The sequence below is a fragment of the Hermetia illucens genome, chromosome 3 (assembly GCF_905115235.1).
Source record: "Hermetia illucens chromosome 3, iHerIll2.2.curated.20191125, whole genome shotgun sequence".
NCBI lineage: Eukaryota > Metazoa > Arthropoda > Insecta > Diptera > Stratiomyidae > Hermetia > Hermetia illucens.
The window spans coordinates 52,713,076-52,857,254 of record NC_051851.1 but is presented as its reverse complement, the minus strand read 5'-3'; the positions used below and the strand labels follow the sequence as shown (position 1 = coordinate 52,857,254).

The 144,179-nt window shown below is 41.0% G+C and overlaps 7 protein-coding genes and 2 long non-coding RNA genes across 11 annotated transcripts; 4 read left to right on the top strand and 5 right to left on the bottom strand.

The window, feature by feature from the left end:
• Positions 1-26,204: 26,204 nt before the first annotated feature.
• LOC119653259 lies at positions 26,205-27,072 on the top strand. Its single transcript, XR_005249665.1, has 3 exons — positions 26,205-26,335; positions 26,619-26,857; positions 26,945-27,072. It is a non-coding gene; the product is annotated as an uncharacterized LOC119653259 (long non-coding RNA).
• Positions 27,073-44,937: 17,865 nt separating this feature from the next.
• Positions 44,938-50,868, top strand: LOC119651739 (granzyme B-like). Its single transcript, XM_038055467.1, has 7 exons — positions 44,938-45,177; positions 45,250-45,369; positions 45,473-45,604; positions 48,142-48,252; positions 48,308-48,457; positions 50,433-50,617; positions 50,683-50,868. Exons 1-7 carry the CDS (start codon positions 45,031-45,033, stop codon positions 50,810-50,812), a joined length of 975 nt encoding a protein of 324 aa, XP_037911395.1. The 5' UTR covers positions 44,938-45,030; the 3' UTR covers positions 50,813-50,868.
• LOC119651740 (trypsin I-P1-like) lies at positions 50,857-56,975 on the bottom strand. Of its 2 annotated transcripts, XM_038055468.1 has the most exons (7): positions 56,784-56,975; positions 56,598-56,723; positions 56,411-56,542; positions 51,489-51,599; positions 51,280-51,429; positions 51,053-51,225; positions 50,857-50,998 (listed from the first exon to the last, which is right to left on the bottom strand). In XM_038055468.1, the coding sequence occupies exons 1-7, from the start codon at positions 56,946-56,948 to the stop codon at positions 50,914-50,916; spliced, it is 942 nt and encodes a 313-aa protein (XP_037911396.1). In that variant the 5' UTR covers positions 56,949-56,975; the 3' UTR covers positions 50,857-50,913. The 2 variants fall into 2 exon arrangements, with proteins under 2 accessions (XP_037911396.1, XP_037911397.1); XM_038055469.1 differs by lacking the exon at positions 50,857-50,998 and having other exon boundaries at positions 51,059-51,225; positions 51,297-51,429.
• Positions 56,976-62,107: 5,132 nt separating this feature from the next.
• On the bottom strand, positions 62,108-63,553 carry LOC119652489 (trypsin-3-like). 2 transcript variants are annotated; one of them, XM_038056671.1, is made up of 7 exons: positions 63,390-63,553; positions 63,219-63,332; positions 63,026-63,157; positions 62,864-62,956; positions 62,684-62,812; positions 62,435-62,610; positions 62,108-62,377 (listed from the first exon to the last, which is right to left on the bottom strand). In XM_038056671.1, the coding sequence occupies exons 1-7, from the start codon at positions 63,498-63,500 to the stop codon at positions 62,221-62,223; spliced, it is 912 nt and encodes a 303-aa protein (XP_037912599.1). In that variant the 5' UTR covers positions 63,501-63,553; the 3' UTR covers positions 62,108-62,220. The 2 variants fall into 2 exon arrangements, with proteins under 2 accessions (XP_037912599.1, XP_037912598.1); XM_038056670.1 differs by having other exon boundaries at positions 62,864-62,965; positions 63,390-63,551.
• Positions 63,554-67,784: 4,231 nt separating this feature from the next.
• Positions 67,785-88,853, bottom strand: LOC119652385 (serine protease ami-like). Its single transcript, XM_038056485.1, has 7 exons — positions 88,541-88,853; positions 88,352-88,480; positions 79,042-79,170; positions 78,866-78,985; positions 72,649-72,792; positions 68,036-68,208; positions 67,785-67,986 (listed from the first exon to the last, which is right to left on the bottom strand). Exons 1-7 carry the CDS (start codon positions 88,661-88,663, stop codon positions 67,905-67,907), a joined length of 900 nt encoding a protein of 299 aa, XP_037912413.1. The 5' UTR covers positions 88,664-88,853; the 3' UTR covers positions 67,785-67,904.
• A 6,297-nt stretch (positions 88,854-95,150) lies between these two features.
• Positions 95,151-95,774, bottom strand: LOC119652814. Its single transcript, XR_005249600.1, has 2 exons — positions 95,617-95,774; positions 95,151-95,371 (listed from the first exon to the last, which is right to left on the bottom strand). It is a non-coding gene; the product is annotated as an uncharacterized LOC119652814 (long non-coding RNA).
• Positions 95,775-96,352: 578 nt separating this feature from the next.
• LOC119652017 (chymotrypsin-C-like) lies at positions 96,353-100,038 on the bottom strand. The gene is made up of 5 exons (XM_038055952.1): positions 99,824-100,038; positions 99,648-99,770; positions 96,765-96,869; positions 96,603-96,707; positions 96,353-96,475 (listed from the first exon to the last, which is right to left on the bottom strand). The coding sequence occupies exons 1-5, from the start codon at positions 99,941-99,943 to the stop codon at positions 96,353-96,355; spliced, it is 576 nt and encodes a 191-aa protein (XP_037911880.1). The 5' UTR covers positions 99,944-100,038.
• A 3,792-nt stretch (positions 100,039-103,830) lies between these two features.
• Positions 103,831-108,608, top strand: LOC119652297 (submandibular glandular kallikrein-9-like). Its single transcript, XM_038056295.1, has 7 exons — positions 103,831-104,041; positions 104,108-104,227; positions 104,282-104,404; positions 104,542-104,649; positions 108,045-108,167; positions 108,240-108,403; positions 108,470-108,608. The coding sequence occupies exons 1-7, from the start codon at positions 103,925-103,927 to the stop codon at positions 108,567-108,569; spliced, it is 855 nt and encodes a 284-aa protein (XP_037912223.1). The 5' UTR covers positions 103,831-103,924; the 3' UTR covers positions 108,570-108,608.
• A 3,035-nt stretch (positions 108,609-111,643) lies between these two features.
• Positions 111,644-115,788, top strand: LOC119652299 (trypsin-4-like). Its single transcript, XM_038056298.1, has 7 exons — positions 111,644-112,094; positions 112,150-112,263; positions 114,702-114,842; positions 114,923-115,045; positions 115,181-115,297; positions 115,360-115,547; positions 115,603-115,788. Exons 1-7 carry the CDS (start codon positions 111,684-111,686, stop codon positions 115,721-115,723), a joined length of 1,215 nt encoding a protein of 404 aa, XP_037912226.1. The 5' UTR covers positions 111,644-111,683; the 3' UTR covers positions 115,724-115,788.
• Positions 115,789-144,179: the final 28,391 nt, after the last annotated feature.

Below are 144,179 nucleotides of genomic sequence, written 5' to 3'. Positions count from 1 at the left end.
GTGATCGATATGGGGTTGTACCAATCGTGAAAAAACTGCAAGAGAGCCGTCGATGATATGGTCACGTAATTCGCACTAACGAAAATCCGCTTGCCAAGATTGGTTTGAACATCAAAGTGGATGGTAAGCGACCAAAAAGCCGATTGAGACATTAGTGGCTTGATACGCTGGATGGGAATTTATAAGCCTCGCGATTGCATCCAGATCACGCATTTACTAAAACCAAATGGCGAAACCGATCACGACGAGCCGACCCCGCCTGTGAAGAAGAACATAAGAGACCCACAACAGCAGTATTTCCAGATAGTAGCAGTGCTGCCCCCGCGATATGCCACCAAAATTCGCGACATAATTACAGAGTCGGCGGCAGATAGTTCATACAGCCTACGCGAGCAATCAGTGAAGTGGTTGGAGGAGGAGGGCAAAACGAGCAGGTCATGGAGAGCACTACTATGGGTGACGAGAAATCCTCCCAATTCCTCTGCCATCTGCAGTGTCTCGGCCGTACTGCAGCACAAGAGCCGCTGCTGCGAAGTCTGTGGTGAAGACGCCTACCATCTGCTCTTCAACTTATTATGGTGACGTTGGATGGCCAGCCCAGGTAACTGGAAAGTCTACGCCGCACTTCTTTCGACATCTTCACTTTCAGCAGCAGAAACACGCTTAACGCAACCAGCTGTTGACTTGCTAAGTGGCCCGATTTTTTGATTTGTAAAACAAAACCTTATTAAAATCGATTCAATGTATGTCTGTCTGTCTGTCTGCCACACGCATTTTTCTCCAAAACGGCTAAACCGATCCAAACGAAATTTAGTGGACAGATGGGAACTATGAAATCCCACGCATACAGCGAGTGGCATAAATTTAGGTGGAGTTTAAAGGGGGGCTCTCCATACATGCAAAAGGGGGATTCAAAAAATTTTTTCACCGGATATAGTTGTCTAAGATATCAAATGAAAGGTCTCGATTTGTACTTTCCGAAACTGACATTAGTTTTGGCATAAATTGCAAAGTGCGTGAGTAAAGAGTCAAAATGTACGCATTTGAAGTGAGACAGGACTCATTTTCGGAAACTACCCAACCTAAAAATCCGAAAAAAATCGGGGTGGTGCGCCTAGATGAAATCTAGGCCCCAAAATATGTCCCATTCCGATATCTGCTCAAATAAACTTACTAATAGTAAGCGGTGGTGCGCCTAGATGAAATCTAGGCCTCAAAATATGTCCCATTCCGATATTTGCTCAAATAAACTTACTAATAGTATATTACTACTTTTCAGAAATTTACTGAAAAACCCCCCTTAAATTCATCCTAGGACTTCCGAATTTTGTACCCGTATAGGGGACAATATTTTGTATATATGTGCTAAATTTCATGGAAATCAGGCAGCGCGAGTTTACTGCTTCCAAAGCCATGCAAATCAGATGCTGACGTCATAATTACCCGGAATAATTGACATTCGCGTGGAATATTAAAGTCACATTTATGAAGAATCTATTTATCTGCAGCCCTTTTTAAGGCTTTGTGTAAAACACTTATGTGAAATTTAATCTTCGATAGATGTCCCATTCCGGTGTCTGCTCAAAAAATTTACTAATAGTATATTATCAACTTTTAGAAATATACTAAAAAACTCCCCTTAAGTTCATCCTAAGTGTACTAAATTTTGCACCGACATAGAGGACAGCCTCGTGCATACACATGCCAGGTTTCATGAAAATCCAACTATTAGTGGGAAAGTTATAGCAGTTCAAACTAATCAATTTCGTGCTATGATAATTAACAGCATCCTAAGCCGTACAAATAAGATGCTGACGTTATAATTAACGAGAATATTTGAAATTCCAGTGGAATATTAAAATTCCATTCAAGAAGAATCTAATTCTCCCTAGCCCTTTTTAAGGTTTTGTGTTTACTGTCTGTTTGTCTGTCTGTCCGTCTGTCTGTCTGTCTATCTGTCTGTTTGTCTGTCTGTCTGTCTGTCTGTCCGTCACACGCATTTTTCTGGGAGACGGTTATAGTGATTGACACCAAATTTGGTAGAAAGGTGGGAACTTTGAACGCTCACGCATACAGTGAATTACATCCTTGTACGTCGAATTTAAGGGGGGGTCCTCATACATGCAAAAGGAGGGTGTAAAATTTTTTTTCATCAAATATTGTCATGTGGAGTATCAAATTAAAGGTATCGATTAGTACTTTTCAAAACCGATCTTAGTTTTGACATTCGTTGGAAGGGTGGGGAGCGCGGGGGGTTGAAAGTGATCACTTCTTTAAGGGGGCCATTCTCAGAAACTACCAAACTGATAAATCTAGAAAAAATCAGGAGACTGCCACTATATGGTACCTGGGCTCCGAAATACCTTCCATGCCGATATCTGTTTAAATAAAGTTAATAATAGTATATTACTACAATTTTTTGTAATTGGTTAGAAACCTCCCTTAAGTACATCCTAGCACCATGAAAGTTTGCAGTGATATAGGCTATAATATAGAGCATGATCTTACCAAGTTTGGTGGAAATCGCACTATTACTAACAAAGTTATAATACCTCAAATTTGTTGTTTCTTTGAAAATTGAAGACTATGAATGTCAATATCACCCGAAAGTGGATACTCTCACATAATATATGGATATATTACGTGCTACGTACTAAGAAACACACAAAACCTTTCGTACCTGAAGCGTCCAGCTTCCGGTTTCCCGACTTGTTCATATTTGATGCTGGTTAAATTGTTTTCATTCGCTAATAATATTAAACTCAGAGCGTGAAGCGTATGAGGGTGACCATTATCAACACAGGGCTTTCCATCAAATGATTTATTTAAATCGCTTTCTAGAAAATAGAGGGCAATGGAATTTTTAGCTATGTTACACGGAGCTGTCGTGCACTCGTCGCTCCTCACATCTTTTTCTTTTTCTTTAGCCTTCAGTTCACAAGCGGGGTCGGCTCGTGATGATCGGTTTCGTCATTTTATTTTATCAAATGCCTCATCAGGATGTAATCGCGAGACCTTTAAATCCCCATCCAGCGTATCAAGCCACCATTGTTTTGGCGGATTTTGGTTACTTGCCATTGCTTTCGATGTTCTGACCAATACTGGTTGTTGAATTCTCGTTAGCGTGAATTACGTGACCACACCATCGAAAATGCCTCTCTTGCAGTTTTTCCACGATCGGTGCAAACCCATATCGATCGCGGATATTCTCATTTCAGACGTAATCAAAACGTGTCACGCCACCAGTGCAATGCAACATCTTCGTCCCCATTACCGCAAGACGCCGTTCATTGTCCTTTATAGTCGGCCAACACTCAGAACTATAGAGAGTGGCAGACGGACATTGCAGTAAATTTTAGATTTGGGACGTGCGCTGACACGTTGATCACAAAGAACACCAGTTGGGGAATGCCACTTCATCCAGGTTGCATTAATGCGTGAAACAATTTCATTACGCAGTTCTCCATTGGCTGATAGCGTTGACGCGAGATATTTAAATCGCTGAGTTCTGGCAATGGCAGTAACCTGCTCTTCGAGATACTTAAATCGCTGAGTTCTGGCAATGGCAGTAACCTGCCCAGAACTGAGCGATTTCAATATCTCGGGTCAATGCTATAAGCCAATGGAAAACTACGTTATGCTCCTCACATAGGGAAACACAAAACCTTTTATACCTGAAGCGTCAAGCTTCCGGTTTCCCGACTTGTTTCAAACTGTTAACTCATTTACTTCCTGTTATTAGATTGCAAACCTTTGCAAGAAGTGAAATTGATTTAAATTTTTCCAAAGCTTCAACAATTCTTGCGATGTCTTACTTATTCTCTTATCTCGCCCATTAAGTTTATCATAGCAACCTAAAAATTGGCTAACGATGTCTCTATTTAAAGGCATTTTGGAACCTCTTTGTCCATGTGCTGATTCCATTTTTAATTAGTTTGCTTGTTCTATTAACTTTATTACCAACGTCATTTCCTGGACATAAATCTAAAAGTGTAAGTACTCCCAACCTAAAAGATATAAATGGCTGCTATTCGCATTACTAATAATATTTTTGCGGGAGATTTTTTGTTAAATCGAAGAAAAAGAACACCAAAAATGTTCATAATTTATTTCGCGCCGTTGGCTAAGAGATGGCGTAATATGATTATTATTCCATAATGAACGAACATACGTTGGAAAGCTAATGTCATTGTGAGTCTTTTTCAGTATATGTCATCCATTTGAAGTACAAACAACAATAAGTTTTTTCACTCAAATATGTCGAACTTTGTGCCTGGAAAAGAGTTTTTGCGGGGAGTTCGCTTTCATTACTTTAATATGAAGAAAACTGCTGCCGAAAGTCATCGCATTTTTGGTGGAAGTTTATGGTGAACATGCTCTAGCTGAGCGAACGTGCCGAAAGTGGTTTGTGCGATTTAAAAGTGGTGATTTTGGCTTGAAAGACGAGGAACCTGCTGGGCAGCCAAAAAAGTTTGAAGATGAAGAATTGAAAACATTACTCGATGACAAACACAGAAGAAGAGCTCGCAGGATCTTTGGGAGTCATTCAAGCAACCATTTCAAAACGTTTAAAAGTAGCCGGATACTTTCAAAAGCAAGGAAATTGGGTGCACATGAACTGAAGCCGAGAGATGTTGAAAGACGATTTTACATGTTCGAAATGCTGCTGGAACGCCAGAAAAAGAAGTTATTTTTGCATTTGGTTGTTACTAGTGATGAAAAATGGATTCATTATGACAACCCCAAGTGCAAAAAATCATATGTGAAACCCGGCCAACCACCAAAACAACGCCAAAACCGAATATCCATGACGCGAAGGTAATGCTCTTTAATTGGTGGGATCTGAAGGATGTGCTGTATTAAACTGGATGAAACCATCAATGGAGAATACTACCCAACACAAATAATCCGTTTGAAGAAAGCAATTGCCGAAAAATGCCCGGAATATGCAACCAGACATGAGTTCAAATTTTCCATCATGACAGTGCTCGACTTCATGTGGCAACACTCGTCAAACAATATTTGGAAAACAGCGGCTGAGAAGTCTTGGCTTACCCGCCTTATAGCCCAAACCTTGCCCCGTCCGACTACCATTTATTCCGTTCGATGTAGAACGCCCTCACTAGAATATAGTTCACATCAAAACAGTATATCAAAAATTGGCTTGATTCATTCTCGGCTGCCAAGCTGGCGCAGTTCTTTTGTGATGGAATCCACAAATTGCCAGAAAGATGGGAAAAAGTCATAGATTCAGATGGACAATACTTTGAATAATTGTTTGTTTGTTTGGTTAACTGGAGGAACCGCAGCTCCGAGCACTCAGGCCATTGTTAGGCCCATTGTACTATCCCCGTCAGTTAACTATTTAATGGCTTCCCGCCTACGGTGTTCGCAGGCTTTAGCGAATCTGAGAACATTCTCCAGAGGCAGAGAGTGTGTAAATTCTTCATTGAATAAAACCTTGCCAAAGTGTCTTCGTCTCAGATCTGAGGATGCCGGGCAGCTGCATAAAAAGTGCAGGGCCGTCTCCTCCACCTCCTCACATTGGCTGCACATAGCCGAAACCACTACCCCAATTTTTTCCATATGATAGTTTAAGGGACAGTGTCCCGTCAAAAGCCCTACTAGGGTTTTCATGTCCCACTTCTTAAGGTACAACAAAAATGCCGCTCTAGTAGACCTAGGCTCTTTCACAAGGATTTCCGCTGGCCGGCAAGAGTCCAAATTTTTCCACTCAGTGGCATGAATCCTTGCAATTTCACCCTTTAGAGTAGACTTGACAGTAGATGGTCGGATTCCAAGAGCTGGTTCTGGCCCCACCATTGTGGATCCAGACCCTCGGCGAGCCAGTCTGTCAGCCTCCTCATTACCGGCGATGTTAGAGTGCCCCGGCACCCACACCAGGAATGTTTTGTTTAGTCGTCCAAGTTTCAGCAGCACCTGATGGCAACTCCACACCAACTGGCTTGATATGTCGTTGCCATTTAGTGCTGATAATGCCGCCCGACTGTCGGAACAGATTCGAATAGTGCGACCCATCCACTTTTGTCGCAGACATTCTTCTGCTGTCAATGAAATGACATATATCTCCGCCTGGAATATGGTCGCCATTTTTTGTGGGATCGGGCCAGCTCTATAATCGGATTCTCCGAGAACACCCTTGCGCCCGATCCATCCTCCATGACTGACCCGTCGGTGAAGATTATTAGGTCTGTAATCTGGAAAGACTCATGGCCACTTGTCGACCATTCTTCTCTTTCGGTGATTACGACAGTGTATGCCTTTTCAAAGACGAATCTGGAAACCATATGATCGGTCGGCACTAGGGGTACCGGATGTTTTTCAAGGAATTTCCTGATAGACGCATGACCGTTTGATTGGCCGCCTTTCCACGCCCCAATGGTATCGAGCCTATATGCGTCGTTGGCCGCTTTCCGTTTCACCTCCAAGTGAATGGGGGGTAAATTTAGGATAGCTTCAAATGCCGCAGTCGGCGTAGTACTCATTGCTCCAGTAATACTTAGGCAACCAAGTCTCTGAATCTGCGTTAGCAGCTTTCTGCTGTTAGCAAAGTTCAGTCTTGGCCACCAGACGATGCATGCATACATCAAAATATCCATTTTGGTGAAAGTCCCCAGGTCTTACCTATCGCATTCCTGCAGCACCAGAGCAATCTGCAGGATTTCTGATATTGTTCGTGGATATGATGCTTCCACGTTAACTTGGAGTCGAAATGTACTCCTAAGTACTTGACTGTTTGTGCCAGCTGGATTTCCGCCCCTCCTAAGGTGGGTAGCGTATAGCTGCCCTACCTGACATTCCTAGTGAACATAACTAGTCCAGTCTTCCTAGCGTTCACCGTGAGTTCATTGCGGAGGCACCAGCTGTGGATTACATGCAGAGTTGCATTTAAGCAGTCACGTACTGTCCCGCACAGCAGGGTATCCATTACCAAGAGCCATAGCAGTGGAGAGGGAACCCCTCCTTGTGGGCAGCCCCTGAGACATCCTGCTTCAATAGACTTCTGGCCGACCGATAAGTAGATTTTTCTCCACTCTAGAATGTGAAGGATCCAACTGATTAGCAGCGGTTCGATTCCATGCTGCCTTGCCGCATCATAAATTGCCGCGAATGAGGTATAATTGAAGGCACCTTCGATGTCCATGAATGCGCCTAGGGCGTATTCTTTTTCGGACATCGCCTTTTCAATTTTTACCGTAAGTTCATGGAGGGCTGTCTCCGTGGATTTGCCTTTCTGGTAGGGGCGTTGCCTATGGTGAAGTGGCCACTTAGCAATGTGTGTATCCCTTATGAACCGATCCACTAGTCTTTCTAGTCCTTTTAGCAGAAAGGATGTTAGGCTGAACGGTCGAAAGCTTTTTGCGTCTGTGTAGGTGGGTTTTCCCGGTTTGGGAATAAACAACACCTTCACATCCCGCCATTTAATTGGAATATAAGCGTGTGCTAGGCATGCACGATATATATTCCGAATGTGTAGACCCAGGACATCCATTCCTTCTATTACTAGCGCAGGGATGATGCCATCCGGACCTGCAGACTTGTAGCTATGGAACGAGTTAAATGCCCATTTCACTTGTTCCAGTTATACTACTTTGCATGCCAGATTCCAGTCTCTCGGTTGAGGGCTGTATGCACCTGTTGGCCCCGAGATTAGATTTTGGATGCTGCCTGGGAAGTGCACTTCTTTGACTAATTTGAATGAATACTTTGAATATTTTGAATAATACTATTGTACATGTATTTCTTAAATGAACGTTCAAATTTTGAGAAAAAGAAAACTGATACGGTTTAAGTTATCATCCAATAGACCAAAGTTCATCCACTGTAAGCACAGGTAATTCAAAATTTGAAGAAAGTGTCAAAAAATCATAACCTTAACATAACTATATTTTTGGGAAATTGAGTGAAATGAGTACCTTCAACATAAAATTATAAAATTTTGCTTTACCTTATGATACAATATAGAACATGATACTACATTTGTTTGGTGGAACAAAGTTAAAGTAGTTCAATGTTGTCTCTTTTGGGTAAATTTACTGTAATCTAAAACATTACCGCTATCAAATGAAAGTGAATATTCGGACATACAGACTAAATACGCATACATTACGAGGTATGTTCTTTTCCGTCTAAATTGAATTCGCAATGTTGTTTCTGCAACGGTTTAATAGAATTGTTTACTGCTATAATTATGATATATATATTATACTTTCTACTATTATCCGGTTTACACCTGCCTTAGTAAGAAACTCCATACATGCCGGTTTTGCATCCAAGCTCCATAAATTCGATATCCCTAAGAGATGTCTGGCATCCTGACCTACGCCATCGCTCTATCTCAGGCAAGGTCTGCCTAGTCTTCCTTTTCTACCATAGATATTGCCCTTATAGACTTTTCGCAACTTATTGAGCCGGATTTTATCTACAAATAAACGGCCGTGGTATCGTTCATAAATTTTGTCGTTATGTAAGCTACGGAATCGTCCATCCTCATGTAGGGGGCCAAAAATTCTTCGGAGGATTCTTCTCTCGCGATTCTTCTTGCTAATAACCCAAGTCTCCGAGGAATATAGGAGGCCTGGCAAGATCATTGTCTTGTACAGTAAGAGCTTCGACCCTGTGGTGACTATGTTTCCAGCGAAACAGTTTTTGTAAGCTTTTAGCTCTGTTGGCGATTAGCAACTATGCCCCAATTTCATTGTCATAGCTGTTAATAGTTGTGATTTTCAACCCTAGATAGGAGAGACTATCAACGGTCTCAAAGTTGTAGTCTCCTATCTTTATTCTTCCCGTTTAACCACTGCGGTTTGATGTTGTTGGTTGGTTGGCTTTTGGTGCTGGCGTTCCCACCACATATTTTTTCTTGCCTTCATTGATGTACCGCCCAAGATTTCGCACCAATGCTCCATCTGGATGAAGGCAGTTTGTACGTGTCGCGTCGTTCTTCGCATGAAGCCTATATTATCAGTATAGGCCAGTAGTTGGGTGGACTTAAAGAGGATCGTGCCCCTCGCATTTACCTCACCATCACGGATCACTTTTACCAGGGCCAGATTACAGTGGACGCATGATGAGCATCTCTTTGTCTTAGACCGTTTCTGATGTCGAATGGTCTTGAGAGTGATCCTGCTGCTTTTATCTGGCCTCGCACAGTGGTCAAGGTCAACCTAGTCAGTCTTCTCAAATTCGTCGGGATACTGAATTCTCTCATGGCCGTGCATAGTTTTAACCTGGCCATGTTATCATAGGCCAAGAATTCTTCGGAGGATTCTTCTCCCGAACGTGGCCAAGAAACCGAAGTCTCTGAGGAATACATGAGGACTGGCAAGATCATTGTCTCAGCAAGAGCTTTGGTCTTATGGTGAGACACTTTGAGCGGAACATTTTTTGTAAGCTGAAAAAGCTCTGTTGGCTGCCAGCAACCGTGTGCGGATTTTATCATCGTAGCTAGTATGCGTTGCGATTTTCAATCATTATTAGGAGAAATTATCAACGATCTCGAAATTGTAGTCTCCTATATTTATTATCCTTATTTTATCGGGGCCATTTGATGTTGCCTTTTTGTTTTTTGAGACTGCACATGTAAAACATAGTCCATGATCTTCGCGCCGACTGCTTGATCTTGGATGAAAGCAGTTTATACATCTCGGTTGTTCTATATCAGCTATATAATTACTTTTATACTATTAGGAAGTTTTCAGTAACCGAAAAGAAACTCATTACCAAATCAGGATTCGAAATTGCGGGACTAGTGAAATTAGTGGGCGAAAAAACAGGGCAATGGCCAAAAAACCATTGTTTAATTGATTGGATGAGATAACATATTTTGTATTCTTGTATTCATAATTTACTACACTTTCAATGAGCATATAACCATTTAGGTATATGCAATTTAATTCTCATAAGGACGGAGATTGATCCTATATATGTATGTATAATGTGATCAATTTATTTTTTCTGCTGCTGTTATCGTTACAACATCAAATCTACTTTTACAATTAACCAAGGAACTAATTAAACATCACGCATCAACCGGTGTCACGAAGTGTGTCTTCTCGACATCCCATCAATTTTTTTTATAAAATAATTAAATTCTTATAGCGGTGCTGATAATTACTTCAAATTGGAGACGTGTGTTGTCTTCAAATGTCGAGTGTATACTTACGCGTGCTTGACGATACGAAAAAAAGGACAAGACAAAGGCGAAAATTAACTCAACGACATTTCCTTGAATGTGTAGGCTCCCAACTGGTTCATAAATCTCTCAAAAGTAGTGCGATAATTGCAGTTCGAGTTCCATTTAGTGCAACCCGATGTCACAATATTTGCACTACATTTTGGTTCATCTGTGTGTTTATACAGTAAACTAATGAAATAGTTGGATGGGACTCGTTGCAAGTGAATAGAAATAGTAAGACACCACAAGCATTTAATTCCTTTTAGACAATTTAAATTTCCACTTTGCTTGTGATGTCGAAAAAGTATTTTTAAACTTTAAAAGAAATTTAATTTTTTATATCCCCAACAGGACGGTGGAATATAAAGATTGCCAAAACGGGGTAAGAGGCATACAGAGTGTTCAGACCGATGGGCTTTCAACGCAGCAAAGAAAATTCTAATGATATATATATGATATAAATGTTATTATTTTAACAATATTTTATCTTGTTCAGTTGTTTAAATTTTCACAAAACAAAACAAATCCTGAAGGACTACAGAATTGCCAATAATATCATAAAAGCAGCGTCAGCACAAGAATATACCTTAAAATTGGGTTAGGTTTTGCTAGGAGGTACTGAAATGGAATGCGCAAAATAAAAACTATCGAGTGGTAAGTAAACAATGTCAACTATTTTTTTAAATCCTGAATGACAGAAACCTCAATTACTCTTTTGGAACTTTCGCACTTTAAATAGAATTGGAGCTCAGTGAGAACTTCTTAAAGAACTTCCAGGAAACAACATCAACATGCTGGCGATCCAAGAAACGAAATGGCTCGGATGTAAGGTTGGCGACATACGTTTATGCACAGTATTTACAAGCGGAAATGGATCAGGGAGTAGAGAATTCGGAGTGACATTTATTGTGGACACAAATTCAAAGAATGGGTCATTGACTTTGAGGCAATAAATGGCCGATGGTGTGCGATCCGTATCAATACAAAGTTTTTTAACGTGCGGCTAGTGAACTGCCACGCACCAACGGAAGAAAAATATGACGCGGCCAAGGACGAGTTTTACAATACCCTGGAACGAGTTTATGACGCACTGCCTTCTAATGACATAAAAATGGTGTTAGGTGATTTCAAGGCCCAGGTTGGTCGAGGAACAATTGGAAGGTAGAGCCTCCATGAAGCCACAAATGATTATTTTGATTTCGCTAGCAGTAAACCTGTTTCCCACATCAGACATTCACAAAATGACATGCGCATCGCCAGATGGTCGCATATTCAATGAAATAGACCATGTTCTTATCGAAAAACGGGCTACAATCACCATTAAGTAAGATCACTACGTGGGATCAATTGTGATTTTGACCACATGTTAGTAAGGATGAAGTTTCGATATCAACCAACGAAAATATATCACGTGAAGCAGGGCAGGTCTCAGAACTTCAACGTTGATAAAATTAGAGACAGGCGAATAACAGCTGAATACACTATATCCAACTACTTCAATATTTTACGGGTAGCCGAACTTGACGTCGAAGAAACTTGCTCAAACCAAAAAATGGAATCAAAACATACGCAGAAAAGACTATCTGCTTCCAAACCAAACGCACCCATAATGATTGGTTCGACGAGGAATGTCGTGACGCAATCAACAAAAAGAATGAAGTTTACCATAAATACGACCCACAAGGGGAAAACAAGAAACATATGACAAGATTAGGCGAATAGCCAACCGGAATTGCAAGAAAAAACAGTGAAAACACAACATGTCATTGTATTAAAACTTGACAACGACATGAAAAATAAAAATGTACGAGTTGAAGCGTCAGCGAGAAGTACAGCTTTGACGATCCCAGAAGTTATAAACAACACACCAGTCGAACCTCCTTCTATTGAAGAGGTGAATTAGCCTTCCGTGGCAAAAAGTGAACAAGGCTGCGGGATTCGATGGTATTCCTAGCTGAACTATTACAAGGGAGAGGAAATAGTCTGGACTATCTCCTCCATAAATTTATTCCAAAAATTTGGACACATAGAAAATTACCTGACGACTGGGGCAACAAGGTAATTTGTCCTATACACAAAAAAGGTGACAAACTTACCTGTCACAATTACAGACGCATTTCATGGTTGTGCACGTCTGACGAAAATCATCCAAGCTAGGCTAGAGCCATATACAGACAAATTAATTGGTGAATACCAATGTGGCTTTCGAAAAGGGCGATCCACGATAGACTAAATGTTCACGGTCAAACAACTACTGAAAAAGTTTTTTGTTGAGGTTGCTCAGAGTACTGAGTCAGTATCCACTTGGTGACGGACGAAACCGTCAGTCAACTATTTTGATCTTTACTGAAAAAGTGTAATGAGTTCAATACCGATGTGCATTCGCTCTTCGTTGACTTCCTTCAAGCGCATGATAGCACCAATCGTGAAGCATGAACTAACGATGGCTAAGACTGAATCCCATATAAAAGTGCTTGGTGAGCTAACGCCAAATCATACTACTCAGTCCTACGGATAATTAAAAGTAAAATGGTGCACAGGAAAAATAAGCTCCAAATCTGTAAGACCATAATACAACCTGTGCTACTGTACGGCTGTGAATCGTGGACTCTAACGCAGGCGTTAGAGACGTCCATCGACACATTTGAAAAAAAAGATCTACGTCGGATACTTGGTCTGGTAAAAGATGGAAACCATTTACTTGTGGTAGTCCAAGGTTATCAAGGAGCATAAGCGGTCTCTGCATTTCTTCAACATCAGCAAAGGTGTGATAAACGGGTCGATGGAATTGGAAAATCTCCTGGACTGCAAGTGAACATGAATAAACGAAAAAGGACATGATTATAGTAAAGGTGGATACGAATGTTCATTACACCAACGTAAGACAAGACCTTTGCGGAAGTTCTCAGCGAGGTCATCTCTAAGATCAAGCCTGAAGACAGTGGACCAGATATGTATTCCACAAAAAACCAAAGGTGGCGGAGCCCTCAATGAATTAGATTCGAGGACGAGTAAATAGGGAGGAAGTTGCCGAGCAATACGCGTGAAAACTTCTTAAGAGCGGGAAAATCAAATTTGACTGACTAGTATTTACAATTCCAATATCGTTTGTCCCCACTTTGAGTTGCAGGTGTTTACATATGGTCATAAGTGTATACCCTGCCAGAGATCTGACAGCACCAGCAAGAATAGAGAATTGAGGTTTGATCTTAATCCCACTATTATTCTATCCGTTAACATTTTTCCGACTTGCCTGTTTATTTCGATTTTGTGGGTTACTCAAATACGATAATTCCCGTATGGGCGAGTATCTTACAGTTCTTCGCGTCGTTTATAGAAATTATTTTTTTGTTAGTGATCCTCATCTACTGCAAAAAAGCCGCAGTATCTTTAATAAAGTTGTATTGCGTAATTGGAAACTCTTTCGAGTTTCATTTATTTAATGTATGGTGATATTTGCTTGAACTGGCTGATTCTGTGGGTTTGGATTTGGTTGAAATTCGCTGTGGAATTGCACCCGGGCGGGGCATTTAATTGCGGTATAGCTCGCTCAGATTCCATAATGCAATTTCAAAAGGAAATGGATCCTCGAAGTGAGGGTCCTGGCTACGAAAAAAGCATTCAAGACACAGTCATCGGAAGCGCTTTTCTCATCGTTGGAAGGGTTATGTGGTTATATTTTGCCAGGAGCGGCCATGAATTCACCGCCTCCAAATTGAGCAACACTACTTCTAGACGTGCATTAGCCCGGCGTATTTTTCGCATGGAATTTAATTTCCCTTCTTTTTCTTTAGTCTTTGCCCCGTTCGCAAGTGGGGTGCCTGCTCTGGATGCAGTCGCGAGGCATTCAAGTCATCATCTAGCGTATCAAACCAACGTTGTTTCGACCGGCTGGTCGCCTAGCATCGACGTTGATGCTCAGACAAATCTGAAAAATTAATTTTTTTCGTGCCGATTACATAACCATACCAATGAAGACGCCTCTCTTGCAATTTTTCCAAGATCGGTGCAACCCCATATCGATCGCGGATATCCTCCTTTCGGATATAATCAAGGCTTTCACGCCACTAATCCAACGCAACATCTTTTTCTTCAATATCGCGTAACGGCGTTAATTTTTTTTATAGTCGGCTAATATTTGGAACCATAAAGGGCGACAGGGCAGAAATTGCGGTAAATTTTAGATATGAGACATTCGTTGACACGTCAATCATCAAAAACGTCAGTTGTGGAAGGCCCATTCATCCAAGTTACGCTAATGTGTAAAGCAATTTCTTAACGCAGTTCCTCATTGGCTGTAGCAGTGACCCTAGATATTTAAATCGCTCAGTTCTGGGCAGGCCACTGTCATTGACAGTGGTAGAGCCTGTTCCATGGGGATCGGTTGCCAAAATTAGTGTATAGGGCGTTGGACGTTGGATGTCCCATGTGACAGTGTCCATAATCAAAACAAGGTAGAGTGATGAGAGGGCGTTTTATTGATGAACACCGACAGAGACACGAATCGGTTTTGATACACCCGCCACACTTCGAACTTTTCTTTTCGGATCGTGGTAGAGCAATTGAACCCAGCGTAAGAGTTCTTTTGGCACTCAGTGTTCTCGTAGATCATATCTGATGAGTTCATGTGGCACACGATCAAACACTTTTTATTGATCCCGAAATGCATGGAACCGTGTCGGACGGTAATTTGAACCTTTGCATGGAATCTAACATTGATAGATTACTCGAAGTTCTTTGAATAGTAGCGCCGCGCTGGAGGAAACGGGATGAAGGGACTGCGGTTGGTACTGTCGTAAATTTATTTGTAAACCTGACGATGACAGCAAAAATAAACCTTCTCTGTATTCTTGGACGGCAGCAGTTACCGATCTGCGCAGAAGGCAGTACAGGAAGGATACACCGCAGCGTGATGAAAAAAACAAAATTCGTTCGTAGTCACCGTCGTGAATGGAGATTCACAGGAACTTGCTTATAAACTTATCAACCGATAAATGGGGGCACAATGGGAATTACTTAATACAGAACATATAGATTTCATTGAGCAGGCATCATTCCTCGCAAATCATGCACTGGAATTGCCCACTTTTCATTATGAAAGTGCTGGATGAGAGAGTCTTCTCTATGAGAAATAAGTAACTGCCAGAAGCCGGCGATATGCCTGCAGTCGCAAATAAACTGATATTAACAACCGCTCGGCCCTATTGTTCGAGAAGATTCAGCTGCCGTCTCCATACCGACCGCTCTGTATGCTTGACACAACCGAGAAAACGCTCGATATCAGGATCATCAGAAGTAGAACCGTCGAAGTAATAACTGCTTCCGGAGTTTCACACATAAGGTAATCCTATTTTAAAGTAAGGAGATCGACAGTGGATGCTATGATCCGTTAATCTCGATGTCAACGCACTATTTCTACTTACATGAATGGGCGAAACATCAAAGTGTAAAGTGACCATCACTGTCACTCGAAGGTTCCAGGGGACACCTTTTTGCGTTGTATCACTGGAGTACGCTGGCCTCATACCATCTCAAACAAAGAATTTGGTCGCCGCACAGGCCTGCCGCCCGTACGCGATGTGATCAAAATGAGGAAGTGACAATGAATGGGTCACGCATTAAGAATACTAGAGGAGCAATACAAGCGTCTCGGGAAGTCCTGGAGAGAATTAGAGCGTATTTCAGCGAACCACAAATGATCGCACGTAGGTGAATGGCAACCATACCTATATAGACCTCGATGCTGGCAGGAGCTTGACGAGATAGGTGGTGATCTATGGGGACTTTTGCATAAACTGATCTACCGAAAAACCGGGTTCTGTTGTACTCTTCACTTAACATCAAACATAAGAACTGCATTATACGGACATTAATCCTGCATTATACGGACATTAATCTTACCATCCACATTATGCCAACCGAAACTGTGTTTCGGCGTGCAAGGCGCCGAGGATTGGTCACTTTTCACGACGAAGGAGCTACAAAAGGCAGTATGTGCTAAGACCCAACGGTACTCCAGTAGAGGTGCCTAAATTGATTTTTTACTATCACATTGACGTACTGCTCATTGTATTCAATGCTGGCCTGAAGGGGACGTTTTTCTTTTTGTGGTGGAAGGCTGTGGAGATTGAGCTATTTAGGAAAGCAAATGAAACTCTGAGCTGTTGTTTGCTTTACGTCCACTTTGTATGTTTGACACAGCTGGAAAAATATTCGAAACGCTTATCAGGAGTTTGCTCGGGCTCCAGGGAACTTATTACCAAAGTAGTTCAGTTTTAAAACAGCGAGATCCACAGTGGACGCTGTGAAAGAAGTCATTAACATCGTTGACCAGTAATACTCCTCATTACGATTCATGTGAGAAATGGTTCCAGCCTCGTGGGATGGACAGAAATACTAGGTACACTATGAAATTCATTTAATGTGCAGCGCTGTCCCTTGCGGATATTGAGAGATTGTCAGAGGGAATGCTCTCTTTCCTATGAGGCGCAGAAGGATGGAGATCGCGCCACTGGCAGATGGAGCAGTACGTGCAAGCGTTCTTCTTCTGGCGAAAAAGTGAGAGCCCGGCCGGTAGAAAGAGTGGGTGGAAAGGGGTTTTTTGGGCTAACAAATTTATTTCCTCCTTTGTCCACCTGTTGATAAAAGGAATGCCTTGATATAAAGACTACCCAAAGCGGATGAGCGGGAGAATTAGTTAAAATTACATTAGATTCTGCGCTTCAGGATAATACCGGAGAGGTTTGAATTCTGGAGACATATGAGAAGTTATTCTTGTGAGAACTAAAGGCACCAACCAGAACACTGATAAAAGTTTGTAGGAGAAAAGAAAGTTTTCAAACCTCACGACGAATGCCAAACATACTCGCAAAACTCATTATTCAAAAACTTATTATTCAGGATAGGATAAAAATCCGGAAGTTGAGGATACAGATGTGAAGTACATACAGATCCTTTGTGGGAAAGACAAAGGAAAATGACAACTGGATGTGCTTTCTAAGCCACAATGGAGCATGCCGAAGAAATCACCGAAAACTATTTACAATTTGTGGCAGGTGCTGTATGTGGAAGTAGTAGGATAGAATTATAGTCAGGGTAAAAACAAAGCAATCAGTATAGAGAAGACCTTGACCAATACTTTTGGGTATTACTCCAAATTTCCCGCATAGTCTCCACATTTTCTTTCGTCCTCACCTATAGCAAAAGCAATGATCCATATGCGAATGCATATGCATATACATATAGTCCATCTGTAGGGATCTAGCTATAAACGTATATACGTTTGCTGGCTCCCATAGTAGCTAAGTCACTAGACTATCGGACCATAGGCTCGAAACACGCATGATATTTGCAAACTTCTACGAGCTGTTATTTTCCCGAAAGCTGCCACCGTTCGAGCTGTCTCCGTATGAAATTTATTTCCAATTAGGAAATTTATTTATTCGAACGAGCCTACATGTGACACTATGGGGCCAGAGAGTAACCCTGTCCTCTAATATTTGCACATATCCAACATGTTCACATGCTTCGACTCGAGATTCAAATGTAATTTGTAGGGATGTTAGGATGATTTCGAGTTCGGTTCAGTTCAGTTCAGTGGAGTTCAGAAACGTATAGGATTATTTCGGAGTTTTCGTTTTTCACTACGCAGTGTCACACATCTGCATTCTGGTAAAACATATCTACGAAAATTTCTACAAAATTTATTTCGTATGAAGATTTATCGCGATTCCAGACAGCATTGGTGACACCTGCCAACGCCTACAAATGTTATTTATGGTCTCATACACATTTGTAACAATTCAGAGTTTGCAAACGTACTTACGTACTTCTAAATAACGCAGTTCCTAGTTTAACATGTGGGGAGCATAATACCTCTGACAGAATTTGAAGGAACATTTGAATAAGCGAGTGTTTGTCGTGCTTTTTCGTTTTGGTGGCGCAAATAGGCGCCTTGATTTCTTATGAATGAGACCGTGTTATTGTTGTTGGGTTCGAAAGAATCGTCAACAGAGACAGCTCCCCAACAACAAAGACTGTTAACCTTTACTGCAATTAAGTGTCAATTTATTTGATTTAGGACCAAATGACTGAGAATACTTAAATTTGAGGGCATGCCACCTTTTAATAAAGATTTTTTTGCATCGAAATATACAAGTGAATGTAAATCCTTGACTAGTCTGGGAACTTTTATATTTCATAGTTTGTTTGTTTTATTAAAACTTAATTGCGCAATGAATATGTCAGTAATGCTGTAAGATAACTATTTAAAATATGAAAGATAACTTTCACACAAATTTTTTCCAAGAAGCCCTCACTAGTGCCATGCGTAGAATGAAGTTAACTTACTTCCTTAATAATCACAAACCACATTTGATTCCATACATAAGATGGAACATGCAAAATCTAGACGCTAATAAAACTTTCTTCAGCATCCGAAATGTATCTACAAACTCACACATGAAACGAGAGACAGAAACTGTAACAAATTACGAAACATATGGTTTCAATGAGATTGTGCTCTTACGCCGGGATCAGGTGTCGCCACCTAATATAAATCATTTAACCCTTCTGCAGTGGAATATTAGGCACATATATAGAAGTAATTGTTCATTTCGCAATTCACACCCTTGTTCGGAGGCATGCTGTGCTCTCCTGAATATGAGGCACTTCGCTTTGCAATATGGAGCATTTATTCAGCAGCTCTTGTCGCCATTTCTTTGCTGAAATAAATCATAGATAGTGTTAATAAGAGTCTATTAAAGTGCACAATGCTATTGTGTGCAGAATGAGAATTTGTTTGAGTCTAATTTGCGGTGTCATACTTGTTAATAGAGGGCCGTTGTCTATACCCAGACCTTTTGGAAACTTCTGTCTATATAGTTCCTTTCACTTTTTGCAATTAAAGTATCTGTAATTATCAGCAAGGTCCAATGAGTGCCACACTTGCATTTTCAATAACACTAAACATAGTTATGATAGCTGGTGTTTTGTTCATTGGGCTAGATTCTAACTTGACTGAATTTGAAAACTGAAGAATGTTTTTCATATTCGAAATGTAATATTCTTTGACTCTTTCAGTTTCAATATCATCCATTTCAAATCTTAGCATTAAGTTTTCGAGTTGTCGCAATCTCGACAGATGCCAAACATTTAGGCTCGGATGATCCTACCTACTTAAAAGATAAAGGGGCTCTGCTGGTGATGGCCGGTAATAGGTTAATGAAAGAATCCATCGAGAACTGCATGGTATATGTCTGAATGGTTTGAAGCAGACTTTCTGAGAGTCCCAGGACATCAAGGGAAGTTGTGAGGGATTTAGGTACAATACTTGCAGCTGACAATATTATGGGAACTGCAACCACCTTCTTGAGATGTCAAATTTCTTTGATTTCTCAAGCCAGTAGCTCATAGTTCACCTTTTTCTTCACGTATTTCTGTTCAATGTTGTTATTATGGTGGACTCGCTTTGCCAACTAATTTAATTCTTTGAAAAGAAAGGCGTCTAATTACAGCTTTAAAAAATCCGAAAAATTTTACCTTTCAGGGGAAAAAAGGCAGATTTTCTTTTTTCATCAAGTAATTTTCGTGAAATCCGCAACTCCAAATTTAATTTGCATTTGGATATCCAAGGAAGGATACATGCTACACATGCAACAAGTACGGTGTTCAGTTTGTTCAACTCACTTCATCCATTGATATTGAGGTAAAAAATATCGTTATCAAAGAAATGCATACTTTAAATCCGGAAGCTGAACGCTTGAGGTAGGAATGGTTTTGTAAGCATATTTGAATAGTCATTTGTCTCATTTGTATTATTAACTTTATTTAAACAGGTACCGGTATAGAGAGTATTTTGAGACCCAGACGACATGTGCATGGTGCATGAACACCATATTTGTTTTTAGATTGTTGAGATGGGTAATTTCCGAGAAGAGAAGTGACTGACCCGTTTTGACCCCCGCAATACACCTTTTTGCAACCAGTGTGAAAACTAATATCGGCTTCATAAAGTACTAATCATGAACATGGCTACACTCAATGAAAAAAATATTGCACCCCCCTTTTGCATATATGGGAATCCCTCCCTTAAACGCAACGTAGAGTTATATTACTCATGCAATAGAATTCACTCCCCCACCTTCCTGCCAATGGGAGTGATCGTTTCTGATATATGTATAAGGTGTGAAGCCTACAGTGTTTTACGTAGGCACCTGTTGTGAGACTTAATCCTACGGTCCTCTTCAGACACGGATTGATTTTGTGACCACAATCAGAGCCCCGCTGAGACAAGCAACAACGGTACCAGTCTATATCAAGTGCATGGCTTAGCATTCATACTGGTGGATGCAAGAATTACCTAAACCTCTACCGAACTATGGCGTACGGCACCCGTGTTTATATGCAACACCACGTCGAGGCCCGAAGGTCTCTTCTCGCTTGAGCATAACCACAACCACCATAAAACTCCCACTAGGGGGGCCAACCGCAAATAACCGAGCTGTCCTCACATACAACAGGAGTTCATCCGAAGTATGTGAGTCCAGCGGCTTTCCCGGTTCCCATGGTACCAGTACCAGTAAGGTTTCGAGACCAATTTGCCACTTCAGATGACTCCCCGTGCAGACTCGGGTCTGATGGCCCTGATTAGGTCTTTGGAGCATTCGCCTACCGAATCACGGTCGGCAAACCAAAGTGATTACAGCGTCTCCCGGTGCCACCACTATGGAGGTTCTCCTCGACCACTTGGTTTTAGTTTGGCCGATAGAGTTGCCGCCCCATCTTCCTCGCCGCCACCTTTGAGCACCGATATATAAGGTGTGGTAGAAAGATAGACAGACGGACGGACAGACAGATAGTAAGCCGACTTTAATGAGGTTTTGTATTACACAAAACCTTACAAATGGCCATTAGAACAAAAAAAGAGATTTGTTTTTTTAATTTTTAGCGACATCTGCTTTTCGGACAAAGTTCGTCTTCATATTTAGTTAATACAAAAGTCAAAGGGGGATGTACATAATAAGTAATTATAAACCCTTTTTACTGAAATAGTCAAATCAAAGCAAACAACACATTTATTAATCACTAAATATTGTAATTTTATATGTTTTATATGTTTCTGTTCTATGTTTCATCGAATACGATTAAGGTTTCGTCCATGGAGGAGACAATTCATCATTTCTAGCTTTGAATCCACTGGATGAGCAGCAAACGAAGCCCACCGCTCTCAAATGCAATTGATCTCAAGACGAGGTTGAATAAAAACACAAGCGGAGCAGAGGGGGCAAACGCTCAGGCGTTAAGCAACCAATGCAGAAAGGTAAGCAGCAAAAGCCAACTGACGAGAAACAAATTGCTAAACCATTCAGCGACCTGGTCAAGAGCCACCTACATGTAGCGCAGGTAGATGGCAATTCCTCTGATGGCTAATTGCCGCTAGAGGTGTCGACCAGCGTTAAGGACAGTCTATCGGAGATGGTCACTGAGTATCCCCTGGGCGCCAAAGACGAACGCACAAGATCCATCTCCAGCTTTGACTCCTCTCTGGTGGTCCATGAGATCTACTACATCTTACGAGGACTAATTCTCCAAGGATTTTCTCGGCCCGTGCGTCGCTAAGATCAACGATCCCTGAGAGGGAACAAAGCTGGCAGTTATCCCCTTCCACGAGATTCGCAGGAGATCGGTCGCTCGCATCAAGATGCATGGATGAGGATATGCTCACCTAATCCCTGCGCCTTCAAAACCTCAAGATTCCCATGGACGTCTGGATAGTTATCAAGGAGGAGAAACCCCAGACGAACAGCTAACCATTCCTGCACCGTATAAACGGACACTGCCTAGAGACACTGGAACAGGTAGACTATAAAATGCAATTCGGAACCAAGATCGCAATGGGGAAAGTATTTTGGTTTTCAAAACCAGACGACGAACCCCCCACGTCCTAAGCTAATCTGCTTGTATTCCTCGTAGAACAAAACGTCGACATCGCACCAGTACAGCAGCCTTAGATCAGAGGCGACCAAACCATCAAAGGGCTCCAAAGCAAATATACAATTTATTCCACAACACATGAGGCGCTGATCAGGGCAGACATAGAGCATGTATCCTCGCGAGGAAAAGTGTGCACCCTTTTCTGTGTCCGAATTTGAGTTCGAGCGGCCTGGTCGTGGTCAAACTGGAGCAGGTGGAGGCAGAGATCATATATATTTCGTCACCTTACATGGCTCACGATCGATTAGTTCCTTCAGCAAAACTACAATATTTGACGATCGCCATGGCAACAAAAAAGGCTAACCTGTTGATAGATTCCGACGCCAATGCAAGGCATACGATTCGGCGCAGCTCGGAAATCAACTAAAGAGATGAGTCATTCTTTGGTTTTATTATTAATACAAATCTATCGGCGTGTAAAGGGGCAGTACATCTACCTATCATTTTCCCCGCTCAGAGAACTGAAACAGGAAGTTCTTGATATGACTCTACTAACCGACAATGGGATTTTCAGGGTGGAGAACTAGAGAGTGTCTGACCAGAGATCCTTCTCAGATCATAGTTAGCGACTTTTTATTCTAGATCTCGCCGCAGAGGTCTCCAAACCTTTTAGAGGCCCCAGGAAGATCGCCTGGAGGACGTTTGATCAAGGGGGGCTTTAAAAAGGCATTTGATACCGCCTTTGAAGTCTCATGCCTTACTAAATACAGCAAAATAACAAGCGCGGTGGAATGAAGATCTGTCTAGTTTCATGAAGCTGACTAGGAAGATCTTCTACATCACTGTAGGTGTAAATGTTGGCAGCCATACAAGGACTAGTTGAAGATGTACAAGTTGGACATCAAGACCGCCAAGAGGCTGGTTGGACTATTGTCTAAATATTGAAAGCACAAGCGAATTTGCAAGGCTCAGTAAGATGTACAAGGAACATAGAAGCCCATCTTTTCTTAAAAAGTCGGAAGGCTCCTGAACAGAATTTTCTGGCTAAACCTCGGAGTTGCTGGTTTAAGCGTACCTTAACGCCAGCGAGGCGGACTGTAAGTCATAGCCTTGTTTGGAGGGTATGCAGCAACCCCAGCCATTCTAGACTATCAAATCAGTAATTACCAAAGATAAGATCGGCTGGGCTATAAACAGCTTATAAATCTCCGGGTCCAATTGGCATAATGCCAGTTATACTACAAAGGCAGCTGGAAAGGGATACGTACTACAGTCTTTTAGACACACACGAGTGGTTTTCATACCGAAAGCGGGCAGGTGGGATCGTGAGCCGCGAAGTACTTTCGACCAATCAGCCTTATCTCTTCATGTTGGAGATCATAGAGCGTGTCCTGGACATCCACTTAAGGGCGATTATGAAGACAATGCCTTTCTCTAAGTCATAGTATGCCTACTTCCAAGAAAAATCCACAGAAACTGCTCTCCACGAGGTAATTGGAACGGTGGAGTGGCCAATATAAGTAGTATATTCTAGCTGCCTGCCTGGATATAGAGGAAACATTCAACAATGTTAGTACCAACGTTATCAAGGAAGCTTTGACCAGTATTTTGTTGGAAGGGTATCATACACATGGGATAATGTCCATGCTAAGAACTAGGATAATCGAGTCGAATCTGAGAGGCAACCACCTGACCAGGGCTGTGCACAGAGGCTCACCCCAGGGTTGCGCCACCTCTCCGGTGCTTTAGTTAATAGTGACGGACGAAATTTTGCGAATATTGAACAGCAGCGGGGTGAAGGTAGTGTCGTATGTGATATTAGTGTCAGCAATGTGTCCCTCCATTATGAGTGACAGCATGGAAGGGGTGTTGCGAAAGGTGTCCCTGTGAACCGCAAGATGAGGACTCGGCATAAATCCTATCAAAATGAAACTGATGCTCTTCACCGTCAAGACAAGGGTACCAGAATTGAATCTACTGCTACTAAATGAACAAAAATTGGTTCTTTGCTCCAATGCAAATATTCTGGGTGTGATTCTGAATCCAGAACTAAATTGTAGATGGAACATAGAATTGCGGATTAAGAAGGCCTGCAATGTATGCCTACAAGATAGCCTTTGGAAAGAAATGGAGTGTTCAGCAGAGGATGGGCAGCAGTCACGGTCTTAGAAGTTTGTGGCATCAAAACGGCGCACCACAGTGCTAATTGGGCTCCTCGGAGCGGCCGCTGATACCTATCTACCTACCACCAGGTATAATTTTTCCATACATCTCATGAATATTTTTTAATTAGCTGTGGCTAACTATTGCGAGTTCTTAAAGCAGGACAATTCAAGTTTTTTGCCAATTCTAAGCCCTCTTTCACCAATAATGGTTGGCCTTTGAAGAGATTGTCTTCTGTCACTAAACTGAACCATTCGAAAACAGCTTTATCAACTATTTGGTATTAGCATCGTCTCCTCCCTTTAACATTCCAGTACTAATTTTTTGCTTTTAACAACAATAATAATATTCGTTGTGCGCAACAATCCATATTGCCTTGAAGTGTGTTAAAGCATTTCATTCAAGACCGTAACGGTACACTATAGGATTACAGTACCCTATAGGAGGTAATGTGGTCAGCATTGCGCTCGCCCGAAATTATTACCCTGATTTGGCTCAGGTACTCATTCACAGCTGAGTCGACTGGTATCCGAAGTCAAATCACGATACAAAGTCCACTGTCACCAGTGAGATTTGAACCGTGACCTTCCGTACGACAGCCTTGTGCTCTAACCACTATCCGGATACTCTGCTTTTATCTACCCAAAAAGGAGATAAAGTGTGTACTAAGAGATTTTCGTACAGCAGATTTGCCTGTTTTACCATTTTGTCTATGTAGGTATTTTGGATAAAACCACTCTATATAGATACACTTTCGTTTAGAGAGGGATCCTGAGGTACAAATCATGCACAGAAACTGGGTCGGAGGTGCAAATAATGCGAGCCTAACTATTATCCCCTTTTTCATTGTGCGACTCAAACCTTGCTTCCAATTAAAGATCATCATGCAAAAAACTCCACAACATCAGCCCTCCTTGACACTAATCTCCCTAGACAAAATAAGGGCGAAGAATGGCAAAGGAACGCAATTCGTTGCCTGATGAACTAAACTAGTCAAAGTAACTATATTACGGAAATTAAAGTTGACATAGAAAAGACCTATCATTGAGCTTTCAGAGATAGGAGGCGTCTCGGCAGGAAAGGCCTCATCATTTATGAACTTACTTATTCAACTGGAGGATGAATGAATATTTCAGACTAAAGTCGAAATTGTAAAAAGGGTATCTCGAGAAGCCCTGCCACAATTTTCAGAACGGGTCAAGTCAGTCTTATGGGGGAAAACTGCCACAGAATTCGCATCGCATGTTCCAATATCAGATGGAACTCTGCAGCAAACTATTTGGTTGTTTCTTGGACCGAATAATGGAGAAAATAGTTTTGGATAAGGCTGACGTTATTATACACTTATATTATCTTTATTAAAGTGACTGAAAGATGTCCTCGTAAGAGCATTTGTAATAGACCTAATAATTTTCTAACATTCGTCTAACAAGAATATTTGCATTAGAAGAACCAAGTATCCAATTTGATATAATTAAGCCTTGCATTTTCTATCCGCTGATGGTGCTATTTATTAAGCTTGCAAGTACCAATATTTCGGGCACCACTTGTTCCCTTCATCAATGTTTACAAGTCCTGTCGGTATTTTGAAGCTTAATAAATACCACTGGCGAATAGAAAAAGCAAGTGTTAATTACTTCAAATAATTTAATCGCTAAAAATGCCGCGAGATTACACTTGGACCAAATATCCTTTTAACAAAGTTATTTCACCTTCCCAGTTTCGGTCTAGGTTTTTCATATTAATTATGAATTTTGTGAAGCTCCCATTGTGGATTATGCTTGGTGCCACTTCAATTTGCCAAGAGGTACCCTCTCTTGCCTTCAAAGGCCACATATTGTTTGTTTACAATAATAATTGACAAGAAAAATTAAGAGAACTGTCAAAACCTGAAACTCATTGGGCACGTGTGTAATTTTATCCTGCTGAATGCAATTCTTCTTTCAATAGATTCAGATGACGCTGACTCCCTACAATGAAACTTAATTTCCCTTACGGGATGAAGTGCAACTTGGGGAAAATCTAATATCAAATTTTGAGGTAAGCATTGGTGTCAAAACGATTGTGTTTTCTGTCAGTTGTCTTATTTGGACTTGGTTAGGAATGGATCCTTGATTTTGGACATCGGAAGCGTAGTAAAGATGAAAAATTGGATCTAGGTATCCATGGAATAGGTATTACATTACAGCCATAGAAATACCTTAGGGATTCATACATGGTATGCTAATGGTAATGCTTGCCCAATAAAAATTCACCGAAAATACAACTAATTTCAATAAGATTATAATTTATTCTCTACTTTTTTCTGAAAATTAACTTTTAGTTTCGTCTGCTATTAAAGCACCGTTTATCCCTACAAATTGTCCTCCAAGAAATGCATAAGATGTTGAAACCATGCAGAACACAATGGTGTAGGGTGTCGTTTCATTTAAAGAACAGACACATGCGTCTCTTTTATAAAAGAACGACATTAGTTGGAAGTACACAAAAGGATTGTGGAACATAGAATTGTGTTGTGCCCCGGATTGTGCGGTTGTTCTAATAATGCTGGGTTTTCGTAAGGTATACATTGTTGGATAATCCCTGTTTTCAATGAATTAAAAAATTGTAAGGGAAAACGATTTCTTTGTTTGTTGCTATTTCTTTCAGTTGAAATAAAAGGCGAATGAGAAAACAACCCTTTGGGCAATTATAACGAGATGGTGGAAAATACAATGGGAAAGCGAAAACGTTTGGAAATAGAAGTAGTTGTGAATTACGGTTTCTACTAAGGGAACAGGAAAGGATAGTTTTTCATCTTTTTTTAGCAGAAGTTGATCATGTTTTATAATGCATTATAGAAAATAACTGGATATTGGGTAAATAATAATTTAATTTTCAATTTACATACATATACAATTATTTAAAATAATTTTATCTATTCAGGATTTATTATTGAAGGTAATAACCAAAAAGTCTCAAGTATTTCTTCAAATGATATTGAGACGTTGATAGATCGTGGTGATCGAAGTATCCATTTTGACAAATGTGCCTAAACTCACCGCAAAATTTCATGCAGGCGAATTAGCTTGATGTAAAGTAATACATGCTAGTTCAGATTGGATTTCCTTAATTTCGAATTAACTCTAGCTTCATGTGTTACACTGACTAAATAAAACGCGCTATAGTTATTTGGCTTAAGGTGTCTTGAAAATATTAAATAAATAAATATTCCAAAGTGGAATTAAGTTTGCAAATGACGGGCAGATGACTTTGAATAATAACTGTTAGGTTATTAATGGGTTGCAAGGTATTGTGGTCTTGCAGAATCGATATGGTCTTAAGTGAATGTATATTTTTTTTGTGGGTAGGGAGGTGAAATGCATTTATGCACATAGTCTCAGAAATACTACCGGCTAAAATACCCCGCTGTTGGGTGTATAACACTTACTCGGAACCATGTGATAAGGTTCAGGGACTTTCAACCATCCTGCTGTCTACATCTCCCTCTCCCTCTTTTTGGCCTTAAGAATCCTGTGAATGTAACGTTGCCACTTGGCTGCCCGTGTCGCCTCTCTGCAGCCTGCTCTCAATTATGGTGTTCGGGGGCACTTGCTCCCTTCCATCGAAATGTGATGGCGATGGCGCATTCACCTTCCGTAGAAGCAAGAGATGTGACAGATATCACCCACCACATCCTTGCATTAAATGCAGTCGGGAACCGTCATTTCCAGACAATGTGCGAGAAAGACTTAAAATACCCGTTTCCGCGTCCCCTGCTATTTAGCTGTATTAGGTAATAGTCAACTTCACTCCTTCACAAGTGACGGTTTCGTTATTTGCTTCTTTTTAAGGTTTTGTGTAAACACAAAACCTTATTAAAATCGGTTTACTGTCTGTCTGTCTGTCTGTCTGTCTGTCTGTCTTTTTTTTTTTTTTTTGTTGAGGAGGTGGAAATCTTCAAAAAGACACTGGTCTGGACACACCAGCGTGTGGGATTTTTACCCACTAAAACCACCCCCGACTCCCTCCCTGCCCCGCGGAACCACCATAAGGTATTACATCACGGGGCGGAGTCAGCTCACTCTAGCTTTGTCACCTTTCTTCTATACGCGTCGCACGTGACCGCGCTTTTCTCCTTTCCTCTGCCTTTCGCAATTTATCTTGAATAGATGCGATCATGGAGTTGACCGCATCCCAATTCTCTTGATGTGCTAGCATTTTCGGTACCAGATTTTCTGGTACCAGCACCTCTCCTAGAGTCTCCTCTAGATTCCTCCTTTCTTCCACAAATCTCGGACAGTGGAAGAATACATGCTCTGGGTCCTCTGGGACTCCATTGCAATTTGGACAATCGGGTGAGGTCTCCAATTTAAACCTGTGAAGGTATTGGAGATATCCTCCGTGTCCAGTGAGAAACTGGGTGAGATTATAGTTAATCTCACCGTGTCGTCTCTCCAACCACTCCTTGATGGCAGGAATGAGCCTGTGCGTCCACCGGCCCTTTCCCGAGCGTTCCCACCGCTGTTGCCATCTATTTATGGATCTCTCCCTCTCAGCGTTCTTCGTCCGCGATGAGGAAGAGGTTGGCTTTGCATTGTATATATTCGCCATCTCATCTGCCAAGATGTCAATCGGCATCATTCCAGAGATGACGAATGCTGCATCATCTGAGACAGTCCTGAAGGCAGAGCATACCCTCAGGGCTGTCCTCCTGTAGACTGAACTCAGTTTGGTAGCATTCCCTGACATCCACAACGCCTCCCTCCAAACTGGAGTTGCATAGAGCATGATCGAGGTCACCACTCTGGCTATAAGCAACCTAGAGGTATGCCGTGGCCCTCCCACGTTCGGCATCATCCTCGCCAGGGCCATACTAGCAGTGGATGATTTATCACAAACATACTGTAAGTGTTGCTTATAGCTGAGCTTCCTGTCTATCACCACCCCCAAGTATTTGATGGTCGGCTTGGAAGTGATGATATGATTCCCGATTCTAACACAGGCGTAATTTCTCTTCCGGCGCTTCGTGATGAGGACCGCTTCTGTTTTTTCCTCCGCAAGCGTCAAACCAGAGCTCTCCAACCAGCATTTGACAGCACTGATTGCCTCGCTTGAGTATAACTCAGCATCTTCAAGATGCTTTGCGACAACAACCAGTGCTATGTCGTCAGCGTAACCCACCACTGTGGCTTCCTCCGGAAGGGGAAGATTAAGTACATCGTTGTACATGATGTTCCACAGTAGTGGGCCCAATACGGAGCCCTGTGGGACACCGGCGGAAACAACGTACTCCTGCGGTCCGTCATCAGTGTCATACCATAGCCTCCTTTCAGTTAAGTAACTATCGACGATAGCAGCGAGATAGGCGGGAATACCAATCTTCGCTAGGGAGTTGCGTATTAGATTCCAATTGGCCGAATTGAATGCATTTTTCACGTCGAGGGTTACTACCACGCAATATTTGCTGGTACTACCCTTTCCGTGAATTGCATCTTCGGCCAAGCCAGTAACCAATTTGATGGCATCAATGGTTGATCTGGCTTTTCGGAACCCATACTGCCGATCTGAAAGGCCGCCTTGGCTCTCAACAACTGGGAGTAATCTATTATAGATTACCCGCTCTAACATTTTCCCCACCGTGTCCAAAAGACATATGGGTCGGTATGACGATGGTTCACCTGGAGGTTTACCAGGCTTAGGCAGAAGTACCAACTTCTGTCGCTTCCAAGCCGCCGGAAATATTCCTTCGGACATGCACGCTTCAAACAGCTCAGCGAACATGTCCGGCCTGGATTTCACGGCAAGCTTAAGGGCCTTATTCGGCACTCCGTCCAGGCCCGGCGCTTTATTGTCTCCTATTCTGCCGCAGATCTCCAGCAGCTCGTCTCTGGTGACTGGAGGAATTGCCGTCACATTCAGAGGTGATTGGAATATGTCGGTGCTCTCCTCTTGCTGGGGGAATAACCCCTGGATGATTTTCAACAAGAGGGTGGGACACGTGATCTGCGGAGAGGAGCGGCCTCTGAATCGTCCCATCACTATTCTATAAGCACTCCCCCACGGGTTGATGTCCGCCTCTGAGCAGAGCTCCTTAAAGCATTTTGTCTTGCTTCGCTGGATGGCGAACTTGAGGGTTTTGCGGGCTGCCTTATAGGCGCACTCTTTCTGCCCCTGATCGACTCTACCTACCGACCTCTGAGCCGCTCTTCTGGCTCGGTGGCAGGCTGATCGAAGACCGGTCAGTTCATCATTCCACCAGTAGTTTGGTCTTCTACTGGGGAATGAGCACCTCCTAGGCATAGACGCGTCACATGCTTTGGCGATGCATTGTGCCAGATGGACGGCTCTTTCCGTAGAGGCGCCCGCTATATCAGGTTGATCTAACCACACCTCTAAGAAGGTCTGCTCATCCAAAGATTTTGCGGACCAGCCTGAAACCTTTTTCGGTTTCGGGCATGATAGCTCTTTGCCCTGTGGCTCGACACATGTCTCAAAGAAGATTGCTTGGTGATCGCTGTGGGTGTAGCGTTCGCTGACGCACCAGGACATGCCACGCGCCAGCGCAGGGCTGATAAAGGTCAGGTCTACAACCGACCCTGACCCCCCTTTCTGAAAGGTGTTTACGGCACCTTCGTTAGCCAAAACCATGTCCAGCTGCGCAAAAGCCTCTAATAGACTGCGCCCCTTAGCATTTGATTCTCTGCTACCCCACTCTTGGGCCCAAGCATTGAAATCACCAGCAATCACCTTTGGACTTCGTCCCCTTGCGTCGAGAACAAGATTATCAAGCATTTGCTCGAATTCAGGCAGTGTCAAACTTGGTGGGGCGTAGCAGCTGTATACATATACACCACTTATTTTCGCCCACACAAAGCCACTGGCTGCCTGACTTGCAGTACATTGTATGGCTTGTCGACCACAAGCCCATATCGCCGCTCCTCCAGTCGAATCTGTGACCCATACGCCACCGTGGCGGTTTCGGTACGGTTCACTTATGATGGCAACCTCCATCTTAGATTCGAACGTGGTCTGCTCAAGTAAATCCTGAGCGACCCTGCAATGATTGAGGTTTATTTGAATAAACCTCATTTTCTCATTGCAGTGAGCGCCTTCCTAAATTCCGGACATTTGGCACTTCCGGCAATATGCCGGTTATCCTGTCCCTCTTTGGCTACGCACAATAGGCATTTGGGGTCCCTATTGCACTCTCTGGCAATATGGCCTTTCTCCCCACACCTTCTGCATCGATCGGACCGATCAATGTTGCTGGTGCATGCCTTCGCGAAGTGCCCAAACATGAGGCATTTAAAGCACCTCTTTAGTGAAGTTTGCTCCCTTAAACGGCAAACAACCCATCCAATTCGAACCCTTCCGGCAGCTAACAACATCTGCGCTGCCTCCGCTGGCACTCGTATGGTGGCCGTTTGAGTGCCACCATAGGCTTTCCGTAGACCGACAACAGACTCCTCTGTAAGTTCTTTCAACTTGAATTGCTCCTTCAGAGCAGTACAAATTTCTCCTTTCGATGTAACTTCATCGAGATCCTTACATTGTATATAGATCTCATGTTTTTGGGCACGCACTGCGGCATTCTCCCCAAGTGAGTTTTTCACTTGAGTGCGAAAGTCATCAGTTTTGCCACCGCTGGATCTTTTCAGCTCGAACATGAGATCCCCTTTCTGGGTTCTTCGGATTCTGTTCACATTTCCGCTCAAATCTTTTAGGTCGGGATCAGCTTTGACCTTTTTGAGTATCTCCGCGTAGGACAAATTGCCCTTACTGGAGATAACAATCGCATCTGGACGAGTTCGCACTTTTGCTTTCCGTTTCGCTTTTTTGTTGGTTACTTTAGTCCATCCATCGTTTTCGTTCGTCTTGGGCTTCGCAACGCTGGTCGAGTTTCCTAGATTCGCTGTATGCTTTCCTCCTTCTGAACTGTTGGTGTTGGTTTTCAGGATGTCATGTCCGCCTTTTTTTCTCTTAGGCGCCTGCTGATTATTTAAAGGATCCCCCTCTTTTTCACGTACTCGCTTATTTCGCTGGGATTCGATGGTAGTACGGTTAGGCGTCACTTGGGTCGCTTGTGATACTGTTGGCACAGCGGGGTTCGGCGTGTTGTTATTATTCTTCTCCTCCATCTGTGATCTATTATAGAGGACTCTAATGGCCCTCACCATATTCTTTATGGCTTGGTGCACGTTGTGCTTGTCCTTGATAAACTCGGACAGCTCAACTATCTTTGCCCCAAGCTGGGTGAAGGGTAATTCCTCCGGATCGGGACTCCGCTCCTTATAAGCCCCGACAGGGTTATTCCTTTTATACGCTGTTTCACTTTTGCCAGTTATTGATCTTGCCTGTACTTTTTCCTTCATCGCCTTTAGCATTGGTGGAGATCTCAAAGTTGATGAGCTTCTTTTGAATGGATCCTTATCTTGTTCCTGGAGCACCTCTTGCTGTCGCGCATCTTGAATATATGCTGTGGGTGTTGTTACAGTTTTTGTCGTCCAACGATCCATCTTCAGTTCATCCTTGGTTGTTCTTGCTACTGGTGTTCTCGGTAAGGTCGTACTTCGCTTGAACACTTCCTTCTCCAGATCCAAATCGCTTGTAACATTATATGCCAAGGTGGCCAAGTTGTCCACCACCGAGGCACTGCGGTCGAGGGATATCGACGACCGGGAGCCCGCTTGCTCACTCCCAAAAGCCGCCGGTACTGGGGTTCCGAGCCCCTGCACCGTAAGTTTACTCCTTCTCTCGTCTTCCATGGTGGTTTTATGTTCTGGGTATCCTTCCCATAGCCATTTTGGTCCACGCACCAGAGATGAGCAAACACTAGCCCATACACAGTCAGAAAAGAAAAGTGCATGAACACATATTTACGCATCAATAGGTATGCCCCTATCCGCCACCTGGGGTCGCGCCTGATGGGAGATCTGGCAACTCCTCACAGGTCTGTCTGTCTGTCTGTCTGTCCGTCTGTCTGTCTGTCTGTCTGTCTGTCTGTCTGTCTGTCTGTCTGTCCGTCACACGCATTTTTCTCGGAAACGGTTGCAGTGATTGACACCAAATTTGGTGGAAAGCTGGGAACTGTGAACGCTCACGCATACAGTGAGTTACATCCTTTAATGATGAATTTAAGGGGGGGTCCCCATACATGCAAAAGGGGGGTGTAAATTTTTTTTTCATCAAATATAGCCATGTGGGGTATCAAATTAAAGGTCTCGGTTAGTACTTTTCGAAGACGGTTTTATTTTTGACATTTGTTGAAAAGGTAGGGAGGGAGGGGGGTGGAAAGTGACCATTCATTTACGGGGGCCATTCTCAGAAACTACCCAACCGAAAAATCTGAAAAAAATCAAGAGGCTGCCACTATATGGTGCCTGGGCTCCAAAATACCTTCCACACTGATATCTGCACAAATAAAGTTAATAATAGTATATTACTGTAATTTTTAGTAATTCGCTGCAAGACCCCCCTTAAGTTCATGCTAGGACTACGAAATTTCGCAATAATATAGGATATAATATAGAGCATAATCTTACCAAGTTTGGTGGAAATCGCACTATTACTCACAAAGTTATAATACGTCAAAGTTGTCGCTTCTTTGCAAATTCAAGACTATGAATGTCAATATCATCCGAAAGTGGATATTCTCACATAATATATGCATATATTACGTGCTACGTATTAAGAAATACACAAAACCTTTCGTACCTGAAGCGTCCAGCTTCCGGTTTCCCGACTTGTTCTTAAGTGTATAGACTTTCGCTCTGCAACATTGAGAGCGAACTGAATATCTCTTCCTATCACTATTATTGCTGGCTGAGAAAGATACGATAGGACGTCATAATTGGCAAAGCTTCTGGCCACTTTATTTGCGTCAAGCCCTTGAAGTACATCTCCATATTGCGAGCGACAGTCCATAGTTCCGAACCGAAAAGAAGGAAAATGGGCCTTTTATTGCATCCAGCGTCACAAAGAACACCACTCGTCGACAGTGCCGACTGTGTAGCTCAGCAAGTCTCATCGTTTAGGGTACTTCCTCAATCACATCAAGTGTAGACCGCCTTGCTCTAAAAGCATATTATTGTGGTGGGAAGTTTCCTGTAGCACTGAGCTAACACCGTCTCCAGGCTGTTTTTGCTCTTGCTTATCAGCGCGAACCTCGCAGCTTTCCAGCGGAAGAGAAAAACACCCGCTGTTAAATATTCGTTAGACGCGCTTAGTAAAAAAATATGGCTTATACTTGAAAATAAGTTTCAAGACTTTGCTGAAAAAACCATCCGCTTCTGACGGTTTTTTTGCTCCTCTTGGACAAGACGGCCTCTTCCAGGTTTTTACAGTGAAAAGTGGAAATTCGTCAGTACTGCCTTTCTAATTAATAGCACACGCTAGAGTAGAGTAGATAGGAGGAAGCACTCGCACAATTTCCTCGATCTTGACCGCTTCCATGGAACAGATTTATTGATGAGCATCGAATTTTCTATTAACAAACGTATACACGAGGCCCCTTGGGTTCCTGTTAATGTCCTGCCAGCAGCGTGAGTTTTACTTTTCTGCTCATGCTGTGCTGGGAAAGCATCAGACAATTTCTTTGTGGACTTACAAATTTAGTCGTCCACCAGATTACAAGTAACTTGCAGCGACAAAGCGTCGTTTTGACCGTCGACGCATCGCTTATGATTCAGTCGCAGTTCTCCACGCGCCTGGGTCTAGTGGCTCATTTATTTCTATTGTACCATTCGGTAGATATGTGTCAGATGTCAGAACACTGACAAACCTGATTGCCACTTCGAATGACATATACTGGTTATCACTGATAATGAAATCTTTCAGTACCTACAGTACGGATACTAACGACTCTGTAGCAAAGATCAAATCAGGGATAGTGCTCTAGCAACCACGACGTCAGAATTTCTTGAAGTGCTATCGATTTTTAAGGCATAAAGTTCCATTCTGGGGCACTATCCGATGTTGTTGTGCCTTGCGAATCTGGTTGGGGCATGCCTCTTTCGAGGGCTTCGCCATTAAATCTCCGCCACCTACAAATCTCCATTACGAAAAGAGCGCGTTGATTCGTTCGATGTAAGATAAACGCTGAAATTGGTCAGTTCTGCAAAAAAACTCAAGACGAAGGCATCTCCTCTGCGATGGAACCATACTTGCAAGCTGATCGTACCTTTCACCCAGATTGGCTGCAGTTCTGCCCAAAGAACTCGAAACGAAGGCATCTCCTCTGCCATAGTCCTATACTTGCAAGTTGACCGTATCTCTCACCCAGGTGGCAGCAGAACCGATGTATCTGGTACCATGATGGCGAATCATTATCTCGGTACTGTTTGCTAAGGAACAAGAAACTGTAGACCGCAATTCTTGCAAAGAACCTATCACCTCCTTCTCGTCTTTTTTCTTCGTGCGGCAGTCCAGATCCTTTAAATAGAGGGTGTGGATGGGACCTAGGCTGGGAACTACTGCTTTTGCGGCTAGAATGCCCTGAACTGTCCCACAGAACGCATTTTTCTTATTAGTTTGCCCCAGTTCTCGCTCGCCGAATAGATATCTATACTCCATTGTCTTCTAGTTGATAAAAAACGTTGCGGTTTGTCTTGTCACACTCTATTCCGCGCTAATTTTATGGTCCTAGTTTATCTTGAGTCTACCTACAATAGGTCCATTGCCCACGTTAACAAACTTGTTGTCTATTCCGTGTATTTCGGCCTTTTTTCGACGCTGCTTGATCCGTTTGGTGACCACTTCATGGATTTTTTCTTGTTGGGTAATTTGCGGCATATTTCCCTTGTCTCTTCTTATCATCTGTCTTTTTCTCTTCGGCGGCGGTTCCCTATTATGCCATTTTCGATGTCTATAGAGGCGTTTCGTGGTGAATTCGTCAGTCTTTTGTCCCGACAAGGGAGTGCCATTCAACAATGAGGTCAATGTCATCTGATTTTTAAAAAAAAAAAATTTACAACATTAAAAATTTAAGGCTAGAAAAGTTATTCACGGTCGTCGCATCCTAATTGACGTGCACGATCTAGGCCCCAATTCTGGTGTGGAATCATAAATCCTCCTAAAAAAAATTTGAATTTTCACGACAAATTTTCGACTATTTGTTTTCAGTGATTCTAGTTCAATAGAGTCGTCAATGTGTTCAGGCCATAAGATTATGCACCCGGCACTGAAGAAGGGCACAAGTTGTTCTCGAAATATCGATCTATGCTGAATAAAAATTACTTCCAGCGACAGACCATTATTTCTTAATAATTTTTTATACTTTTTAAAATGAATGCTAATATAGGTGGAGAAAATCCGTTCACTAGTTTTTTAGTAATCTTGCACGCCAATTTAAAGAAAAAATAGTTTCGAGAAAACGCCGTTTAAAATTTATTGTTAAGGTGTAGCCAGCTTAGGGCGAGCTGCTTCCAGGCGGCATAAGTGTCACTTCAAAATTTTCGCAATTGACTCCAAAACTTTGACACAATATTCTAAGACGATATACCCATCGATTAAAAAAATAAAAAAAGTCTATTTTTTGAAGCAACAAGCTTATATTTAGGAAGTCTGATTTCTGCTGATGATGGCACCGAACTGGATGTTTCCCGATTACATTAACAGCGCTAGATCCGCTTTTGCTGCTTTGTCTGGGAAGGAGCGCACAGCAAGTAAACAGCGTTACTCACAGGCTCTAAGCCTTCGTCAACACTTATCTGCGATGTGTCACCGTAGTACGCTGGCCTGACACTATTTCAAACGAACAGCTTGGTCGGCGCACAGCCTTGCCACTCGTATGCACTGTGATCGGAAAGAGGAACTGGCAGTGAGTAGGTCAAACATCAAGGAGGGATGACAATCTAATTGTTGGCTACGCCATGCAGTGGAATCCACTCTTCCAAGATGGGTGACGAGTAACTCGTCCCAAGTGTACTTGGGGCAGAATAGTAGAGAGGAGTGCATGCGTCTCGGGAAATCGTGGGGATAACGAAAGGCCATTTCAGGTAATCGCAACCGATGGCGCGTGGCGTGGTTGACAGGCCATGCCCCACTAACCATATATATGTATATATATATATATATATATTATCTGATACAGAATGTGTTCAGTAAGAGAGTGTGAGAGAGTGTGTCCACGTTTTTTTTCACAGTTGGTACATAAGTTAAGAAAAGAACTAGGTGTTTTTCCTTATACTTTTAAAATTTTTTTTTCCCCGCATACAATTGTTTCGGAGACCACGTACCTACTTGGTACTAGCACTGAGCAAGGAGGCACGTGGTCTCCGAAACAATTGTATCCGGGGAAAAAAAATAAAAAAAATATTTACAGTATAAGGAAAAACACCTAGTTCTTTTCTTAACGTATACTTCAACAATACTTTATGTTATAATTTCACCATAAACTCTGCGTCACAGTATCTGGTTAAATCATGAAATACTAAGGAAAGCATCTAAAAACATGGACCTCTGCTGGATGTTTAAAAGTCCATTTGCAAAATCGTTTCTACTTCCGTTGACAGTGTAGGTTTTCTCGTCATAACCTTGTGAGAAATATCGGATTCTCAAAGTCTTTGAATGATTCTTTTTAATGACAATTTAATGTCCTTTTTCCATAAAGATTTTTGCACTTGCCCCTCATTCTCTCCAAATAGCTAGCTACTTCTTCTACGTTAACACGTACTGAAATGAAAATGTAATTGCGATCTTGCTTTTATACTAAAGAATTTAAATCCTGATTACCTCTTTTCTAAATTAATAAAATAGTGAATTATGATGTATACATTTTAATGAACACACTGTACCTGGTTTGTTAACCTTCAATTATTTAGAAAGTCATGTGAAGCCGATTTTTGCTGCTTGGCTTCAATTCTCCCGCTCTTAGCAAAGTCAGCCGAGAAGTGTTCCGACCGGGGAATCGACAGAAACGTGAAGTACGTCACCTTACTTATTTAACATTGTAATGTCTGAATTATTTGGAATATCGAAAAATCACTTTGCCTAAACATTTTACACTATTTGGATACAATTGCTGAAATGAAATCGGTTTCTCAGTCCCGGCACATGGCATTCCCTCCTCAAGGATCGGTGGCGATAAATGTTGGAATACTTTTTGATCAATTGTTAAACGGCTTTGATAGTCATATTTAAATCTAGTTTGAAGCCAATTAACAGTTATCTTATAAATTAAAATCAGAGGCTTTCACAATAGCAAGAGAAGTCATTTGTTGATATCTGTTACTCTCCTAAATAATTAAGATCCTTTAACTATTTGTTTATTCAAATGCTAGCTAATTTGGAACGAAATTCTCATTAACATTCCATATGAGCGGATATGTAGTTATATGAATACTGCAAGTAAAGGAATATATGTATGTATGATACATTAAAATCCCTTCAAATTTAGAAACAATTTGATTTTTAAGCTTCCCATGAAACCCCAAATACCATTATGATAATTTTGCAAATCACATATTCGTTTACGGAGCTTGAACTTAACTTTTTGTGACAGGATCAGATATTACGATGCTGTCGAAATAGTAGATATAATTGCATGGAGTTACTGAATTTCATTCATTATTATTTGGAAAACTCTATGAAAGTAATGATAACCATATCAATGTCATAATTATAGCTGTCGCCAATAATGCCCACTGGAAATGTTTCGTGCCGGACACGAAATCGAAAACAGCGTAGACAACTTGCTGATTGTGTTAAAACGAGAAAATTAACAACCTGATAAACTGCTGACTAATATAAACTTGCACGAAATGAATGTCAGGATAAATTTTGAAATTATTCGCAAAACTGCCATTCATCCAATTTGTAATGCTCAGTTACATACAGATAGAGTATACTAGATATATATGTGTGTAGTTTGGATGTCCATGAATATTTCGAATGTTGAATGATGTGTTCGTCTGAATCTATTCAAGAAATATGTGCATATTTGCTATCTAAATAGACTTGAAGGTTGATTTTTTTTGTAATTGTGAAAAAACCAACTTCAAACCTCTGTGAACTTTCCTTAAAGGGTAGTTCACTGTCCACTAGTCCACAAAGCAAGAAAAAAAGCCTGACGGAAGCTATCGATTCGAAATTTGAGATTATCATTTATCACACAGTTTCGGTGATAAAAAAATTTGAAATGACGGCCCAATATTTCAGCAGTTTCCGATGAAAAATAGAAATTAAAAAATTTAAATTTAAGCATAATATTTTTTTAAAATTCTGTTAGTTCAGGTTGTAATCTATTGCAGTGACTATATTTTAAATAAAAAGAAATTTTCTGGAATTTGGCAAACGTTTGAACACAGGGGTATCTATTTTGGCTTTTCTTTGGAAAAAGGGTTGGTGGATTGACAAAAACTAATTATGTGTTGCAATAGCAAGATCAAGGCAATAGGTAAATGGTTAAGAAGTATGCTTTTGAAATTTGAAGAGAGTCGGTCTAATAGTTTCTTCCCGATTTCTATATTGCGCATCAAAACAACGCGATTTGAGGGTATATGTGCCTCTCATTTTCTAATTTAAGCGCAGAAGCCAGTTTTTTTTTCTCTAGCGATTCTTTTATCTATTTTTCTTCATTGTTATGTCGCTATCGAACGTTTTACATTTGAAAATACTTTGATGTGTGCCGAACATAATGAGGGCTTAAACGCTGTAAAATCAAAACTATTATAGTTTAGATATTTACTCGACATTTCAAGCAAAAAAATAAATAAAATATGTAGGAAGGAGAAAACCAAAAACCGAACAGAATGCGAACCCTTTAAACAATTTTCGAACTTTTCAAACTTTCTTTTAATCACTACGTAGATTTAAAATCATTTGAGATTTTTAGTCGGCACTTATATAACAGGAAGAGGTCTAATTTAAATAGAATGCAATTCAGAAACTGAAAAGCGGTTTCATTCAAAATTAAGACTGATTAATTACGAGAACATCGTTAGTGGACCACACGGGGAGAGTATGTTTCGGTGCAGGGCATACCCCGGTATGGGATGGTCACCTTTTTTCATTGTATGACCTGTCCACTGCCATTTTCATCATCTCATCTACTCGTCCACAAGCATTGGTCCGTAAGCCGGGAAAGTTCTTTGTTATTGTCCCAGGTCAGAATATCTCTATGACATAATGCAGACATGTGTTAACGAAATCCTTGAGCTATCGAGTAGCGGCAGTGGCCACTTTCCATGTAGCACTCCCATAAAGAGAAAGAATATTGACATGGAACAATCCCAATTTGCGTCCTCGTTCCTCTGTTCTCGAACGCGGCCAATTGTTCTTGCTAAGAACCCAAGTCTCCGAGGAATACATAAGAACTGTCTTGTACAGTAAGAGCTTTGACCCTATAATGAAACGTTTCGACCGGAACAGTTTTTGTAAACTGAAAAATGCTCTGTTGGCTGCCAACAACCGTGTCATTGTTATCGGTTGTGCATTTCGACCGTAGATACAAGAAATTATCAGTGGACGCAAAGTTGTAGTCTCTTATTTTTATTTTTCTCGTTTGACCAGTGAAGTTTGATTTTGTTGGTTGGCTGGTTGGTTTTTGGTGCTGACGTCTTGCCTTCATTAATGTGCAGCGCAAGATCTAACGCCGCCTGCTCGATCTGGAAGAAGGCAGTTTGTACGTCTCGGGTCGTTCTTCCCATGATATCGATATCGTTAGCATAGGACAGCAGTTGGGTGGACTTAAAGAGAATCACTTTTTCCAGAGCCAGGTTAAAGAGGAGGCAAGATAGGGTATCCCCTTGTGTTAGCTCGTTTTTGATGTCAAATGGTTTCGAGAGTGATTCTGTTGCTTTTATCTTGCCGCGCACATTGGTCAGGGTGGGGTCTAATCAGTCTTATCAATCTCGTCGGTCTCATGACTGCAGCTTCTCTCCTCTTAGATTACATTTGCTACTCTCTCAACAGATATGTTAAGTTTTCGCATAGTAACCTTTTAAAAGGTCTCGAACTTTGATTGAACTTGATTATACACACGTTACTAGATCCTTTAGTTCTTGCATCGGTGAAGGACGCAAAGAATCATAGTTTAAATAAGCAGAGGCAACTATGATGTTTTTCCTCTCATCATTAATCTGGTCATGTACGACGACCGTAACTAGGCCCTGAGAACAGAACTTTCTCAGCATGGTTGCCTCCTTCCGTTTTGACATCAGGACACAAGCTTTCGGTCCTATGGATCTTCCATCGTAAAAGGTCATAGCCCCTTTTACTGATCCAATGCTACAGATTTTATTAAATCACTAGAAAAATATATGGGAAATCCGTCTTGTTTGCCTCGCTACCAGGAGATAGGAGGAGCTTTGGTATGCTATAGGTTAATTTGTCCAATCTTTATGTCTATCAACATAAACTTAGTCTAATATCTAATGGAAGACCGTTAGAAGCGTATACAGCGGTCGCCGTGTGACGGGGTCTCGCCCGCACCGCCAGAGACTCGAACCGCTCGTGTTTGATTTCTCTGAGAATAGCTGCACTTGGAAGTACAGCAGTTCCGATATCCTCATCCATGAAAGGTCTCATTTCATCATGCAGAGCATTTATCTGTTTTCAACTTAACACTACTACTGGTTTGCTATTTCCCCATTTGCAATGATCTGATCACACGAACTGGCATCAAGTCTGTTTCGTTGACGTCTCTGGCTTCCCCTTCTTCCGCTTGTTTCGTAAAAGGTGTAGGAGAAGTTACTAGCAGGTAAGACTCACTCTGTAGTCCCTTCGCCAGTACGAGTCTCAATACGGGGGTTCCACCACTGTATACACTATCCTCCGCGCGCAACTCCATTGTGGGAAAGCGCATAGAAGATGCTGAAATTGCTTATGTGAGTCGAAGGACATCATTGTACATCGCTCTTAAAATGGAGATAATGCTGTACAGCTTCCTGATATGATTGAATTTCAATTTATCTGGGAAAACTGGAGCACTATATGGTGACTGTCTCTGAGCACATTCAGACTCTTTTGGTCCAATTCAAATATCAAGCAGAAACCATCTTACCGTTCTCCCAACATGCGAGTGACGTCCCCTGCCTTCCTTCGAGGACCAGGTAACCAAGGTCCGATATGTTCTGTCCTGCGTAACTCAGTGTTCACAATAGTGAGCTTACGCCGACCACCACAACTCAAGGCCAAGATTACCTGCTGGACTGACTTTAAGGCGGCACCATCAGTCCACTCCAAATGGAGGAGTCCATCATGAAAACCTTGATTGTTAAATCTTGGTTTCGTTCCGATCTCCAGCATTTTTTTTTACAGGCATTCCCGGAGGATTCGACACTTTGCCTTCCTTGCAGGAAGTTCCCACGGTAGCGGTCAAAAATTATACTGCAGCTTAGAAATACGTCATCTTCCTTCCCGGCATCGTGTCCGTATTCCTATGGGATGAACTAGCTTCGTCGAGATTTCTTTCGCTAATTTGATCACCATCTGCGGAGCATAATAAAACCTTGTCCACCACAGATGTATACATTACCGCTGACTGAAGAGTCTGGTGCATCCAGCGTGGATCTCACCCTGGACCCCAGTGTGTCCCCATCTTCCGCCAGAGATTTCGCGTCCACACGTTCGATTTCTCTGGACAGTGCCCCACCTAATGGTCCTCATTTCCTAAGTGCTTCAGCTTCCTTCGTAGTTCTTTCTTCTGCCGCGGTCGAAGTTTTCCCAGGTTCACGGTGTCCGGGCCGCTTGGGTCCATTTTCACATACTGGCTTTAAACGCGTTGCGTCCACGTCATTAGCTTCCACTTCTTCCGCTGTTCTCGGTAAGGGTGGAAGAGAAGCTTCTGACAGGCAGGATGCAGCGTGTAGTCCTTACTCCTTAGTGGCTGAAGTTTTCTTCTGCCGAGCCTTCCTCTTCCATTTACAGGTGTAAACGTAGTGTGGTACCTCGAACGTGCCGACCGTTTGTCTGATTTGCAGTTTCTAGTTGCCGTACTTTCCTTTTTGGCTGGCTTCTCCGCAGACACTAAGTTCAAGCTTTCCATTGAGTCGGAAAGCATGTCTTCTACAGATTTCTTTGTAGAGGGACGTGAATCTGGTAAACCTCGGCGCACGCTTATTGCTCATGATCGACTTCTTACCATTTGGAGATTTAAAATCCATAGCCTCCATATTCATATTTGTACATGAAAACTAACTACTTTTTAAAACCATTCATATTCCAAGATAAAATAATTTTTTTCATTTACTAGGTTATTTTGAAAAGCTTAAAGATGGTCAGAAATATGATATCTGTACAGGCGTTATTACTTCATTAACCAATTACCTTTTATTTAATTTTTTAACACAATTGCTATAGTTTATGGGAAAGTGGTTAATGCCTGGAAATATCATTGGCACACATTGGCCCCAATGTTGAAAGTATAAGGCCTACAAATAAGTTCTGTCGGTTTTTTGTTTAAATTTGAAGCTTTATTGTGAAAAATTGGTTATACATTCATTGTTCAAAGTATTGCCCATGGCTAGCCACAACTTTCTTCCATTTTTCAGGCAATTCATACATACCATTGCGCCAAAAATTGGCCGGCTTGGCCGCTATCCACTCATCGAGCCATTTTTTGAGTTCGTCGTAATTGGAGAAGTGCTAGTCAGCCAGGCCATACTGCATCGACCGGAACAAATAGTAATCAGAAGGAGCAATGTCTGGAGAGTATGGCGGATGGGGTAGGAGTTCCCATTTCAACGTTTTTAGATATGTTTTAACGGGCTGTGCAACATGTGGACGAGATTGTCATGTTGCAAAATAACTTTATCATGCCTTTGCTGCTATTGCGGCCGTTTTTTCTTGAGTTCGCGGCTCAAACGCATCATTTGACGTCGGTAGAGTTTGCCCGTGACCGTTTCGTTCGGTTTTAACAGCTCATAGTATACCACACCCAGCTGGTCCCACCATATACACAGCATGATCTTCTCACCATGAATATTCGCTTTGGCCGTCGATGATGAGGCATGGCCGGGGTATCCCCACGTTGCCCGACGCTTGGGATTATCGTAATGGATCCACTTTTCATCGCCAGTAACTATTCGATGCAGAAAACCCTTCCTTTCTTGTCGTTGAAGCAGTTGTTCGCACGTGAAAAAACGGCGTTCGACGTCTCTTGGCTTCAGTTCATACGGAACCCAATTTCTGACCTTTCCGATCATTCCCATTGCTTTTAAACGGTGGGAAATGACTTGCTGAGTGACTCCAAGTGTTTTTCCAAGTTCTTCCTGCGTTTGCGATGGATTGGTCGAGCAATGCCTCTAATTCTTCATCTTCAAAAATTGTTGGCCGTCCGGCGCGCTCTTCGTCTTCCAAGTCAAAATTGACACTTTTAAACCGTCCAAACCACCTCTGACACGTTCGCTCAGATAGAGCATGGTCACCATAAACTTCCACCAATATGCGATGACTTTCGGTTGCTTTTTTCTTCATATTGAAATAATGAAGTAGAACTCCCCGCAAAAACACATTATTTGGTACAAAATTGGCCATTTTCTTTGATGAAAAAAGGATTGTTGTTTACACTTCAATTAAATAATTTATACTAACGTTTGTGCCTATTGATAGTAGCTTTCCGATGAATGTTTGGAAATGTGGATCAATTGAATAAAAAGCAAGCTACGCCATCTATTGTGAAAACCGACAGAACTTATTTGTAGGCCTAATATAATGTAATATTTTGACAAAATAGAAATTTCTAAAGTCCTATCTGTCACGTGTTGGTTTGGACTTTTTTATTTTCATTAAAATCTGTTTTACTAAAGTTTAGAATGATAATAATCTTACCAATTGGAAAATTTAATGTTGATAATTTGATTCGTTTTACAATAACATTATTTGTAAATTTCATGGTTTTATTGTCAAAGGATCAAATTGTAGAGGGGAGTGATGCGAGCCCTGCTCAGTTTCCATCACAGGTTTGTGGCCTGGATTTTAAATCTTCTCTTAAGTGACTGGTAACACGGAATAATTTATAAATTACGTTTTAGGTATCCCTTCGCTTTGGAACTTTGGGTCATTATTGTGGTGGTAGCTTATTGACCTTGAATGACGTTTTAACTGCCGCGCACTGTGCTTCATATGGCATAAGGATGATGCGTAGATACGTTGTAAGTGTCATCTGAAAAACATTGACGATATATAATCGTCTAATTATTTAATTATTTTCATTATACTATATATATTAAAAATTCTGAGCATGTCTATACGCAGGTGGTAGTTGCCGGTGAGGTGAAAAGCGAAAAGAAGAATAGTTTATCTAGGCAAGAATCTACAGTAAAAAGTGTGGCTGTCCACCCCCTATATGATTGCAAGAGTTTCAAAAATGATATAGCAATTATAAAGGTAATAATTCAATGACCAACCAAATCCAGCTAGCTAAATAGAGTCATAATTTGAGAGAAGTTCGTGTACTATGTAAGTGCATTTGTTCTGCCCGGTAGGTATGCACAAACTGCCGATTTTCTTCAGGTACTGAAAAAAGTGAACAAATCTGATGATGTGCTTCTCTTTTCGTTTTAAATGTGGGTGGCAAATTACCATGTATTAGAATATTCGTAGATCAAAACGAGCTTTTTGAAAGCATGCATTGTATTTCCGAATATCCTTGAAAAATGGTTTGATTCTTGAGTAGCTTCAGGAATAGTTAGAAGTGGCTCCGACCGGTTAGTCAGCGGTGGCAAATGGACCTTGTCAGTGAAACAGCCCGTACCAGGCATTTCTTACTGAAACTTGAAAGCATGACAATATATCCACAATATAACCATTGGGTTAATGAGATCATTTCGATGCATTTTGTAATTGTAGCCTTTATTTTAATTGAGTGCTGCTTTTTTAGAATCGATTCTCAATCACATTGTGTATCATACTCTTCAGAAATTGCAGCAGCTCTGAAAGCAGATGCTTTTGCTCCCAGGTTTAGAATTTTTAATTGTTTTTGAGCTGTCTTGGCAGCTCTCGAGCATGAAGCTTAAACTCGCCGTTTGACAAATCGTACACATCGTTTTTCCTGATGTTTCGGTAGCTCCTGAAGTGGAAGCTCTGATCCGGCTTTATTTTTGAGTGGGTCTTATTCCTCTCATGTTTCAGCAACTATTGAAGTAAAACTCTGATTCGTTCTATTTCTAGTCGCGAGTCTAGGTCTTCAGATATCTCAGCAGTTGGGAGTTCCCGTGCATGTCTGGTTGATCTTTAAACGTTCGATTTCTTGGGTGTCATTTTCAATAGTTTTCAGAATTTAATGTCTCACGAATCACAGGCACTGTTTATCATGACGATCGGTTGAAAAATGTATAAGTTAACTTATTGCAGCGTCAACCAGAGGCAAGTTACAACATCGCCGATAGCACAAAAATATTTTAATGTAGTGGTCCCGCGAATGTTGTAGAAGTTGATATATGAAAGCGCCATCTAGTGACGAGCTGCAACAACATGGATTGAACGAAAATATTTTTCATGGGAAAATACATATACATTTTTCCTATTTCCATTGAGATTGATTGGCCGGTTTTAGAGGCTATAAATTTCACACATAATAATAATAATAATCCTTGGTGCAACAATCCAGTTGGATTAGGGCCTTGAAGTGTGTTAGAGCACTTTATCCAAAACCGTAACGGTACACTACAGTACACATTATGATCAACATCGCGCTCGCCCGAGTTTATTATCCTGATTTAATTCAGGTACTCATTCACAGCTGAGTCGACTGGTATCCGACATCCAGTCACGATAACAAATCCCTCAGTGAAATTTGAACCGCGATCTTCCGCTACGACAGCCCAGCCCTCCGCACACTCAGACATACACGTATTTATATAACAAAATATATTCGTAAGGTTTTCTTAAAAGAAAAAATTCTTATTAAAATTGTCTCTGCCTCTTTTTTACTCAGGAGATGGAAATCCTCAAAACGCAGTATCCTGGACACGCCAGTGTGTGGGATTTTTACTCACTAATGCCTTCTCATGCCCCGTGGAACCAGGATAAGGTTACCTGACGGGGCGAAGTCAGTTTACTTTTGCTTGGTCGACTTTCTTCTTTGCGGTGAGAACGTGACCGTGCTTTTCTTGTGTCATATGCCTTTTGCAGTTTGCTCTGGATAGTTGCAATCAATTGTCTGTCGGATTGTTTGTCTCAGAAACGGACGAGAAATTGACGAGAAATTTGCTAAAATAATTGGAAGTGCGAACCCCCCATACATGCAGTAAGTTACTTTGAAATATGTGGACCTCAGGATTGGGTGGGGGGGGGGGGCTATACAGTTAAAAGATGGGTGCAACATGTTTTTCAGCGAATACAGCAATGTGGGTTATCAAATGAAAGGTCCCGATTGGCGGTCGGGGTGTGCGGAGATCTGAAAAGAGTTTTCTCAGAAACTATCCATCCGAACCTTCTGAAAAAAATTATGGTGGTGCATCCTCATGATACCAGGCCTCAAATACTCCGTTACGATATCTGCGCGAATAAAACTGATAACAATGTATTATTATATTTTTAAAGTTTACCGCGGGTCTTTCTGAATTTCCAAATCCTGGACAAAACAGCCAAGATGAATTTTTCGCTACTAATGCACTGAGCGATATCAAGTGCGGTGCAACCGTCGGAAAAAACAACGCTTCCTAAATATACAAATTTCTGCATGCTGTCGATGATCAAGGGTGGCAATTGCCAAAGGTCTTCGCTGTGAGGTCAGTCATTGATGTATGGATACTAAAAAATTTCGAAGTTTATAAGTTGGTTGTACATGCGCGGAGGTTCATAATTCCGTATCAGTAGGTATAACTATTTCTGAGTGTGACAGACAGACAGATAACTTTTACAAAGAACCTGAAAGATGGTAAAAATCGCAAACCCCTATACTCATTCGTTTCTTATTTCAGTCGAATGATCAATTTAATGAGACGAGCTATGTAAAACCGTTGCCAAGGATTTCGTCGAAGCCGGAAATCGGTCAGGAATGTTATGTTGTTGGATGGGGATCCGCAGACCCTGTAAGCAAATAAAATGTTATCGAATTCGAAAATAATTAAACTATAATTTTTTCAGACTCTGATGGGAGAAATAGCTGAAACGCTCCAATATACCTTGGTGGGTATCAAACATGGATTTGCTTGTGATTCATTCGACAAAAAACAGCCATATTTTGTGGAAGAAATGATCTGTGCTGAAGCTTTAACGAAACGAGGAGTTTGCATGGTAACTTAATAGCGAGAATGACAGAAAAGAACAGTTACTTTCATATATTATTATATCACGTTAACACTACGTTAGACTAGCTCCACAACGATAGCAACAATTAGCGATCTAAGAAATAGCTCTATATATTTGGTGGTTAGTTTTTCACCGTAAAAAAAAACAAAAAGCGGAAACTTGCATTTCGCTTGGATCAATAACCCCAGGGCCTGCTCACTCTGTCCTAAGGGATCTGCCAGCATACAAGGTAATCAGTTGCTGGTTTAAACCGTATGTCAATGTCACGCTTTTCCAGTTTGTCTTGTTGCTCAAACATGTTTCAACCTCGCCGTCATGTTATTCCTTGGTATCAGGTAAAGAATATCAATTTTCCTTCGATTTAGGTAGCTTCCCGTATCACTGGTACTTCCGGACATTCTAGAGATAGGCCTCCTTGCCTGCATTTGTACGTGCAGATTGAGAGGAGGCAATCCCAGAAGGCCCTCTTGGGATGCCGTTGTGCAGGTTTTCATTGCCCCACTGATACACACGCAAGACTGTCTTTGGAGTTTGTGTAACTCTCTGACTGTTGTGTTGAGTTCCGTTCTTTCTGGCCAGATTACCGCCTCATGGGTAATCATTGGCCTCACCATTGCTGTGTAGTTTTCCTTGGTTTTAATCCTTCTGTTTTCCTTTTCAATTATATGTGAAATGCCAAGTGAAATGAATTATGAGTTTTAAACTATTGTTTAATCGCTATTTCTCATAGAATGTCTAAGTTCTAGGTGCTTTTCCCCCTTTGGATTTTCCGGCACATTCCTGGTTTTATATAGATCCAATAATTTTCTTTCTCAACGGTTGTTGACAGTCGTCATCAAACCATTCATTTTTAGAAGCTAACGAGTTGTAGCCTTTTTGGGGGCAGGTATGGTGTGGTAGGGTAGCTTCTACCCAGCCTGTTTTTTTCAAAATTTAGTGCTTAACCCGGTTAGTCGTGGTATCGCTCATAAATATCATCCTTATGTAGGCTACTGAATCATCTATCCTTATGTAGGGGGTGTCGAAAATTCTCCGGAAAATTCTTCTCCCGAACGCAGCCAAGAGTTCGCAATTTTTCTTGCAAAGGACCTAGGTCGCCAAGGAATTAATAAAAACTGGCAAATTCATTGCCTTGTCCAGTAAGAGTTTTGTAAGCTGAAAAAGGTTCTGTTCGCAGCCATCAACCGTGCGCGGATTTCTTCGTCATAGCTGTTATCGGTTGTGATTTTCGATCCTAGGCCGAAGAAATTATCAATTATCAAGTTCAATTCAATTATCAAGTTGTAGTCTCCTATCTTTATCGTCCTTATTTGACCAGTGTTATTTGGTGTTTTTGCCTCATCTTGCCATGATGTGTAGCCCAAAATCACGCGCCACTTGCTCGATCTGGATGAAGGCAGTTGTGGATCTCGAGTTGTTATTTTCATGATGCCGATATCATTTCCTATTTTCATTTAATCGCGATTTTCGCGTGCGTCAATGGCAATAGAAGCCTTTCACTTATCGGTACGAATGTCGGCTATTTCTGGAGAGAGCCCTTCCTTCTGATAGACTTCCTTTTGAGTGGATCGTGTGAACGAGACCATCGCGAATTGTATAAATCTACTGTCATTTTTGTTGATTTTAACAGGAAAGTTGACAATTTAAAACAAAAGTATTTTAGTTCGGAGCGCACATGTTCTATCATTGATTGGTCTGAAATCTGCGATGATACTAACAATTTTAAAATATTAAACACATTTGTAATAATTAGATGACGGATTCGTGATTATATATTAGCATTCCCATGTTAGGTAAACACTTTAACTTTTCTAATATTGTCAACAAGCACGACAAACAGGAATTAATTTAATAATTTCTAAAAACAAACCTTGGTTTTTAAGTTCCAAAAAGAGATTCACATTCTTTTTTAATAAAAACAGTAGAAATAAAAATAATCTTTCATCGCCGTCCATTGTAGGGTGATTCTGGAGGCCCCCTTATTTGCGCCAATAAGATAGCCGGAGTTATATCTTCAAGCTACTTTTCATGCATGGTAAAGGGAAGCGCGGGTCGATTCACTAATGTTGCGTATTATAATAAATTTATCGATTCTATAATTGATTGGGAAGGTTCAGGATCACCGCCATATAACAAAATGATGCAGTAATTACACTTTACTATATTTACATAATCTTTTAGCTACCTAATTTTTTTTCGAAAAAATATAGATTTACTCGGAATGAAGGTTCTACGAAATTCAAAACTTCAAAACGCAATATTTTATTCACTATGCCATTGTTATTGTTTCAAATTACTGACACATGTTCGTTTTATTTCCAATGGGATACTTTCCTTTAAAGTTGGTCATAATATTCATGAACGCTTTTGAAATAAATAAAATCGTCAGTTTCCTACTGAGTTTGAGTACTTTTTCTATATAAACGTTTTGAATATAACTTTCAAGAAAAACATTTATTTAATAAAATTAAAACTAAACTTAGCAAAATAGAGCCTGTAGATTCAGTGCCGATGTTAGTTTTAATACTGCAAAATGACAAATGTAATTGTTAGTGATACCATAAATCTGTTACACATTACAATGGTGGAAATGGTCCTTTTCCGTCCCACGACATTGCTGCGTCCATCCAACTTCTGTAATATGCGACATCGCTGTATGTAGTTCCTGACTTTGGGCGAGCACTAGGTAATATACCTCGGGATATTACTCCTTTCAATTCATGATCACAATAGAATGGTCCTCCTGAGTCTGCCTGCAAAAATCGGTGCGTCTATTTATTTGAAACCAATTAAGTCTTGAAAAGTACCGTGCAGACATCAGTACCTCCACCTAAAACTCCACCACATATCATTTTATCTGGCTTGAATTTGTAGTCCGGCGAATAATCGCAGTAGTCTCCTTCCACAACATAAACTTTGGCATACAAAAGTTTATCAGAAACTGGTCCTTTTCCGTTCTAAAAAGTTATTTTTAAATTTCTTTAAAAATGTTTCTTTCTGTTTGGAGGACTTTTACCGGGCTGGTCACACCCCATCCGGCAATCACACAAACTGTTCCCAAACCTGGTTTGGACTTTGATAAGGGAACGGCATGTACAAACTCGTTAAATTGGAATCGATGAGTTATCTGTTTGAATTTGATTCCAAAAGGTAAAATGAGAAATTGTTATCATCTTATAATAAATGCAAAGAATAATGAAAAAAATTGGAGTAGAGTGAGTGAAATGAATTCATAACTGAACCAATGAACTTGAACCCAGGAACTGCGTTACATAAAAAAATACGAAAGTGACGAACATGTTCGTTATTGGCGAACATTTTTTTAAGTTACAAAAAAATAATTTTCAGGACAAAACTGCTTTCTTCACACTACAGCGCTTCTTTTAGCTTCACCATGCATTTAATAAAATACGCGTTTGCTCATGCGCACGTGTAATTAAGTGCATTACGGCCTAACGGAGCGATGCCATAATATGGTGAAGTTGGGTGTGGCAATATTTGTTTTCTTTCCTAGCGCCTTTCAATTTCTTGACCGCAGAAGGAGAAAGTTTTGGGGCCGGTTTGAGGGAGATCTTTTTGGCAACGGGGAAAATCGATGCGCAGATGATTTGAAAAATTGCCTAAGTGGAGAATTAAGAAACCTAAGTTATTATTATGAGCATTCCGTGAATGTATGCGTTTTGTATTATGGATGGTTGTGGTCCGGAGATTTCGGAAATTTCTCACTACAGAAAGTAGTGAATCGTTTTGTACAGAATCGAAAAGGATTCACCTATGGGGATTGTGGCTCATTTAATTTTTTATAGTTACTTGTTTCGGATAATTTTCATCTCCTGCAGTAAGTTTGTATGAGGTTGAAAACCTAATGAAAAGACGATTCAAGTTGAGATTTAGGGGGGTGGGGATCCCATATATATGCAAAAAACGGGGTTTTTCACCAAATATAACCATGTGGAGTATCAAAGGCTTCGACTAGTACTTTACAAAACTGATATTGGTTTTACATTGGGTGCAAAGGGAAGGAATGCAGGGGCTAGAAAGGAGTCAATGATTTCAAGGATCCGTTCTCAGAAACTCCCAAACGAAAAATGTGAAAAAACAGGGTGGTCTATGCATATGGTATCTAGGTTTCACAATACTCTTCCAGATCCATAAAATTGCAGTAAGATTAATAGGAAGCATCATAATGGAAAGTGAAAATCGTACTATTATTACCGAAGTTACAATAGATGTGATAATAGTGTCCGGATAGCTGAGTGGTTAGAGCACAAGGCAGTCGTACGGAAGGTCGTAGTTCAAATCTCACTGGTGGCATTTGGATTCGTATCGTGATTTGAAGCCGGATTTTAGTCAACTCAGCTGTGAATGAATACCTGAGTTAAATCAGGATAATACCGGGCGAGTGCAACGCTGACCACGTTGCCTCCCATAGGGTATTATAATCCTGTAGTGTACCGTTATGCTCTTGAATCAAGTACTCTCTCTCACTTCAAAGCCCTGATACATTGGATTGTTGCATCAACCATTATTATTATTATTATTATAGATCAAATTTTCCTCCTTGGCATTAAGTTATTATACTACTCTCCGGGATATAAAATGTCAGTATCAGGTAGGTGGTCGGATCTCCCCTCTTGATCGCGCCATTTGGGGCACGAGTTTCTTCCTTTTCCCTTTGCAAATATTTAGAAGGGAGTATATTAAGAAACAAGGAAAAAATCAAAATGCAATATGGAGTGACTCTTAATCACACCTTACAAATACTATTCACTCTTGTTGTTTTACTAAAGAAGGAGTAGATTACCACCAGATCGCCTGTCATTTAATTCGTCAAAATACCACCAAGGTCATCAAAAGTTGCAGAGAACGAAGTATCTATAAAATACCTACCCATATCGCTTCGTACAATACCTTTAGCAGATTCTCATATAGAGGGCCTTTGAATGCATCCGAATGCACTAGCAAATACTTCAGAACTATGAATCGAAGTAATGCGGAAAAGGGAAAATAACTTTTTTGTCAAGACCTAAAGATTGTGTGGTCATCTACAGATATACATATGCCAATAGCACTAATAGAAAAGTTGGACATTAAAAGATGATTTCCAAAGAGTCATCTGGTCGATCAGGGGGATAGCGGCATACAAAGCAAGCTTTAAATTCGAAAACATCTTTGCGAGCGGAAAATATTGTGAGTTTTGAAGTCTCAGAAGACAAAAAAAATAGACAATACAAATAGATGGATCCTATTTTCCAAATGAAGGACACACACTTTTACTAATTTCCTAAGTGATCACTCCATAGCCAATCAACAAATCACTTCTCCAAAGATAACAAACAAGCTAAAAATACGTACCAAAACGCCAAGTGCATTAGACAGAAAACAATGAATTGTCCACGAAAAATGGGCAAATCTAGGCCGCGAATCCAAGTTTATTGTTAACCGGAAGCTGCCTGGACCGCAGATTCATAAGTAGCCATTCACTTCATTAAAATTTAGAAATCAAAAATTGCTCTGTTTGTGCCATGCCAACTTCCTTTTACAGATTAGGACAGTTTTCTTGGACAAGTAACCAACACTATTTTTTAGATACATTCGGTTGATGAGTGTGAAGCGTTGGTTTTACATACCCACTGCAACAAATAACCAGTCGGAATACGGGAAGCTAGTTCTTTGGGTATAAACACCTTATGTGAGAGACTTTGAATGATCCTTGAATGCTTCAAGGAGCTCTGTTTGGAAGCGGACGTAAACTCGTGGGAGAGCACCTATAGAATCGTGATGGAGCGATTCAGAGGCCGTTCGTCTCCGCAGATTACTTGCCCTTCCCTCTTGCCAAAAATCATCCAGGGATTATTACCCCAGGAAGAGGAGGACACTGGCAACTTCCAACGATCTCTGAATGCGCCAGCAATACCGCCAGTCACCAGTGAAGAGTTGCTGGAAAATAGGGGATAACAAAGCTCCGAGTCTGGATGACGAACCGAATGGGGCCCTAGAGCTTGTCATAAAATCTAGGCCGGACATGTTCGCCAAGTAGTTCGAAGCGTGCATACCCGGGAAGATATTTTCTGTATAATGGAACCGGCAGAAGGTTGTATTACTGCCTAAGGTTGGTAAATTTCCAGCTGAGCCAACCTCTTACAGGCCTACATGTCTTTTTGAAACTGTGGGGAAAATGTTAGAGCGAGTAATCTACAATACATTATACTCCCGGTTTTTGAGAACCAGGGAGGCCTTTCATATCGGCAGTTTGGATTCCGTAAAGCCAGATCAACCATTGAGGGCATCAAAATTGTTATTGGCTTGCCCGAATATGCAATCCACGGAAAGGGTAGTACTAGCAAATATTGCGTGGTCTTGAGTCCGGACGTGAGCAATACATTCAATTCGGCCAATTGGAACCTAATATGGGAATCTCAGGCGAAGATTGGCATTCCTACTTATCTCGCAGCTGTTGTCAACAGCTATTTACAAGAACGGAGGTTTCGGTATGACACAGATGACGGATCTCAGGACTACGTTGTCTCTACGGGTGTTCCACAGGGCTTGATACTGGCTCTACTACTGTGCAACATCATGTACAACGATGTTCTTAATCTTCCGGTTCCGGGGAAGCCACGGTGGTGGGTTACGCCGAGGATATAGTGCTGGTTGTAGTCGCAAAGGATTTCCAAGATGTTGAATTATACTCATGCGAAGCAATCAGTGCTGTTAAGGTTTGGCGAAAAAGTTCTGGTCTGACACTTGCGGAGAAAAAAACGGAAGCGGTCACATTGGGAATCATCACCATCACCTCTAAGCCTGCCATCAAATACTTGGGAGTACAGTATGCTCATGACAAAGCATGTACCTCAAGCGTGGCCCTGGCAAGGATGATACCAAACGTAGAACGGCCACCGCATGCTTCCAGGTTGCTTATAGCTAGGGTAGTGACTTCTGACCTGCAATGCCTTTTTCCAGTTTGGAGAAAAGCATTGCAGGTCACATTTAACGCTAACAAACTGAGTGTAGTCTACAGAAGAACAGCCCTAACGATGTGCTCTGCATTCAGGATTGTCTCAGATGATTCAGCATTCGTCATCTCGGGAATGATGCTCAGATAAGATGGCGAACATATACAATGTGAAATCTATCTTTCCTTTATCGCAGACGATGAACGCTTAAAAGGAGAGACCTCTGAATAGATGGCAAGAGCGTTGGGGATGCTCGGGAAAGGGTCGATTGACACACAGCGTCATTCCTGCCATCAACGAGTGGTTGGAGAGACGGCACGGTGAAATTAATTATAATCTCAGCCAGTTTCGCAAGGAACATGGAGGGTATCGCCAGTACCTTTACAAGTTTAAACCGGATACCTCACCCGATTGTCCAAAGAGCAATGAAGTCCCAGAGAACCCAGAGCACGTATTCTTGCACTGCCTATGGTTTAGGGAACAAGGGAATAACATAGAAGAGACTCTAGGAGAGGTGTTGGTACCAGAAAATCTTGTGCGAAGAATGCTAGCATCTCAGGAAGACTGGAATGCGATGAAGTCCACGGTTGCATCTATCCAAAGCTGCGTAGAGACCAAAGGTGACCAAGCTAAAGTGAGCTGACTTCGCCCCGTGATATAATACCCTTATGTTGGTTCTACAGGCATGGGGGAGTCGCGCAGGTCAGTGTCTTTTGAAAATTTCCCCCTTCACGAAAAAAGCGAAAAACAGATATTGAATCGATTCTAATAAGGTTTTGTTTCACACAAATCCTTAAAAACTGGTGGTTTAAGTTTTAGTTCAGTTCAGTAATGCAGTGATTAAAAATGGAAAATTGTCCGATATTAGATAAAAATATAGCCTCATTTAGTTCGGTATTTTGAGTTAAAATTGTTGAAATAACGAAAGCGAGAATACTTAGTGGCATTCTGACTGTTACCATAAACGGCAAATAAAATTTACCCTTATAATGGCGGCATCATCCTCTAGTGTGAACTCGTTAAAATAAGAGTGTAAAATTATCAGTTCAGGGTATCGCTCTTGGCGGCTTGATGTCGTGTTGCGTTTCAAACGGGTATCTCCGGCTATTATTATCTAGATTCATCAAATGATTCATTAATGAAGGCCTATTGCAGTCAAGTATATGTACCATTTTGTTCTCGATGTCGTCTTTATTATGTGCAACGATGCAATGCGCTGCCGTAAAAATATGTTTTGCGTTGATAATTGTTCCGCCGCAGAAATGTCCTTCACCATTTTCTAGTTGAAGGGATACCTGTGAATTGGAAATTCTTTCGAAAGTTCTTGGAAACAGTATTGTCAAAATATTACTTACTAGCGATGGAAATTGGCCCGGTTTAGCAACTGAACCATTTATTATCTTCAAATTATGTCTACCCCGTATGAAATTGGAAACGTGACATAAAACTACAATAATTAAAAATAATTGGAAAACAATAATGGAAATAGGGCCCATTCGATTCAATTCAATATTTGACATATTTTGCACACGTAAAAATGACTTGTGAACAACAGGCAACTACTGTTTTCATGCCTCAACATAGATACAGAGACCTTGATTGTCATGAGAATCTCCATAAGTTTTTATATCAGCTATCATCCGCAAACTTCGCGTAGGCTAACAGTTATCAGGGCACAAATTGGTTATTTGAGGACATCCTTAGTACAAAGCTACCTTTGTACTGACGAAGGGGGTAAGTTGCTCCCGAAATATATATCTACACTATAAAATAAAAATTGTAGTTTGGAGTAAGCTACTGTTCTATCAAAATCAAATTGGTTTACATAAAAAACATATGGCTTGGACGGAAAAATAATGCAATGCGATTATTTCAAATAAGAAGAAAAGATAATCTAGGCCAACCCGATGGACGTAGCTCCTATTGGTAGCATCTTCTTCCAAATGATTCCTCAAGACTGAACGCCATCTTCGGATGCGCGTCGATCATGATATGGGGAGTATATTCTTATTATGCGAAACTGTAATTGTGTTTCATAAGAAGCAAAATGAAGGCAGAAAGATTTATTAAGATCTCGAACGATGACCTAATTAGCTATTCAAAAGATAAATAATATCACAGAATTAGTTATCGTTCCGATGCTTGTAGTTCTTCTAAATAAAAATAAAACTAGGTAGCTTTCTCCTACTATTATACAATATATTTTAATAGTTAGTAGCTACTTACTCTCTTCCTCAGTACTTAAGCTACCCCTAGCTAGTACTGAGGAAGAGAGTAAGTAGCTCTCGAAATACGTATTTACTAACTATTAAAATATATTGTAGTAGGAGAAGAAGTATTCCTCGGAGACTTGGGTTCTTAGCAAGAAGAATTGCGAACTGTTGGCCGCGTTCGAGAGAAGAATCCTCCGAAGATGGACGATTCCGTAGCCTACATAATGACGTAATCTATGAGCGATACCATGACCGTCAGGTTGTGGGTAAAATCCGGCTCAATAGGTTACGGTGGGCGGGTCACCTAATCCGTATGGATGAGGATGATCCAGCCCGGAAAGTCTATAAGGGCAATATCGATGGTAGAAAAAGAAGACGAGGCAGACCCTGCTTAAGATGGAGCGATGGCGTAGATCAGGACGCCAAGCAACTTTCAGGGAAATCGAATTGGTGGACCTCGACGCAAAACCGGGATGTCTGGAAGCAGTGTCTGATGAGTGGCCTCTGCCCTGGACGAAACCGTCAGTGAGCTTTTTGCTTTTTTGTAAACTTGAGTTTAACTTAAAAAAGAGGAGTCCTGGAACTAGAAAAGAGGGAGTAAGTTGCTTTCCAAGTGGTTCGGTCCGTCACTAAGTGGACTCCCAGCATCCTCAACAAAAAATATTATTAACTTTGGCCTGGTTTAGGTCTAGACTGATGACGGATTTCACTTAAATATAATTCGTACCCATTACCTATTTGCGATTATATCATATATAAGTGGAACAATTACCATCTATCGTTACTTTCGGTCACGCTGCTCCCAGGGCAGAGGTGAAGCAGCATCTGATAAGTTGCCTCTGCCCTGGACGAAACCGTCAGTCAACTTTTTGCTTGTCTGGAATTCCTTCCGGTTATTGCGCCGTTGATGATGATTCATATAACAAAAACCCCAAAAAAGATTTGGGGCCGAACGGATTTTTTCAAAAAGTTGACAAAAGTGGTGGTCTTACTTACTTACTTACTACTTACTAGAAACTCAAGTTTTTAAAACTATCGATCACGTTTCGATATTTTGGCAATTAATTGAGGTGTGTGCGACTAACCAAATTTCGCTTCATGTTTCCGAAGATTGCTGTTATTTGTGCTTTTCTTTACAATGGAGCATGCATTTTTTGAGTATTGGTATATTTTCTTATTGAAATAAAAGCTTGTATATTTAGTTTATCAACGCATTTCTGTTTTACTTTATACTTATAAAAAACTGAGTGCGGCTAAGCAAATTTCGGGTACTGTATTAACTTCTTTTCGGATTATGCTGAAAAGTACTGACCTACCTACATGTTTATATAAAAGGGTGCTGAAAAAAGAGAAACAGTACGGAGGTACTGATGACATGCTAACCGACTGAGCAAAGCTACGATCGAAAAATGAGAAGTTTGATAGATTTCAGTGTATCTGAATGCCTCTTTATTGATTGATGGCTCACTTTTAAATTCAAATTCAAGTCAACATCAATAAAGGTGAATACTTCAGTCACTCTTCAGCTAAAAGGTATCGAAATTCACAATTACATGCACCGGGAATCAACGATAATAAAGGCAAATTCAAGATAATACTCAGGATGTTGTCGGAGTATATTGAACTTGGATTTATAAGGTTATATAATATTTAATCTTTTATCTGCAATCACCTTTTCGACTTCGGTCCTATCCTCTTTACTTTCACCATACGTTCCATTATATTTTCAGGTGTAAAGGGCTTCCCGGTTATAGCTTCCAAGACCAAAGGGCTCCGGTCTGAAAATCACGGGCAATGAAAAAAACGTGTTCTGCGTTCTCTGCAATATTGGAGCACTTTTGGCAATGTGGCGAATCATGCTACGCAAATTGATACAGAAATGATCAATAGCCTCCGCTCAATAATTAGGCTACATCGATTAACACGAAATTTGGTGAAAAGATGGGAACTATGAACGTCCAGATATGCACTGAGTTCTTTTTATGTTGAGACTGAGAGGGTCCTCATACATGCAAAAGGAGTGTGTTAAATTTTTTTTCACCGAATATAGTCATATTCGGCATCCAATAAAAGGTCTGGATTAGTACTTTTTTATGTTGGTTTTAGTTTTGACATCCTTTGAAAAGGCGGGGCGTGCGGGGATTCGAAGGTGATGATTTCTTTAGCAGACCCATTCTAGGAACCTTCTACCGAACCGAAAAATCTGAAAAAATCATATACATACCTGCCTCAATACGGTATCCAGGCTTCAAAATAATTCATATCAATATCTGCTCAAATTAAGTTAATAATACTATATTAATATTGTTTTTAGGGAAATTACTAGAGAATCCCTCCTTAACTTTGCCCTAGAGTAATATAGATCATAGTATGTAGAATATTACCCCGAATTGATGAAAATCGTACTAATACTAAAGTTATAGTAGTTCCAAATTATCTTTACCGTGGAAATTTACTGCAACCCAAAATATTAAGGATAGTTTCACACTCAAATATGATTACATAAGAAACAAAGCCTTCCGTATGTGAAGCGCCGAGCTTCCGGTTTCCCCACTTGTTTTCATATTGTCCGGTTGAATAGGTTCTAAGAACGAGATCTACTACACTCTCCTAGATTACATCCCATATTAAATATGAAACCAGGTTCGAAAAGTACTAATTGAGCCCTTTCGGTTGATATCCCACATGGTCATATTCTGTGAAAAAAATTTGCGCCTTCCTTTTGCATGTATAAGAAGCCTTCCCTGAAATTCAACACAAATTGACGCCTGCTCTATGCAAAGAGATTCACAGACCACACGTTCTCACCAAATTTCGTGACAATCGGTCTAAACGCTTACGAATAAATCGGCTGTGACAGACAGACAGACGAACAAAGAGACATCGAATCGATTCTAATAAGGTTTTGTTTCACACAAAAGCCTAAAAAGAATGATCAATAAAATACTAAAATGTCAAAAGGAGCTGGGTTTGATTGCTTAAACAATGGCAGAAATATAAAGTGTCTTATCTTTTTTACTCGCCTGAAATTCAACTTTTTTTCGATGTATTAAACCGGAAAACCTCCGTTTATTGGCTTTATAGAGTCAGTTCATTTATTTTCTATAGTTCCTTTAAGTAAAACTATTAAAAGGAAAAGGTTCCGATTTTGCTATTGATTTTTTGATTCTTGAAAAATGCCAACACGTTTATTACTTTAGGGGGTCATCCCGTGTGAAAGCCGTTTTTTTCACTTTTTTTAGAATTTTTTTGTGAAGAACTGGATAAAGATACAAATACGATTTTTTCACCATATATTTGCTAATATGCATGCGTAATATTTTGGTCTACCCGATAGCATAGTTCATTATTGAAATACAGAACAATTTATACACCCATCTCCAAAAAAAGGTGTTTTTCTGATTATTAAAAAATATTAAATACTGAACTTTTGGTGCCGTGTTAAACTTTTTTTTGTGAATTTTGGGGTTTTTTCCAGGCTTCTTTACTGATTAAAAAAAAAACATACTGAATAAATCGCAATTATCCTAGTTTGCGGACCATAGAAATATGTTCGGAATAAGTCGTGAAAATTTCAAAGCATTTTGTTGGATAAATTTTGGGCTATGGCAGCAGCAGATTTTCAATATGCAGTTTCGAGAAAAACGCATTTAAAAAGTACAATACGATTTTTAACCATAAAAGCTTAACTGACAATTAATCTGCTATACCTAGCCCGTAAACCTTAAGTTTCTTGAAGAAATGCATGTACAACGTTCGCTTCAATTCGTGTTTTTTTACCGAAGGCATTCGAACGTCATTCGGACTGATAAATACACGCTTTATTATGGCGATCGACATAAATCTGGCATGCGACTTGTTACGTGTTTAACACTATAATTTCGACTTCGAATATCAAAAAATCACTTTGCCCATATATTCTACACTATATCTAGATACAATTGATGTCAAAAAAAATCGATTCCGCAGATTCGACACACGGAATAACCCCCTTAAAAAAATGTAATAGGATGCCATCATCCTTTAGAAGTTAAGAACAACTATGTTCACTGGTTATAACACTTCATTTATTTCATAAAAACAATGGAACTGACAACTTCAACAAAGGATGAATTTCATAGAAACTTTGTATAGGAATCTTTTCACTTTTTCCAACAACATAACTGGTGCTAGTTATTTTTATTATTTTTCTGACATCTTGTATTTTTCCGGTCTCATTTTTTCTCCTTCCAAAATATGACATTTCTCGTCACCTACTCTGCTCTCAATCCTGCCGCGCCACAATCCCATGTACGAACACAGTTTCTTTTTACCAGCACTATATATATACTTCCTAAATCTAATAGAAACATGTAGTGAGTGCTCTTGTAATTGTCTCATGATAGTTTGGTGATTTTAGATTAGGCATTAGGCTTTCTTAACTCAAAAGGTTGAAAAAGGGAAATTAATGGGAAAAAAAAGTTATATATAGTAAAATTATCAATAAATTTATCTTTTTATTTAAAATGGGTGATTATAGATGCCTAATGACATCGCTTAAAACAATTTACATTCGTGGAGTTCTTAATTTTTGGATATACTACTTGATAACCGTGCATACTCCGCAGATTATCGGAAAATTTAACAAAAATGTTGGATGCGAGAAGAGTGTGATTAAAAACACATAAACCAATATAAGTAAAATTTCTTTCCATGAAAAAGACAACTTCGCTCCGCCAGAAACTTGCGACACTTTTCTTGAATTGGGATAATCACAAATTGTTACTCATTTTTATTGATACTTCTACATTTACCTAAAAACAGGATCTGGAACTGGACCTGTACCGTTCCACATTATAGCATTAATGATCCATTCCCGGAGGTTGTAGATATTTGCAAAAATGCCAGGTTTTGAATGTTTCATGGATCCTGGGCCTAAATAAATCCCGTAAAGTATATTATTGTGAATAAGCAGGGCTCCAACATAACCCTAGGATGAGAATCGACGTATGGAATTCAACATTTTCCAAATAAGATGCATTGATTCAAATATTTTTACTTACAAGTATGCCATTTACTTCAGATTCTTTTCCTGCACAGAATATATTTTTGTCTTTTATAGCGCACCCAGACTGATGTTTGGTGAAAATAGTAGTATATCGGACGACGTGAATACCAACTTTACTGAATTTCTGTCAGATAAAGAAAATATATTTATTTCCAGCGCATATTTGCTTTAATACTTTATCCCAAGTGACCAAGGAGCACGCCGAGCCCATGTTCAAATCAAAAGCAGCCATTGGAATAGGTTGCAGGTAAACATTCCTTGTGAAAGGCTGCAGGAGCTTGGGAAGTGGTTTTGGTGTAAATAACAACCATATTGAGTGAAACATTAAAAAAATTACCCGGAGAACTAAGATATCAAACTTTCCATTATGTGAGCCAATACTTTGATGGCGCATCATTCTAATTACGCGTCGTACTTGCCTAGTGGGTCCGAAATGTTCGGAATCAGTAACCTCACCCGCCATAATTTCCTTTAAGAAAAGGCGGATTAAATCATTAATATACCAAGATGTGTAATATTAAGTAACTCACCAACTTTTCTATATTTTGTTTCTCAGTGAAACAATATGCTGAACTAACAACGTGCCTGCTTTCGACTAAAGCGCCTCCACATAATGGTGCGTCATCAACATTTCGTATTAAAACCTGAATTTCAGAAATATAAAAATCACGGCTCAACTGATTAAAAAATGAAAAAAATACAAATGCCGGAAAAGTTCCGGGTAATGCTCGAGATCCCAGAATACTGGAGGTTGTAATGCATCGAATTAGATGGGAGAATGCTGCAATATACGACAAAATTTTGAAACACATCTGCCAATCGATTTAGGTTATACCAGCTTAACGTAAACAAGACACAACTGACATTTTCGTTGTGATATGCGGTGGCTACGAAAATTAATTGAGTAAATATTATAACTTAAGATACCATTTTGCTTTTGCGAATAAAAAAAAATTCTCATGAAGATCCAATTTAGTAACTCAAACTCTCTTAAATGCTACTTGACCCAACGGCTGACTAAGCCTTTGGTTTGCATTATGTAGGTCCTGTAAATGCCTCTTTTTCCACCTGCTTCTTAGGGTGTTTTCTGTGTCTAATCACTCTTTAAACGTGTGATTCCTGCTTGGCCATCGTTGTCCCTTTAGTCGTTTTACAATATTTGTTGCTGAAAGTCAGCTAGTTTTCTTACATACAGATCGTCTCTATGTTTGTGTAAAGTCTGGCTTTCCGGAGTGTTATCATGTTGTTCAATTTCCATAAAGCTTCCTTCACAGGGGTGGGGGAATAGTGCTTTTCATCGCATGAAATTAAAACTTCGGAATCTTCTATGTGGTCCTCCTTCAATCTTTCAATGACATCTGATGTGTTTCGTACCGTTGTGCAGTTGTAACTATTACCAATTTTTTTTTTTGAATTTCGCATATGAAACACTTGGCTATGTTGTATGTAAGAGATTTCCCTTCTTCGCCTTGTTTGTGGATTCTGGTTGATACCTTATTCTATTAAGGGCGGGGTTAGGCATTCTAATAGGGCCCATACACTATCGAACAAATTGCTCAACGCTGGCGTGTTTGACGCGTTGCCTAAATATTTGACGAGTTTCAATCATGTTTGAAATCTTTTTCGCAACGAAAACCTTTGCACAACGCTTTGTGTTTTGTGTGGGCCTGTAGCTGTTCCTTGCGCAATATTTTTCACTTGCCGTCGACCATATCTCCGGAGGGGGTAGACAGTTTATGAAGCGGAAAGTGGGAGGTACTGCCTCTTCAAAACCGATTAAAACTTGGTTCAAGTTCAATCACTGCGGAATCGCTTAAGATTAGCTCTCGCAAGCTCCCTACGGATCGGAGGTTCAAATGGTTATAATAAGGTAACAACCAATGGGACGCCTTTATGTGTATGTGGTGACCAAGCATACAGGAATGTAGAAAGAAGCCTAAAGCTTACAATTGAATTAGTGTGGGCAAAAATAGGTGGCATGTACGTTTATAACGGCAATGCTCCTCCAAGTGGTCGTTGGCTGAGTTCATGCACATGTCGTGCAGATTGGTATTGGAAGGCGAAAGAACGAAAACCGAGGACCATTGCCGGTGAGAAATGTGCCTTTGGACGCCTTCGTTTAGCAAGACATTATATTGGCTAAGGATGATAAGGAACGAGGGTCCGGTTCGGTTATGACCCTGACTTTTATTAGTCCTTCACTAGTTCGCGATGTTTCTTGGAAAGTAAGTGACTATATGCTTCCAGTGATTACCAGGCAATCGTCTGTGAGGTGAAAAATAAGCCAGACGATTGGGGGGCCGGTACGTCGAAGAATGAGAAGTATGTCAAGTTGGCTGCGAATGCAAATGACGAGGAAACATATATGGATATATATTTGGACATCCTCAGACAAAACCTTGTATATCACGGAGTGAAGCCCAACTATATGTGACTCATCGATGCCAATACGTTACACTTACTCCAGTAAAGCGCCTAACTGCTAGTGGAGCATCGAACTGTTTTATCTTCGGTCGGTGTATCATCGGGTCAGACGAACGGCTCAAACAGCAATGGGAAGGACTGAGTACGAGATGGAGCAAGAAGGACTACTTCAAACAACTATACGCAAAGGTGGACATAAACCCATGAGAAAGTGCCTGTCGGGTAATAATGGGGAAATCCAAAGTCAGACAACTCCACAAATTAGATGTCCAAATTTTCTCCTTCAGGGTTGGTTTCCTCAGGAGAGCAGGTAGGGTGTCAGTCTGCGGAGACCTTTAGATGAGATTCTAATAATGACAAAGGACGGACTAAGGATTTACAATGGGCTGGAAGAAATCGACGGTCCGAGCCTTGCTTGAGGCTGGATACTTTTGTGAATTTGTTTGAAGCATACCTAGTGGATGCGGTTTTTGTGACGTATGGAACTGCCAATGCTAGTGTTTTTGACTAAAGCAGGTAAACTTTCAGGTGAACCATCCTCCTATATGTCTAGTTATCACTGCCGGCTGTAAAAAATTTAGGAGGTTTATTAAACTGATAATTCGGCTTTCGCGTAGCTAGGTTAACCATCGGCGTCATCAAACTTGTGGTTAGTTTGACTGGAATGCGATGCAACAGTAGGTATTGCATTCGGTCAATTGGAATCTACCCTTGTCAGCTATCTAAAAAACAAAAGAGTGGTACGAACAAAAAAATGAATCCAAGGAGTACATTGCCCCCGCGGATATTCCACAGGTCTCTGTACTGCGATCGTTATTGTCGAGCATTATATATAAATATGCTCCTCAATATATCAGCTGCTAGGGGGTCACGGTAATAGATTATGCCAATGGCATAATGGCGATTGTCGTTGCAAAATATTTCGTCGATGTGTAGTTATATTCATCCAAGCAATCACTGCCATAAATAAGTGGGCCAAAGGTGCAGCTCTTCCACTAGCGGTGGACAAAATGGAGGGGGTGTTTATCAAAAAGCGTTGGCACTTTAAAGACGCCAAAAGGGACAAATCATTGAGCAGGTGGTAACAACGGTGGAAATGCGTGGAAAAAAGTAGACGGACAAGTATATTGCAGCATTAAAATGTAGACGAAAAGAAGGCATGGTGAGATAAACCATGATCTCACGCAGTTTCTAATGGGGCTTGACGGATACCGTAAATACCTGTAAAGGCTTAAGCTGATCAGCTCACGTAACTGCCCCAGTTAAGACGGCATTTCGCAGAATTCGGAGCATATCTGCTTCTATTGCCTCAGATTCGAAAAGGAAAGAAACAGTCTATAGGAGACATTGGGAAGAAAAATAGCACCAAAAAGGCTAATGGAAGAAACGCATGCGCGCCAAACTGGAAATGGAATGCAGTTAATTACATGGTGGGGCGAACTAAGTGCCTGTTGAAAGAGGCAGAGCAACCGAGAGAGGAGCGGTCGCGAATGTAATTGATAGGTGAAGGCAGGGGCTACAGTTATGTCCACTCGATGATGTAATACTTTGCAGTGGTTACTCGGGAAAGAGCGCAGGAGTTAGAGGATGGTTTTAAAGGGCAAAAATTTCGCACACTAGAACAGAGAGAAAAGAGACAGAAAAAAAAGACGCACAGGCAGAAAATAAACCGATTTTAATTTAATTTGTGTTATATAAAATCTTACAAATACTAATAGATGAGGACCAAACCTTTACTCGGATTTATTCCCCGTTTTCCATATGTACATCGCAACTGCGATTGAAAAGTTTTTTGGCAGTTTTGTTATAGCGTCCCAAAATGAAGGTAACGAAGGGCGGATGGCGGTTGGATGACCAAACGCAGATACTAGCACACTCCAATGAACATGGGGTAATACTCGTCATCCAGGAAATACCGAGCATCATGCTGACGTCATAGAAATCCCCTAGCAAATTTTTGCTCAATGTTAAGACCGGCAGTAATGATAATTATAAAGAATCCAATCTCACCGTAGCTGTATTTTGTAGTATAAAGCGAAATTTAAGGGGAATACGGGGGTGAAATGGTGTATTACGTAAATATGAGTATTTCAACTTCAAATTTGGAAAAGTAATGAAGCTACTAGCAAAAACTCGAAAGCTTCGAAAGCCTTTGTGTTGGTTGCCAGAACTCATTATTTGGCCTGCACCGAGTAAATAGCCCCCTTTATGGTAAGGTAAGCTTCTCACAATGGCGTCAGCTACTCTGCACCTCAACTTTCCGAAAAGTTTACATCTTTTCTCCACTGTTTTATGTCAAAAAGATGTAGTGCCATCCTGAGTGAGTGGGTTCCATGGTTTTACATAGCCCGCAAAGGAACCGCAGCTTTTTATCAAAAGATCACCTAGCCACTGCCGCTTTCGACATCTAATAAACATGTCTTTAGGTATTTGTCTCGTACGTTCACCAAAACATTTCCATAACATGACGCTTATTGGAGTTGATTGGAGCTTGGAGTCTTTGAATAACAACCATAGTTATCACTTTTAATGTACTTTTTCTACACAGTAGCATTTAGTAAAATTGACACAAAATAGGTTCAACTTGACACTGGCGTTAAGATGAATAGAAGGCAAAAGCAGACATTATTTTCGATATAATTCAATTATTGAGTGATTAAAAAAGTAGAAAATCGGCGCAACGCGTCATTTTATTATACAATTTTTGAAAGCGTAACATTCTTTTGTAAAATCATGGACGACTTATTCATTCTAATATAAATTACGAAGCCTATGTGCAAACTGATAACAATTTAGAAAGTAACAAACGATTTGGGCACTGCCATGGCGATCAGTAAAGTAAAACACGTGGCCTTGTTTGTTGGAATACTTGCGCTAAAATTGCAAATTTGTTATTTTGTCCTTTCGAATATTGGATATTTACCTTCTTTTCTTCATGCTTCTGTATCTAGATGTTACAAGGCCGTTGATCCAACTTAAATATGGCCATGTCGCTAAAAAGATAGTACCATTCGAATCGCTTACGCACTCAGCTCGATTAGCCGATCTGATGCCGACGACAATTCCATTACAAACTAGCGGATTTCCACGAAAAGTCTATTAAAATAAAAGATTATGAAATGCATATTTCGAAATTAAAATGGATGGATAACTGACTAAAGCAAGTATCAACAATAAATTTGTGGTTCAGTGAAGACTCAATACTTTGAATAGCGATGACCGGAGTTGGCAAGACTTCAGATCCTATCCCTTATGTAGCAATACGAGGCACTTTGTCTCTCGCTTCGATATTCTGGGGTCTATTTTAAAGAACGATTTTGATTGGTAATTCAGATTCACAAAAAAGTGAACAGATGGTCCTTAACATGGTTTTCCACACCATACTGTCAAGAAAGGTGACTTCAAAAATAGCAACAGCGTAAGTAAGTGCTTTCAACAATGTTGGTTTCATCTTTAGAACCCTTGCCCCAAAAATAGTTGGATGTACCTTAGATGTAGCTTGCAGTCACCATTAAATTCGCTGTTGAATCAGTTGTAGTTGTAGAAAAACCTATTGTTATCAGACGGCATTGAAAAATGAAACAATTGGTTCTTGAAATGTACGCCTAATTTTCAGCAATACTTTGCAGAAAACGGACATTTCACATAAAGTTATATAGGGAAGGAATACCAAAGGCGGGGAGAGGAGGTGTCAGACAAGAGAATAGGTCGCACATTATCGACGTTTCACAGAGTTTTTCTTAACCCCCTTTTAAGGTCTTGACGAGGATGTATTCAAGTGTTTTAGTATTTTTGGTGTTTTAGTGGTTTTGTTATTAAGCCACATGTATCTAGTTGTGGGCTCTAAAGTGTGCAGGTATGCAAGTAAACTGCAATTTTAACTTAATTCATTATGGTTGGCAAATATCAACTCGCGATAGTTTTTTGACCAACCGCAACACCTTATATTCATTGCAATATGAAAACTTTAGTTGTCGTAATAAGGACGAAATATACTTAGAGTTCAGATAACTTTTACCTGCTCTGCGTTGATTTCACATCTAGATTCAGAGGGTGATAAAAAAAACGCTAATCTGGTGTCAACTTGATGAAACTACTCCTAATGTTGCGCAATTATCACACATAAAAAATTTCAAATAGGGACATTTTTTGGTATTCAGATTAAGTTATGTCAAAATGATTCAGTATTAAGCACATAAGGCGCCTTCTCATATCATCATCATCATCAACGGCGCAACAACCGGTATCCGGTCTAGGCCTGCATTAATAAGGAACTCCAGACATCCCGGTTTTGCGCCGAGGTCCACCAATTCGATATCCCTAAAAGCTGTCTGGCGTCCTGATCTACGCCATCGCTCCATCTTAGGCAGGGTCTGCCTCGTCTTCTTTTTCTACCATAGATATTGCCCTTATAGACTTTCCGGGCGGGATCATCCTCATCCATACGGATTAAGTGACCCGCGCACCGTAACCTATTGAGCCGGATTTTATCCACAACCGGACGGTCATGGTATCGCTCATAGATTTCGTCGTTATATAGGCTACGGAATCGTCCATCTTCGTGTAGGGGGTTAAAAATTCTTTGAAGGATTCTTCTCTCGAACACAGCCAAGAGTTCTCAATTTTTCTTGCTAAGAACCCAAGTTTCCGAAGAATAGATGAGGACTGGCAAGATCATAGTTTTGTACAGTAAGAGCTTTGACCCTATGGTGAGACGTTTCGAGCGGAACAGTCTTTGTAAGTTGAAATAGGCTCTGTTGGCTGACAATAACCGTGCGCGGATTTCATCATCGTAGTTGTTATCGGTTGTGATTTTCGACCCTAGATAGGAGAAATTGTCAACGGTCTCAAAGTTGTATTCTCCTATCCTTATTCTTTTCCGTGTTTGTGTTTGACCAGTGCGGTTTGATGTTGTTGGTTGATTCGCCTTCGGTGCTGACGTTGCCACCATATATTTTGTCTTGCCTTCATTGATGTGCAGCCCAAGATCTCGGGCCGATTGCCGCCTGCTCGATCTGGATGAAGGCAGTTTGTACGTCTCGGGTAGTTCTTCCCATGATGTCGATATCGTCAGCATAGACCAGTAGTTGGGTGGACTTGAAGAGGATCGTACCTCTTGCATTTACCTCAGCATCACGGATCACTCTCTCGAGGGCCAGGTTAAAGAGGACGCATGATAGCGCATCCCCTTGTCGTAGACCGTTGTTGATGTCGAATGGTCTTGAGAGTGATCCTGCTGCTTTTATCTGGCTTCGCACATTGGTCAGGGTCAGCCTAGTCAGTCTAATTAATTTCGTCGGGATACCGAATTCTCTCATGGCCGTGTACAGTTTTACCCTGGCTATGCTATCATAGGCGGCTTTAAAGTCGATGAACAGATAGTGCAACTGTTGTCCACATTCCAACAGTTTTTCCATCGTTTGCCGCAGAGAGAAAATCTGATCTGTTGCTGATTTGCCTGGAGTGAAGCCTCTTTGGTATGGACCAATGATGTTCTGGGCGTATGGGGCTATCCGGGCTAGCAAGATAGTGGAGAATATCTTATAGATGGTACTCAGCAACGTCATACCTCTATAATTGCTGCACTGTGTGATATCTCCCTTTTTATGTATGGGACAGATAATGCCTCATTGCCAATCGTCAGGCATTGATTCGCTGTCCCGTGCCTTGAGCACAAGTTGATGAACCACTTGGTGTAACTGGTCGCCTCCATATTTAACCAATTCGGCTGTAATTCCATCGGCTCCTGGCGACTTATGATTTTTTAGCCGATGAATTGCACGGACTGTTTCTCCTAAACTTGGTGGTGGCAGTATTTGTCCGTCGTCTTCAGTTGGCGGGACCTCCAACTCACCGATGTTCTGGTTGTTCAGTAGCTCATCAAAGTACTCCACCCATCGCTCTAATATGCCCATTCTGTCGGAAATCAGATTTCCCTCTTTGTCTCGGCAGGATGAGCATCGAGGTGTATAAGGCTTCATCCTGCTGACTTGTTGGTTAAACTTGCGCGCCTGGTGCGGTTGCTCCCTGTACTTTTCTAGTTCATAGACTTGTTGGTTCCCCCAGGCTTCCTTTTTCCATCTGTGAAGTCGCTTCTCCGCTCGACGGAGTTCGTGATAAGTCTCTGCGCGTGCCCGCGTTCTTTGAGAATGCAACATTACTCGGTATGCGGCATTCTTCCGTTCCGTTGCTAGCTTGCATTCATCGTCAAACCAGCCGTTCCGACTCCTTTTGCGGCTGAGACCAAGTATGTTTGTGGCCGTATCCATGATAGCCTTCTCATATAGAGGACAATAATACTTTCTATTTGAACTATATATTAATAGAAAGCTTCCTGAAGATGAAATTGTGATCGTGCCTAGATGTACCTTGCCCGAGCTTGTAATAGCAAGGTATGGTATTGGCAGCTGTCAAAATAGCAGCGAAACCATCTCGCTGGAGAATTCTCCATTACGCTTGTACATGGCATTGTGCTTCTCAAGAAAGCTCAAGAAATGCATCAGGAGTTACTCCTGCAATCACTATCATGGCCGGTTCAGGGACAGTCCGGTAAGCAGCCGCCACCCGCAAACTCCCTGCCTCTGTTTGCCGAGATTATCTACCCACGCCTCGGTAAAGTAGAACAGACTGGATGCTCATTAGAAGACCTCGCCTGCTAGACATAGGACTCCCAGTGTTTGTCATTTTTGAGCTGAGCGTCAATCCAAATTATTTAACCGTCGGTTTTGACTCGTTTATTGACTCGCCGACCGATATAGGGCTACCCTACACCCCATTCTCTTTTTAGTTAAGATGACTACTGAGAATTGTCGTAAGACGAGTTCCAGAGGTCCGACCCTAGGATGGACTCTGCCCCGAAGTGACTTTTCTTTCTGACAATCTAACGCTCTGGCTTCTTTTCTGTATTGAATAAAGTAGTAGTAGTTGTCCGATGGAGATGCGCAATAAATCGGGTGTTGACAACGATTTCAAATGAAGCCAACATTTTCCGGTCACTTTTATTCGTTGCATGTTCCATCCGTTGCTATTCGCAAGGACGGGAAGCTTCGGCGCCCTACATTTGCTACCAGCCACTTTCGTAATGTACGTGGCAGGGAGGCAGTTCAACGAACTTAAAGAGTTATGAGCGGTGGCAAAGCACGAAATCCGCAATGATGAACCACTTAAAAAGCCATATGTGAATGCTGTACCTTAACATCACACTCAACCATACAAAACCCGCTTAGGTTTTATCTTTAGGGCTGTTTTAAATTTTCCTGCCTAAATAATTTTTATATAAATAGCATCAGGAGAAGCCCTAATATCTATAGAGGATTTCCTTTAAATTGTATGGTCAAAAGTAGTAAGGTAGACAATAGAAAGTGAGCCACTTAAATCGCTTGAAAGGATTATAGATCGCCTTTTAAGTACTAGAAGCAGATAGAATTCGTTTTCAGTAATCGAGAGAAATGACTCATAGGAAATTGTTGGTGTATATAAGTAACAAGTTCAATAGTCTCGGGAAAAAATTGTTAACACTACGAATTTGGAACTTACAAAGCACGCCATTTCATCTTCCATACTTGCGACGCAAAGTCCTTGCTGATAGCAGTCATTAGAATCATCTGAGCATCGACAGACCGATTTATCAACAATCGATAAGTTGAACGCCATCAGCTTGCTGTATACGTCCATATGCTTCTGTTAAGTATAATGTCATATTAGTGTAAATTTAGTTATCACCAAAATAAATTTAAAAATTTAAATTTACCTTGGTCTGTTTGCTTTGCGTAATATAAAATAAATAATATAAGAATATAAAAATATTTACTTTCTAAAACATTGTAATTTTTATTTTCAGACCAAAAAGGTTGACAATTTCTATAATCCATTGTTGATGATTTTGATAAGTACTTCTTGCACGAAACTTTCAAGGATCTCTGGCTATATCACGGCTTAAATTTTTACAACTGGGGGACTTACAGACTTAAACTTAAGAAAGGGGGGAGGGCGCATGGGTGATATAATATTATCGGCTCTGTTTGAACAAATATCTACATGGGTTGCATTTTACGCTCAACACTTTATATACATAGATGCATCAGTAAATTTTTTTTTTGTAAAATTTTTTGGTTAGATTGCTCCTGAGCATGAGACCTGTCCTGTTTTAGGTCTGTTCATTTTGATCATGTACTCCTTCTTAACTTTACAATCAAAACTTAAACCTTTCGGAGAAAATTATTTAAAAGCCATCCCATTTCAAATCCAGCTTTAAAGAAAAACAATTTTACACAGAAAAGGAAGACAGTGCAATGGCCAAGTTGATTGAAAGCCAGCTTCGCAATTTCGTTGCCCGCTTCGCTACGGGTGTTTATTTAAATATATGTCGGGATGGAAAGTATTTTGAGGTGTAGATGTCATGTGCAGCACTGCTGTGAGTCTGATGTTTAGATCTTTATCTTTTGGCATTTAACTACCCTCACTCGTGTCTGGAAAGTCTAGAAAGGAAATGTCAGGCTAATTAAACCAGTTTTGTTAAAGTTTCTATATCCTAGGCCCCTAAGATAACTTCGCACTTAGGAGAATTCTCTTTCTTGGCTGACTTCTGTCTTAGTTGAGACCTTTCGTTTGATATTGCACCTAGCTATATTTGAAGGGAAACATTTATGTTCTTTGTATTTGCATCCCCATTGTAATATGTAGCAACTCACTGCATGCTTGGGGGTTAGAGCTAGTCTTCTATCGTGCTATAATATACGGAGTCGAGAAATATTATAAGCATTTATAACTTTGATTTGTGCCAACCATTTTTTTGTAGTATTTTTATAAAAATGTGCGGCTTCACGGCTGATAGTATCGCATAATCGTATTGCTATAAAAGGAAACTGCTGCGGAATCGCATCAAATGCTTTGCAAATTGCAATGGAAAGCTTGGTTGGTGTTAAAAGGCGATTTTGACATCTACAATGAAGGACGCCAAAAAAGTTTGAAGTTTAATCTGGAGGAAATTTTAAACGAATATAATATTTTAAGCCAAAAGCAAGGCACATATATTGAAGGTCAATCGGCCAACAATTTTACGACATTTGCAAACGATGGAAAATTCACAGAAGAGATTCTGCCTCAGCTATATAACAGACGGAGTTCCCTCAATCGAGACTTGACGGGCGACGAGAAATAGATTCACTTTGATAATTTAAAGCATATAAAGTTACAGGTCGATTGTGGATAACCATCAATATCATCAGGGAAATCAAGCCTGTACGGGACGAAAATTATCCCGTGGTTGGTGAAAGTAAGCAGGTGTGGGGTATCGTGAGTGGATGCTGATCGTTATCGACCGCAGCCGATCAAAAAATGTTCAGAATGAGCAACAAGGTTGCATGGTAATTGCTCACTACATACGGCAAATCCAATCGAATATCTATTGGTAGTTTTTGGTTTGGAAGCGTTATCCCACCTTCCCTACAGTTTTCAAGAGGGCAGACACATGCCAAAAAATACTTCAAAAATTACGAATAAATTGAAAATGGACTGACAAATAGTTTCATCTGAAAGTATAAATGTTCCTTTGAAGTAGCATCCATAACCTCTCGGAAAGATGGGATGAATATGTGACTAGAGGTAGAAAATATTTTACATGGTTGCTATTTACCCCTAGTTGGGGTATAGCGAATCAACCACACCTATTCTCCATGTCCCGGAGTTACCCGAAATGCCCTTAAGTTCCCTAACTGGACTTCCGGACATGCTCACACTCTTCTTCAATTGTTCTGCGCCGTGTGCTCTTTTAGTGAGCCATTCGTCAGCCATCTTCAGAGAGTGGGTTCTACTTAATGACGCAACGTGGTCAATTCCCACTTCCTTCTTTCGATCATATCGCCTACTAGTGACAGACTAAGTTCTTTGTTTGAAATAGTATCGGGTGAGCGCACTTGGATGATACGCTGGCAGGCTTGGACCTTCTAAGTGTAGGTTTGGTCTCCGGTTGGTTTGCGGTGTGCTACTCCCATATAGCAACACAGAAAGAAGAATAGCACAGAATAGTCTCAACTTGATCTTGGTGTTGAGATCATTGCATTGCCAGATTTTAAACGAGGCAGCGAGCGCGGATCTAACGATGCGAATTCGTCGGGCAACATTCAGCTGGTTGTCTCCGTTAGCAAAAATTACACTTCCTAGATCCACAAGTTGATAGATACCTTTTGATGCTATGCCCATTGACGCAGACAGAGAGAGTGCGATGATCCATCAGAAAAAAAAACCTTCATTTCCTTTACATTTATCTTCAGTCCAATTCTACTTGCCTCCTTTTCAAATCCAGACCCATTTGACCCAAATCCATGACTCGGTGAGGAAGTAAAGAAATATTATTAGCGTAGTTGATATGTTTGAAGAAAGATGCTATGAAACAATGAAGCTTTTGACATCCTGCGAGCAAGAAAGAATGAAGAACATCGCCGATAACAATAGAAAATAATATCGGTGGTCCTGCAATTTTCCGGAGATTTACTTTTGTGCAGCAAGTGACGTTTTACACCATCATTTGCCGTTTTGATAATGGCTATTATTGTTTCTCCAGAATGCACCTCCTGCGTCGAGCATGCCAGATATTCTCTCTGTTCACTCTGTCGAAAGTTTTCTCAAAATCAATGAAGATCAAGTGAAGCGAAAATTTAAACTCCGTGCACTGTTCCAAAATCATCCGTAGGTTGTTGATATGATCAATGCAGGAGGATCCACAAGGGAAATGAGCCTGCTCTCTGTCAATCAAGGTTTTGAAATGTTCTTTGGTGCGTTCTAGGATTACTTTAGTTGTTATCTTCGCGAAGACAGCGAGCACGCAGATACCCCCTTCAAGTGACACACTCTAAATGGGTGCACTTTTTGAAATCTTAACGAGTATCCCCGTATTCTACTCTCTGGGAAATATCTCGGATTCTCCGTATTTCCGTACGAGCGAAGGTTACAGATTTGCAAAAGCTTGGAGGAACAGTCCGTGTCCACATGTTACGGTGACTAGTCACTTCATCCACAAGAGACTGAACTTCATCGGATGTGTCTCTTCAGTTGTTCGTCATCGTGAATGAGGAGTCGACTCTTGCAGGACCATAGGAAGGTTTGCGACCACATGCATGTCCTTATGAACGTACAGTTCTAAAATTATTCAGCTCTTTGGCCTCTTCCATTTTCCTGGTCAATGCAATAACAAATTCCCTACTTCTGACACTACACTACTCACTACTACACTTCCCTGAACTTCTCGGGATTTCATACGCTATAAGAGTTCGAGCCACCACTGACAGTCGTCAATTCTGTCTTCAATCGCTTCTATTCATCGATCCATTTCCACGATTGCGCAGTCAGCCAGATATTATAACGACCCTTTAGAATACGGCTGAGAATCTATTTAACATGTTCGTCGGTTGAAACTCAACTAACCTTATCGTGCTCGGGCAATGTGCTATCAATGACGAGGCGATGGGAGTAACAGAAATCCAAAACCTCCCATCATCATCATTACGGTTGCCAAGTTCATGCCTCCTCATCGAATGTCTGGGCAAGGTATTATCAGAGCCCACCTTGCCATTCAGATCACGTATCACAATCACAATGTCACCTTTAGCAAGTCTCTCCTTAACTGTGGGCAATCGCTCGTAAAAAGCATCCTTTTCCACTATATCGGAAGTCTACATGTTTGTGGTATTTCCTAACCTGGATCGAAATTTTGCAGTCAGCAGTCTGTCAGAAACTGGCTCTCTGGTCAAGAGAGCACGACTTGCGATCGAATTCACGCCTTCTACCACCACAGTACAAAAGCACGCTACCATAAGTGCAGCATGAGGGGGTAGAACATTTTCTAGAGTCCTACCATCTTACTTTGCTTAGGAGCAGAATGTCCAGCTTATATCGTTGGAATTTCTGCTCGAGTTGGAAAAAGCGAGCATTTTGGGGACTCTCGCTACCCTCGATAGGGGAGAACGTGCGCATTGTAGAAGTCAGGCATATTCCGTTTCCGGTGTTAGATCATTTATTATTCGTGATGTTGTCGGCGTTTCGGTTGGTGTAAAGGTTGAAAATCTGCAAGTTGCTAGCCTGTAAATTTCTGTCCCTTTTCACCTTTCACGACAAATAGGGGACGTTTTAAGTGAATTCTTAAGCCCTGACCTAACTTCGTAACCTCTTTAAAGAACAAATATGCTAACTACTCGCTTGCTTATTTGTCATCGCAAATGTGCTAACATTGCACTTTCATTATAGGCTCATCGTGTCCTAAATAGTGGATACCTGTTTCTGCACGACAGAATCTCATATTTATATTTACTAGTTTGAACCTTTCGGTTTGCTAAAAGAAAGGTTGTGAGATGTATTATTACAATAGTATTTTGAATAGGACCTAGGTGAACCTTCTTCATATAGGCCAAAGTATCTGGTTAATAACATTGGCAAAGTATTTGAGCGAATAATATATAAGAGACTGCTTCAGATCGAGGGAAAGGAATAGGAGCTGTCAACAGATAAACAGTTGGGATTAACAATCGATGCAGATTATGCCCTAGGTCCTTTATTGTATACAATGCAGTATTTAGACTTCACAAGCCCAACGGCGTGACAATCTATAGCATTAGGATGGCAATCGAAGTAGAAGGCTTGAACGACATCAAGCGCATCAAGACTGACGTAAACAGGGCGATATGGGAGATCAATTACTGGGTGAACAATGCTAGTCTATCACTTGTAGAGACAATACAGGGAGCAGCACACCTATCAGAAGGAACACTCCCATAGTGAATGCAGGTCGACGGCTCAATGGCAAAATGTATACAAACAGAAAGTCTCATGGGAATTAATTGCAGAAAGGCTAGAGAGATCGGAAGAGTCACAGACTGGTCTTTCAACATACCGCAACATTCCGGACATTGTAGACTACGAAGTGACCCAATTCTTGATTGAATACGGAAATATATATTCATTGATATTTACCATACATGCCATGGTTGAGAATGTGGAGGATGTTGTATTTCATTGCCAGACGTTTACTAAACACCAAAAAAGATCAGAGACTGTCGTAGGAAATCGCTTAACACATGAAAATACTGTGCAATTCATGCTGGGGCCAAAGGAGGCTTGGAATCAAATCGAAATGATCCATGAAGGCAGGAACTGGCAAAAATAAGAAGAGGAGGGAATCGCAGCAAGTCGCAGATAAGAACTACTCTAAATACGCAATGCAACGCTTTCGAGCAATCCCCGCATGGAGAGTCGAACGAGAAGGAAGTATTTTTAGTGAGCAAGATTCTCACATAAGCGTATGCCAGGAGTCAACGGCAGATTTTAGATTTGTCCACCTTATTGAGACGAGAAAGCTACGGACAAGAGATATGCGGACCGAACGGCCAGATAAAAGACAAATATTTTAAAAAGACATCATTATTTATAAGAAAATTATATAGTCGGCTATTATTACTTCTGGTTACTTGCTCAAGCCACTATCAGTTCAATATTTTAGAGAAATATTGCGAATATTTCGAATGTTAGAATGAATTTTAGTAATTTGGGTGTTGCGAAAAAATGATCCTAAGTTTTCTGCCTACTTGACACTTATCTTGTTAGTTTAACCTTTTTAGAGTCATGTTCTCTGCAAAATTAATGCTGTAAGTGAAGTTACAATATTGCGCAATGTAAACATATCTGTGCCGTTAAGAGTTACAATGTATATATATCTACATAATACACTAAAGTGAAGCCCACTTCAATAGTGACACAATCTTACTCTCTTTGAAACTGCCCAACCAGCTGTCCGGCATTTGCTTCCCGTATTCACCACCACTTCTTCATTTGCAATTGCCATATTTTTGATGAATTCACCATCATACCGAATGCCTTTTCGAATCTAAAAAAAGATATTCTATTTCAATGAGCAAATAATTACAGCTTTAGATACATTACGTAAAGCAAGGCAATATCGTGACGTGGAGTATAATTGTACGTGGGGTAAACGATAATTTGTTTAACGTGCAACATTTGCTGTTCCATATTTCCGTCGGGTGTTATTGAATCTCCACCAATGATTATATACTGTAATAACACAAAACTGAACGTTTGAACTAATATCCAATATATATTTTATTTAAATGGAACTATGAGAAAGGTATGGGACGAAGAAGACTTTTCCAATATTTCCTTACCTAAATGTGAACATGTTGCCTGGTAATTTATAAATCCAAAAAAATTAAGGTAATATCTTTAATTTAGGTACGAAGGAGTTTCTTAACATATGCTTCAAATAATGTGGTTATCGAATTATAAAGCTGCTCCCCAAAGAATGGCGTAATCAATCCATTGTTGCATTGACATAAAAAAGTGAGCGAAAACGCAGGAGGAACAGCCAAGGAACAAACGACTGCACGCGGAACAAACGCTTGTCCAGATGTTGCAATAACATATGATGATGGCTAAAACTTCCGTAGGTGGCAAAGTAACGCCCAAAGTTCAACGGCCAGAGGGCGGTCCGACTTCCAAATGAAACATGCAAGACAATTGGATTAATATATAGCTCCTGGGATTTTGCATCAACTTATACCTCGGATTTCCAAGGAGGTTATACTCTTTCTCCACTGTTCCGGAAGCTGGTACTAACGCAACCCACCCACTAGCCATCGTGGGATAGTGGGTTCAATTGAATGGCCGCTAGGCAGTTGTCACCCTTACTCAATGTATGCAGTACCCACTGCTACTTTCGGAGTTCTTAACTTGTTATTGTTTCAGGCCAGAATACTACGATAACACGTGGCGCTTCGGAATAACAATGGTGATCACTTTCTAATTACTATTCCCACCTAGTAGCACAGAGAAAACATTGGCATGAAAGAACCTCCCTTGATAGTAGTGGTTAGGTTGCTGGTATTTTCAATATCTCTTTTGTCAGTAATTAAGCTTTCAAAAATGTGAAAGATGTCGAAACTTTACTCTAGGTTGTACTCATTTCTCCCAAAAATGTAAAATGCATTAAATCAACAAGGAAATACATTAATTAGATCTGAACAACACAAGAAGAATATGAAGAAAAAATTGTCAATCTGTCTTCACCTATACGATCAGAAGGTGCAAGTGACGATAAGAAAATGATAATCGAAGAAAAGGGAGTGGTTACTTTTCAGAGTTAAACGGTCTGTCACGTATAATACCACGAAAGTATTGAAGTGCAGTCTTCAGTGACCACCACAGGAGAGTGGAGTGCTAAATCGACACCAATCATGGGATAATCATAGGTAGAATGCATATCTTCAACTACATGTATATTAAGTATTTATCCAATTTTATTTTTGAATTTTACTTTATGGATTAAACACTTTGTTAATTGCTATTGTAGTGGCGTAGTCGTACTAAAACTGCATTCAACTCTCTAAGAGAGAAAAATTACAAACGATATTTTTAGTTTTAAGAAACAGCAAAAGAGATATTTGAAACTTAATTCACGAGCGAGCCGAAGTGTTCGGAGCCGCGGTTGGATACAGAAGAGACCGACTTATTTCCATGCGGTCCTTACTGTCCCAACCAACGGCATTTTTTTACCGCTGGTTCTCCACTCCCCTGGTGCGTTCTGAAAACGAGTGAGTGGAGAGTTTCTGAGTTCAGCGCCATCTACCCGTCCGCATCCGCAACATCCGAAATAAATTTCGAATGCTGCAGATCCTGCCGCGCCACATCACTCCGCCCCCAGACGAAACCTAGGGGGTTTCGGCGACGGATCCCCGAACTTCGTTCGCCGTTAATCCACAAAGCGGACACGACGTTGCTTCGGGGCGCACACGGGTTTCAGCCTGGACAAAGAGACCGCCTTTTTGTGACCACCGATCTCGAGCTGGAAGAAATGTTCTCCCCTCTCGAGAACGCGGTACGGGCCCTCATATGGAGGCTGCAGCGGCTTCCGGACGGCATCCGTCCTGATCAGCACGTGCGTGCACGTGTCCAGTTCCTTGGGCGAACAAGCAGGTATGGACGAGTGTCGAGTGGGTGGTGGCGCTTTGATGCGTCGGAGATTGTCCCTCAGCAGACGCACCAACCCCGACTCCGTGAGACCCGATCTCTTGTCGAAGACCGGATCGCTTGGGAGTCTTGGGTTCTCCCCGTAAACCAGCTCCGCGGGGCTGGCAGCAAATTCCTCTCGGCGGGTTGTTCGAAGGCCGAGTAGGACGAGAGGCAAGACTTGAGTCCAGGACGGGTCGTCGCGTGCCATAATGGCGGCTTTCAGCGTCCGGTGCCAACGTTCTAGCATCCCATTGGACTGCGGGTGATATGCAGTAGTCCGCTGGCGTTTAAAACCCAGGAGTTTGCCTAACTTGGAGAAAAGGGTGGACTCAAATTGCATTCCCTGGTCAGTGATGATCACTGCAGGGACGCCAAAGCGAGGTATCCACTCTCGGCAGAGGGCTTCGGCACAAGATTGCGCCGTAATGTCCTTCAGAGGTATTGCCTCAGGCCACCGCGTGAACCTGTCGATGATTGTGAGGCAATACTTGTAACCGTGCGAGTCTCGCAAAGGCCCTATTATGTCGAGGTGTATGGTGTGGAAACGCTTGGTAGTGCGGGGGAATGAGCCCACTTCTTTCCTTACATGCCTGGAGACTTTACACTTCTGGCATGCGATGCACTCTCTGGCCCAGGAATTGATATCCTTGTTCATGGAGGGCCAGAAGTATTTTCCGGTGACTAACCGGTTTGTTGTCCTGATGCCGGGGTGCGCCAAGTCGTGAACTGCGTGGAACACTTCCTTGCGAAATGTGGCCGGAATGTATGGCCGAGGTCCCTTTTCCGAGTCTTCGCAGCAGACCGAGAGGTTTAAGCCGAAGATGGGCAACTCCCGAAATTTGTATTTGGGGTTGGACTTGAGGCTCTGAAGTGCTGCGTCATCCACTTGCGCCTTGGCAATAGCCGAGAAATCGAGTGAGGCGGGGATGTTAACTTCGGAGACACGAGACAAAGCGTCAGCAACAATGTTGTCCTTCCCGGACACGTGCTGGATGTCCGACGTGAACTGGCTTATGAAGCTCAGGTGTCGAAGCTGACGAGGGGACGCTTTGTCGGGCTTCTGTTTCAAAGCGAACGTGAGAGGCTTATGGTCCGTGAACACTGTGAACGGCCTGCCTTCTAGGGAGAAACGGAAGTATTTGATGGACAGGTATGCGGCGAGCAGTTCGCGATCGTAGGTGCTGTAGTTCCGTTGAGCGGGATTCAACTGCTGCCAAACTTGGTCCACCTTTTGGTGAAGGGCAGCACCTACTGCGATGTCAGAGGCATCAACAAAAACGGCTAGGGGTGCATCTTGATGAGGAAATGCCAAAAGTGTAGCATCAGCCAGTTGCTGTCTGGATTTATTGAACGCGCAGACAGCCTCTTCAGACCACACAATCTCTCGTGTGTCTTTTGTTTTGGGGCCAGACAAGTACGCGTTCAAAACGGACTGGTGATGGGCGGCCTTGGGCAGGAAACGACGGTAAAAGTTTAGCATGCCCAAGAACCTCCTCAACTCCCTCACTGTTTTTGGACGCGGGAAGCTTGTGATTGCTTGCATCTTGTCTGGGTCGGGCTGTATTCCTTCAGAGGAAATGGAGTGGCCGAGGAATCTCACCTGTTTTTGAAGGAATTTGCATTTCTCAACGTTTAAGACTAAACCGGCCTCAAGGAGACGTTGAAAAATGCACTCGAGATGGGCTAAGTGCTCAGACTCAGTAGAAGAAGCGACCAAAACATCATCCAAATAGACGAAACAGAAATCGAGGTTTCGCAGGACTGAGTGAATGAACCTTTGAAAGGTTTGCGCCGCATTGCACAATCCGAAAGTCATTCGGGTGAACTCGAAGAGTCCAAAGGGTGTGCATATTGCCGTCTTTGGAATGTCTTCAGGAGCTACTGGGATTTGGTGGTATGCCTTGGCTAAGTCCAAGGTCGAAAAGATGTGGCAATTCGCGAGGTGATGCGCAAAGTCGTGGATGAGTGGAATCGGATATCGGTCAGGAACAGTCTGTGCGTTTAGCCTTCTGTAATCCCCACAGGGACGCCATTCGCCATTTGGCTTAGGGACCATATGTAAAGGGGAAGACCAACAGCTGTTTGAGGGCCTGCAGATACCCTGTTGAACAAGTTGTTCAAATTCTTTCCGCGCGATAGCCAGTTTCTGGGGTGGTAGAGGACGCACCTTTGAGAAAATCGGGGAACCAGTAGTATTTATGTGGTGCTGCACATTGTGCATTACTGGTTTCGAGAGACTACACTCGGTAGTTATCTGGCTGAACTTCTGGAGGAGTGTCCGAACACGAGAGTCGGAGATGTCTTCCAAAAGAACGGAAAGGTTATTGTCAGCGTGAGATACCATTTGGCCCGACGAATTTAGTTTGGTTGTGGGGTCTATAAGGGACTTATTTTGCAAGTCCACCAGCAACCCATAGTGACACAAGAAGTCTGCGCCTAATATGGGGAAGCTGACATCCGCCAGGATGAAACGCCACGGAAACGTCCTACGCAAGCCAAGACTCACGTCCACTTGCCTGTACCCGTATGTATTGATGCGGGAGGAATTTGCTGCCGCCAGTTTGAGGGGTTGAGGAAATAGTCGATGATGCTGGGGTACGGGAAGAACCGAAACCTCCGCACCCGTGTCGACGAGGTAGTTGCGCCTGCTGAGGGGGTCGAAAATAGTTAGGCGACGTGGCGCTGCGCTCTGGGTGGCCGTCGCTAAGACCCCCCGCGGACCTAGTTTTTTGCGGTAGGCGCGAATTTGCAAGGTAGCCTACATCTTGTCGCTTTATCTCCGAACTTACGATGATACCAGCAAATACCCTGGTCCGCAGGCTGTCTTGACGACCTGCTACCCGAACGCCCTTTTCGTGTGGCAGACCGTGAGCGAGCTCGCGACCTGGCACTCGAACGCTGAGCGTCCAACGTCGCCCGCATCTCGGCCACGCTGGCAGTTAAGGCCGCGATCTCGCGCCGTAAGTCGCTGACCTCATCCGACGGTGGTTGAACGGCCGCTATGGTTGGGCGAACGTACACCTCCTGTACCTGATCGGCCGTTGCTGCTAGTTCCTCCAAGGAACCGGAGACGCAGGCTAGGATCGCCTGGGTGCCCTCCGGGAGCCGACGCAGCCAGAGCGACTTGATCAGATCGTCGCCGATCTTGCTCCCACCCAATTGCCTCATTTCACGAAGCAATTGGCTGGGAGTTCGATCCCCCAACGTTAAACCCGCCAACAAGTGGTCTAATTTTGCCGACTCGCTTGCCGACAGGCGCCTGATCAACTCGCTCTTGAGCTGCGAGTACGATGCCGACTTCACTACGTCGGACACCAGAAGTATGGACTCTTCGTCCAGGCCGACCACCGCGTAGTTGAAACGGGTCGCGTCCGATGTGATGCCGGACATTTGGAACTGTGCTTCCAAATGCACGAACCACAGCTCGGGGTTCCGCCGCCAAAACGGAGGAACGCGTACGGCGAGGGCGGTCACTTGTGGGTCCGATGGGCCTGCCGCGTCTTTATTGTCAAACGACATTTTTCCTACCGAGAAGTACGAGATTGTGATGCAGACGCGGTGAGTTTATACTGAAACGCGGTGAAATTTACACCGACACGGCAGGCCGTACCCACAAATGCACGCACGAACCGAGAAAAACGACGACCGAAGCGGACGCTCTCCAGCGCAGACCAAAAACACCAAGAAAACGGAGAACTCGCGATGCTAAACACCTCAACGCCGTCTCTTGCAGCGGCTTTAATTTTATTATCTCTTTTTAACTTTTTAATATAATGAACAATTAGTGCGAATAGTGCACAACTAATGCTACAATTGAATTTGGATATAAAATGATTACAGAGATGAGATAATATGAGATAATGAGATAATAATATATATAATAATTTCAAGCCGAGCTGGGGTCCTCCTCGACGGCGGCGCTGGTTCAAATTCGTCGGGCTGTAGCTGCGGCGTTGGCGGTGCTGGGGACGGGGGCTTTTTCCGCCTGTATGAGATCGAGTAGGGAAAGCTCTGCCGTTCGTGCTCACGGTTGCTCGATGTACTACTCCTAAATTCTCAAGGAAAATGTGCTCACCAAAATGACGACGGCAATGACGCGGCCACTGACTGCGAGGAAACCGGGCGGTTGTTCTACTTATCCTTTCCGAACGCTGCAGCGCCAAATTGCTCTGAACCTGCTCGCGGGCTGGACTCTGCCCAATTCTGATTTTCCGGATTTATTATTTTTACGTCATTAATCCGCCCACACACATTGGGAACACTTTTGAAGCGCGGATAGTATTTCCTGCAAAGATTGTCGGAAGGTCGTGGCAATGATGGCTGGTCCGGTGCGTGAAAGGTGCTGTGCAGGAGGGCGCGCGTACGGGAAGTCGCGTGAAAATCTACTTCTGGTGAGGGTCCGTCGTGGGTCGCGCAGTACACTGTGTAGAGAAAGTTTTCTCGCGTTTTTTTCTTGCCTCTGCTCCGACTCGGGATGTGGAGATGCGACACGTTTTCGTGATGTTTACAACGGCACTCGACACTCAACTGTAGATGCGAACGCGTGAAAATCGCTTGCCGTACGGTCTACTGATGTTTTTGATAGATTTCTCGGTGTTTGGAAGTTCTATTTCTGCCGTGTTGCTCGGTCGAATTTTGTCGTTAATAGAACTTCACCAATGGCGGCGATGGCGGATAATTTGTCACTTTTTTAATATCGGGGTCACCAATTAAGTATTTATCCAATTTTATTTTTGAATTTTACTTTATGGATTAAACACTTTGTTAATTGCTATTGTAGTGGCGTAGTCGTACTAAAACTGCATTCAACTCTCTAAGAGAGAAAAATTACAAACGATATTTTTAGTTTTAAGAAACAGCAAAAGAGATATTTGAAACTTAATTCACGAGCGAGCCGAAGTGTTCGGAGCCGCGGTTGGATACAGAAGAGACCGACTTATTTCCATGCGGTCCTTACTGTCCCAACCAACGGCATTTTTTTACCGCTGGTTCTCCACTCCCCTGGTGCGTTCTGAAAACGAGTGAGTGGAGAGTTTCTGAGTTCAGCGCCATCTACCCGTCCGCATCCGCAACATCCGAAATAAATTTCGAATGCTGCAGACCCTGCCGCGCCACATATATATACATATAATACTGCCATGCTTGAGAAACTTGATAGGGAGGTGTTAAAAGCTGTGACATAGAACGCGAAGGAGGTAAAAATCGCTATAAATTTCTCTACTTTTGTAGCACTATTAAAAAAGTCGTTCGATTTGATGACCGGCTGATGAAGATTCAACTCTTCACCGTATACTCACCGCGGGTAGAAATACCTACCCGATACAAAGAAGGATGCCTTCAGGCAACTATCTAGCACAAAGCTCTGCAACGTATCTGATGACCACTATATCGTCCTGCGGGTAATCTTAATGCAGTGTGAGCAAAAAGGCACGTGACAACAGGTGTCATTTGGAAAAGAGTTCATAGCACGCAGTGAGGATTTGGACACTCACATCCTATCAATGCATGGATTGTTTAACGATTGTCCCTTGTTCCCATATTTTATAGTGAGAACAGTAAAACACAAGTCGAATATATTCTCATAAGGTACAGCCAATCTCTCACCTTCACTATATGGAAAGCCGTTCCTTATAAGACCATCGTATTACAACATCGACCGTTCACTGCCGACAAAAAGCGTCAAGAATGCACTGGGGCGAACCGAATCAAATGGTGGTAATTTCGTGGGAAAAGGGAGAAATGGTTTAACTTATTTTATTGGTGACCATTAAGACATTCAAAGAAATGTAGAATCAAACTAAAGACACCATCCAAAAAGCAGCCTATACAATGTTCGGCAAATCTACAAGAATGCCAACCGAAAAGCGAAGAAAGCTACCGCCATTATCCAAACCGCCAATAACAAAGGTCTTTAAGAAAAGCACTTAGAACGGCGGGAGAGATCTTAATCGACTAATCAAAAGCCGATATTAGCGCATTCAGAACATACAAGAGTTCCACAAGCAAAGCCGAGATTTGGAGCAATTCCACCTGCCAGCGATCCTGCTGCTGATATAACAATCAAACGAACGAAATCGGGAAAAGCAGGTGAATGTAGCAACAGTGCATCTGAGCTCTAGAAAGCTCAATCGCATTATGGACGAAGAGAGAAAACCACCTGACTGGGAAGAAGCACTGTTCCAATATGGGAAAGGAAACGTGGTCCCACAGAACGTTCAAATTGCCATCCGATTCGGTTGGTGTCCCATACCATGAAGATTTTTCAGCGCATTCTTGATAGCCGTATTCGCAATAATGTTGAAATAACTGTGAACTAAGCCAGGTTTGTCGAGAACTGCGGAATTACTGACTCAATACAGGCTGTAAGGTTACGTATGATGAAACGCTGTAAGAAGCAACGTCCACTCTAAATTGCATTTCTGGATGTAGACAAGGCGTTTAACTATGTGCCATACAAATTCATCTAGTATACATTGCGGTCCAATAGTTAGGTATATTAAAACCGCTCCGTGTCTCCTTATGTTCATCAGAGAAGTGTCCTCTCAAAACTCCTCTTTGTTCTTCTTATAAACACTGCCACACAAGACATCTAACATTCTGAGACCTGTACACTACTTCATATAGATGATGTTTTCTCAGCGCGTCATAGCTAAGCTGCTTCAGACTGAACTTGCAATGTCGTTGGGAGTACTGGCGATCTGCCAAGAACTGAGTGATTTAAGTATCTCGGATCAATGCTACGATTACCTGCATTATAAATTTGCTTCACAGATTGGCAGAACTTGGATTAAGTGGCGCTTTGTAACAGGCGTCCTTTGCGGTTGGCGCTTTGACAACCACCTTATATAAAAGATTTTAAATTTATAGAGTCACCCTCAATAGTTCTGAGTGTTGTCCGACTATTCAGAACCAATGAATGACACCCTGCCCCGTCTTCGATTGTGTTGGACACGCAATTCACACTGACAAGAACTAACTTGCTTAGATTGAGTATCAAAGTCGATTGGAAACGATCAAAAGGCCGACCAAAACCACGATGCTACCCTAGATAGTGATTTCTGAGCCTCTTGAATACATCCAGATCAGGTCTACTGCCCATCGCATCGGTTCGGACGAGCCGACTCACTTCCAGAACTGTACAGATAGGTTCAACTACTTCTATGACATTTAGGGGCAAGATTCCTTAAAAACGAATAAATTGTTGTGCCAAATTGATCGAAGAACTTACAAGCCAATCTTTAATCACATCGTCTGGCAAGTATCCATAGCAAGAAGCTGCACTAACCACATAATGATTTGAAACGATAATGCCACAACATATGTGTCCCTTATTCAGTTGTGCATATTGAACCGACACCTGACAAAACAGATAAAACTGGTTAATGGGCTAATCAATAGGAACTAGAAAGGATCCTACCAATCCTGGAAACTCTTGTGGGTTGGCCACTCTTCCCAGAAGTTCGTTGTAGAAAATTTTGTTTTGCATATAAGAATATCCAGTTATAACGATTAAAACGAATAATTTTAATACTGATTTCATGATAAAATGATTAGAGAAATAAACTTTTTAAATATAAAATGCTAACTCTGCCATGGCATATTCAACTGTGCCTCTTGCTGGTTTGGTGTGGAATAATTTTTATTTCAATTATCTCTAAATATTTTTCTGTCATTTATAATATCATGCTTTTGACAGAATAGTCATGATAGAATTAATTTGATAGTTCCCTTGAGAATTAGAGAATTATGTAATATTTCAGCTTCTTAAAATCAAAATCGAGTCATGCGATTGCTCGTACCCTAGGTCGGCATCACTAAGAGAATCACTTTATGTAGGTCTTGACGTGTCTCTCTTTTCTTTATATAAAAGTGTTTCTGCCCATTTTTTCGTTGGTAAAAAGACAAATACTTTTAAGAAAAGATCGACCACCTGCAATTAATTATACTCCATGTAATTATTCTCGTAAGCATCTTTTAAAAGTTAGGGTAACCTCACTGGTGAGTCAGGCTGAAACATGTGTGCATTGTGGCTTATAGGGTCGAACTTTTTGGTTGCTCTGTGTTTCAATGAAACGAAAAAAACGTTTATTGATTAGGGGCTTTAATTGCAAATATCGATAGTTCGGGCGGTTATTGGATTGGTGGATTGGTATCCACGATGGAGCATAAAACCTGGGAAACGCTGCTGAACCAACATCAACAGCTCAACTACCAAACCCACCTCCACGTGGTGACCGCTGGGAGTTTTATGAAAAACTGCAGGCATAGAAGGATGAAGGCGAGTCTCCCGCCCGCGGGGTTGGGTAGGGCTGACAACCCTACACGGAAAACCGATGTTACGAAGCCACGAAAGGAGCCTCAGACAGGATGAATCTTACAACGATGAACGCATTTTCTCATGGAGCGTGCTCCCTGTACAGACCGAATGCTGCCGATACCCTGCCCCAATATAAGGATGATGTTACAGCGCTACAAGAGACGTGATGGGCAGGGACCGGTTTTCTGGAGAAGAGCCACTACACCATATATTAAAGTGGCCATCCAGTAAACCATGTGCTCGGAGTAGGTTTCTTAGTCAGTCAAAAAATGAAACCTGCTGTTATCGGCTTTGAAAATATAAGCAAAAGGCTATGCACTCTGCGTTTACGAGGCAAGTTTGGAAATATAAGCCTCATAAACGTTCACGCCCCTGCAGAGGCGACTGCAGAGTCGGAGAAGGATACCTTCTACGAGGCAGTTGAGCTGACCCTCGAAGCCTGTCCCAAGTATGATATCAAAATCATACTTGGAGATTTCAACCGTCAAGTAGGCACGGAGCCCGTATTCAGGCGATACGTTGGCTCCCATAGCTTACATAAGAGTACCAATGATAGCGGATTGCGCATTATCCAGTAAGCAGTCTCACACGAAATGGTTGTGGAAAGTACCTGGTTTGCGCGAAAAGCGGTTCACAAACATACTTGGGCCTCTTTACACGAGACCACTTTCAACCCAATTGACCACGTACTGATTGAACGCCGCCACCTCTCAGCCTCGATGAATGTCAGAACATATAGGGGCGCCAATATAAACCCGGACCACTATCTCGTTGACATGGTGCTCCTAGCTCGAATTATCTACAATCCCCTCTGACAATCAGGCGAGAGTGAATACTGAAGCCATCCATAACACAGCTCCCCTCGATACCTATAAGACGCAAATGGATGCCGCAATTACCGCAGTCAACAGAGGTCCTGAAGATGAAGCATCAACAAATGATCTTCACAACCACCTGAAAACCTTACCATTGATACGGCCAACGTGGGCACGCGCAGAGACTTGTCACGAACTCCGTCGAGCGGAGAAGCGACTTCGCAGACGGAAAAAGGAAGCCTTGGAGAACCAACAACTCTTTGAACTGGAAAAGTACAGGGAGAAACACCACCAGGAGCGCAAGTTTTACCAACAGGTCAGCAGGATGAAACCTTATACATCACGATGCTCATCCTGCCGAGAAAAAGAGGGAAGTCTGATTTCCGACAGAATGGGCATATTAGAGCGATGGGTTGAGTACTTTGATGAACTACTGAACAACCAGAACATCGGCGAGTTGAAGGTCCCGCCGACTGAAGGCGACGGACAAACACTGCCACCACCAAGTTTAGGAGAAACAGTCCGTGCAATTCATCGGCTAAAAAATCATAAGTCGCCAGGAGCCGATGGAATTACAGCCGAATTAGTTAAATGTGGAGGCGACCAGTTACACCAAGTGGTTCATCAACTTGTGCTCAAGGTATGGGACAGCGAATCAATGCCTGACGATTGGCAAAGAGGCATTATCTGTCTCATACATAAAAAGGGAGATATCAGACAATGCAGCAATTATAAAGGTATCACGTTGCTGAGTACCATCTATAAGATATTCTCCACTGTCTTGCTAGGCCGGATAGCCCCATACGCCCAAAACATCATTGGCCCATACCAAAGAGGCTTCACTCCAGGCAAATCAGCAACAGATCAGATTTTCTTCCTGCGGCAAACGATGGAAAAACTATTTGAATATGGACAACAGTTGCACCAACTGTTCATCGACTTTAAAGCCGCCTATGATAGCATTTTGTTTTTTTTTTGAGTAGGATAGGTGAATGCGTTTACACACAGAGTTTTGGACTCCCGCAACAGCACGCTGGCGGACTACCAAATAAACACCTCCCTGTCATCAGAGAACTAGCCTGGAACAGTTTGACACATTACTTCGGGCTAGCCCTCCCGCTCTCACGGATTTGAGAGCCGTCAAGTCAAGGAATTCCTTTCAACAACGGGAGGGGAGGGGACGAAGGGAGTTGTTGTTAGTTCAGGGTACCCCTTACCGTCCGATCCCTCCGCCGGTCGAGTTCAATCTTCTTCGTAATAAGAAGAGCCCCAACATAATGCGCAATGCAATTCCAGCTGCCAGCGCTCTTCAGCATCTCTCTGACAATGTTGTCTGGAGCGAGCTCCCCTGCGTCTGCATAAAGTTGCTGGTGGAGGCCGTCCCACCTCTCGCAAGGTAAAAAGGTATGTTCAGCGTCGTCCACCACTCCATTGCAGAAGACACAATCAGGAGATCGCGCCTTCCCAATCCTGTGCAGGTGAGACTGAAAATCTCCATGCCTACTTAGAAGTTGGGTAAGGAAGTAATCAATCCCACCGTGCGTTCTGTTCAACCATGGGTCTAATTTGCCAATGAGCCACGCAGTCCACTTGCCCCTTGGCTCTTTTTGCCAGGAAAGTTGCCACTCGCTAAGGGTGCGTTGACGTTCTTCACGGGCAACCACTTCTCTTAAGTTTTCGCCATGACGGCGATAGATAGCTGCGCTCCTTGGCAAGGAAGGCAACGGGGATCACTCCCGCAATCACCATCACAGCTGGTTCGGAGACGGTGCGATAAGCAGACGCCACTCGCAAAACTCCCTGCCTCTGCACTTGAGCGAGGCTATGATAACATAGCCAGAGTAAAACTGTACACGGCCACGAGAGAATTCGGTATCCCGACGAAATTAATAAGGCTAACTGGGTTGACCCTGACCAATGTGCGAGGCCAGATAAAAGCAATAGGGTCACTATCAAGACCATTCGACATCAACAACGGTCTACGACAAGAGGATGCCGAATCATGCGTCCTCTTTAACCTGACCCTCGAGAAAGTGATCCGTGATGCTGAGGTAAATGCAACAGGCGCGATCCTCTTTAAGTCTACCCAACTGCTGGCCTATGTTGACGACATCGAAATCATGAGAAGAACCACCCGAGACGTACAAACTGCCTTCATCTAGATCGAAGTCTTGGGCTGCACATCAACGAAGGCAATACAAAATATATGGTGGCAACGTCAGCACCAAAAACCAACCAACCAACAACATCAAACCGCACTGGTCAAACGGGAAGATAAAGATAACAGCTACGATCATGAAATCCGCGCACGGTTGTTAGCAGCCAACAGAGCCTATTTCGGCTTACAAAAACTGTTTCGCTCGAATCGTTTCACCATAAGGTCAAAGTTCTTACTGTACAAGACTATGATCTTGTCTGTCCCCATGTATTCCTTGGGGACTTGGGTTCTTAGCAAGAAAAACTGTGAACTATTGGCTGCGTCTGAGAGAAGAATCCTTCGAAGAATTTTTGGCCTCCTACCTGAGAATGGACAATTCCGTAGCCTACATAACGACGAAAGCTATGAGCGATACCACAACCGTCTGGTTATGGATAAAATCCGGCTCAATAGGTAACGGTGGACGGGTCACTTAACCCGTATGAATGAGGATGATCCAACCCGGAAAGTCTATAAGGGCAATATCTATGGTAGAAAAAGAAGGCGAGGCCTGCATGAGATGGAGCGATGGCGTAAGTCAGGACGCCAGACAGCATTTAGGGGTAACGAATTGGCGGGCCTCGGCGCAAAACCGAGGTGTCTGTAGTTCTTTATTAAGGCAGGTCTAGACCGGATACCGGTTGTTGCGCCGTTGATGATGATCGATATTTCGGGAGCCAGTTGTAAGCACTAAGGAAGGTGAACAACTGGTACCGGAAATATCGATATCTGCAAATAAAAACAATAGTGTTGAACCCATTCAAAAAACAGTCTTTTCGTTTCAATGTGTTCATTCTCCTCCTATATAGAGTAATTTTGTTGATAATTCGAAGATGTTCTTTATTGATCGATTCTGGGTTAGTTATCCTCTTATGAAACTTTTTTTTGTTGTGTAAAATCCAAGAATTTGAAAAATCTTTCAAAAAACTTGGACTATACCACCACATTTTATTTTTAATTAAGTCTATTGGGAACATGCCCCTACTAACGAGATCACATGGATTTGATTTCATTCAAACATTTGAAACATTCAAAATCTCACCTACTCTATTACTAACGTAAATATATTTTCGTAATACCTTAGTTTTTATCCAACTGAAAGCAATCGTACTGTTGGTCTTTGAGTCGTGATTTCGTTTTAAAGTAATTACTACCCGTTTCATTAATTTAGCTAACAACACAGTTCCATTTAGTTCTAATCACGGTTCGTCTTATTGGAGCAATTCTCGATTTGGAACATGCTAACTTCAATTTGTAACTTTCCTTTTTCTTGATTCTGATAAATCATATCCCATTATGCATCCAAAAATCCAGTTAAATCAACAACTTCGGACTCATTCATTTCAAATGATCTATTAATTTTTATATTTTCTAAAAGTCCAAATTGAGATTTGCGCATAGTCCAAATTTTTAATATTTCAACTGGAATATTATCATCCCAGTTTAATTCACACTTCCATATTTGCCGCATTAAATATTTAGTTTCAAACGCTATTGAACCTAATAATCCCATTCGATTTAAGTATTTAACATTCTTTATTTTAAATATTTATTGTATACTTATTATTTATTAATAACAAATGAAAAATTATTGAATTCGTTCTATTTTAAACTTTAATTACAAAATTAATTGGTCATGAGGAGTATTGCTCCTCCTCGTGCTAGTTTTTGTCTCGAACTCCTGGCACACTTTTTTCCGATCTTCCACTCCCGTGGCGTGCTACGCAAAGTGGATAGATCCGCGCCATCTATTCGCTCGCACTCGCAACATTCGAAATAAATTTCGAATGCTGCGAATCCTGCCGCGCCACATCATCATACAATGTATCAATGAGATTTCACTTATCACTTTTCTCTTGGTTATGTTATTCATGTTGCATAAATAATAATTAGGAAATTCAAAATAATCATGGAAGACATTCCATGATACATCTGGTACTTTTGAGCATTTTGAATTAGTATCGTCTATACTCATTTGTGATATGTCTTTTACTATTTCATAAGAGTTCGAGTACCATTTGTGCAATTCAAGTTTTGAATTTGATAGTATACCCTTTAGTTATAAATGTCAAATCATAATTATTGTTTATCACACTGAGATCATCAATTGATTTAAATGCTTCACTTTTCAGTACACTTCGAAGATTTATTTTAATTTTTCATGAACACTTTCAGATTTCTGCTTCAGTGCCTTTATATCGTTAAGTCGTAACTCAATCTCCTCAAAAGATTTCTCATCCACGTTTTCCAGAAACTTCCCAAATCTCTGCAACTTCGCACAGATGTCAATTGATTTCTGCTTCAATAATTCACGCATTCTGACACAAATTTTTACACAATTTCAGGACAATTAATTAGTGCCGCTAGATTCGACTCGAAGGACCAACAAATATATACATTTATACTTTTAGAAACTATTTAGTTTGCTGTAATGCTGACATTCTATGGCGCAAAATATTCTTATAGGATGATCTTAAATTGATTAAAGGAAGACTTCCAAGACGAATATTCTCACTTTCACTTTGCCTTTTCGCACATTTTACTGCTGTATGTCTATCAGCTTTTCATCCTAGTAATGGAAAACAAGCGTCATACTATATACTTACCTATTTCCTCCTCTAGGAATCTTTTTAACATGACGTTAATTCCCGTGTCAAAAACGGACTTTCCTTGGCAGATATTAAATAATACTACGGTAATGAAATCAAATATTTACTCAACATATTCAGCCTTCGATGCTTGCTATGATTGGCAACTTTAGAGTTAGATCGAAAACTAGCTTAATAAGTAAATTAATAATATCTTTAAACGTACACAAAATTTTATGATAAGATCAATGTGTTCCTGAACTGCAAACTCAGCACAAAAAACAATTTTAAATAAACTCCTCTTTGTAAAATAATGGCTGTGTTGGTTGTTCTGTAATAATTAGAAGAAAAGGAGTTATTATATTATTATATATATTATATTATCATTATGTGTAATGCCCCTATAAATATAATGAGATAAAGATTAAGTCTGATTAGCAGTTTCTTTATATTAGTTGACAATTGTAATTGAAAAAGTGCAGAAGTATTAAAGAATTAACCGTTTTTTAATATTTTTAAAATTTCATTCAATTTTGACTTCATGGCATTATTAGCGGAGATTATCTTAAATCTTACAGTTTCTTGTATCCTTTACTAATATATTTAGCTGTCGTTTGGAGCCACCCCTTATATGCTCTGACGTCGACGTATACACCAGGATATCCAGCGCAAGCATCGCCGGGCCCAACGAATATTCCTGCTAAGAAACCATCACATATCAGAGGGCAACCATAGTCTTCCTGAAATTTATTGAAGAACATTTATTATCGCAAATCTACCAGAGTAATGTTGAGCAAGGCTAGATAGGAGACAAGTTTCGGCAAATATTTTCAAATTGCAGTTTGATTTGAGGAATTTTCTGGCAAAAGCTGGAAACATCACATAATGAAATCAAAACTATAACTATAAAATGAAATCAAAACTATAACTCGTGAGTAGTGTAAAACCATATTCTTCTAAAGATTCTCTGAGACGTGATTTGTAGATTTAAAACACTTCTAAGAATTAGGGAGTCCTGAGTCTGCTATCTACCTCATCTTGGCCCAGACCAATTGAGAAGAAACTTCCTCCCACTATTTTTGGTCCACTGACTCCTCTGTATTAGGTTAGATCTCAATTTTTACTCCCTGCACAGAGGTGAGGTAGCGTCTGATGAGTTGCTTTTGCCGGAAGTCAGATATTTTTTTTGATTTGTAGCTTCCAGGAATAGCATGTATGCGTGTATGAAATTAGGCTCGAAACAAGGGTGAAGCAACAACATATAGTTTGGCAAAAAATACACTGTGCAATCAACACAACATGAAGAAAAGTATTATTTACTTACGTCGCAGACTGTCACTGTTTTATTGTTTCCGAAACATATTGTTTTTGATACATTTACAGTGCATTCAGCAGAAGGTCGAACCATTTTTGGAGTTTGTTTACCCACTGACAGCTGAAATTATGAAGTTAGTTAACAAAGGTAAAAGCAAACTAGAAAATAGAAGAATACAAACTAAACATGTTTAAATAAATTTAACTCTCTCATTTTGTGACTAAAGAACTTCAAGAAAGAATCAGACCTCTCCTTTTCTGCTCCAAGAAGCAACAAAACACTCTTCAGTGTTGTTTTCTGCAGCCAACTCAACTGGGCCAGCTCCATCATCATCAGTAAATGGATGATCCACCTACTTCCACATGATTCCTTGTAAAACAGGTTTGGATATAACCTCATCCATACCCACCTTGATAACTGCGAGGTTATTTTCTCCTGTTTCACGGTTAAAGGAATCGTGAATGAAAAACGTTGATGCACGGTTTTCTTGTGATTGATCACTTGTCTTCAGCTTCTAGTAAATTTATGCAAATGGATGAAAATACAGAGTCAAATGATGGCAATTAATATCAAATAAATAGAGAAACCAATATCTGAATAAAGCAACATCTGGCCAATTGATTTTCTTATATATAATATATTATAATATTATAATAATATTTCACACCATAGTAGAAGCGGTACATCTCCTTGATATGTACGTTATAAATTTTTTTTTCAAATTAAAGTATACATGTGCTTGTTTTTCATGACACTTTGTCTTTCGAGACAACGTTAGTACCTATCTACAACCCCATCCAGCCCCTAACGATTTATAACGGATCCACTCCTACAAAGTAAGGCATTGGTAGCTAACAATAAGGGGAGACGTAAACACCAGATACCAGGTTCGATACACAGTTGAACCAGACCGGAGGAAGGTTTCACCAGTTTCTAATAAACGCTCACCCAACCATGAACCTACCGCACTTAAGCTCAGCTGTTGTGACTGTCACTAAGGGTCATTATCACTTTGTCACTTCACCATCAACAGTAACATTGCTGTTAATCCCAATCTTAAGACCTATACTATTCTGGAGACTTTCCGCGGCATCAATGATAATTGTTTCATGAGCCCCGACTTCAAACTTCCAGACACATCCCATCCCACCCGACATCCATTTCTGAATTTCCAGAAGGCGACTTGGAAACCCATGAACCGGATCCTGAAATCCAAACTTAATCCATTCCTCCAGATAGTCCGTCTGTATATTGTGAGTTGATCTTTCTTGGCACTTTGGATTCTCAGGTATTAACCAAAGTTGCACGCGTTCTTTAACCGATTCTAGGACCGTACCGGAACTAGAAAAACAAGAAAGGGAATATAGCGGGAACGTACCGAAAAAAACGCGTGACGTTAAAACTAGAAAAAGGAAAAATTGATTGGCTTGACCACACACGTGGAGAAATAAAGCTCACGCTCGAGGGTCACGACAGAGAGGGAAAGTTCACGTATCACATCCTCAATCGATGGTTCTGTTGGAGATATGATAATGCACTCACATACTCCACACGTATGTTCTCGAACATACAAGCACAACACGCATGCACACTTGCCACATCCTTACACATATTCCACACTGACCGCACTCTTGCGCAGTTTTGAACAGGTCGCTTTACAGCATACTAATGCTAATAATGTTGATATATGTATAATAAACGTTATTTTATTGTTAAGCCACGGACCTCTTATATTGATTATTTCGGACCCGATCAATTATATTTACCAGACGTTATGAACTTTATGAACCCAGCGAGTATAATTAAGGTGGACCGGCAGCGGTCCTAAGCATGGTGAAGGAGGCATCGAAAAAAAGGGGAGCAAAGGGACTCGCGCACATGATGGCAGCGGCATATAACGGTAATGTCAATTTAAGCCTACGTAATACCTTATCAATTAAAGACTTTAGGACTAATCCCGATTCCATATCGAAAATCACACGCAACATAGGAGGGATTTTATTCAGGACCTGAATGGAGAAGTAAAACTAGCCACAGGCTGAGTAAGGGATTTGCATTACTTACTGGAACAGGGAAAGCAAACAAAGGTAACGACAATTGTATTCCTGCGCGGATACATTGGTAAACCTATCAATAAATGGAGCATCAGGAATAAATCCACGTCGTCGTGCCGCATGTGTCATCATGGAAAACTGACAGCAAAGCCTTTGTCCCGTTCACAAGTAGTCCCGTCAAGCCTTAATGTGTCGTTAGCTCCTTTCTTTTCAACTCCAAAAGAACGGTGGGTAAATTTAGGATGGTTTCTCATGCAACCGAAGGTCAGTCCCTCTGTCGATCTTCTTCTTTTACTTCAGCCGTTGTCCCGTTCACAAGCGGGGTCGGCTCGTCGTGACCGATTTCGTCATTCGGCTCTATCAAATACCTGATCTGGATGCAATCTAGAGGCTTTTAAATCACCATCCAATGTATCAAGCCACCGTTGTTCCGGCCTGTCTTTTGGTCGTTTACCAACTACTTCGATGTTCAGACCAATCTTGGCAAGTGAATTCTCGTTAGCGTGAATTGCATGACCATACCATCGAAGACGCCTCTCCCGCAGTTTTCCACGATCGCGTCACGCCACTTGTCCAACGAACATCTTCGTCTCCATTACCGCAAGACGCCGTTCATTGTCTTTTATAGTCAGCCAATTAAGTATATTAAGAAGCATACTGGGTAAAAAATCAAATCGTTGCTGTCCTGTTTCCCTAAGAAAAGGCATGGCAGTGTTCACAAGAAAGATGCTATTTATATACGAATGCGGATTCCTGGCAGCTCAAAGTGAATATCTGAGCATGGCTTGATACTTCCAAATGTCCTCATAGTCTAGGATTCTTATCATACAGATATGCTTGATAGATCGATAAATAGATTTCAAGTCGAATAGTTAGTTCGCTGTGGAATCAATTCACGCCTAGCATTTCACAAAAGTGCAGGACTTAGAACCCAAATATTATTATTATTATTAGCATAATTATGCAGGCAGGAGAGGGCGAGGAGATCACTTTCACTATTTTACGGACCAAAATTCATAGTACGGGAATACTCCGAGATTATCAGTTTTTATAACCACAATGGAATTCTGCTTGTACGGTAGCAAAAGTAAAATGGCTTCAAAATGCGTACGTAGTTTAAGCTAACCAAATATGTCATGACTATTCAGCATTCACAGACTTCGTTAGATTTCTAAGAATTTGCGGAAATTGCATCACATATGACACTGAAATTTGTATAGTATAAAAGGCTTCATTACCAGCTGTGCCAAGTTCCATCCCTCCTCGAATCCTTGAACACAGGTTGCAGCTGTAAGAACATGCATCAAGTTTATCATAACACCGCCGCAAAGGTGCTCATCCTTAGGATAGAGAAGCTGAATCTGAAATTTTTTCAAATTAAGATCGGCATGTTAGCACGATGATGCGTACTCACCCCAGCAGCAAATTTGGCAGTGTGCACTTTTGGTGCTACAGTGTTACCTCCTGTACGATTTGATCCCGCTAATATATTTTTGAATGCAATTAACACGATCAAGAATTTAAACAATAACATTTCATTCACATAATTTTGATCAAATCTATTGCATCGAAATAAAGAATATTCTGTCAAAATTAAAGCAACGTCATCGGCTATAGAGCTTGCTATTTGATTCAGTCAGATGTGAGAGATTTCCATAGGTATAAATATCTTAATAGTGAAGTTATATAGAGCGTGCTCAATAAGAAGGTGTAGAACAAAAATAAGGCAAAAACAAGTCAGAAACTAGAAGCTCCGACCCTCAGGTAGGGAAGGTTTTGTGTATTTCTTATGTAAGAATATTTGGTTGTGCATTTCTCCGATTTGAACCTAACTTGTAATATATTATACACATATATATCAGATTATTCAGTTTACTGTGATACTGATTACAGCCTCTACCTTTGCTAATTTGATTTTACTAGGATAAATTCGAACGTGTTTCCGGCCAATTTCTAAAAAATACAGTAATATATTATTAACATTATGTCTGTCGGACTTTTTCAACAAAAGTTTGATTTCACCATAAACTCTGTGTCGTGATTTATAATAAAAGCACTAAGGGAACAAAATCTCTGCCGCTGGAAGCATCCGTAAAAGTGAAACCTTGTTGGATGTTTAAACGTCCGTTGTGTTTTGACCAACCTCCTCCCTGAAACAACTAATCATAAAAGTCGATTCGTTTGTAAATCTTGCATAACTCCAATTACGAACGATACTTTCGTTGCCCCAGCATTTCTCCATATACTTTACAAATGGTGTAAGTTTTTTCGTTATACTGGAAAGCGCCGAATTCTCAGCTGACTGTGTTTATTGGGATCTTCATGTTTTCCTTTTATTTCTCGGAAGTATATACGACAACTGAAGAAAGCGGTGGTGGCGTTATCCTCTGCTTTCATTTAACACGGACTGAAATGGAAATGCACTTGCGACCTTGCCTTTATATGCAGGGTTAAATTTTGATTAACTGATATTTATAAAAAAGTGGCGTACAAAATGCTGTGCTCCCAATTGCTGTCAACTTTTCAATATATGTTTGACTAATAGAGATTTAGCGGGAGTAAAATCACTAAAAGTTTTTCATCTCTTTGGAGTATTGGTACTTTTCGTTGTGTATTCTAAGCAACCCATTAATCGATGCTTAGCTCAGACGTCGCATTGCTGTAGATATTCATTGTTAGAGTGCATCTTTGACGGATTCCACGCTGAACTATTAACTCTTCTGAATACTCCATTTGTCACCAACTCCCTAATGATACCGGCGACAATGTAGTGACGAGCGCAAATGTGACCATATTGCCTCCTATAGGGTACTGCAGTCGACAGTCTTGTAGTGTACCATTACGGTCTTGAATGAAGTGCTCTAACACACCTCAAGGCCCTGATCTAATTTGATTGTCACGCCAACGATTATTATTATTATTATTAATTGGTGAACCCGCGCTGTGAGTTGGCGCTTAAAGTCTTTCTCGATTGCTATAAAAGGTGACCAAAACGAATGGAAATTTGTGGGCTAACTTCCTACCAATTTGGAAACATCACCGTTGCCAAAACATCAACAACGCCTCGAACAAGCATTGACCTCATGACGAAAATTTTCAGCTATCGAAAACAAATGATGACTGGTTTTTGGAATGTGCACACGCTCCTCAGAAACGGTATCGAGAACGCAACCGCCCCCCCCCCCTCCCCAACGTTACATATACCACACTAGTGGCAATGTTCTTTTGTACTCTGGAAAGCCAACTGATGACAGACGCGAAGCCGGTGTCAGATTGTTTCTGACGGCTACCACAAGTCACGTTCTCGCGACCTGGGAACCAGTTTTTGATGGAGAAGCCGATTTCTACGAGTAAATGCTCGCAATTTAAGAGAGGCTTCCTAACGGTGACATATGTCTGAATGACAAGGTGGGCTTGTTCAAACATGTGATGGGGAAACAGGATTTTGGCGACCATAACGATGTTGGTGGGATGGATTGGATTTCTGCAACTTCCACCGCGTTTGTCATCGATGGCGCATTGTTCAGACATAAACCTTGCCAGAATGTCAGTCGATTTTCAGCTGACATAGCCCGAATGAGCAATGAGTTTGACCACTTTGCGATCAGCAGTAGATCCATACGGCCATTTACAGATATATAAATATAGATAGATAGGTCACACATTAAGGAGGGGCGACAACTCCATTACTCGCTACGGAATGGAATGGAAGTCACTGTTGTCTCGTCTCGCATTCAGAATCTAATTTGAATCAGGATCATATTCTGAAATACTGATGCTATAGAACTAAAGAGAACTAAGATTTGTAATCAGCAACTACAATAACCTTTAGACAATATATTTGGTCGATATCCGTTTCTTTTTGAAATTTCACTTAGCTTTGCGGGGTTGTTGGACACTCTAGTTGTCTTAAAAGAATGTAGAATGCATCTTCTTCGCTCGGTTGTGCTCGGTTTCGTCATTTAGCTCTCTCGAATGCCTGATTTGGGTGCAATCTTGAGGCTTTTAAAACCCCATGCAGCATATCAAGCCACCGCTGTTTCGGCCGGCCTATTGGTCGTTTACCATCGACTTCCATGATCAGAAAAATCTTGGCAAGCGAATTCTCGTTAGCGCGAATTACATGACCATACCATCGAAGACGCTTCTCTCGCAATTTTTCCACGATGGGTACAACCCCATAACGATCGCGGATATCCTCATTTCGAATGTGATCAAACTGTGTCACGCCACTCGTCCAACGTAACATCTACGTCTCCATTACCGCAAGACTCCGTTCATTGTCTTCTATAGCCGGCCAACACTCAGAACCCTAGAGGGCGACAAGTTGCTTGAAATCATTTTTGCTATCAGATGCTAGGAAAGCATCGTCTGCATAAAGCAGTATATAGGGCGCTCGACATAGGATGTCCCGTGTGACGGTTTCCAGAACAAGAATAAAGAGGAGTGGTGAAAGGGCGCTTCCTTGATGAACACGAAGCGGTTTTGATACAACCGCCATACTTCGACCTTTACTTTTCGGATCGTGGTAGAGGAATTGAACTCAGCGCACGAGTTCTTCTGGCACTAATTGTTGTTGTAAAGTATACCAAACGAGTTGGTGTGACACACGGTCAAACGCTTTCTCTAGATCCAGAAATACAATGTAAAGAGGGCGATGTTTCTCACGGTATTTCTCCATGAGTAACCGCACAGCATGTATTGCGTCAGTAGTTTCGCAGTTTTTGACAAATCCGGCTTGATTCACGGTTATTTCAACGATTTCGCGAATACGGTTGTCAAGAATGCATTCAAAAATTTTCATGGTATGGAATAGTAACCGGACCGGACGATAATTTAAACATTCTGCTGGACTACCTTTCTTTTTCCATATTGGAACTGTGGTTCTTCTTGTGGCCTCTTACTTGAGGATGGACGAACAATACCATGACCGTCTGCTTGTGGATAAAATAAGGCTCAACAGGTTGCGGTGGGCGGGTCACTTAATCCGTATGGATGAAGATGATCTAGCCCAGAAAGTCTACAAGAGCAATATCTACGGTGGAAAAATAAGACGAGGCAGACCCTGCCGGAGATGGAGTGATGGCGTAGACCAGAATACCAGACAACTTTTAGGGATGTCGAATTAATGGAGCTCGGCCCAGAACCGGGATATCTGAAGTTCCTTATTAAGACAGGCCTAGACCGGATGATGACGTTTCCAATTACGGAAATCTCCGGGTTTGAACTAAAGTAACTTGGGATATCTCAATATCCAAGTGCAGTTACGGAATAATATTTTCACCTATACTATTACTATCATAATTATATGCAAAATGTCATGTAAATGTGTCAATTACAAATCAAAGAAGCGTACATATGTAATGCATGTATGTATGTATATATTTTTCCGTGATCACCAAATTTTAGGTTTAAGAAGTTCATGAGAAATGTGTCACAATTCATTTGAAAGCAAAATCCACGATTTTCAGTGGGCTAATTCCCAATTTCTTTTAAATTTTCAACCTGATGAAAGATGTGTATACATACATTTAGACATAATATTTTACAAATTGTAGTAGTATTTTTAATTTTAATCTGTTATTCCTGTGCCACCATAGAGGAATGTACCGACGGAGAATATCCATCAGCTGTACGGACTTCGATATTGAATTTTTAACAGTGCCTCAACACTAATGTATCTACATTTTTATTGAAGGCTGCCATAGTGAACACCGTCAACAGGTTATCAAGCTGCTCTGGTGCCATTATCAGTCCAAAATTTGTAGTAACTGTTAGACATTGCATGCTTTTGACAACAAACCCGGAAGAACTCCGAGTAAGATACGAAGCATCAAATTTATCACTAACACTAGTTGTGAGTAATTTTTAGGTAATAGCCGGAAGCAACCGTTTGGATAAAAATTCAACGAAAGCTTTCCTTGTCAGGAAGGTGACTGGAGTCGTAGCTTACCCAACCAAGGGAAAAGCCTTAGATGACATAACATTAATTCAGGTTGGTTCCGATAGTACTCCATTAGCACAAACCCCCTCTACATGATATCTAAGATGAAAATTACCTATGAACAATCTGATCTTAATTACGAAAATTTCCAGTAATCCACTCGATACATTATTCTTAACTGCTTTCAGGTCAGCTTTCCTTTTTTCTTCAACAAAAATACTAATAAAACTGTACCGTCAACCATAGGCCCAGTATTCGGCCAGAAATGCACTCTAATTGGATGGGGGCTCTCTGCGGTAATGTATCAGTGTTATTACCAACCTGCACTTTCGACTGGCTGAATTTCGAGTTAAAAGGAGTTGTTGATATACTAGCCTAAGGGGGAAACCACATTACATATTAGCCATAGTGAAAGTTAGGCGACATTAGTTCACTGAAGGCCGTAACTAGAATTCTCCACTTGCTGGACGTAGCATGTAGCAACTCTAATTTTTATTTGAAACCAAAGGGTTTTAATTTTATTCTGCTAACTTATTTTTGAGGAATATGAATTATGCAAAAGGCACATTCAAAAGCCTGACATCATCTAAAATGTTAGATATTGCCTTCTGTTTGTAGTTAAGTCTAAAATTGATAGACCAGTAGCTTAGCTTTGTACTGATTAAGGGAGTAAGTTGCTCCCGAAATATATATATACATAATAAAATAAAATTGTAGTTTGGAGTAAGCTACTGGTCTGTCAATTTTCCTGACATCATCGCTAAAGACTGACAACACTTCCAAATTTCGTTGCTCTTAGAATTCCCGCGAATGTGAAAAAAGTCATTTTGAGAGAGTTTCAGTTTGAACAAAATTAAATGGTAAGTGGGACTTTCGATTATTAAGAAATTTCTCACTTTCAGCTACGGATAGAAAAATAACAACAAATATAAGTGCGCCTGTAGAAGGCTGCGTTCAGGCTATTTAAGGGGGATGGTACACCTAGAAGTGGCAATAAAATAACTTTTTCGAGAATTTTTTTTGACAGATTTATTTAACTTTTCGATGCGGGTTTTCTTGTAGTAAATATGTTCACTTTCTTTTATATTCTTGAATTTTTATATTATAAAATACAAAAATTAAGGAAGTTCTTGGAGTGCGCACTGCTATTTGTTCAAAAGTCATCCGAAACAAAAATTAGTAGGGAAATCGGACGCTCGGGGCTTTAGGCACGGCTTTGTTTCTTCTATAAGTATATTTGAGTGCAGAACTATCCCATTTGTACTAGCCCGTAATGTATATGTGTATTTAGCATTTTGGTTTGCTGTAAATTTATACGAAAAAGACAACTTTAAACTACTGTAACTTTACCATTAACAGTAAGATTTTGATGAATCTCGGGGGATCATCATGCTTTATACTATAATATATATTACTGCACTTGAAACTGTTAGGTGAACTTAAGAGGAGTTTCTAGCCAACTTCCAAAAAAACATAGTAATATACTATTATTAACTTAATTTGAGTAGATATAGATATGGAGAGTATTTTGGAGCCTGGCCACTATATAGAGGTCACTTCATGATTTTTTTCAGATTTTTGTGTTGGGTAGTTTCTGAGAATGACTCCTTCAAAGAAACCATCACTTTCGACCTCCCGCACTCCCGTCTTTCCGCCAAATGTCAAAACTAAGATCGAATTTGGAAAGTGCTAATCGAAACCAAATTTCGTGTCAGAGGTATAGCCGTTTCTGAAAAAGTGCGTGTGACAGGCAGACATTGAACCGAAACACCAAACGGATTACCAAACTGGATACTACAATCTAATATTTGGTATAGTCAGTTTGATTTTAGACAAAATGGCAGATGCATAAACTTGAATTATACGGAAATGACAGGCGACACTGGAAAACATTCTCTGCCAGGTAACTCGGTCACATCGTGTCGCTTGGCTGAATTTCGCGTCGTGCAGTGTCGCTCAAGTTTGTATTGGTGCTTACAAAACCATATGAAAATATTTCGTCAGGCAGTGCAGTTTATGGCCGCGTCGCGTCGCGTAGCGTATATGTCGTACCTCTAACTGCCTTTTTAAAAAAAAAAACAACTTTCAAATTTCGTACGAGTTTACTCTGGCAGCGCTTCCACTATAACAATCCAATCTTAATTGCAAATTCTACCTCTGCTCTTAAGCGAGAGTTTTTCTTCATTTCTTCTTCATGAATGCATAACATCTCAAGAATATTATGTAAACATTTTTTCCAATAATTTTCTACGTATTCCTGGCAGCATTTTGTTTTTTTTTCTAATAATTATGAATTCTAAATCTGTTTAAATTAGTTTTAGGAGTAATCGGGTTTTCGGCTTCCAAGTCATCATCATCAAGAGCGCAATAACCGGTATCCGGTCTAGGCCTGCCTTTATAAGGAACTCCAGACACCCCGTTTTTGCGCCACCAATTCGATATCCCCAAAAGCAGCTTGGAGTTCTGACCTATGCCATCGCTCCATCTCAAGCAGCGTCTACCTCGTCTTCCTTATTTACCATAGATATTGCCCTTATAGACTTTTCGCACAGGATCATTCTCATCCATAAGTATTAAGTGACCCACCCACCGTAAGCTATTGGGCCGGATTTCATCCACAACCTGATGGTCATGGTATCCCTCATAGATTTCGTCCTTATGTAGGCTACGAAATTGTCCATCCTCATGTAGGGGGTCAAAAATTCTTCGGAGGATTCTTCTTTCGAATGCGGCGAAGGGTTGGAAATTTTTTTTGCTAAGAGCCCAGGTTTCCGAGAAATACATAAGGACTGGAAAGATCATTGTCTTGTACAGTAAGAGCTTTGACCTTATGGTGAGACGTTTCGAACGAAACAGTTCTTGTAAACTGAAATAAGCGTCGTAGCTGTTCTCGGTTGTGATTTTCAACCCTAGATGGGAGAAATTGCTAATGGTCTCAAAATTGCAGGCTCCTATCTCAATGCTTTCTGTTTGCCCAATGCAATTTGATGTTGTTGGTTGGTTGGTTTTTGGTGCTGACATTGCCACCATATATTTTGTCTTGTCTTCATTGACGTGCAGCCCAAGATTTCGTGTTGCCTGCTCGATCTGGATGAAGGCAGTTTGTACGTCTCGGATCATTCTTGTTTCTTATCGATATCGTCAGCATAGGCCAGTAGTTGGGTAGACTTGTGGAGGACGGTTGCCCTCGCATTTACCTCAACATCACGGATCGTTTTTTTTCCAGTGCCAGGTTAAACAGGACACATAATAGGGCATCCCCCTGTCTTTGACCCCCGTTGATCTCAAATTGTCTCGAGAGTAATCCTGCTGCTTTTATCTGGCCTCGTTCATTAGTCATTAGTGCTAGTCAGTCTTATCAATTTCGTCGGGATATCGAATTCTCTCATGGCCCTGTACAGTTTAACCTTGGCTACCTAGGCGTACTATTCCTCCTGCACCCGATAAGCACTAGGTTCTTCGCTCATAAAATCTAAAGGAATACGAATTTCACTATGAAATTTTTGCCGTATATTCTGGGATATTTAAGTTATTTATGTAAATCTACTTCTTGGACATGTGGTTTCCCCCTTAAATACGATCTTTTTGTACCTACCAAGTACTCGTAAATCGGCCGTTGCAATTGATCTGTCGACCTAAACTAATTTGAAAATATCTTATGCAAATACTCTATTTCTTGTTGCAATTGAAGGAGGGGAGTCCAATAAATATCAAACAGAAGCAAACACTATACATGACAAATTGCCCCAATATAAACAAAACAGATGAAATTATTTGCGGTGTTCTAACAAGCGACGAACCAGAGCATTGTGTGGTAATATTAATTATAAAGTTAGTTTGGAGATAAAAACTTATTTATGTTTGCTTTTCTTTTGCTTAAATGTAGGGTGACAGTGGCGGTCCCCTGTATTGTGATGGGCACCTAAGTGCTTTACTTTTGGGTGGAGCATGCAGAGCTCCCGGCAAATTTGTTATTTTCATTAATATTATTAATTATAACAAATGGATCAAGGAAAACATGAAATACGATTTCAAAAATGTATTGACTGGGTAATTCAAAATGATGTACATAAAATCTCAAAATATTTAATTAAATTTTCTTTTGTTTCATATCAGCTGGTTTAGTGTTGCAAATAGGTTAAAAATTTCCCCTTTTTGTTCAGTGTTTATTGTTTTGTCGATATCCTATGTTCGTACATTTAAGAAGTATATTTGAGAAGCATGTAGAAAATATGATTTTAACGGAGATGGAAAATTGTGTTGTTTTTTTTTCTGAAATGCATAAAAAGTTTGTCAATATTTACAAAGCATGCGTTTCAATAAATTATACAAGACGATGTCATAAAGACCTCAAAGTAAGACACATCTTTCCTATTTAAGATGGTCTAAATTTCAAATTATAATGGGTTCAACTCATTTCTGCCGATTCATTTGGTTTTTCCTGTTAATATTTTGGAACCAAGTTCAATTTGCCTCGAAATTTACTTTAGCGAAAGGAAGATTCGAGTCAAAACGCCCATACATTTTCTAAACTTCAAAGTTTTCAAAAACCTGAGGTTGGATGAATTAAACTTCATAAGGCAGGGAAGGAAAATGACACCAAAATCGTACTCGAATAAATCTTACAAGTACATGCCCTCCTCCCCTTCTCAAGATGAGCATCATGGGTATTGTGGCCACTAATAGCAGCCTGTCTAAACCCAAAGCACGGATCATTTTAAAGTTTAAGGACACAAACAATTTAATCAAATTTTAATATGATTTCGTTCCTATTATTTTCACAGTGTCATTCCGGACAAGTGAAGCCCATGGTGTTTTACGTAGGCACCTGTAATGAGACTTAATCCTATGGTCCTCTTAAGACACGGATTGATTTTGTGACCATAATCAGAGCCCCGCTGAGACAAGCTACAACGGTACCAGTCTATACCAAGTGCATGGCTTAGCATTCATACTGGTGGATGCAAGAATTCCCTAAATCTCTACCGAACTATGGAGTACGGCACCCGTGTTGATACGCAACACCACGTCGAGGCCCGAAGATCTCTTCTCGCTTGAACATAACCACAACCACCATGAAACTCCCACTAGGGGGGCCAACCGCAAATAACCGAGCTGTCCTCACATACAACGGGAGTTCACCCAAAGTATGTGAATCCTGGGGCTTTCCCGGTTCCCATGGTACCAGTATACCCCTGGTATAGTTTCGTGACCAATTTGCCGCTTCAGATGAGTCCCCGTGCAGACTCGCCCTGATTAGGCCTTTGGAGCATTCGCCTACTGAATCACGGCCGGCAAACCAAAGTGATTACAACGTCTCCCGGTGCCACCGCTATGGACGTTCTCCTCGGCCACTTGGTTTTGGTTTGGCCGATAGGCCACCTGTCATTCCGGACAGTAGGCGTTTCCTATCCCGTTGTATAATAGTACCAACTATCTTGACCTGAGTTAGCCTTTAAATAATAATCACTCTCCAACCATGGCGCCACCTATCATCATTGCCTTGAATTCATGAAGTCTAATTCGGAAGTTAGCTAGATCTAAGATAAACGGGGAGGGGATTGATATAGATAGATTTATAGAGTGCAGACTAAAGTTAGAAAAGTTGAATATTAATAATATACGATGTTTTGCTTGAGTCAAAGAACGTCCTGGCCATTGGTGGTGTAGAGGACTATTATATCTACTCTGTTAAAAAGACTGGATTATGGTTTTGGGAGTTTATTTACATGGAGAGAATTATCTTGAGACAGATCTATGCGCAACCAATCAACGTACTCCGATAGTTTGCCGCCAACAGGGGTTCACAAATGTTTGGAACATTAGCACAAAACAGTCACAACTTCTTTTTTGAGAATGCTGGGTTCCTAAGTCCGCATCAACTTAATGCTGGACCGGACCAAAAAAAGAGGGAGTAAGTTGCTCCCCATTTGGTCCGGTCCAGCATTAAGTTGATGCAAACTTAGGACCCGACAATTCTCAAAAAAAAATATTTTCAGCTCTGGCCAAGCTCTGGTCAATAAAGCGGATTTGCGCTCAATATAATTCGTAGTTATGTTGTATTCTGCGAATTATATAAAGGAGCACTTAACATCTGCGAGCCGCTTCGGTCACGCTGCTCCCAAGGCAGAGGTGAGGCAACGTCTGACAATTTGCCTCTGCCCTGGTAAGAATCTGTAAAACCGCCATCGCCTAATTTTTAGTCACAACTTAATCTTCGGAAGAAACGAAGGTAACGAATGTGGATCTAGCGCTGTTAATGCGTTGCTCCTGGGTATACAAACAAAACAATTGTTTCAATGTTCTGCCCCATAATGGAGATTGGGAGAGTGCGATGATCAGCCAGACTGGAAACCTTGGTTTTGTTTAGCTTTATCTTTAGTCTAACTCTACTCTCTTTCCAAAGTCATTTGGCCAAGGTCCATGACCCGGAGAGAGCAGATGTTTTTAGCGTGGTTGAAGTTTTTGAGGAAAGATGTCATATACCATTGAATTTCTGCACAGCCTCTGGACACGGAACATGAGGATGCTACTGATTATCATCATCATCATCATCAACGGGACAAGAACCGGTACCCGATCTAGGCCTGCCTTAGTAAGAAACTCCAGACATCCCAATTTTACGCGAAGGACCACCAGTGCGATATTTGATTGTAGCAAGAGCAAGAAAAATAATAATAATAATAATAATCGTTGGCGCAACAATCCATATTGGATCAGGGCCTTCAAGTGTGTTAGAGCACTTCATTCAAGACCGTAACGGTACACTAGGAGGCAATGTGGTCAGCATTGCGCTCGCCCGAGACTATTACCCTGATTTGACTCAGGTACTCATTCACAGCAAGAAAAATAAGATCAATAAAAATTAACAAAATCGTTTAATCAACAGCGAATATTTAAGGGGGTAGGGCTACTAAGCTGGAACTGCCAATCATAATTCAAACAAAAATAGATCACAGAAAAGTATTCTCTTTTAAGGTACAACTCCATATACGCTATGCGACGCCACGCACAACTACCGCGGAGCGACATACCTATATTGCACTAGCGCGGCAACTACAAACAATTACATGTTTTGACATTTTAATTCGGCCGCGTCGCTTGGCTGAATGTCGCATCGCGCAGGGTCGCTCAAGTGTGTATTGCTGTCTACAAAGCCATGTCAAGTTATTTTAACAGGCAGTGCAGTTTGTGGTCGTGTCGCGTCGCGTAGTGTAGATGGGGTCGTACCTTAAAAAAGTCGAAAAACTGCACCTGACAAAATTTGATGAGGGAAGCAGGCCTCGAACCAAAATTCAACAAAATTGAATGCTACGTCAACATTTTATGTATGTATTTTCTGGTTCAATCTAACTTGATAAAGATTAAAAAAATTCTACACTATCACCCAGAAATGTTTCAAAATTTCGTATTGTTATTTTTTGTTACCGCGAATTTGTGTTTCGTGAATGCACGAAAATTGAAGACAGAGGTGTCAACAGCGACAGTAAATAGTATGACTGCTGATCCTTTAACCACAAAAACGGCTCCAGCTTTTACAACAAGCGGTGTATTTGCAAATCAATCTATAAATGATAACTGGAAAAAACTACTCGACAAGAATGTCACCTATAGATTTGCCAAATATTTTCCGAGAAGTGGAGACAATGCGACTGAAGAAAAAGTTGAGCTTAACGAGACAGATGTGGATAAAGCGACGTCTGGGGGTTACAAGAGCAAGATGGGGTATTTTCCATCGGAAGTAAGACCTACTATTATTACGTACTTCACTCAATTGATTTTTCAAACATCTTTAGGTAGACGTGAAAGATGCATTGAGTAGCAAACATAAATGTAGCGGAACCCTAGTTGAAGATAAACATGTGCTGTCCACCGCTCACTGTGTTTTCAAGTCCGTTGTCGCTGAGCTGGTAAAACATTTTGTTTTTTCTTCTGAGCATTTATTTACGATATTGTGACACTATTCGTTTCCATCCTTTGGCATCCATCCAAAACGAATTTTAGCAGTTTATTAGGCCCAGGCTCTTAAGAGCTGTATTATACTTGAGTCTGTAGAAGGCTTTTGAGTAGTAAATTTCTCTCAAACTACAAAATTCAAGGGAAGCTCCGTGTTTTTTTGAAGCCTCCACAGCAATTATGTCTCAAATCAACTTTGAAGTTCTAGCGAATCTTTAATGACCCTATTTCTATCAGCCACTCAAGCTCTGCAGTCACACCTTCATATTCACTTGACTTTATAGTGACGAGCTTGATCTATGCAACGATAAATATTCTTCTAGAAATTGATATGCTTTGGTTAAGATTGTTGTACTTCATAGTAGAGAGCGATTCTACTAGTACTGACAGCCACATCATGAAATACTAATAGAAGTGAGTCCTGGAAAGGGGACAAAGTATGAGAGGAAATGGACATTAGTTCGATATCATTCTGAAAATTCGCAGGTGCCACACCCAAAATAAAAGGTTGCAACATGTTTATGACATAGTTTTTTGCAAAACGGATATCAGTGTAGAATCTGACGTGCGCAAGAGGAGCATTCTGGAGAAACTAATAGCCATTATCAGAGCGATAAACACACAAAATGTCATGCGCTGCATCGAGGTAGTATTTCAGAGGAATTTGAGGTCCAAAGCGGGGTCCCCCAGGGTTGCATCCTGTCAACGATATCATTTCTATATCCGGTGGACGTGGCGGAATTCAATGGATAATGACATCTTTCCTCAATCACCTCGACTACGCTGATGACATCTGTATGCTCTCCCATGGGGTCATGGACCTTGACCAAAAGGTCTTCGGTTTGGAAAAAGAGACAAGTATAGTTGGACCAAAGATAAATACCAACAAAACCAAAGTTCACAGTTTGACGGGTCATCGAACACTTCCTATCTGCATTAATGGGGAGAGCATCAAAGGCGTTGATCAATTTGTGTGTCTAAGAGGCGTGGTTTCTGGTTTAACCTTTTATTCGAATTTATTTTAACAATGACATTTTATAAGGTTTTGTGTAAATAATAATAATAATCGCTGGTGCAACAATCCATATTGGATCAGGACTTTAAAGTGTGTTAGAGCACTACATCCAAGACCGCAACGGTACACTACAGTACAATGAAGAAGGTGACACTTTTGGAATGACAGATTTCCGTTTTTCCTTGGGGCCCGTTTCCACCTCCTGCGACCTATTATAGAGGCCCCTAATAGCACTCACCATATTTTTAATAGCTTTGTGCACGTTGTGCTTGTCCTTAATGAACTCAGGTAGTTCAATTATTTTTGCTCCAAACTGCTTGAAAGGCAGTTCCTTCGGCTCAGGACTCTGTTCTATATGAGCCATTTTTACCTTCGTAATTGGTGTTCCTGGTAAAGTCTTGTTTCCCTTGAACACCTCCTTCTCCAACTCTAAATCACTTGTAGCATTAGATGCTACAATTTGTCAATTCGTCCACCACCAGCCATTTACTCTTTCCCAAATGTCGCGGGTACTAGGGCTGGGAAACCCTGCATCGTAAGTTTCCTCTTTCTCTCTTCTACCGTATTTGTTTTATTTTCTGGGTATCCTTCCCATTTTGTCCACGTACCAGAGAAGAGCAACCATAGCCATGCGCAGTCAGAAAAGAAAAGTGCATGAACACATATTTACACATCAACAGCCATGCCCAAATTCGCCAACCAGGGTCGCACCTGATGGGAGATCTGGCCATTCCTCACAGGACTGTCTGCCTGTCTGTCCGTCTGTCGCAGACTATCGTAGTTTTGGCTTGATTGATACGCAGCCCCGTCTTCCTGCACCAGGCGCTAGTAATAATCCTTAATCCAGTTTGGATTCTTAGCTTAAATATGTTTTAAATTGTAATGCCCAATGTAATGTATTTATTAATGAAAATGTTGTTTGAGAAATAAGGAACACGTTTGAAATTGTGTTGAAAATTGTCTACAAGGGTTTCCCTCATGGAATGGAATGGACTCTATAGCCTTCAACTTGTTGTCTCATTTTTTGTATATGAAAAGTCCTATATTAGATCGAACGCTTCCTTTGGTTGGTTACCAACTGGTATGCTTCCACCACGAAAGCGTTGGTCATTCCTATATCATGTCAGGTTTCCAATTTATGTAAACTAGTTAGTCATCAAGTGAAAGCAATGATACTTTGCGACCATAAAAAATACTTTAGATATACATCAAATAAACCATTTCCGATGGAGATCATCGACTGATTAGATTAAAAAGTACAAGACATTGTTGTCACAACGGGAAACATACCGTAACAATACTTAACCGAATTGGTAGGCACAGAAAATATAAACTTTCAACGAAAGCTAAATAATTTTAAAAATTCCATTTAATTAGGCTGTTATGGCTGGCGATACCAATCTTTTGCCAAATCAACTTTCGTCACGAGAGAGCAGACGTGTTCAATTGATAGCAAAGCACCCAGATTATTTGGACGATGCAAACACCTCGCTCGAGTTCAACATTGCTGTCTTAAGGGTATTATCCGCTATCTTGTTTCTTATATTCGCTCACAGTTGACTCTTGATCCACCTAAAATACTATTGTTATCTCATCAGTTGGACATGCCATTTACAAGGAGCAACTATCTTCATCCTGCCGTAATTCCGACAACTAGGATTGGAAAAAATTCCCAATGTTTTTTCGCTGGATGGGAGTTAGGAAATGAAGGCAGCATCGAGGTATCTATCATGTGGTATAAAACCGGTGGTTGCTTGATATATAATAGTTTAGCCGCTGTTTATAGCACTTAATCCATTTGGTTCTCTTACCTCATTTTGATGAATTTTTTATTGCACTTCTTCAAAATTCCTCAGGGAAGTACTTCCTACGATCTTTACTTTTTGGAAGTTCAAACTATGGATATGGAATATTGCTTCAAATGTGTCGGAAACGCGATCTGCGCAGGGAGTAATGAAACCAAGGCTTGCATTGTAGGCTACTTTATAGTTTTTCACAATTAATTAGGATAATTACTTGAAATTTTTACACACAGAACGACGATGGAGGTCCTTTAATGTGCAACGGTGTTTTACATGGAATTTATGTTGGGAGTGCAAACAATTGTCAATCACTGACTGGAATTTATACTGATGTAGTTTTTTATAAGCAGTGGATCGACCGCATCATCGATTGGGGTGGCGAAGATCCCATGCCCTTGCCTTTACCTTATGCGAGAAGAAGGTTCCTTTTAACTCCGTTTTGCTTTGACACTAACAAAAATTCTTTGTATTTTCAGGATGTATCGAATAGATAAAGCTGATACGCGGACTGCATCAGAAGCTGCCAAATATTCCACAGTAATGCAGATAATTATCTTATTGACGATGATTGGCTTTACAACTGTTTATTATCTATAGTCTAGGAGAACGTGGTATTTCCGTTCCTTATACTGATGATATAATGATATATTTTAAGTTGAATTTTGTCTATACTACAAATCCAGCATTTTTCGTTCAATTCCACAAATAAGACTGTTGTGTTTTATCATATGACCTTCAAGGGAAGCAAATATGATAATTCCGTTTAATGGGTAGGTTGGATTCCTAGGAACTCTTGAGGGATCTTTTCGAAGGGTATCATCATGTAAAGATACCAGAATTCAAACTCCTCTGAAGACGCATAAGTAAAATTTAATTTGTCAATCAATTAGAAATTCGAAACAAAGGGAAAATTGATACAAATGCTCAACATTTGCAGTAGTCGGATTTCTCCTTGGCATCGAAATATGCATTGTGTGGTGAGGTTGCTGCATTTGATCGCCCCTCACTTTAGTAGATCCCTGGCCAACACAATCTTTCTTTCTTACTTACGTCTCCTATTGATACGAAATTTGGTGGAAACGTGTGAAATGTGATCACCCACGCATTCAGGGAATAACACCTTTCTATGTTGAGTTTGAAGGTTGGGGTCTCCATAAATGCAAAAGGGGGTCAAGAATGTTTTTTCAACAAATACAATCATGTAGGGAATCAGATGACGGGTCTTGGCTAGCACTTCCCAAATTTTAGGTCTGGTATTTGATGCAGGAGGGGGAGGGGAAGTGTGGGTATTAGGAAGTGATCATTTTCTTCACGAACCCAATCATAGAAGCTGCCTCTGAAAAAAATACGCGGCTATCCCTATATATGGTGTTTAGGATCAGAAATACTACCGATAAAATCTTAAAGAAGGTTAATAAGAGCGTATTACTATATTTTTTAGAAATTGACTGCAAACCCCAATTAAACTGATCAAGGAATTACTAAGTAATATAGGCTATAATATATAGCTTTATAGTACCAAGTTTGGTCAGAATTGTCGCCTTTTACAAATCTAAGTCTTTGTGAAGTGAAGTAAAGGAGATAGATTTATATAATATATATGCATATGCATTATGAGCTAGGCGCCATCGGGACAAATGTGCGCTCAAATATTCTTATATGAAAAATACACAAAACCTTATAAAAAAATAATAAATAATTTAAACGATTTAGTGTAAATTTGAATCCCTTATTCTATACATCTATGCCCATGTGTTAAACATAAAAAAAATATGGAAGAAGCATTTCCTGTTCTTTGAGGAAACATGTGGCCTACCAGAGTGGCAACATGGCTTTTAGCGAAATTGTACGACGGTCCATGCACCAGAAGCCGTGAGAGGGGACGTCCGTTGGGACGATGCACTCCGTAGGCACGTCATGGGTGTTTTAACCGAGCCTTCCCTATTCTGAATAGCAGTTGACAATAACAACGAAATGCAATGCGGATTGGCTCTATGAACTTTAATTTCAGGCTCAAGTGCACCAGTTCCTTATATGCGATATCTGCTGCGATTACACGTCGCATGAACTACATTTTCAGGGAAGGTAAAAACCTACTTGCCAACAAGCTGGAGTCGGAAAATATACAGTCAATCAAATTCGTCTAAAAGGCTGACAAGGGACGATAGTAATCTGCTGTAAATTATATTTACCCTTTTCCTGCAGTATCTGAAAGACAGTCTATAGGACCGCATTCTGCCTGATGGCTTCACAATCTTAAGGTACCAGAATCAGCTTTTGTTGTTTTTTTTAAACAGGAAACATCGCCTCGGATACATATGTATGCTTTGAAAAACTCAATAAACATAAAAACAATTCGGTATGCCGTCCAAGTCCGGAGCTTTCCCCCATTCTTCTGCAGATTTCTTGCAACTTATTTGTCTTTAGAGGTTGCTAGTACTCTTCTCTTACTGAAGGAGTAACTCGAGAATGGTTATCATCAAGAGATTAGGACAAGCGATCTGCGGGAACCTCGAATGCTGCCTATATGTCCTTCTTCTCGCTCGAGCAATGAACAGGGACAAACACTAGGCGGCCAACGAAGACCGCTCTGAAACACATAGGCGTAAGTTATTTTTGCAATAAGTAAATGTTTAGCAGATAGAAACACATAGGCGTAAGTTATTTTTGCAATAAGTAAATGTTTAGCAGATAGTATCAAGATAAAACCGACTGTTATTTGCTCTGCTTTTAATGGAGAAACCGTCCGTAACCCCCACAGTTCCATTCCTGAAAACTGCCAATATGCCTATATTTTTCCTTTTTTTGCCTGAGGATCGTCGTCGAGGCTCTAGAGACGATTTCAGGCATTTGCCCTCATCATGTTCTTCCTCCAACCATTTCGATCAATCGTCCTTCAATTTTGAAATCCGAGCAGTGACGCCCAGTCCCCGTCAACACAATCTACTCAGCGCTTGCGTTTTTCCTATCGGTTTTCTTTCTTCTGCTCGCCCTTCGAATACCGTTTTAAGTGTCCGAGTGTCGTCCGTACGTTGAACGCAGCCAGGCCATTGCAACTTTGGAAATTTTTTTGAATTTTAGATTTCAGGGTCGTCAAATATTCGGTATATTTCATACTTGTATCTGATTTGCCAGGATTCTCCTCAGGAGCCTCCTCTTCAAAATACTGACCAGTTTTTTGGAAATTTGTGATAGCACAGGTCTTATTATTGTTTTGTATGCTCTGAGCTTTATCTTCCTGTGTATGCAGCTGACTTTTAAAATCGGTAGGACCGAGTTCAACCAACAACATCAAACCGCACTGGTCAAACACGAAGAAGAATAAGGATAGGAGAATACAACTTTGAGACCGTTGACAATTTCTCCTATCTAGGGTCGAAAATCACAACCGATAACAACTACGATGATGAAATCCGTGCACGGTTGTTGTCAGCCAACAGACCCTATTTCAGCTTACAAAAACTGTTCCGCTCGAAACGTCTCACCATAGGGTCAAAGCTCTTACTGTACAAGACTATGATCTTGCCAGTCCTCATGTATTCCTCGGAAACTTGGGTTCTTAGCAAGAAAAATTGCGAACTCTTGGCCGCGTTCGAGAGAAGAATCCTTCGAAGAATTTTTGGCCCCCTACATGAGGATGGACGATTCCGTAGCCTACACAATGACGAAATCTATGAGCGATACCATGCCCGTCCGGTTGTGGATAAAATCCGGCTCAATAGGTTACGGTGGGCGGGTCACTTAATCCGTATGGATGAGGATGATCCCGCCCGAAAAGTCTATAAGGGCAATATCTATGGTAGAAAAAGAAGACGAGGCAGACCCTGCCTAAGATGGAGCAATGGCGTAGGTCAGGACGCCAGACAGCTTTTAAGGATATCGAATTGGTGGACTTCGGCGCAAAACCGGGATGTCTGGAGTTCCTTATTAAGGCAGGCCTAGACCGGATACCGGTTGTTGTGCCGTTGATGATGATGAGGACCGAGTATAAGGGTCTATTTGCGAGTTGGATTCGTCCTTTCATTTTCGTAAGTTGTACACTTACATTTTCTAAATTTATACTGGTTGTCTAGTGGGCGTCATTTTTCTCGTTCGCATGATAATTTGTGTCTTGTTTTCGTTACTTTGTAGACCAACATCGTTTGCTGTTTTATCGAAGTCTATAAAAATTTTCTTTGTAGTCCTGGGAGATCGCCCAATGATGTTTATTTCATTTGCATATGCGACCATTGGCAAGACTTATTGCTTTTTGTGCCACAGGCAACTTTCGCATAAGCTGCGGGTCGTTTAGCGCTCGCAAGTCTCGCAAAGCCTCGCAAAGCCCACGGCGATGAGGCTGAACGTAGCGATAACCTGCTCCAGTGCCAAACTGACCAGTAGATATGCCAGCCTATCTACTCGTTGTAATATGAGGGTTGTCTCAAACGCATCTGTCACGCTATTATTGACTCTGAGCTGCACTGTTATGTGGGATATTGTCATTCTGGTAAGGTTTACCAATTTTGCTGGAATTCCCAACTAAAGCAATACTTGGCACAGAACATTGTCGTTAATTTTCTTGATTTTCGTAGTTTTCTCTCTTCGATCCTGTGTTTCGTTCTACATGTCTGCCTCATCAAGGACTTCCTTGCATTTATCATCAAACCAATCATATTTAAAAGCTTCTTGCGCTGTTGTTTTGATAGCGCGTTTTAGTTCATACCAAGTGTCATTTATAGGCTTCCTCAGGAGATTCTTTAGAATAGGACCTAATCGTTTTTCCAGTCGTGCCTTGTATTCCCCCGCTATTAAATCATTTTTTTACCTTTCTTTCTCAAATTTTCAAAGTGGGTTAGGTTTAAGTCCGCTTTTTACCATGTAGTGGTCGAATTCACAGTTTACTCCTGTCTCTTGTCCTCACGTCCAGGATGCTGGATGACTATATTTTGGTGATGAGAACGTGGTCTATCTAGTTGAATGTTCCGATTTTCTGTTGTAAATGCGCTTGTTAAGGAAGCTTATCAATGTTATAATTAAATTTCTGCTACTAGCAAAGTCAATAAGGGGTTTTTCATTATCATTTTATATATCATGGAGATTGTCCTCTCCAGTCGTTCCTCGATTTGTCTCCTCATTTTCGTTGTCGTTAAAATCGCCGAGGAATACCTTGACGTCAATCGAGGTAATCAGTTGTATGGTCTTTCCAGACTATCGTCAAAATTGCTCTTTCACTTCGTCATTGTTTTCTTAAATTCGGATATGTATGTTGGCAAGTCATATACTAAAAAACTTTGCTTTGATGTAAAACGCACATAATCTTTTATGTATAAGTTTGAATTCGATAGCATTTGCTTTAAAATCCCTATCAATGACGAAAACGACTCCAAACTCACATTTTTCTGATAACTTTCTCCTCTTCCTCCTTCTAGTTTGGTGGAAGTCGTGCTATTACTAACAAAGTTATATTAGGTCAAAGTTGTCCCTTCTGTGCAAATCCAATAACTTGAATGTCAGTATCGCGTGAAAGTGGATATTCCCCCATAATAGATGCATATATTACATACAAGGTACCAAAGGGGCAAATGCCCACTCAAATGTTTTTATAAAAGTAATACACACAACCTTCCATACCTGAAGCGCCCGCTTTCCGGTTTCCCGATTTGTTCAAGACAGTGTGCGACCTCATGTTGGTTATCTCGCAACCAATTCGTTTACAGGACTTAGAACCCTGACCTTATATTTGCTCTTGCTTTAGGGTTGTAGATCCATCGCTCTCAATCACCAACCTGGCTTGCCACGCGAATTGAATTATACCCCCTTCATAAACGGATCTGACCAGGTAGGATGAAGTATGGCGAAATTACCCCAAGCTGAGAGTCCACATATATCTTTTTCTCGCTTTCCCCGATTCTTTTAGAGAGGATCGTAGAGAATATCCTTGTTTTGTCAACAATTTTCGTTAACTCAAAAGACGATATCCATGCGATTCGGTGTCGATTTGGACATCTGTGATACTGTTGAAGCAGCAAGTTTCAGCTTCCCACTGGACTCCCTTTCTTCCTCCTTTGACTAAAAACTGGAGTTGTGGTCAAAAATTCCGCTCTATTATCCCTTTTTCATTGAAATTTCTATTCCAGGCCCCGAGCAAATTCCGCCCTACCTTTCTCCATCCCCTTCCCTCAGGCCTGATTTGGCAAAGTAGGCCAGCTCGAATAGTGCTGCCTACCTGTCAGTCAAGTTGTTTGTCTCTTTTTCGTACGCAGTTTCGTCGAAGAGAAAATTTCCACGCGCGAGATGGGTGGTGTTGAGTGTAGTAAATCCTCATATACGTCAAAAGTGCTGTTGTTTTACATCATAATATACGTGTACTGAGGCATAATATAGGCATACGTAAGATGTAGTAGTGGAACAGGAAAGCAAAAATCTACCAACCATGCAGTTTTGCAGTTTTATCCGCTAATTCCCATGTATCTGCGTCTACTCCTTAAAAAGTAATATTTACAGAAATAAAGTTAATGATAGCACTTTTCAGTTAACATAATATAAATTCAGTAAACATAAAAAAAATAATTATTAGTAACAATTGTAGAAACTTTCAGAAAAATTCGACTATTATTAACAAAATCTCCGCATCCTAAGGGACAATGTTGCATCTCTTTTTGTATTTCTTTAGAATATGAATTGGCCCAAAAGCCTATTGGATCAGAGCCTTGAAGTGTGGGAGAGCACTTTATTCAAGATCGTAACGGTACACTACATTTGACCCAGGTACTCATTCACATCCGACGTCAAATCACGACAGAAATCCCACTGTCACTAGTGAGTTTTGAACCGCGACGTTCCGCACGATAGCCTGGTGCTTTAACAACTCAGCTATCCGGGCAGTCCTTAGTAAACAATTTACTGAAAATTCTTCAATACCATATGCTCTTGAAATTATTTCCCAAAGGTATTTTATATGATGGCGACAAATTCAGGGGCCGTCTGCGATCTTAAATGCGTCACTGTCGATACGGGAAGTAACGTAACCGAGGTGCCCGAGGTAAGTAGTTCTGACTGCCTGGAAGTATGTCTGCGTTCAAGGTGGTAGCCTTGACAAAGTCAGTCGGTGAAGACAGAACCACAAATTACCGTTACACGTCGAAAATACTGACCCGTCAACATCTCTAGTAGTAGCCTCTTCGGGACCTTAGTCGAATAGTGTGGATTGAACCGGTATTAGTAGACCGCGTTGCATCGAACTAATGAGTTCCTCGATCAGCTAAGCGTAGGTCAGACCTCTGGGAACTAGGGTAGGTCTTTGTTCTCCGAAGGCACAATGAGCTGAGAGCAAAGCAACAGCTTGGAGAGCAAAAACGAAATAATTGAAAAATCTATGCAATAACAGGGAGGCAGGAAGAGTTAACTGCCAAAATTGCTAGACCTGAGCAGGTGGATTCGGACATGAGCCGATTTTAAATGCAGTTGACCGTACTAACCTGAGCCGAAGAGAAAAGGCTCATCAGGAGCCATCACTTCATCACTGATGAAGCGTATGCAGTTGGCAAAAACAGGCTGATAAAATGACCGACCACACTGAACAAACTTTTTTCTTTTGTGAAAGGTGGACGGGTTTCGTCTGCAATTCTATGCAGAGACAGGGGAGCCCTCTCTAGACAACGTTGAGTGAGATATGAGAAGCGTTGACAGAGAGATGCTGAGGAGCTGACAGGTGGAGTCATGTTGTGCGTCACACTGGGGTTCTTCTTGTTGCGAGGAAGATTGAGCTCAATCGGTGGAGGGACCAGATGGAAAAGAGTTACTCCAAGTAGCAACTCCCTTCTTCCTCTCTCCTCTTGTTAATGAAAACAATTCCCTTACTTGAATGCTCTTTTAGCCGGGAGAGCGGGAGTGCTCGAAGTAATATTTTGAACGGTTCCAGGCTAGTTTTTTGATGACGGAGACGTGTTTAGTTGGTAGTCCGTGGGGTACCGTTGCAGGAATCCAACATTCTGTGCATAAACGTTTTCATCTACTCTAAAAAGAAAAACAACGACCAGAAGGATGTAATGTAAAGTTGCGGTGTGAATTCATTTCCAATTATTATAATTCCATCTTGTAGTAACTCATTTACCGAAAGTCCTTCCTAATCTAAAAGGAGAAAGATTTTCTTTGTTTTTTTTTTCTGCTACTTGGAAACTTCGATTGTAAGACATTTCATAAAAATTTAGGTAAAATTTCATCATTACTAAGGCAGCAGTAGATGTGAAAGATGGTGTACTAAGTTTTTAATATAAAAGATATACGGTAACGAATCGAGATAGAGGAGTATCTTTTTCATGTTCGTTATAGCTCCGACCGCGTGACTGCCACCAGAAATGTTTCTAATGAAGAGGCATGCGAGAGGAATGGTCATCAGTGGGCACGTACAAATAATTAACCAACATGACATAAATCCTTAATAATCAATTAGTTCAATTAAAATTGCATTACCATGTCAATTACGCTAATGGAAATGATCAACACGACAGCAGCTAATAACTCATAGCCGTTAATGTTTGTCTCATGCAAAAACCGTGTCAACGCAGCACAAAAACATTGCATAACTCTGGAACTTTTATATGGACAGTAAATTAATTGGTCGTAAGGCCGTAATGGATCATCGATCTTCAGGGAAACTGGGCAACGCTTACCGGCGAAGTTGTAAATCTACTTGAAAGCACCTGCCCAATCAACACGTCACGGTTATGCATCTTCGCGAACAAAATTTGTGTCGCCAGTTTGGAATGCATTCGCAACCAACTGATAATTGATCACTCCTTCGATTGGTGATTCCTTTAAGAAAGTTTGGCTGTAAAAGGTGTGCTGGAGAAAAAGCGATAAGACTTGCCTTCCTTTCTTTAAATTTGGCATTCGATATGCAGGGTCAGTCCATGTGTTTAGAGTCATCGTTACTTCTCCTACTCGAGTTGGGTAAAATTAGATGAACGCAAAACCTTCACCAGCTACCGAACCTTTTTATATCATGCAGGTATGCAGCCGGTTTTATCTAAGCAATTGAGTTAAAGTGTCGAAACCATCTTCTTTTCGAAGAGAGACGGAAACCTTTGATGCTCAGAAATAATGTTATTTATTGGCAGAATTCATGAGTCCTTGAGAACTTCCGAACATCTCAATACTAATAGGAAATATGAAAGAATCGAAAATAGGATGTGACTGAATCGAACCTGGTTGTCATTACCCTAGGCCCTCCTTCTCGCCATCAATAAATTCATTTGGCACTAGTTGACGCAAACTTGTGGTAAGCCAATCGATCGCGTCGTGACAATGCACAACTCAAGACTCAGGTGAATGCCGAAAACACCCGTCTTGACTGAAATAAATTTATTTACCTGAGATATGATCGTGGCAAAAGGTGTTTCTTCCTTTCGATCGCGAATTCGTGATCAGCAAAGTGTGCGCTTTTCAAGCATTTGGTGGCGGTGCAGTCATAATGCAATGCACCGTTCACATTTATGGCGGCGTCTTCGATAGATAACACAACCGCATGGCAGCCCGCGATCTTGTCGTGATGCAGTCACATTTTATAAAAGTTATTTTCAAGAAGTCTTCACTTGAAATGATGATGGTGGTGTTCACCTCAAAGATAAGGTAATGTAGGCTATAGGATTTGCTCTGCTCGAATGGAATTCTACGATTTGTCGCTTTGATAATACAATAACTGGATTTATGAATTAAATTCAACTAAAATATACATATTTGTCTCTTGGTAGACAAATTCATATTATGACTAAATATAATTTTGGATTTGTGTTAATAATATTCAACATGAAGAGGCCGTGTTAACATAATCTTTAGGTTTTATTCTAGTATTCTGCAAAGACTCATCAAACAACGGTGCTTTTGTCAAGATTACCACCCCATATGGCTGAATTGATGCGTAGCCTCGCCTTTCCGCACCAAATACAAGTAATACATATTTGTCCCTATAGTTTAAAACAATATAATCAATGTAACCCTGCACCTGTATTCCAGTGTTTGGCAGCTCTCCTAGTAGTTCATCAACTACTGCTTCATATTAATGGTGATAATACCCCACCTTGTGGGTAACCTTGAGTAGTCTTCATGACAATAGGATTTGCAGATATATCCGGTCCTCGTCATTTTCTGTAAAGGTCCCATCTTCCTCCTTCAGATAGACAGAACATATTGCGTGTCTTTGGCTATAGCTTTATATAGCCTGGATGCTTCTGTGGTTCATTCTATTCGATCAAAAAATTCTGTGAAGCTCGTTCGTCTTACTTCTCTGATCGCGTTGCTATACACCGTCAGTGCCCTTTTGTATCTCTGTCAGTCCCCAGTTTGTTTCGCCCGGTTGAAGAGCCTTTTCGCCTCATTTCTCAATTTGGGAAGGATCCTGCTCCACCAGAGTACATCTCTTGATGAGCTTAGCCGGACAGCGCCAATTGCGACTCTGTTTCGTTCCTGATGTCACCGCTCATCTGCGGATGAGCTGTATTGCCAGTCAGGTGTCTTGTCTAGAAATCCTAGTCTGTTCCCCTGGAATTCCTTATTTTTCTGTTTACTTCGGAGTTCCTTTAAAAATCGAATCTGATTATTCTGTGATCAGACATAGAAGACTCACCCGACATCCTCAAATTCTTGATCAAGCCCTTCATTACAGTGTTGCCTAGAGTTATGTCGAGTACCTTTTGTCTGGTGCTGGTCACAAATTTTGCTGTGTTCCCTTCATTATGTATTTCTAACTTATTACTGAGGATGAATTCCAGAAGGTGCTCACCTCTTCGATTAATGTTGCTGCTTCCCCGTACTTCATGGTAGGGGTATTGTAGCCGAGAAGAAGTAGTAGTGCCTTCCTCTGAAAGACCTTCGTCAGTCTAACCACTAATTCCGGTGGGATCCGGGTGTCGTCTCCTGGGAAGTATCCTGCCTCTCAAGCTCTTCGCCCGGCTTCCAATGAGTCACGAGATCTCCAGTTAGAAACGCACATATGTATCTTAAGTTTCTTTTGAAAATTATTCAAGCTCTTGGTTTTCACATGAGGAGGAGTTCTTGAACTAGCAATATTCCAATGTTATTCTTTGAACTTGCCCTTGCAATTACTGCAGATGCAGTAGTTTGGCCATAGGATCCGCTAGTGTTTGAAGTTCTCCTCCAATGTCGGAGCATTACATTTCCTCCGACGTGGCACTTGGTTGCATTTCGGTACGCGATTTGAGCTCCAAAAAGTCTAGATCAAGGTCGTCTAGCTTCTACTCTTCTCTAGGCAACAGGCCTATTTCCTTCCTTCAGATCAATCCTGCCCTTTCAGCCTCTATAGCTTTGGCGATTCCTTCGGGGACCTCGGTAGGCTTACCACCCGATCTGTTTTCCGAAGTGTCCTTCCTTGGTTTTTATCTGGGTACGAGCACAGTCACGCTGCGAAATATGTAATTCGTGACGCAGTTACGACATTTATTTGCCTCTAGAGATCGGTCGCCGGCATAACCACGATGGAGATCCATGGAGATGGATATCCATGGAAATCTTTGTTTTAAATGAAGACAAGTTGTAGAAGCTTCTTCGTGTCAATTGTTGCCGCTTGGGAAGGTAGGACGTCGTCCACCACTGAGACCTGTCTCCTTCCTGACATCTGCAATGGTGACCTCAGACGTACTTTTGCTTGTCCCTGCTTTTTGAGTGGAGACCTTGGTTGGTTGTGGTCTTTCCAATATGGCAATGTTCCATTGCTTGATTGGAAGGCATCGATCGCAAATAGACTTATATATAATTTTGTTCGATTGAGACATTGGAACGGATTACTACAAGTATATTTTATCGACTCGCATGACACAAATGTAGTAATTTCCATTTTGGGAACACTCACAACATTGTACTAGTGACTACATGGTTTATGTAATGATTGTCTTATCTTCCTAAATTTTAGGGTGGAAACTGTAAAATGCAAATCGACTATATCCTCATAAGACGACGACATTTTCTTATAGTTACTGAGGGTATGTCCGCTCCCTATGAGACCATTGGATCCCAACTTCGCACGTTGATTGGTGTCATGCGAACTAATCCACCGACAAAACAGCATGAGGACCGCACTAGGCCGCCGCAAATTGAATTCACCCTATCGCCGACCATTCCAAATGTTGATAAATCTTCGAATCGAGCTTAAAACATATCCTATGCAGCCTTCGGGGTCACCAAACCCGGTAAGCGGTACACAAACCGCGATTCTTGGCTCTGGCATGGCGATGTCCAAGCAAAGGTGCGTGAAAAAAAACACCCCTACCACAAGTTTTTCGAATTATATGAAAGCCAACCGAAAAGCAAAGAAATCGATCACAGTTATCCGGTCCATTACAAAGGCTCTTATGATAAACCGGACCAGTATCGACTTATCAAAAGCGGACAGAAATAAAAACAGAATATCGGAAACTCATCTGGTATTCCCGGCGGCATCGCATAGTACCGGAAGAACTCATACACTTGATAAAATTGCTCTACCACCATCAGAAAAGTAAAGTTCGAAGTTCCAAATTCGCTGTCTCTGTCGATGTTCATCATGGAATTGTACTCTCAACACTCCTCTTTATTCTTGTTATGGAGACTGTCATACAGGACATCCAACGTCCAACGCCCTAAACACAACTTTATGAAGATGACGTTGGCGTCTTATAGCTAAGCTGATCGCAAGCAACCTGTTCAAAAATGATCCATGATTTATGATCCTTGCGTCAACGAGCGGCTTAAGTTCACAATTAGCACAGTTCCGTTCCCCCTATTGCCCTCTATGGTTCCGAGTGTTGACCGACTACAAACGACAATGGACGGCATCTCGCGGTAATGAAGACGAAAATATTGCATTGACCAGTGGCATAACACGCCATGATCATATCCGGAATGCGGGCATTCGCGATCGATATTGGCTTGCACTGTTCGTGGAGAAATTGAGAGAGACACGTCTTCGACGATGCGGACATTTAAATCGCGTTAACGGAAACTCAGATCTAAGATTGTCCTAAACATAATAGTATATGGGAAACGGCAATAAGGCCAGCAAAAACAACAGTGGATTGTTACACTGGATAGTGACTTGAGTGGCTTGTGACTCCATCGATCACTCTACCACCAAATTTACCTCTCTGTATTCCACTTTATATTTGTACAATTTCCCGCACTACAAGGAGGATTTAAGTTTTCGTCTCATTAATTTTGATACCGCAGCAGTAGTAGTTGCAGACTTCGGCTGTTGGTGGGATTGAGTTCGGATCTGGTCGGTGCCACTGCCAGGAATCGGGACGTGACCAGTAAAAATTATTTATAGGGTTAGGCAGAAAACAGGTCCTTGTGGCACTCCTGAGATTACTGACAATAGCTAGTGCTTCAGAGAAACGCAATTCCAATCACCGAGATAGTAAGCTGGCTTTTAAAGTGTTGTAGAGAAAAAACCTTCAACGTTCAATATCTGCCAACAAGCCCGTCTCTTACTTCTTTTCACCACCACCCTTCCTACCGTGACAAACTAGCATGACCCCTTTACTCCAGGAAACATCCCATTCATCTATTTCATCAGTCCGAACACCAGCTTTAATAACCGCATCTGCAAATAAAATATCAGTCGGGCTCGACAAAATGCTGTTCATCGTTCTCAATAAATGCGCCTCAAATATTTTCATCATTTTAGCCTCCATCACCAATCACTGCAACGCCCCCCTTACACTGTTTACCCACTTTACAATGTTTTGCTACAAAGAAATTATCTGGCCCCTTCTCACTTCGATTTTGATTTTCTGGTATGATACTCCCCCATCTCAAATTGAACGACTTAGGCACCATGAGCTCGAAGTCCTTCGCCAGGATTCCAACACCTTCAAAGACGGAGATCAGTGCGAATATATCTCCTACCAGATCCTGTACGACTCCTATCGTACTCCTCATGTCGATGCCGTTTTAGTCTTTCATGCCATTAACTTCGTCAGCAACTTCCGATTTCATCTCAACTCATTCATTGCCCAGGTCATGCATATCAAGATGGTTCGGCAGGACACTCTTCAAATCCTGGTGGTGGTTGGGTTTCACCCAAAGGAGCAAAAGATACAGGAATTCTTCATCAGGACAACAAAACACTTTTCAGGATCACTTTCAAGCCTATGGATGATAACGCACGTAAATATTAATTCGGGGGAACGTTTGGATGATGGGTGATATTGGGGGCCCAACAAACAGCCGCAAATTACCCGTGTTTTGTTGTAAACCTTATTAAAATGAGTTTCCTGTCTGTCTGTCCGTCCGTCCGTTTGTCTGTCTGTCCGTCCGTTTGTCTGTCTGCCCCTCCGCCCGTTTGGCTGCCCGCCTGTCTCTCATACCCATTTCCTCAGAAACGGTTTCTACTACTGATACAAAATTTGATGAAAAGGTGGGAGCTGTAGATCTCTTTGCCTGCAATGGATAAGTTAAGTTGAGTTTAAAGGTAATGTAATTTTTTTTCCAGCGAATATGAAAGGTCTGTGGCACTGGTTACAAAAGGGAAAGTACAGGGCCCCAAAAGAGGTCAATTATTTCAAGGACCCATTGTAAGAAACTGCCTAACCGCAAAGTCTGGCAAATTATGATGATCTGCATGCATGGTATTTAATCCTCAAATACTCAAATAATAGAGAGTACCATTACGATATCTGGCCAAATAAAGCTAAAAATATTATAGTATATAATTAACTTTTGAAAATTTACTGCAAACCACCCTTAAGCTTATCCCAATCCCCAAAATAATAATACATACTTTAATAGAAAGCATAATACTGGAAAGTTTGGTGGATATCTTATTATTATTGACATAGTTATAGTAGGTCAAAGTTGCACGTTTCACGCCAAAATACTGCTCCTCACCAAGCAAGATTTCAGTGTGACATCGAATTGAATATCGGGTATAATCAACGTATATTCACTACGCGCTATATAAAAGTGGAACCATATTTTAGCCTTATATAAATAATTAAAAATCTTTCATACCAGTTTTTGATTTGTTTCTATATTGCTTCTCATTAACTGCCGCTAAGTAAGGTTATGCAGTGTTCTCTTGGAAAGCAAAGTGCGCAGCCAGTACAAGAAGTATCACAGAAAAACTAGCTATAACGATGGGGTTAAAAGCAAAGGGACTCGCGGGCCCCATAGTGTGATTTTCCTTAGTAACATGTGGTTTAGTGATGAAATAGCAAAATCAACTATCACTTGACATAGTTTCTCCTGGACAGGGGATTACGGGCAGTATCTGTATCGATTCAAGTTGATTGATTGTCCTTATTGTCTTAGATTTTGTGCCTGAGTGCGCAGAGCGTATTCTATTATCCGCGATTTGTGTGGAGGAATTTGGAAGATGTCCGGATTGTTAATGTAGGTCGACACTGCGGCGAAATCTTTCTAGGATTCAACTCTGTTCTCTTGTAATGATAAACAACTCGAAATCCAGAAGCTTTGCGCTTCAGATATGAAAAGTTTAGTGCGTTTCCTTGGTAGTATCGTGGTCTACATTATAGTCTACATTTCTGCAAAATTTGACGGTCCTCAGATAAACTTGTCTTGGCTTCCATTTAATTTCTAACAAAAGTAATAATAATTGACAGACGGACGAACAGGTAGGCAGACAGTAAAACGATTCTAATAAGGTTTTGTTTCAGACTAAAACTTAAATGCAAGCAGAAGATCAGGCAAGCATGTGGATAGATGTGTGAAGAATAGTCAGACCTTCCATCAAGTGCATCCTCAGGTAGCGACTAGGCGTATTTATCGATCAATTTTCTTTGAGACTCTGCATGGGCTTGGGGATCAGCACGAGCCAAAGTAACCACGGGGAGGACATAATTGGAATTCAGCCAAGCTAGCCTACGGTGCAGAAAGTTGGAATCGCAGTTTAGGCAGCGTTTGAGAGTGCAATTTTTCGACTGCAGTGGTAGGCAACTTGACCGCCATGGCACTTAATGTTATAACCAGCTTGGAGAAGGTCTCTGTGGGAAACTTTGCTCCTATAGCAACAGTAACAATGCACCAGGGTGCGGCAATGCGGAAGGTTGGATAACAGAATTATACTAGCGCTTAATGCAAATGAGCGACGGTAGAATGTACCTTGGGAGTACTAGGTAGACTCCCCTCCAGTTTGTCGCATTCTAGACATTCTCTAATGTAAAACCGTGGTTCTCTAAGCACCTAAGGATATGAGAAAGTAATGAAGTGCCGTGGAACAGAAAATTGCCAAGATGGAGAGCTACGACATTGTCTGAAGATAAACAGTAAGTAACGAGAAGAAAAGTAAACTAATTCCTCGGCAATAACCTACTGAACGCAGGTGGCAAACAACGGTACACTCACCAATACACGGAGAAAGAAAAAGCAACGAGAACAAAAGAGAATCAATCAGCAGGGGCATATGTAACAAAAAAGCTTGTCACATATGCTGAAAGAAGGAAGCGGAGAACTTGATAGATAGCAATGTAGTCTTCAAATTTAGAGTCTCAGTAAACGAACCGGAACCCAAAAATACCATGCATGAAAAATAGAATAAAGAAGTGAAAAAGGCTAGGAAAATTAAGAAGGGAAATACGTATTCGCTCGCAGACAATTGCGACTTACAGGTACTATATCCCGCAAAGATATACTAAGTTGAGCAATTTTAGAAATCTAAGATCGGGCCAGTGTTCCTGAGCAGCACCCGAAGAACGCTGAAATATAGAAATTGCTGTATACGCGACAACAACGATAGGAACGTTTGGTGAAAAGTCCTCGCACTTTCAAACTGGCTCGCTGGTATCACAGTTTGGGTAGAGAAAAGACACCGAGAAGTCAATTATATCCTATCCTGTTTTCTTACGATGAATGAGGGATACTGCAGATACGCCCCCTAAGTTTATACAGCATAATGTGCTCTGCGGTTTGTGCAGCGAAAGTAGCTTTGAAAATCTGAAACATGGTTTTTAAGGTTTTGCTTGTAAAACAAAACCTTATTAAAATCGGTTCAATGTCTGTCTGTCTGTCTTTTTTATCGTTGGAAGGCGGAAAGGTTCAAAATCTACCGCCGATTCCTGTCATACTTACTACAACCACCTTCTTCTCCTTCACTTACCCCGCATGGCTGCCATTCCTGTATTACGTCGCGGGCAGGATCAGTTGCGAACTGCGGCTTGTGTCGTTATTACAACTTTCTTCCAAAACTCCTCCTTTGTCAGCAGATTGTGAATCGCGTTGATGAATTATTCCACCGTTATTCCAAGTTTTTTCAGAGGCTGACATTTTATTCACAATATTCTCGAATGACAACTGGGCTCCGGCGTTGATTTCCGCCTCCGCTCTGTATGCGGCGAACCTCACAACAACTTGCTCTGCATCCTCCAGAATCGTCACGCATGATGGCCCGCTTAGGAATTGAGTCAAGTCGTAGCTAACTTCACCGTGCCTTTGATTGATCCATTTTGAGACATCTGAAATAATGCTATGAGTCCAGCGTCCTTTGGTTGAATCATCCCATCTCTTTTGCCTGTCTGTCTGTTTGTCTGTCACACACACTTTTTTCAGAAGTGGCTATACCTATTGATGAGAAGGCGGGAACTGTGAACACCCACATCCTTTTGCATTAAGTTTAAGGGGGGTCCTCATACATGAGGAAGGGGGGTGTACAATTTTTTTTTTCACCAAATATAGCCATGTTGAATATCAAATGATGAGTATTATCCTAAGCCAGCCTTAGTTTTGACAATTGTTGGAAAGGAGGGGAATGGAAAAGATTGAAAGTGATGATTTCTTTAACGGACTCACTCTCACAAAATAGCCAACCGAAAAAATCTGAAAAAATCATGAAGCTGTCCCTGTACGACGCACAGGCCTCAAAATATTCTCCATATCGGTATCCACTCAAATTAAGTTAACAATAGTATATTACTATGTTTTGGGATAAATTGACTAGAAACCCCCCTTAAGTTTATCCCAGAGCCATATAAATTTGCATCCAAATCATACTATTATTAATAAAGTTGCAGTAGCTCAAAGTTCCGTTCAAATTCAATGCAACCCAAAATACTAAACATCAATATTACACTAAAGTGGGTAGTTTGTCGTACTGAATATACATATACATTATGGGCTACGTACAAATGACATATTTCTGCATCCAAATATACTTACAGAAGAAACAAACGAAACCTTTCATACCTGAAACGTCTTGTTTCCGGTTTTCCGACTAGTTTATGTCATAAGCGTGTCGATAAAAGAATGCCTTGGGAATATTGGATAAGACACAGAACAGAGAAAACGAGCGTAGTTAATGTGCTAGAAGGGAAGTAATCCGTACTAAAAAAGGTTTCCCACTGCGATGAGTCGATAAGGAAGAAAGCAGGAGCTGAGAGTGGTTTAAATTGGTAAAAAGTTCACATGCTGACAGCATATTTGGCATTGTGTAAAGCTTGACTGCTCAGTCCAAAAAGAGAAGTCTGTGAACCAAAAAGTGTTACTATCCAAATGGTTCGGTCCGTCTCCCGGAACTCGCTCAATCCTTAACTAACATGAAACCTGCCTTCATGAGGCTTTTTTTAGACACAATCTTGAAAATTGAAGAGCACCCTTCAATCTATATTTATGCTGGAATAGTACTATTACTTCAGCCTATATTTTTGAAGAGTGTACTAAAATTATCGCACATGAGAATAATTCAGCTAAATTCAGTACTATTCACGGTTCCTTGCATTCATTTGTATCATCCAAACTTTTGATAAAATGAAAGCCCTACAAACATACGTACATCAGAATAAGAAACTTTTGTATCTAAAACTTTTGAAATATGTAAAAAAAGGTTATAACTATCAACACGTGCATAAAACGGAATAGGAATCATAGGCGCCAGGGCTATGCTAAAAATTTAAATTTAAAATTTAAATTTTAAATTTAAATCACAAATAATTTTTATAAAATTCATAGAATGCTCTTCACTAATATAAATTCAAAGGAAAGTTGAAAACTTATTTCTTTTCGTATTGTAGATTTATCCACCATGACCCTTTTACAATTTTCTTGAAAATCAATTAAGCTAATGGTGGCGGAAGACAAAATTGCGTAGTCAATGGAAAATTTCATTTTCCTTGGGGCGTATTTAATTGCTTTCTGCTTCTACCAACTTCAAGGAACATTCCCTAAATAGGATGCCGAAATTTCGGAATATATTTCTCTAGAAGTCTTCTTGTAATTATCACAAAAATTCAAATATTCTACTCCTATTAAAACACGCTTTCCAAGAACTTTTACAACTGTAAAATGTTGACTTTCTGAATTATCCAGAAGATTCCGGAACGAAAACAGAAAGAATTTCTAAAACTATCTCGGACATGGAGATTCAATTTCAAACAAATCCTTTCGGATAAGTGGGATTTTATTTTAATGTTGGATTATTTTAACCCACAAACTGGTGGATTTCTCTAGGTAATTCTGGGTACTTTGGAAATTTAGAATTATGCAATTGATTATAATTCTTTACCCACCATTTTAAGATTTGTGGTTTGGTAATTTTTCTTTAATTTCTGTTAAAAATGTTTTCGATGTTATTGTCCAAAGAATGAAAGACAACCGATGCATTAACCTTGTCGCTTGCATTTTATATACAAAATAAGATGCATACAAACATCTCGGAATTAATAGGTGAAAAAGTTTCTGTTATACAAATTGCGCAATTAAAATAATTGGAGGCGAAACACTCGCGAGGGTTAAAGTCCTCATTCTCCAATTCCAAGATAGGAGAATATCATCAACAAGGCACAGCAAAAGAATTTAGTCGCTTAGTTGAGAATAAGAAAGGAGTCAAGACATTTCAGTGGTCCTTGTCGTCGTACTATCTAAAATGAGCTCGACAAAAGATAATACTTCAAGGTGGATAGAGATAGGTTCTCAAGATTTCGAGAGAGAATATCATCATATAAAGGAAGCAATAGCTTCTGTATAGTAGCCGAAGAAGCATTCAGCACCAGCACCAGTGGAAGAAAAAAATACGAAAAATAGCGCAATGGTATAAAACTCCCTCAATGCGATCTTATTTTAGATAACCGAAGTCAAAATGATAAATGACTTTGCCTGAAGGGAATGTGAAATTAAAGTGCAAAGAGACTAGCTCTCGTTTTAATTTAAAGCGTTCCCATGTCGTCTTTCTACCCGCCACCCAACCCTTGTTCTATATTTCCCCCTCAAACCGACTCATTTCACACAATGGAAACGAATAGAAATTGTACTTTTGGAATTGATGTATCTTTAGCATAGAATTGTTGTATTAGATTAGGAGTCCCTTTTTCCCATTTCAAAGACTCCTTTCGACTTCTTAGAGCAGTGTAATATTGGACGACAGTGTATCTGATCCTGGTTTTCTCATCTTCCAAGACTTTGTTGTGTTCTATTGGAGATTTATATTTGTTTTTATTTTCTCCTCTAGTCTGTGTACGTATACAGTCCTACCTATCTGTATTGAAACAAGGGGGAGATAAGAAGACATCATTAATTATTCCTGCCTGAGATTTGGATTAAAAACAATGCGTGGAAGCTACTCACACTTCATTTTGATATTAAGATTTAATTTGAATGTTTCCTCCGAGGCCTTAAATTAAAATGCGTAGAATGCCATCCACAATCAGAAATATTTGAAGTAGAATTGGATTTATAATCAAAGATGGGTATATTACACATAAAAAATTTGGAAGTAGCCAATATAAGGAAATGGTTCGATACCTTAGTTTTTACCATTTGGGTGCCAATTTCGTACACTCGGTGACGACGATATGCACAGAACTATAGCTTATAAAATATGGTATTAGTAAAACTGCAGTTTTGGCAATCCAATATGCGTTGCCTTAATCTGAGTGTTATTTATCGTGCGCAGAACCATGAAAATGTGTGCGCAGCCTCGAAGTTACTTGGCTTGGTTATTGGTTAGCCCTTTGGTTTCTCTATACTTGTTTTCGATGTCTCCAAAATATTAAAGAGGATTCAAGACGAGTTCATCCGTTAAATCAGTTTTAAATGGCATTATTTCGGAGACAGTAATTAGATTTGTTTTTCTTTGGAAATTTATGCCAAAAAGGAGGGGATATTCATTAATTTTCCGATGTTCTTCTTCTCCCGAATGGTAAAAAGGCTTTATGGCGGAAAGAAGGGTGTACTGATTTACGAAATTCCGTGATAGTCGCACAACCATAGAAGTTAACCAAAGCTAATAAGGAAAAGTTGTCTCGAAGGATATCGAACTTGACACTGAATATTCACCACATATATGATAATATAGCTTCAGCACAAGTGTCGCATCTTTGTGCTAACTAGCGAAATCGAAAATCCCCAATGGATCACACCCATAGTCGATTCCCCGTGGTATATATTTCGAAAGGATGGTAGTCTAAAGCCAAGGGAATAATATAAATAAATAATGAGTGTGCAATAACAATTACAAACAAAACGACAAAATAAAGTAAAAAAAAGGGAGGCAACAGAACTTAATCGGAAAATAAGTTAGTAAATTAGATAATAAATAAGTAAATACTCCTCCGTAGCTGGTCTCAACCTCGGTTGTGAAAGAAGGAGGGATGGATAGCCTCAGTCTTAATGTCCAGGAAATTTGCGGCCTTGCAGATTAATCACTGAGGAAGCTACCACCGCACCTGATAATCAGGTATAAAATGTAAATCCATTGAATGAGAAGAAGGTCTGACTTAGCATCTGGGTCGGGCTCGTGTAATGGACAGCACGGCGTCGAAACCGCTAATCGTCAAGCGGTTCGATGTCTAGGCGCCACGATGACCAGGAACATCTCTGTCTGCTGCAGTTATTTTGCCACAATCTGTGGCGACCACTTCAGTAGCTTCGCGTCGGCAGCAGAAAAACTTTACTAAGGAAATGAACCTCTTTATCATCCGCTTCTAATACGAAATAATGGAATAACCTTATTGTACCAGAGATTCGTGGAGCGTTTCCTACCATACGCGCAAGTGACTGTGCAGCCAGCTGCAGAACAGTACCGCTTTATTACGCAATCCCGGCCATCATTAGGGAGCGTGTTTGACTTGAGGTCATCGCGGAAGCTGGTGACCGAGAGTCGATCTGGGCAGAGGCGGCGACATCCACAACACCACGTCACACTTCAGGCAACAGTTTCAGTACTCGATGAAGCACTCTTCTCCTCCGTCCAGCTAAAGTCTCTGCTGAAATGGATCCTTTGTATAGACCACGTATTCCCAGGCTATATCTCCAGCCACTCTATCATTCATTCTATCTCAAATCAATGATGAGATTGCATCTCGGCTGTCTGCTGATTCAAATCGACACTGGCAATGTCAGCAGACGAGTGAAAAATAAAGTACAGCAGGTTTACAGTAACTAGCACTCGTAGCTGAAATTCTGGACACACTAAAGCAGAAAATTTCAGTCGCATACACTCAGTTGCGACGGAACGTACGTGAAGAACCATCGAACCACTGAACGAATCCCAACAGAACGTGAAGTACAATTTTCGGTGACTAAAGTGGAACAAAACTGGGGTTGCCTTTGGGGGTTACCCGCCCAGCACGCTGAGTAAACCGTCGCCGAAGGCACCCACGGCGCCACAACGCGTGGCATGAATTTTGGGGTTGTAACCGAAGAGAAAGTTCAACGAGTCATAAACAGCTCGCAAAGCTGTAGAAGTCTTGATCTGGATCGGGTGCAGAATTTCTAGTATAAATTTGTCAGCAGTCGGTTAGCACATCGCATAAATTAGGCCTTGCTTTAGCCGGGGAAATTTCCACCATTCCTCACTGCGGGGATTACCTATCTTATCTCTAAGAAGGACACGGTGTAATAGCGTTCGACAGCGTCCCGCACACCTGGCTGATCGATATTCTACGTCTTACATTGATCCCAAAATAATAAAGCTTTGGCGAGTCATGGAAGGATGCATACCACCTTACGAATGCGTTCATCCACTGAAGGGCATCTTGCAAGGGGATTTGTTGAGTCCCCATCGGTCTTGCATGGCACTGAATGCCTGCGTGTCAAGTGTGAGCTGACACACTTGATGTACTTAGATGACATCAAGTTGAATGCTGGTACTGCCAACCACCTTAAAAGTCTGCGAAAAGTAGTCACGTTTAGCCATGATAAACGGATAAAATTTGGATTAGACAAGTGTCGAATCCAAGCCATCCACAAAGGTATCGTGATCTTCACATCCTAGCTATGACCAAGACACACTCCTACAAATACCTGGAAATTCTGCAATGAAATCATGCTTGAGTTGGTAATCTGAAGGATGCTCTGCTGTTCGAATTTCTGGGCCATGTAAAGCTGTTGCTGAAATCTCTTCTCATGAGGAAAAACAGAATAAGCGCATTGACTGTATCCGTTATCCCTTCACTGGCTTGTGCATTCGGAATATTGCTATCAACGAGGACCGATCTGGAAAACCTCCAGCGGCGGATGTGTGACTACTATGTTCAAATTCCGAATGCATCATCAAAACTCTGCCGTGGAGCGAATGAACCTGCCTCGTGACATCGGAAGCAGGGGGCGTAGTTGACGTGTCAACTACGACGTCCACTCCCTACTCGCTTATTTTTGCAGCAAAGAGCGGCTGTTTGTAAGTCTGCCTCAACGTAACTGGAGGTCAGATAAAAGTAGCAGAATAATACCCGAGCCTAGGAAGAGCCCTATAATGGATCTTTTTGCCCGGTGATATAAAAACGATACATAATTTTAATGCTAATGCGATAAGCACCATCCTCTGCAAATCTACCCAACTGCTAGCCGCATATAAGAGAGGAATCCTCCGAATAATTTTTCGATCCCAGTATGGAAGTGAATTGCCGTATAACAACGAAATATACGACCAATAATATAATGATCCGGTTATGAACAAAATCCAACTAAATTAGCGCAGTGACCGGATCGCTTAGGGAAAATTTGTCAAATACTTTATTTTTAAAAAAAACTTTCCAGACCGTCTTTTGCCAGCTACATATTTTTTAATAAAACATCAAAAGTTTACAGCGTAAGTGGGGAATTGGAACTTCCCGAAATATATATAAAATTTTCCATAAATTGACCCAGAATCAAAAGTGTTCACCAAAAAGGGATGTGACCAATTTTTGAAATTTGTCGGTTTTTAACGTCAAAAACCTGATGAAAATCGAAATCTTTAGCACCAACCTATCCGATCGTCGGTGGGTCATTCTACTGTTTTGAATGCATGTAATCATACGTTAAGATTTCAAACCTATTGGTCAACTATTTTTTTTTAATCTTTCATGCCCAATTAGAAAATGTTGTTTTCAGAAAAACATGTTTAAATTAGAGCATTATTTATTTGGAGAAAGCCTTACTTGTACCTGCAACCGAGTTCGACTTTTATAGTATTATAAACATATTTTCAGAGGTTTCGCCACGAAAAGTTATCTTAGAAAAATCGAATATTACAAAAAATTAAAGTCATTACCACGCTACTGTCCATCTGGGGCAGAATCCGCCTTCTTTTTCAACCATTGATATTGTCCTTATAGACTTTCCGTGCTGAATCATCCTCATCCACACGGATTAGGTGACCTGCCCACCACAACTTGTTGAGCCGATTTTTAACCACAACCAGATGGTCGTAGTGTCGCTCATAGATTTGATCGTTATAGAGGCTGCGGAATAGTCCATCCTTATGGAGGGGGCCAAAAATTCTTCGGAGGATTCTTCTCTCGAAAGCGGCCAAGAGTTCGCAATTATTCTTGCTAAGAACCCAGATCTCCGTCCCTACTTAGCTGTCAAAATCTCCAAGTATGATTTTGATCCTATTTTTTGGGCTAGGCTTAGAGGGATTATTCTAACACATATACGAGTATTCCCAAAATTGACATCAATAGGTTTCATTTTTTGACTGACTAAGAAATCTTCAACGAGCACATGGTTTACAGGATGGCCAGTGTAATATATGTTGTGGTGGCTCTCGCATCCCTTGCAATGCTGTTACATCAATCCTATATTGGGGCCACATGGAGGACCAGTTGATACAATTTGTCACTTTTTTAGACACAGGAAACTCGCCTTCATACTTCTCAGTCTGTAGTTTTTCATTAAAAAAGAACTCCCAGTGGTCACCATGTGCAGGTAGAGGTAAAGATAGGGTTTGGTAGTAAGGCTGCGCTTGTTGGTTCAGCAAGCGTTTGCCTGGTTTTATGCTCCATCGTCTGAACGTGCACGTGCCCGTTGCACCTATACTACCATTTGACCGTGGATTGAGTATACATAATTTTTTAATGAAAGGGGAGGAGTTGAAGTGACGAAGACCAGACCATCATCAGACCGCTACAGAATAGAACAACGGCTGAAGAAGAAAAAGGAAATCTATACTTTTCATAAAAAAAAATTGTCACTCGGTTAATACATCAATTATTGGAACGGGGCACTGGACTATCATATCCGTATGTATATCTGTTTTAAAATGAATGTATATTGTAGAGCACAACTTATCCTACTCATCGTTAGGTAATGGAATTATAATCGTAAATTATTCTGTTGGGAAGAAAATGACAACAAAGATAGATTTTAGAGAAGTTTAACAATCCAAAGATTCTTCAATGACTTTAATTGTCTTATTTATGTCATATATGGCATATGAAGTAACACATGAATTTCTGATGTTGCTTTGATTGTAGAGAGCACCATACAGTAGGATCTCACCACCAAACCGCTTCCAGAGTTGCTACCTCTCTAAAATTAAAATCATTTATATTCCCAGAATAGATATGATATAATATCTAGAATTATTAAGAAATGTAAATTATGATATATCGAAGGATTATACAGTACGGAATAACCTTGCCTTGCCCTAGAATATTATTTTTTTATGTCTTATACAATTATTTACCGAATTACCCTTCAATTCCATAAAACCATAATAACGACACAGTAACAAATCGACCAAGTATTAAATCCAGAAACCTCACGCTCAATCAAATCAGTCACTTCAACTTCAACGTCGTATACTTTCTTCATTTATTTTAATTTTAATTATCAGCTAGCATTAAAAATTAAATTAAACTGGAATAGTAAGAATTTCTCAATCGAGCAGCAGATCTTGGTAACTCTATTCTGTAAAGGATGGTTGCGAATACACTATCCATAAAAAGTGACAAGACGATGATGAACAGATGGAATGGGATGTTAAATGTTCGTGCTTGGAATGAGTAGGCCTTTTAGGTTCATCATATAATTATGTGATCGATAATTATCGTAAAAGTGATTTTGCTTGAATGATCGGTATTTTATTGATACTATAAAAACCGCTTGTTATTTTAAATTCAATCCATCAGACAAGTTTCAAGTGAGGATCAACAAATTGAATAAATGCAACCATTGCGGCTCTATAAATAAAATTAGAGAAAGAGTTAAGATATTAAGAAAAGCGGACATAACTGTAATATTTTCGAATAAAACTTGTAGGATTTGACAAAGAAATGTTCATTAACTCCATTCCGTTCACCGGTATATGATCAATAGTCAATTCCTAAGAAATTGCAGTGATAAAATAGAGACCATTACTTCTCTACTAAAATTTTATGGGCTGTAATATTAAAGACAATGTATATGAGCATTTTAAATAGATCGCCTATGCGCCAACTTTGGTCTTTATCGGGGCGTTTAGTAATTACTACTTTTTAACTACGATGCAGTTATTTGTCCTATGCTCCAGATTAATGTGAGTCTTGATTGCAAGACCCCAGTCGTCATATCCGTGCTTGCTTTGATCTGCCTCGCGATTCTTCAATTTCCAGACGGCTTATATTTAAATTTTGCGTCCTGAGCCCTTTATTGTTGGCGTTAATGCTGAATTTACTTTGCACTTTTCCTCTTTTTAATGGAAAGTGTGTTTAAACGTTTCTTCTCATCTATAATTTTTTTGTGGAAGGTGGCCATTAGCCGTTCTTCTGAGTTTTCTAGAGGTGAGTTGCAACGGAGGCTGTTTTATCCTGATATTGCTGCCTGAGTTCCAATTTGTCACAATCTCGGCAATTTCTCATTTTCCTCTGAATCTAAGATTTTGATTTAATAAATCAACTTGCTTTGCTTCAAAATGTTGCTATAAATGAACGAAATATATATTTAAATTAAAAAATAAAAATTGTAGTTTGGAGGAATCAATTTTGTCTATCAATTTTGTGTAAACACAAAATCTTAAAACGAGTTTTTGTCTGCCTGTGTGTCTGCATAACTATCGATTCCGCAGGCAGCTGCGAAGGGTGGAATCTACTTGCAACATGTTAGAGCTGCTGACAAATGGTCCAGAACCTGCGCTAAACCAAGGAGGATCTGGTTCTTCCTATAACAATACCCGCTCACAAGAAGTTACCAGTAAACACGTATAGGATTACGGCAGTTTGCACGGAGCACTGGAGTATCGGGGCCGTACCGTTTGACCCGGAATACTCTACTATTCATATTGGAAGCTGCTGATTGTCCAGGTAAATAATTCTTCGGGACCTCAAAGGAATCTCTGATTGTAGGTTACGCTCTGAGCCAGGTAAATTCTGTTCCCCTTCTCCTTCCCACAACATACACGGTCTTGGGAGTTAGCAAAGCGGTGGGTGGCTCTTATACTTATTTGGGGGAGGGAAGGTTTCCCAATAAAAGTGAAAAGGGATGCCGTTATATACAAATATATGCCCTACAAATACACCTGGTTCCGATGTCTACTCAAATAAAGTTAATAATAACATATTCCTATTAAATTCATCCCAGAATAAAAAAGTTGAACAAATATGAATTGGGAAGATTAAGGAACGAAATTGCGATATTCCACAGTTATCCTTTTTGTGTGAATTTATTTTAGGTTATGACATTATATAATGGTATATCCCGTTAAAGCGAAAACTGTGATCTATTAGCCACTTAATAAGACCGTTCTGTATCGAAATATTCTTACATAATAAGTACACGAAGGGTTTAATAACTACAGCTTCCGGTAACTTCTTTATGGTTGGAGCTGTAAATCTTATCGCTATCGCTCCAGGTTGCAGCGAGGTGCTGGATTTGTTCCCACTAATAACACCCCCGGCTTCAGCCCATATCTATTATTACTTCATGATTGGAGGAAAACTTTGGTCTAGACCACTATCTTCAAGTCATGCCTTAGTAACGCTTTCCTGGCTCAATTCAAGCCCTGTCGTTTCTTCTGTGTCACGACTGTTGTTACGTTTGCCGCGTTCTTGTTTGTCTCCAGCTTCTCCATATCCTTCACAATGGTATGGGGTATGATAGCTACATTAAAGGCGTCGTTCACATACTTTTACCATCCAAGAGCCTTGGACAATAGAACTTAATTTGCTCCGCGTCCTCGGTTAGAGCTGTGCATTCATAACAGCCAGGAAATTCGTTCAATCCGAGGTGATGAAAGTATTTCCTATACTCACCATGTCTCATGTTTCTTTCTTCGTATATTTGTTTGATTCCTTTGTCAATGCATAGGATTGGTGTGTGAGTCCTATGGCCCTTTTTCAAATTATCTCACCATTGCTGCGGCCTCCTGGACAGCTGCTTTCGGATGTTTCTGCCTATCGTAGCGATAGTGCCTTTACAGGGATCATTCTCGCGATAACACATACTGTCTCAACCGATGCCACCCTATTTGAGCTCAGTCGGTTGTACGGGAAACTCATGTTTGTACAGTGAATACCACAACTCTTGGTGAACAATCTGCGACTTAATTTGGGCCTCCCGATAATTGACATCATCCTTGATAGAATTATTACCCCCAGGTGTCGAATGATCAATTTTGAGACAATCTCGTGATCCCTGAACTCAAGTACCGACAGGATAGTTTCTCCCACGACGGATATTAAGGACAATCTCCGTCCAATTTAAGCATGATTTAACGGCATGAATGGCTTCATATTCCAGGGTGTTTCGCATCTATAACTAACGCTAAGTGGTATATAAAATATATATATATATATTATACTTCATCTACGACTACCTCGCTTCGTCGCTCTTTTGCCTGCCTTATATTGGAGAAATATCACCATTGTTTCCACTTCGACGATTTTTTCCGACCTTTATG

Bases quoted from the DNA above. Each gene is read 5' to 3' on its own strand.
- LOC119651739 (XM_038055467.1), top strand. From the start codon at position 45,031: ATGATAATAATCTTACCAATTGGAAAATTTAATGTTGATAATTTGATT. The intron at 45,178-45,249 runs GTTTGTGGCCTG...ATTACGTTTTAG, and splicing joins CTGCTCAGTTTCCATCACAG to GTATCCCTTCGCTTTGGAAC. The intron at 48,458-50,432 runs GTAACTTAATAG...CGTCCATTGTAG, and splicing joins CGAAACGAGGAGTTTGCATG to GGTGATTCTGGAGGCCCCCT.
- LOC119651740 (XM_038055468.1), bottom strand. From the start codon at position 56,948: ATGTCAAATATTGAATTGAATCGAATGGGCCCTATTTCCATTATTGTT. The intron at 51,430-51,488 runs GTAAAAGTCCTC...ATAACTTTTTAG, and splicing joins GATGGGGTGTGACCAGCCCG to AACGGAAAAGGACCAGTTTC. The intron at 51,226-51,279 runs GTACTTTTCAAG...CGATTTTTGCAG, and splicing joins GAGGTACTGATGTCTGCACG to GCAGACTCAGGAGGACCATT.
- LOC119652489 (XM_038056670.1), bottom strand. From the start codon at position 63,500: ATGTGTTTCAAAATTTTGTCGTATATTGCAGCATTCTCCCATCTAATT. The intron at 63,333-63,389 runs GTATTTTTTTCA...TCTGAAATTCAG, and splicing joins CCGGAACTTTTCCGGCATTT to GTTTTAATACGAAATGTTGA. The intron at 62,378-62,434 runs GTAAATGTAGAA...TCCCAATTCAAG, and splicing joins GTTCCAGATCCTGTTTTTAG to AAAAGTGTCGCAAGTTTCTG.
- LOC119652385 (XM_038056485.1), bottom strand. From the start codon at position 88,663: ATGAAATCAGTATTAAAATTATTCGTTTTAATCGTTATAACTGGATAT. The intron at 79,171-88,351 runs GTAAGTTCTTCG...GTGTTATTACAG, and splicing joins ATGTGATTAAAGATTGGCTT to TATATAATCATTGGTGGAGA. The intron at 68,209-72,648 runs GTAAGTTCCAAA...TTATTTTAATAG, and splicing joins AAGATGAAATGGCGTGCTTT to ACTTTTCGTGGAAATCCGCT.
- LOC119652017 (XM_038055952.1), bottom strand. From the start codon at position 99,943: ATGTTATTGTTTAAATTCTTGATCGTGTTAATTGCATTCAAAAATATA. The intron at 96,708-96,764 runs GTGGGTATGGAT...ATGTGGAAGTAG, and splicing joins ATAACCTCGCAGTTATCAAG to GTGGATCATCCATTTACTGA. The intron at 96,476-96,602 runs GTCTGATTCTTT...TCATAATTTCAG, and splicing joins CTTGGAGCAGAAAAGGAGAG to CTGTCAGTGGGTAAACAAAC.
- LOC119652297 (XM_038056295.1), top strand. From the start codon at position 103,925: ATGTGTATACATACATTTAGACATAATATTTTACAAATTGTAGTAGTA. The intron at 104,042-104,107 runs GTACGGACTTCG...TTTTTATTGAAG, and splicing joins ACGGAGAATATCCATCAGCT to GCTGCCATAGTGAACACCGT. The intron at 108,168-108,239 runs GTAATATTAATT...GCTTAAATGTAG, and splicing joins ACGAACCAGAGCATTGTGTG to GGTGACAGTGGCGGTCCCCT.
- LOC119652299 (XM_038056298.1), top strand. From the start codon at position 111,684: ATGTATTTTCTGGTTCAATCTAACTTGATAAAGATTAAAAAAATTCTA. The intron at 112,095-112,149 runs GTAAGACCTACT...AAACATCTTTAG, and splicing joins TGGGGTATTTTCCATCGGAA to GTAGACGTGAAAGATGCATT. The intron at 115,548-115,602 runs GTTCCTTTTAAC...TTGTATTTTCAG, and splicing joins TTACCTTATGCGAGAAGAAG to GATGTATCGAATAGATAAAG.